This window comes from Pinus tabuliformis, chromosome X (genome assembly GCF_031772625.1).
Source record: "Pinus tabuliformis cultivar Carrire ecotype Pingquan chromosome X, CPIR1, whole genome shotgun sequence".
NCBI lineage: Eukaryota > Viridiplantae > Streptophyta > Pinopsida > Pinales > Pinaceae > Pinus > Pinus tabuliformis.
The window spans coordinates 709,307,746-709,451,924 of NC_142308.1; the positions used below are offsets into that span (position 1 = coordinate 709,307,746).

At 37.9% G+C, this 144,179-nt stretch overlaps 1 protein-coding gene across 1 annotated transcript; it reads right to left on the reverse strand.

The window, feature by feature from the left end:
* Positions 1-6,141: 6,141 nt before the first annotated feature.
* Positions 6,142-75,167, reverse strand: LOC149141939 (bZIP transcription factor 29-like). The gene is made up of 4 exons (XM_089447842.1): positions 73,605-75,167; positions 73,106-73,238; positions 72,911-72,995; positions 6,142-6,862 (listed from the first exon to the last, which is right to left on the reverse strand). Exons 1-4 carry the CDS (start codon positions 74,834-74,836, stop codon positions 6,552-6,554), a joined length of 1,761 nt encoding a protein of 586 aa, XP_089303968.1. The 5' UTR covers positions 74,837-75,167; the 3' UTR covers positions 6,142-6,551.
* Positions 75,168-144,179: the final 69,012 nt, after the last annotated feature.

Genomic DNA, 144,179 nt, shown 5'->3' on the forward strand with positions numbered 1-144,179 from the left:
TCTGTCCGCTTTTCAGGGTGGTAGGGTGGTGCAAGGCAAGCGATTGGAGATACTTTCAGGTTGTGACCTGAGAACTCTTCAGGGTGGTGGGGTGGTGCTAGGCTAGGTCGTGGCCTACACAAGGCGTCGTGGCATCCTTTCAGTTGTGGCTGATAAATTATAAGGCAGTGAGGCATCCTTCCGACAACAACTGGTAAACAGTGTTGTGGCACTCGTCAAGTTGTGGCCTAACTCACAAGGCGTTGGGGCATCCTGGTTGCATCAAATATTAGGGTGTAGTAGCGTCTTACAAGTTGCTCCCTATGAAATAGGGAGTTGACACCTCCCTCAGTTGTAGCTTAAATATTGATGTAATTAATATTTCTTTTGAAGAGAGAAGAAGCCAATTATTAAGAAGCGTTCGGTGGTTTTTTTACCCGAACGAAGTTTCCACCTAAAAATCTTGTGTCTATTGTCTCTATCTTTCTGCATTATTGTATGGTTATTTACTAGTTTTGCTATCTGCTATTGAATAATAATAATATTGTTGAAGATTAATTAATTCTCTGAAAAGAATTAATAAAATGTTAATCGCTAAGAAAAATTGATTCACCCCCTCTATATTTCCAACAATTCCCACTTGGAAATCTCTTGTGCTAAGCAGCGCAAGTTAACTTGGTTGAGCAACTCAAGCAAACTAGAGTTAAAATCTGAAAATGGAAAAAAGTCCCAGAATGAAACCTAGTTCTCTTTATATTTATTGTTCCTCCTCTCTCCTTGTGGGCTCCACAATTCGACCTCCTTTCTTCTCTCTTCCCTCCAAATCGAATTTCCTCTAGGGAATTCAAATTCCTCCTTGAGGTGGTCCCCATATTCCACCATCCATTTATTTTATCTTTCTTCCTAATGTCTTGGGAGCCTTCTCTCAAAAATTCAATCAGTGCTTCTTCATCCATATTTCCTGAGTTTTATGCTCAAAATTAGTCCACCACCAAAATTGCAAAAATTTAAAACTCACTTAGAGAATTTAAGTAGAGAGAATATTACATGGTCAATGACTCAACAATGTTTGGATGTGTTGCCATCAATCCCAAATGGGTAAATTGTTGAGCAAAGTATTGGCATTGACGTCAAAGTTATATATGTTCTCATTAAAGTCAAATTGTGTTGTCATTGATGTTAAAGTTGTCAAAGTTGGTAGTTGTCGGTTGTGTCAAGTTCAAAGGGGGCATGGAGAGTCAAGAATGGAGGTTATAGCTTTGCATATTTGAAGGCGTGTTTGCCTTAATACCTCAGCTCAAATGAGAAAACTAAGTGTTTCATTGTGTAGCCTTCTCAATAACCCTTCGAATGATATATAACACTTAGCAAAACTCTCGAGGGTTGATGAGAAACCAAGTTTTGAAGTTTAGTCAAGTTTAACAATGAAAAATCTGGGACATCTTGACATATCAAAGAATCTGGACCATCTAGGTGCAAGAAGATTAGTGCGCGACTGAAAAAGGAAGATACTGAACTTAGTCGAATCCATTTGGACTCATCTGAGGATGCAGGACATCGGAACTGGGGCACGTAATCCGAGACTTGGAAGAAATCTCAGACATCCAATGCTATATGCATTCAAATTTATAAACGTTTGAATATGAGTTTTGTAATAATTCTATATTTTTCTTGGTTCCACACTAAAATGTGAATCTAGGCATTTGACCCTTGCAAAACTTCACACACAAAAAACTCGAAAAACACTTAGATATGATCTATATGCTTACATGGTTGATGAAGTAGTGTACAAGTGGCAAAACATGAGGGGCTAGATAGATGATGTGGCAACCACTTGGCAAGGCATGTCAACACAATGGTGACATGGCATAATGTGGCAAGGGACATGTGACATGTGGATTCAGCACGTTTGCATGCCCAAGTGGCCCTTTGTCGGGAAACACATGGCACCACTCATAAGGTAACACATGGCATAATGACATCATCGCAAATCTCAATTCCCCGTCAATGGATGGCACAATTGATAGAAGTCGCTAGACGAGATTTGGTTCATTAGTGCACAATTTTCCATCATGTCGCGAAGGGTTTAAGCAGAGTGTTTCATGAAGACATGGCGCCACTGATAGAGGTGTGAGATGGAAATAATTCCATTAACCAACATGCAATTTCACGTCATGCTGCAAAGATTTTAAGTCAAGGGGTTAGCGTTGTTGACAGAGGCTGTGGGACAGGAAATGATTATGTTAGTTGACAAACATTTTCTCGCCATGCCACAAAAGGTTTCGATTGAAGTATTTTACATAGAGTTGGGCGAAGGCACAATTAATAGAGAGCACAACATAAAATATTTACAACACTTTAGGTATGGTGAATGACATGAATTCAGTACCCTGGACTTTTTCGAATAATGAAGAAAAATAATGAAAACCACTAAACTCAGCGTCTCATCGGTACCAAAGATGTGGTAGACAAGTGGTTGAGAGACAGCATGGTACACTGAGGAAGAGACATCAAGTAGACTATTAGCAATGGCTTGGCACACAAACAAAGTGACACATAGCAAGTGGAATTAGACCTATTGAGTGGCCAAGTGGCATATCTCTGGGTGACGTGGCACCACTCAAAAGAGCCATGTGGCAAGATGTTGCAGCATGATATCAACATAAAAAAGGCCTTAAATGGTTAGAACACAGTTTTGAGGACTCGGTCTCATGCACAGTTTGCTAAAGGTCACATCATAGCACTAATAAAATTTGGCATTCTGACCAGCAAATTTGATGAAGAGACAATTAAAGTTAAAATCAATTATGATTATGTGGACTTACTCTACTTGATACAATCAACAAAAGGCATTTTCCAGGGTGTAAAATCAATTGTCTAATGCCCATTGTATTTGAGGTGTAGAGGCTACAAAAGACGTGTTATTGTTGAAAAGGTTGGTGAGACCATTGGAAATTTGAAGATGAGACTGGGCACCAAAGTGAGAAAAGAAAAATAAGGGCAAATATGTAATAAATTAAAGTTGAGGCTATGAAAGAAAATAAGCAGTTACAATGGAGAATTGAGTTGGTGAAAGGGTTGAGACTAATAAGGCCATACTAAAGAAAGATCAAAGCTAAATTTAAGACAACATGAAGATGGGAAACCAGTGTCATCGATTCTCATTGGAGAAACAACGAGACTAGGGAATTTGAAACAGCATGAACCTAAAACGATTTGACTTCTAATGAATGTGAAGGCAAAAACACATAATTGGGAACATAGAAGAAGGAATAGATAGAAGTTGATGATTGATTTGATGAAAAAATGGGAGTAAATTTGAGTGTTGATATCAGATTTGATGTTATAAGGGAATTGTTGAGTAAATCTGAAAAGTTTTGATCAGATTTAAATGTGAGAAGTGTAGTTGAATTGATTTAAAGTTGTGAACAAATATGGTTGTGAGAATTAAGTTTCATAGTAGAAGGAGAGATGAAATCAAAGAGGATGATAATCTGAGGATGATCATTGTACAATGAGATATATGGTTATTAAGAGCTAAACAAGTGAGGAGCAAATACAATTATAAAGATTAAAGTAACCGAGTAACTATAGATCCGAGTCTGAAAAAATTATGAAAAAAATTTGCAAGTACAAAAGGTTGGTGTTTGCGCATCAAGAAGTTTGTATTTCCTTAGGTGAGTACCTAAAAAATAACTTGGGGTCTCGGTGCCCCCTCCAAATGTAAACTTACAAATCAAGAAGTTGGAGCTCCTTGTAGGTCTATGCCAGTGAAACAAATGAGGGTTGGCACCACCTGCAAGCGGGTACTTGGAAATCAAGGAGTGGTTGTTTCCTTCTCATTGGTGCTAATATACATAATGTAACATGTTGGAGTTTATATTTACATAAAAAACTAAAAAAATGATTGGTGGTTTTCTCCCTTTATGGGTTTCCACATACAATTAGTGTTTCTATATGTGTTGCTTATAGTGTTGTTGTGCGAGTTATGAGTTACTTATATGGTAAATTATTGAATGTTTAAATATTGTTATTAATTGCTAAAATTGGTCATAACATCGATATACCCTCACTCAAAGTTATCTTAGTTTCCGACCATATGCACATTTTTATTATTGAAAAATTGTCCATTTCAAATTGGGTATGATAAAATTCAACTGTTGTACACTTAATCAATTGTGCAACAATATTAAACATCTCTCAAATTCCACTATTGTATTCTTCATGGACCATCTACACTTCATCAATCGTACAATAATATTAAACACTATTACATTAGTTCACTTCAAACACTTCATAACCTTCCAAACAATGTCCTTGCATTCTTTAGTTTGACATGAGATTATCTACCATACAACAGGATTAATAATGTTGGCTCAACTTCAACACACGATGAATAGAGTGATAAATAGAGTCATTAAATGCTTGGTGTCGCACGAAATGCTCTACTATATTTGATGAACTTTTACTGTGTCACGGGTTCCGTAATATTTTCGGTTACTTCCCGTGACAAATATAGATGTTTATCACATGTTATCAAACAAATTACTAATTATGCATTAGATAGGGTGTCTTTCGGTACCAAGTTAACATATGATAGAAATTTCGTAGCCGCTGAAAATTAAATGGCAAAAAAGTGTTGTACCTTTATACATCTCTATATGCCATGGGTCTATAAATACTACTATAATATACCCATAATTACACATAATTACTTTATCCATTTTGTTACATCACAAAAGAAACATTCCCCCGCCTCTACTCCAATATTTTGGTTCTAATCTTACATTCACGCAACTCCTCCACGTGTACATAAGCTCACCTTCCTCCCAAAACATGAATTCTAAATTTGAATAGAAAAATATTTTCAAACCATCCTAATCTACTCTCTACATGTAGCGAACCCTAACAAGGGCCAAGCTCGTTATACGCAACATAATTTGAACTGAGTGTAACCATTGAAATCATCAATAATTGTAGATAGCTCACCATCACAAATCCTTCTAGAGATGAAAAGAAGTTAGTTATTCATGTTACAAACTAGTTCTTGAAAAGGAAATAAATGGGTATGAGAATCGTTGTATTCCTGGACACGTTAGGTAGCTAGCGACTAATAGTCACTTCTAAGCTACCACAAATAACAAATCCTGGTGAAGAAAGGAAATAACTGGCTATGAGAATCATTGTATTACTAGACATTCTAAGCAGCAAGTGGCTAATCAGAGGGAAGCCAAAACCAAAAACGAAAAATAATGAAAAGATTTTTCAGGTACAAACAGAAAATTATATATATTGTACACACGTTCGACAACATACTTTTCAAATAGTAAACAGTCATAAACATATCACACACATCAAGTGGTTGGTGAGCATCATAGAGATATCACTAGATGATATGTATCACGAACAAGCAAGGAAGCATCATAGAGATATCACTAGATGATATGTATCACGAACAAGAAAGGAAAATTAAAGTTCGTACAGTTAGAAGACGATATTGCGGGAATGTGAATCCTGGTTTTCTCTAAGCTGTGTACTAGTTTCTGGACCTTGATGTCGGAAACTTCAGTAATTTAAAATCAAAGCGATCAAAATTCTTTGTTCTCCTCGCTTTTGAACACATTATCTTTACAATTTGATCCTTTGGGAGCTTTAAAGAGGCCCTTTCTGGTCTCCGAGTGATGGTTTCGGTTTACACAGATAGAGAGATATATCAGAGAATCTTAACCATCTTCCCAATGGAACATGAATTCTGGGCTACAGGAAATGTCTACTTCATAGTTTGTTTCAAAAGAAATTCAGCAATTTTCACATGCCCTTAAATGCTAATCCGATGGCTGTCAAATACACAACGAATGCTTAGGGTAGGTAGAAGCCAGAGTCTTTAAGTTGCCTTTGGAAAAAAAAAAGACTAGGAATAGGTATAGCGATGTCCTGAAGAAACTCCAATGATAAATGGAAAATTTGTAATCCTGATTTCTAGCTCACTGTATCATTCAGGTGACGCATGATCTGTATACCTGCAGTTTCCACCATGATTATGCCAGTATTTCTTGCGAGAAATTATCCTTTGCTAATAATTGTCAAATCAAAAAATAAATCACTGCCCACGTAGTTACTGAACCAGCCTAGCAAAACACTCCACCATGTACACTAGAGATGTCCAGTCAACAGATATCTAGCATTTTTCTTCATAGTCAATGAAATAAATCAAAACGTAGTCATTATTCCCTACAGAAAAGACTACTATATTACAGGAACCTTTATAAGAACCGACGGTTGCATACGAACTAGAATGATCTAAGAACATCATACAAGATGCACATCTTCAGATTACGCCCAATAACAGAATGAAGTTGGCTCAAATTATGTACGCCTTCAAATAAAATTTAGAGCCAGAAGATGCTAAAAAGACCGCTGTCCAAAGCTGTCAACATCCCTAGTTAGTTCAACACATAAATATGACATCGGATAATGTATGTACAATCCTTCCCTCCCCAAGTGGCTGCACTATACATTACATAAAAAGTAAGGAAAGGAAAGAGGATAAATTTAAAAACAAAGAATCTAGTTTAATAGGAACAATTGCTCCCTTGGCTAGCAGGAATGTTTGAGCCATCCGATTTGAGAAAAGGGCTTAGTGAACCCGGAAAAGCACCATATGTGTTCTGTAGGACTTCATTTTGGTTTGTTTGCTGGCCAGGAGACTGCTGTGAATTTGTGACTTGTTGTTGATGTTGTTGCTGCTGCTGTTGCTGTAATTGATGAACTGCAACATGGGGGCTCTGCTGCTGAAGCTGAAACAAATGTGAATTCATGGAGATTGACTGTCCTGTCGCTAATTTTAGTCGCTGAACCTCCTCGCTGAGAGCCTCATTTAATGCTAATTGTAGCAATAACAATCCAAATAACAGTTAGTACTGAAAGAATTGTGCCGCTAAGACTATGGATAGTATAGAGAAATCAAATAGATCTAGGAAACATAGTAGCTGACCAGATCATCCTGCATTGTCAAAGATTCCATTTTAATCGATGCTTTTGGAATCGAGTTTAGATAAAAATCCATCATTCAAAGAAACTAAATTAGTCAGAGAGATGAGACAAATTACCAAATTAACAAGCACTCACATCAAGATTCGCTTATGAAGTAGTTCACGTTAGTTAATTTGATGCAAAATCACACAAAATGCAAACTAATGGGAAAACCCAGCAACTTGTTAGTTGTGACAGCGTCTACTGTTAATTAAGCATTGATTAGAATATATTGCAAATTACTGTATAATGAATACTCTAAATTTGGCATGGATAGGACACTTCAGGAAAACAATTGGCATAGTGACACGTAGAGAGTGCCAGTTGAAAGTTAAACAAGTGACACTTAATGTTTCCTTAAATCTAACAAATTAGAGTAGCACAATACACTGATACCATTTAATACAAAAAGGAAGCAGTCATCTGTAATTTACCTGTGCATTCGAACATTTTGTTTTGCCTGGTGAAGACTAAGCGAGTACATAGGATTAATCCATTACTGATAGAAAATGAGTAGATAGAACTATTCCTAATAGGTTTTGGAAGCTATAAACTTATTCTAGGTAATGGATGTAAGTCAACTGACCAGCCTATGAACTTAAGGTTGCCCATTTGTATAGAACTTGAAATACCCATAATTAGCCCAAGGCTTGCGGTCTCCGCTGAAGCATATTTGGCATCAGAAGACAGATAGATATGCATGAGTGCTCACTGTAAAGGCAGCTCCAAATAATAAAGTAACAGGCTATGCTTTTATATTTCCAGCTTAAGCCTAAAAATGGAGTAAAATATCAGAACTGAACCAAAGCTTGCAAGGCATAGAATTGAGTTCCCCCCAGCTTTAATTGGGTGCTTTTTATTCGCCGATGTATTTCACTGTAAGAAGCTGATATTATATAGTAACCATGTTGGAGTATATACTGTTCTTTCGACAAACTTGTATTAACCTGAATGATAACTATCATTCTTCACATTTATTCTCCTGCTGGACCATTTTCACTATGTAACATGCATATGAGCATAAAATCAAATGCCTCTGAATGATCAATTTGTTTTTCTTTTGATAATGCTTTGTGAAGAATTATGGCACCTATTGAGATGATGTACAACTCTAGTCCAATTCATAAGTGCAAAACAGCATATGAGCATAAAATCAAATGCCTCTGAATGATCAATTTGTTTTTCTTTTGATAATGCTTTGTGAAGAATTATGGCACCTATTGAGATGATGTACAACTCTAGTCCAATTCATAAGTGCAAAACAACCCTACACAAACATTATCGAATTGAGTGCCAGTAGTTTATCAATATTTCGTGAATAAAAATCGTGTCACTTTCTTCATGATATGTAAAATTTTACAAGGAAAGAACATTGGATTGGGTTTTCTCACATCAAAGTATTAGATCACATATCTGATATGGTTGGATATTTGTGCATCTGAGTAGAAGTATTGGTTGCAATATTGTATAAAACTTAGTGAAGAGCACTAAATTTGCCTTCCCTAAAACTTATAAAAGCATTTGTGTTTAGATACAATCAATGTATCGATCCAAACAAATCAATTCTACCTGTAATTGCATATGCACTGAGCTTGCCTTCTCCAAAACTTTCGAAAACATTTTTGTTAAAAAATAATCAAATTAACAAAAACTAAACAGCTTAGTACCAAAACTCACAAAGCCTTGCATATACAATTCCTTCTCAAAAAGATTGATTGTTCAAAAAGGGAACCCAAGTAGTCCAAATTAGATAGATAAAACTCAAAATACTGTTCAGTGTCCAACCCAAACTATGAATTACTTGTGGTCATGGAAAGCATCATTTTGTATCCCTCCCTTAATTAAATTTTCTGTCTCGCCCTTGTTCTCACCCATTTCCCAGATACCATTTTTCTCATATTCTAAATTGCTGTTCTTCAGCAAATCAACTGGTTAATCTTAGACCACATTCTAATCATTCACAAGCCTTAAACTAATTTCTTTGTTTTTCTTTCCCTCTCCTGTTGCAGTTTAATTCTTTTGGCTCATAATTAAATATACTCCAAAGGTTTTTCCCTAGTGCATAAACTGCCACTGTGTACAACTAGAAGCATGAAGGCACTTAAATTTTCCGTTAGCACTGTTCTTTATAATTTTTAATCTGCCTGCCTCCCCATAGGCAATCCTTCAAGCATACATGCTAAAACATCCTTCACTTCCGGTGACAGGAGATAACAACAAATACCAAAGCAACTTCACTCATGATATCCCTCAATGAAGCTTATTATGTTCTCGTAGAATTCTTATGTCATTTTCCACTTTATATCACATCTGCAATCAACACTATATTCTGTCTTTTGCTATGCTACACTATGTTTTGGGATGGAGGGGAGGACAGAAACAAGTATATAGTATGGGGAAAGGAGCAAAATTTAATTGGATGACACAGTAGAAGCAGCTAATTAAAAAAAACAATATATGTATTTTATATGTACACGTATGCACATATCCATATCAAAATTATTACATTGTCCTGTTCTTTTTCAACTTCAATCTCTAGATGTCATTTGACTAATAAAGCTTCATTAGTAGCAATATTAGCTATTTCCATTTTAATGTAATGTCTGAGGGTTTCCTTATCCACGATTTGAACTTTCGTTAGAAGCATTATTACTATTAGTGTTTTCCACCTTAATTGAGTTTTGAGGGTTTCCTTGTCCATGATTTGAACTTAAACCACAACTTTGATTTAACCAGATCAGCTAATGTTTCTTAAACTTTGGAAATAATGTGTCCTTGCACTGTTTTTCTTTACTTTTCCAAGCAAAATTTGACTATGATTTCTTAAACAAGTGATTTCCTTATCCTTGTCTACTATAACTTTATCAAAACTTTTCTTCACGTCCTACTTCTCATGTGATCTTGTTCACAATGAACTGTGACATCTTCTAGAATTGGCACTTTATTTTTAACTTGTGAGTCACGAATTGTCACTCTAATTCTCCTAATTGATTTTTAAAATCATTTGTCATGTTGATGATCTTTGAATTTAGATTGTAGGTTATGCACTTTATAACAAGTCTTCTAGCATTTTCAAGATCTTTCATTTTCTTCACTTGAACTTTGTTTATTTTATCATTTATGATGATTTTGTATTTAAACAATTGATTTCATGAGCAAGGAACTTGATTTCACTCTAGAAAACGATATTTTTGTTATCTTCCTGAAACAATGGGAATTATGTTGTTGGCTTCAACGATTCTGCACAATGTCTAACAACCTTTATGAGTAGCCATGCATTATTGGTGAACAGTCTCACTTATCCCTTTTCACATTTGTCGATAAACCAGATACTAATTGTCGTGATGGCTTCACTCTCATTGTCATAATTGTTGACATGGACACAAACACATTTTCAAGGTGATTCTCACAAGCAATAGCAATGAAATTTTGAAATATTTCAAGGATGAAATCATCTCTCAAGTTCTAGAATGACTAAGCATATCCCAACTTCTATGATATTTCTAAAATGTTTATCCTCCTTCCAAATTGGGGATTGTCTGTCCAATCCAACCCTTGATGGCTTCCAACTATAGTCGAAATATTTCCCTCATTATATGTTTGCTTTAAGTGGTGTTATTCAAGTGATTTCACCAACGTCATTAATAGCTTTTTCTTGGTGTCTTAATATCTCTAGGTTTATTAGTGCATTCATTGTTGGACACAATGCTTTTACACACAACGTCATCACTCCACCATAGGTAAATAAGTCTCTACTTCCTCCAAGGTATTAACTAGTTCATCTTTACACTAAAGTGGATCTTCGATTGCATTCCAACTTGCAAAAGCCTTCGTGTGAGTTGATTCTCGTCCATATCCACCATTTGATGAAATAATGGAAAATAAATTTTTTAATAGGGCTCTTTATTTGATAATTTGACTTGAAAACTTTATAATTTAAGATCCAAGTGACTTAAACTTCGGAGTTTGATAAATTTAAATTGGCAAGCTTTTTAAAACTTTGGGTCACAGCTTCTATTAATTTCTTGGCTCATCTCTTAACGCTTTAACTTGACTTGAAATTAAGATACCTTTTAAATCTTTCCTCTTAGCTCTTTTCACTTCCTCATTTGGAGGAGTAGATAGCTTCTACCCCACTTTGTATAATATGTAATAATTACCATGCTTTCATGTTTGTAATTCAATATAATCTTTCATCGCTTCATTTAGAGCAAAATCTTTTATTTCGTATGTAAGTGTTAAAATTAATTAATTTAACTCTGATGCATTTTTTCATAAACATTATTGCTTTTACAAGAACATAGCACTTGCTAATGATACCTACTAAAACTTCAAAGGGATATAAAAGGAACAAACAAACAAACAAATTATTAAAAAAAAAAAGGTAAACAAAACAAAAAACAAAAAACAAGAAAAAAAAATGAGGAATGATCTAAAAAGAGGTCAAATATTATTGTTAGTATGTGTAATGTCATCGAGCATTAAAGTCATATATACCTAGCTACCCTCCATTTCTATCATCTTGACTATGAAATAGTGCGAAACTTCTAAAGAGATTTATTTACTAAAAACTTTCTTAATCTTTTTTCTAAATCTATCTTTATTTCCTACATAAGTAGCGTATCCTACACTGAGTAACCTCCATTTATGTTCTATGCCCATATTCATTCTATCAAATTGTCTTTTGCATGATGTATTGCCTTATAACAATGATATCAAAGGAAAATACTCTACATGATGACATTTTTCCATTAGGGCCACCTTTTAATGATCATTCCATTTGGCAGTCACCATTCCTAGCCTAGTAAAGGCATCTTTCTCCTTTCTAAATCTATCTTTATCTCTTGTGCAATCTTTACCTTCTATGCAAATACAACGTCTTGCACCAAGTACTCTCCCTTATATTGTAATATATATCTCTTGTACCATTCTTCATTCTATTCAAGTCAATGTTGTAAGCGTCGACATCAGGATAAAATCGGCAATGGTCCGAAAAACCAAAATATCAAGAAAATATCGATAAAAGTCGGCAAACATCGGCAAAATTAAGATAGCACCAATATATTGGTAAAAATCGGCAAACCTCGACTAGGCCAAAAAATCGTGATTTTGTGATTTTTTCAGAATAAAATCGGGATTTTTGCAACAATAATTCAAATTGTTTATTCCAATATGTATTGCTTCGTAGTAATAATATCAAATGAAAATAATTTAACTAAACTCTCTATAAATGACCACTTAACTTGGTGAGCACCAATCATAGCCCAAGAAGATATAATTGATTCCCTAGTTATCAACACTCAATTTTTTTGAGAAAGACATCAATGCTGCAAAGTATGATTAATAGCCAAAAATGACCCTAAGTGCCACGGCTAAAGTTGAAAACGCTATTTGGGCTACCTAACCCAAACAATAATGTATTAAGTTGGACCTAGAGTGCCCTCAAGGCCAAATGTGTATTCGAAAATGTTACAGAACCCATTGACAAAGTTGAAAACTTGGTTTGGAATGGCTAACCCAAACAATAATGTATTAACCTATGTTGCACGGGTTCCCGAACCCGGGGGTGGGGTTCTCGAACCCGTCCCGGGTTCTCGAACCCAAGTACCGGATTCTTGGATGGGTGCTTCTGAGAAGAACCCATAAGAACCGGGTTCTTCTATAAAGAACCGGGTTCTCCATTAAAAAAAATTGGGTTCTTTTGTCTTGACAGGTACGAAGAACCCTGATGATGGGTACTTGGAACCCCAAAATCGGGTTCTTTGGAGTTCATTTTAATTTTAATTTTTAAAATTTTAATTAATTTAATGGGCTTCCCCTAATATTCCAAGTAGCTAGTTCTGCATCTTTCGAGAGGAATTGGAGTACTTATGTCTTTATCCATTCAGTAAAGAGAAATAGGTTGGGCTCAAAGAAGGCAGAGAACTTAGTGTACATTCATAGCACACTTTGTCTCATATCTCGAAAAGATCTCTGTTACAAGGAGGGTCCTTTCAAGAGATGGGACCAATACACAGATGATGTTATGTGTGTGGGTGAGGAGATACAACCAGATGGCCTTATTGAGCTACCTCCAGTTGCTATGGATGAGAAAGAGCCTCGAGATGAGAGTGATTCCCCTACCTGGAAAGCATGCTAACTGAAGATCTGAGTGATGTTGATGACATGGCTTGAGGAAGCCATTGTTCACTATTAGCTATTTTTATTTTAGTACTTTAAAATTTCCTAATTTTTTTTTGGAGATGCCTTAAGGCAAATTTTGAATGTAGAATGACAATGGACATATATCATGATTCTTATTAATATGTAAACTCCAATTCACACTTGATATAACACTAGAAATTTTGAAATTTCATTGTGAATGTTGAATGTTCAATGATGTGCATGCTTAAATATCTAAAGTTTAAATCACAAGTATTTTAGTTTTCTTGTTTAAAGTTGAAAAATATACAATTTCACATATATTATAATTTATAAAATATAATATTTATATATTATATATATAAATTATAATATACCCCCGACGAACCCACGCACCCTGTTTCAAAAAATGACGTCCCCGTTCCCGTCCCCGTCCCCGTACCCGTCCCCGAACCCACGTTTCCTGGCAACATAGGTATTAACCTACAATCCCTGCAATGCCATATGTGTATCTAGGAGAACTAAGGCTTATAGCAAAACTACAAACCTACAAACAATTACAAGGGTTATGCCAAAGGACAAAATTAGATGGTTGAATAAACAAGATCTAGAGATCAACATCAAAATAGAATATTTTTTTTGTAGGGGATCATTGTCTATGCAAGTTTTTGGTAGAACCAAAAAATAGACTCAGTTTTGGCTAGCTGACCCAAACAATACCTTTAATTTGTAATACAACTGTTCTACATCATACAAAGCAAGCTCTACCCTTTCAATTACGAACAGTAATACAAAGAAAAATCAAGCAAAAGTAAAAGGCACATAGGAGGGGTGGGAAAACAAAGGCCGAGTTGGTAACTCATGCATCCATGATTGCTCCCTCCTCACATGATACATCTATACACTCAGGATATGGATCCCCATCATGTTGATCCCTTTGACCATGGCATTTGAACATGAAGTCTTCTCCCCATCGTACCATCATTATTCACATAACACCTATCGATTGAATGCTGGAGTGAGGAAATGTCACTTCCCCTTGAGTTGGAAACACCTAATAGGGTTGTCTTTTAACCACTCCCACCTAGGAAGGAAACACCATTACGAGTTCAAAGCCCCAATTTTGGAAGGGAAGCCTTATTTGAAGTATTAAATAGCCCTTTACATTCAATATTGGTTCACTTAGATGCAAAAAAGATTATGCTACTTGATGATTGGTTGCCTTCACTAGACTTTGTATTGTAATTGTTAGGTGGTTCCGCAACCCAGATTTTGGGCACCCTACCCACACGTACCCAAGCCATTTCAGAAGTATATTAACCCCCGCAGGTGAAGCATTAAGAGCCATTGGACTCCAAGCAGCAACAGAGCATCACACACACCCTTGGGCACCACCAACACCTAGAGCGTTTTGGTGATTTTACCTACATTTGATGACTTTTGGGATGATGCCCTTGGACCCAGCATGCCCCCATACTGGCCTTAGCACTTTGAGAGGGATGGCAACTGATCCAAGGCCCAGATGAGGATAGTCTCACCCGTTAAGACATGGGAGGGCTAGCACCACCTTGGAAACCTTCAACATTGGAGCATAGATTGACACTATGGCCATTTGGAGGCCCATGAGAACCATCATGTTGTGTCTCCAAACTAGATTTTGGGACCACAGTGAGCCATTCACTGATATTTGAGGGATGACCCATAAAGGATGAATTTTAGATGCTTCTACATCAAGTTTGGCACCTAGAAGCACCAACACATGCCTATTGGAGTTCAACGCATGGATGACATTAGCTTTCTATGCCCTATGATTCGCACGTGTGGGCAAATCACTTGAATTTTGGTCTAAGCTAGTGGGTTGGTTCGTAACCCAATGCACCATTGTAATTTTACTTGAGATTTAAGAGCTTTTAGGCTAATTAGACATTATGCCTCCTCATATAAATAGAGGAGAGGATCATTTTGTAGATCATCATCACTTGGACTTGTGATTTCAACCTCTTTCTCTAGCGATAAGGTGTGATCAATAGAGCGAAATTTTTCTTGAGCATTTGTTCTCGTCTTTGGAGAAGTCACTTCGGATCAAGAATTGGATTGTACGTGCATATAATCTTGTAAGTGCCATGTTTATTGCAAATTTTTTATTTCATATCTAATGTATGGAAAAAATTGGTGATCTAGTGTATCTCTCTCTCTCTCTCTTGGGCCCTTTAACGCTAAATGGCCAAGCTAGGGCTTGGTGTGAATTCCTAGGGAAGAGGAATTTTCGGTGTTGGAGACTCTAAACATCAAGAGGATAGTGGTTGCCATAAAATCCCTCCTTTTGGTGGGCATTCACTTCAATTTCGTCCATAATTTCCTTTGCCATAAGGTAAACCCTAATTTGTCTTTAACTTCAACTTGGGGACTTTTTTAGGGTTTCATGTTCCTTGTCCTTATTGAAATCCATTGCAAGAAACCCTTTCTCCTTACCTTGACCTTTGGTCATCCTATACCTTAGAATAACCATCATAGGTGACCTTATATCGGGACGACTCCCATTGGTGAAAGTCCATAAAAAGCAGGGAGTTTTGGCTGTGGTGACAATAGGCCATTACCCCATTGTTGTCACTTGGTCTAATAATGGCCTTGTAGGGTACCCCTCTCCAAGACTTGCTAGATTATGTGGCAACAGTGCCCAAGGCCTTAAAATAGATGGTCGACCAAACAAGATCTAGGTATTAAGGTCAAAATAGGAAGCTTCATATGTCAAAGTTCATAATCTATGCAAGTCTTTGGTCGAACCCAAAGAAGACTTTTTTGGTTGGTGACTAATTATGGTCAGTTTTCCTATTAACAAGAGACTCAATTGAGGTATTGCACCCTAGATGTCTTCTATGTGTTGGAGTTGAAACACACAACTACTTTTCTAGTATTGCCCGCTTGCCAAGTCTACCTATTATGACTGGGTTAAGTCTTTCTATGCTCAATTCCTACCAACCTTTATATTGTGGAAAGTAACATTATCGAGGGATAAACTCCCACGAGCTAAGAAACTTCAAGCTTCGTAGCAGCTAATAAGAGTGGTGATTATCTTTTTCATTTGTTACAAAAAAAAACAAATGAAATGATGCCTTGTTTAATCACACACCCTACCAAACATTTCCCTTGGTATGACAACTCAAGGTTACTTGGGAGTGGGAGTGAAAACGGGAGCGGGAGCGACATTTTCAGAAGCTCCCGATTTGGGAGCGAATCCCAAAGAGTTTTTTATATAATATATATATTTTGTATATTTTGATGCATATATGTCAACAAAAACATGTAGAATGATGAATTAGATATACAAAAAACATATATTGAACTATATAACAACAATAATCTAGAAGTTATAATCTTCATCAACCACGTCCCCAAGTTAGTAACATACAACATATTGAGTCTCATGAAGAATCATGATTTCATCAATCTTAAAGTTTCAAGCTTTCAAAATTCAATATATAACATTTATTATCATTGATCACCATAGTTATACTTGTAAGCTAAGTGTAACCATTACAACAAATAATATCTAACATGAAATGAAATGAAATGAAACAACTTTCAACTTTCACAAAGCATCATATTCATAATTCATTACCAATGAGCTATAATTACCAACTTCATACTTCAACCTTCAAACTTAAATTGTCATATATTGTTTACAAAAAATATCATAATAAATATGAAAGATTCAACAGTTATTAAAACTACTAGAAATTAGAAAAGACGAGTAAATCTATCATCTATTGCTTCCTCTTGCCACCATGAATAATGTCTAATTTCTGAGCAGGTTGTGGTGATCTTCTAGGAGTCTCCTCCGGCACAATCCCACAACTAGAACTAGAAGGCACATGCCCTCCACGTGAGGATGTACATGGAGGCAGCGACAACAAAGGAACAAGACTTAGAACTCGAGCACTGCTACTGGATGGTGGGGGTGGCATGGTTGTTGCTTCATCTTCCTCTCTCATAAGTTCTGCTTCCAATTCTTCAAGATGTATGGTGCCATCCTCCAAATTATCGTCCTCTGGGTGGTTGTCCCAAATTTTATATGTTGAATCCTCATAAGCCCGATCATAGTAATGACTCAACAACCTCAAGTTGTAGTGCACATAAACCAAGCTTTCTGCCCGGTTTTCATTGAGTCTATTTCTTCTCAAATTATGTATGAAGCCGTAGGTGCTCCAACACCTCTCTGCAGAAGAAGTATTTACAACCTGTGAGAGAACTTTTTTGCCAATTTTGGCAGAAGTCCCATGTTGCCATATGCTTCCCACCATGTGAGAGCATCAAATCTGTCTCTATCTTCCATTGCATGCAAAGTGTAGGAATTTACAGGGTAAGTTCCTCAGAAAGAATACCAAAAGGACACCGCTCACAACCAGATCACAGATCAATACACCAGTATTTTTGACGTGGTTAAAACCCTCAAAGAGGGAAACAATCCACGGCCTGTCCCAACGTGGGTACTACAGGCAATTTATTAATCAAAGAATGAAAATTTACATAAGCTTCTCTCATGCACGGATTACCCGAACAATGACCCTCCATGCGCTTTAAATAGAATTCATGGACCAATCGGGTGTCAAGCCACGGATCAAGTGTCGGTAATACCGAGGAGAGAATTAACCGTCGGATCACTACATATCGTGACCGTCGGATTGTAAGTTACAAAATGTACAACGGTAAAGAAACACACTTTACCTAACTCTATACCTAACTCTACACTAGACCAAGTTGAACTTAACTATATCCTATGTGTCGGAATATGAACCAAACAAACCAGTGCAACTGAAGTATCTGCCTAATTCAAGACGCAAATTAGCACATTCCTCCCTATCAGGTACCAACTTGTATAATGTTGCCATATATCCTGTAGCTACCTCTAGATCTATATGGGGTTTGACCCTAGCCCCACCCAAGTGCAGGTTGGCCCAACCAAGTTGGAGAGTAGTATTTTGGCGTAAGGATATACGCCAAGGCATGTAGTGGAACATTAAGTTTATTCCACCATGTACACACACAGTTTATTCCACCGTGTACACACACAATTGTGAATCAGTGTATACGAGTTGGGATCATCTTTCTGAACAATATCTTTTATTTGCCCCAACATGGTATCCATTTGCTCATACACCTCCCCAATCATTGGTTTATTTGTATCTGCAAAATGAATCATGTGATAAATGGGCTTGTTGAATTCTAATACTTGCCTCACACGTGCCCAAAACAGACCATCAAGAGCGGTCTCCTCCACCTATTCAAAACCTTACTTGTCAATTGTATTTGTAGCTCTTTCCTTTAATACCTGTTAGTGTGGACTTGATACCATGCTAGCCAATGACTCTCTTACCTTCAAAAGGCGCCTGAAGGTGAGATAATAGCTAGCAAATCTAGTCTTCGCAATCTTCAACAGCTCCAATCTTGAGTGATTGCAGAAAAGCCCATGGGTATTACTATGATTTGTAATAAATTTTATCATTTGTTTGCCTCTCTTGTATAGATCACCAATCCATTTGTATCGTTGGTTTTTGTTCTTAATAATATCATGCATCAAAAGGTTCATTGTGTGAACCAAACACCCAAACCAAAATATGTTGGGATATTTATCCTCAATAATTGCTCCCGCTGCCTTACAATTAGCAGCATTATCAGTGATGACTTGGATGACATTGTATGGCCCAATACGTTCAACTGTTTCAAGTAATGGTTCTGCAATGTTGATGTCGGTCTTGAACTTGTCTGAGTAATCATATTCTGGAAGAAAGATGGCACCACTAACAGACACAACAAGAACACTTATCAATGGCTTGTCTTTTACATTTGTCCATCCATCAGATACAATGGACACCCCATGCTCAATCCATGAATTTGTCATTCTATTCAAAGAATGTGATATTTTTGCTTTTTCATGATCAAGCCCAACGGCTCTAGCGTTGTCATACCCGGGGCTCTTGTATCCTTTAGAGGCATCATTTATGGCAGAAACCATTTCATGTCAATAAGGTGAGAGAAGAACATTGAATGGTATCCCACATGCATAAAGAAACCAGTAAACTTTTGAATCCACGTCATTCCTACACCCTTCATCAAGGAAATCTGATATGGTTCTATGCCTTAAAGAGATGTTTGGTGACCCTGTGCCTCCATATCCACTGCCATAGGAAGATGTTGAAGGAGTTTTTTGTGCATGTGATTGTGAGCTTGGTTCAAAGAAACCCCTTGATCTTTTAGATTTGTATTGGGCTTCCTCCTCTTCCCTTGTGTATTGGCCTCTCTTTGTTGCTAACACACGTGTACAAGTTTTGATTCCTATTTGTTTATCTCCATCCCATGGCCTTTTCCTGTAGAGATGCATTCTGGCACAGGTGTATGAACCTATGTAATTATTGTTGCAATGGGGGCAGTGAAATTTAGTGGTTCCACCCCCTTTCCCTGCTTCAAGGCTAGGAACATATTTTCACAATGGGGTTTGGTCTTGTTTAGTTTTTTGAGCTAAATCGTGTTCACTCTCCTCCTCCAGCGCCTCCTCACCAAGGTACTCCTCTGCGGGATTTTCACCAAATCCATTATAACCCACTTCTTCATCCCCTTCTTCATGTTCAACCCTCCTTTTTCTAGTCCCCAAAACCATAATAACCAAAAAAGGAACCAAGAAAAAGAAAATTCCAAGTGATATAACCATGATGTTTGAAATTTGAAGTTTTGAATCTGCAAAAAAAATGGAATGGGAATGGGAAATAGAGAAAAAAGTTTATTTATTTATTTAGCAACGAACATTTAAACCAAAAAAAATGCTAGATTAGACTGTAGATCCTACCTCTTTGGCCTCCAATCCCAAGCTCCAATCACCCCTTGCAAGCTCTTCAAACTCCTCCAAGCTCCTCTCATTGCTCCAAACTCTCTTGCTCTCTCTCAATAGGATGAAGGGAATTATGGGAGGGGAGAGGCTTTATTTAGTCCACCCACCCTCCCCTTCCATCTCTCCCTTTTTCCCTCCCCTTCCCTCTCCACGCCGTCATCGCCTCTCTCTTAGTCGCATGGGCGTCGCTCTCCACCAGTTGAGAGCGATTTTTCCAACCAGGGAGTGATCGCTCCCCAGTTGGAAAAATCGCTCCCAGAGCGACACTTCCTCCTTTGATCCCAAAAAAACCAGGGAGTGGTTTTTTGGGTAAAGAGTGCTCCCGAGTCGCTCCACGGATTGGGAGCAGGAGCGAGAGTGGGGGGGGCGCTCCCTCGCAACCTTGTGACAGTGCCCTAATTCATGTGAACATGTACGTGCAAATTCTCATGCAAGTTCAAAAGGTGAAAACGGGAGAAGCACACCAACAACATCTTCACAATTTACGGTGACATGCCTTGCCTCATGCACTATAAGAAGAGAACCACCTAGAGCCTCTCATGTACATTAATTGTTTTTATTAGCCACAAGCATCAACTTAGCCAAGCAATGATAAAGAAGAAAGTGCACTCACATAGTCGACCGCCCCAACCCACACTAATGGAACGATAAGCTTCATGTGCTCATGCCTTGCAATTCTAGGAGATTGAGAGGCCCCATAAACTCGAGAATGATGGTTGGGAACCTATGTCACCATTCTTGAACCTACCAAAGGGACAATCTTCCTCTAGTATGCATGTTTGGTGACCAACTCAATTTTGAGCATAGTTAGTGCTTATGCTAGCTCACCTTATTTTTATAAAATTCCCATGAACAACTGTTGTTTACATTAATAATCAAAGACAACATTTTCTACAAAATAAAAATAAAAAATTAATATATGAAACTTAATTTCAAGTTAATTGAAAATTATGTCGAATTTGGTTTGACTTTGTTGTCTACATTGGTCTCTAAAATTTTGGGACATAAATCAAAAATGCCAAAATTGGTTGCTAACAACAATTAAAGAACCAAATGTGTTTTTCGAACAAAAATTAAATAACTAAAACCTTAAAGAAAAACCTACGAGTTTCACTCATGGTAGTTTTCAAAATGTTGGTGAAATTCTAGGGATATTTATTGATGTGTTCACAATAGAATTCTTTGCAAAGTTTACCTAAGTTTTTGGCAAAAATCTAGCCAAATTTATGGATTTTTTTCTAATTCAATACAAAGTCCCTACAACATTATTTCATAGATGTAGTTCACAATGTTTTCTAAACATCTCAAAGCAAATGCATTAGTAAAGTCTTAGTTACCATACTCTGAAGCATGTGTCGCAGGTCCTTGTGAGGATGTTGAGTACAACATTTGGCCAAGTACTCGACTGCAATCTCTCCATGATACATACATTGTCAATTATTTTACAATCTATACTCATCATACCCACAAGTATTCGTGAGTACTTTCCAAGTATGCCATGTAACCTAAGTGAATACTCTAAAATACCTGTAAGTTGTGACGATCCTTTCTCACAGTAAAAAGAGGAATTTATTTGTGTTTTTTCATACTACTAAGGATTATCAAGTACAAGAATGCAACATGCTAAGGAATTCAAGTTATATTCCTTGGCATGTATGAATTGGGCATGAGTATGTTGAATGTTTGAAAGATCACCATAGAAGTTTGAAAAATGTTTTCCTAGTTATTATAAAACACCTACAACAAAGGTTCAAAATTTTCATGGCTTTAAAGGTTCCACAGATATAATCCATGTGAATTAACAACCTCAAAGCTACAATGAAATGTAAATTACAGCAGCAAATAGTGTACAATTTTTCATTTTATGTCAACCCAATACACTAGGCAATCCAAGAGAGAATATACCAAATATATGCCAACAAGGTTCAGCCCTTTAGGAAATCTTTTCACGCAAAACCCAAATCTAAAATCACTACAAATAATGTGGGTTTACAACATGAAATCTATCCTAATATATCCATTATAAATGTTAAATTCATTAACAATTTCAGCTTTAACTTATGTCAAATCAACAGGACATGATAATTGAAAATCAAATATGCAATAAGGCAATTTTGGACAGTTGAAAACTTTATATACATAGATAGGCGATGAAGCTTAAGAACACACTCTCAACTTATTATAAGTTAGTACAAACCTCCCAGACCCCTCAAAAACCCTAGCTAGAAGAAAACCAAGAAAAATCCTAGCTCCATAAAAAATACTCCAACAACCTAGAATCACCACTAGCAAGTCACCAATGGACTCATAAAAGGTATCTCCCATTCTCCTCCTCCTCAACTAGCACAACTTAGGGTTTAACACCAAAACCTAACTCCAATCCCTCGGTAGGGATCAAACCCTAGCCCAAAAAAACCCTAGTTCCTTAAGACAAAGAGAAAGTATAGATAAGATTGAACAAGTATGAAAGAGAATAGCACTCATCTTACATCTCTAATCCAATTGCAAGGAAGAATAAGCATAAGTGCATAATTGATGATGATGGTGGCACTCTTCTTCCTCTATTTATATGAGAAGGTAGATCTACAATGACAATTGGACTTAGTCCAATACAAGCAACCTATAGAACACAAGTAGGTCCACACATGTGAAGAACTCTACTCCAAATGACACGTGTCAAACTCCAAAGTGAAGAAGATCAGCAAGCAAGGATTTAAGGCATGAGTGCTACTCTCCAAGGTCCAACACTCCTCCAAGGGTGCAAAACTCCAATGCATCTCCAAGGTCATGTGCCTCCTCAGAGACCATCACATTCACATGTCCACTCCCTCAATCCAAGCATCCTTGAAGTGTTGACACCATGTTTATGGGTGCTTCATGAGATGTTGGGTGCATGTTGTAGTGTTAACCCTTGATGCTTCATGATGAAATTGGACATCATGTTGATTTTCTAGGGCACAAGCTAGAAATAATTTTTCTTCTAAATGATAACTACTTCCAATGATCAATTAACATTAATTTCACATATCATTCATTCAAAATCATTAAGTAGATATACAAAAGAAAAATATCAACCATTAAACCATGAAAGAGCAATAGAAAATAACAATGATACCATGAGACAAGAGACAAGAGACACGGAAAATAGACTCCAGGCCAAGGCAAAACCCACAAGAGGAAAACCCAGAATCTTTCCTTAAGAGAGAGAGAGAGAGAGAGAGAGCAAGATTCATCAAAAACAATATCAAGATAATAGCCAAACCAATAACCAGGAACAAGAGAGATCCCGAGCCAAGTGCTAAGCATCACTTCATATTTCAGCCTCCTGCTCCCAACTTCATTGGATCAGAGCTCAACAAGAGATATATTTAGGAGAGATGTCTCCTTTATATAGACTTTAAAAGTGGGGTCAAATGGGTGCCTCTTGGGGACCCAGCCAACCTAAAATAATAGGACATTGACTTGAATAATTTGGAGGCAAAAATTTTAAATTCAAATTTCCAATTTCTTTTCAAGATGAAAACACTGACCATGGCTACCATATTTCCAACACTCCCTCTTAATCAGGGAGCTACATTTCATTCTCTCTCAAAATCAATCTCCCCAGACAATCCATAGATCTCCCAGCCCACAGCCTAAGGGAGAGATCACAAGTACAAGCCTCTCTCTCCATCAAGATCAATCTCCTTGACCAATCCATAGGTCTCTTGGCCCACAGCGTAAGGAAAAGATCACCAGTCACATCATAAGAAAAGATACATATCATCCAACATATCCCACAAGTCACAACTCAATGGCATCTAGGTCAGTGCCTTACTGACCAATGGGATCAATCAATGAGGCCAAATCAATCATATACACAGGGTACATCTCCCCGACCATAAATAAGGTCTCCCGGCCCACAGCCTAAGGGAGGAACCCCTATCTCAATCCCCGACTATACAATCTCCCAATCCACGACCTAAGGGAGAGAACTCATCCTTCCCGACCAAACAAGAGGTCTCTCAGCCCACAGCCTAAGGAAAGGAACTCAAGATCAATCTCCTAATCATGAATCATCGCCTTCACCACTTCCACAATGGACTTTTCCTCCTTTCCGCAACCTCGTGCCTCCTTGCAAAAATCACTAGTCCTGGAAGTATACTCTCCTCCAATATCTAACCTCAAAACTTTAATCTTCTTCCCTATCAAGTTCTCTACCTAAGAACTAAACTCCTAGAACATGTTGAAGATTTAATCCTTGGTCTTCATGAAGTAGATCCAAGTCTTCCAGGAGAAATCATTAATGAATGTCACATAATACAAGTCGTTGCCCAAAGATGGAACTGTCATCAGTCTGCATACGTCTGAATGCACTAGATCTAAGATCCCCTTGGACCTACTATCATTGTTCATAAAAGATCCCTTGGCATTCTTGCCAAGTGCACAACCCCTGCAAACACCATCTTGCCAAGTCATGTTTGATTTTGGGTTACTTCAAAAGTGTTTACACCATGCTTGTAGGTGCTTACTCGGATGTGAAGTGCATGATATAATGCCCACACTTGGTTGTACCTTACTGGACATACACATGGGGGATTTCTTACTCATGATTGTTATAACTTGACTTGATTCATGTGGTGCACTTTCTTAAGAGGTTGGGTTCTTATGCAGCATGGTGACATTCTTCATGAGGCACAAATGGAACACTTGGTTGCTTTCTTGGGAGGAGAACCTATTTGGAAGACAATTGTTAAGAATGAGGACATTTGGGAGGAGGGTGTTCAGCCCAAGGTAGCATGGGGCCACTTGGTTGCTTACACGGAGACTTGTGCTTACCTTGAGGATGCTTAGGTTAAGGAGCATTCATGGAAGTGTGGTGGATTCAGTGAAGTACATGGCTTGGGAGGTAGCATTCGAGTATTGGATAACTTCTGAGGTAAGTATTGGACCTTCTTGTGGAGTGTTCACTTTGGGACCCTCAATTTATTGCTATGCTTACCTTAAAGCTTGACCTGGGTCACCTTCGAGTTGGAGAACTTCACATGTGCACTTAACTATTGATTAGTTAAGTTGCTTTAGATAGTTGTTTGTGGATCTTATCCACTTTACAGTTGCTAGCCTCTCTCGCCTTTCCTGTATAAAGGGAGGAGAGAGTCTTTAGTTTCATCCATTACATTCGCATTATCTTGTCATAGAGATGTGAGAGTTCATTAGGTCATTTATATTTTAAATTTGAATTTTCCCAAAGTCTTTCTACCTATCTTTATGCAAGAGAAGAAGACACTAGAGTTTGTGAGAAGAACTACTTATAGAAGACTTGGAATTGTAGGGTTTGAATCCTTTTGTATTTACCTAGAGTTTGTGGTAAAGAAACCTTAAAGGAGGTAGAGCGTGTGTCAAACAAGCTTAGAGAGCTTGTGTGAGGCGAGCTCTATGAAAGATCAAAGTTGGACTCCTTGGTGTTGATGCTAGCATGTTGTGGAGCCTTTGGTGTGGTTAGATAGATTGGTGGGATGCCTTGCTAGGCCTTTGTATTACTGGTTAAGGTTTAATATTATTGGTGGATGGCCTAACTAGGATTTGGGAAGGGAGCACTAAAGAGTCCTAAACTTGTAATAATCTTGAAGGCCTTGTTGAAAACTATAACTAGCTTCGGTCTTCATAATGACATGTGTAATTATGATTTTATGTAATTGATGTGAAGAAGAAAATAAAATTAATTTTGTAATGCTTGTCTCATGAGCAAGGAATTTTACTTCTATAGTTAAGACTCCCATTGTGAGCCTTTAGGGTTAGTCATCAAGTCATAAAGTCTAGGAAGTCAATGTCATATGTTGAAGAGATGTTACATATTGTAACAAGTAATTTTAATGCCCTCCAAATACCTTGTCACAAGATATTCTTCATGTCAGCCTAAAGATATTTCTAGAAAGGCATGTCACTAGGAGAAGTCGGCTTATTTGATGGGCAGAGTCGGCAGACCACTATATATAGGCAACTTGGCCCTCATTTGGAGATGAGAATTCGGTAAAGCATATCTGAAGCAAGAAAAGGTGTGAAACATCAAGGAAGATAGCCTCATAACCAGCAAGAAGAAGGGAAGAGTGAATTTTTTGGGCACTGTTTTTAGGGCTAAATCTCCTCGCACATGTGGCAGAAACTAGGGTTTCTGCAACAGTTACATTAGTCCTAAAGAAAGTCATCTAAAGGGTCTCCATTCCAGCTCCTTTGCTAGCTGAGATCACCTAAAGAAGTCTTCAGGATAAGCGAAGAAGGAAAGGGTCTCCACTATATCTCAATCAAGCTCACACGTGGAAATTGCAGTAGTACAGTCAGGCCGAGAATTGCAGGACTGTGGTAGGAGGCCGAAAAGTCAGAGTGGCGAAGTTAGAAGTGTTAGAAGTCAGTTTGATCAAGTGTTGACTTGGGCAAGAAGAAGCAGCAGTGAAAGGAAGGATCTTGTGACTTGGTCTTGGAGAGGCAAATAGGTCAAGGGTCTTGGTCTTGGTATTCGTCAATTGAAGTCTCTATAAGAAGAAGAATTTGTTTGGGTTTTCCTCTCAAGCTGGAGAGGTTTTGGCCCTGGCTGATCGCCTACATTTTGTGTCTCTTGTCTCTTTATTGTTTATGCTTGGTAGCTGTTTGATGAAGAAGAATACTATAATAATCTAACTAAAGAAAAGATCCTAATCTAAAGTAGTAAAAAGCATTCACAAGCAGTTATCATTAGAAGAGAAATCACCTAATTGCTATGCCCTAGATTTCTCAACAAGACCATCTTGTACCAGCTTGAAATAAGTTTTTGGTATGTACATGTAACTCCATTTTTATGGATATATGAGGTATACTTTGTTGTCCAAACTTTGAGTACTTGCAGATTTTATTTTCAGCTTATAATTTCATGGTAAATAAGTATTTTCTAGACTTGTTCAGTATCCTGCTTTATCATTAACAGTTAGCAGATTTTGTTGAGTGATTTGACAAACATATAGGAGCTAACAGATTTTGCTGAGTGATTTGGCAAACCTGTAGAAGCTAAGCGAGCAGATTTATGACAAATAAATCCGCTGTAATTAAGTAATTGCCAGATTTGGTATATGTTGGGATTTATGCCCTAATGACTGGACAAATATTTCCCTCGGGCTTCCTTGTGTATTTGATTGGAAGGTTGCTGTAATTTATATTTCAGGTCCAACCCCAAGGCTTCACCAACCCTTCTAGAAGACGAAACCGAGCTTTTAGTTACCACCCATCTAACAACACAATTTAAGTGGTTTTTCATATCCCACCTTGAAACAACAATTTCTATCATCTCCATAAGAAATTGGGGCAATTTCTCCTTTAACCAGAGCAGAAATGATCACCATCATTTTCATGTTGTATTAAAAATATCTTAACAAGGATCTAAGTCCTTAAGAGTGTTATGCTCATCCAATACTAAAGTTTCATCCTGTTCATCACATATAGTGTTGGCCCTTAGTTGGAAATGTAAATAATGAGAAGTATCCATGCATTAATTAAGAAATTATCTTTAGGAACACACAACGCAAGTATTAGATAATTTTAGGTCAGAGTTTCTCCTAGAAAAGGCCACTCTTCCATCTCAAATCAAAGACGATCAAATCCTAGATCTGCATTTAGGTGGTGTAATCTTTTGTTGGTGAGAATTATCCTATTCTAGTCAAGCAAATAGAAATTGAATCCTTCCTCAATCCATTGCTCATATAAATTCTTATACATTAGCTAGGGTTGCATAAGTTATGCGTAAGTTATGCACAGTATGCCTAAGTTACTAATCTCTTGCAATTAGAAGATTTTCTTCCTATCTTATTCACATATCTAGTATTCTATGGAAAAGTCACAATTTCTCCTCTTTGGAGCTAAAAGAATTATATCTCATTACCTTTTTCATATCAGTGAGTATCAAATCCTAGTTATTTCCTCAAAAGCTAGATGCCTTTTCACCTAAACTTGAACGGCCTTCCTTGGCAATCTTGCTCTGAACCCATCAATTTCTTCTTGCGTAAATTATACTTGTTCTAAGTACTAACACTGCCATCATGGACAGTACTTATTGCAATAGAGCTATTATTATTTGACAAGATGCTTATCAATGCAAAAGCAAAAAAGACATGCACCTAGATGTCAATATAGGTCTCTTAGAGCCCAAATGCATAGAAGAGAAGAAAGATGTTCAGCAAACCCCCTGTTCAGCCCTAAAAAGAATCCCTGTGGTTGTTGTGAGTACAAACTTTCCATGTGATATAACTGAGTCATAGCAAAAAGCATGAATGTTTGTTCTCGTTCAAATCAAAGATTATTACCATCCACAAAAATCTAATATTACAAAAATCATCGTGTCTCCTCCCCTTGCAATAGGAAGACATACCAAGGTAGCAATCTACCTCAAACTCTTGCATCATTCCTTCCACATCCTACTCATGACCTACATGGTCTTGTCTAATTTACTATAATGGTGCTCCATGAATTTCATTTTGCAATTGAGAAGTAGAATAGTCACCAACCAATCTGGCATAAACCAAACCCCACAATAATTTTGTCCTTTGAAAAGCAATCCTTTGTTTGAAATTCATCATGGAATCAATAGATTCATAATCTATGCTCATCAGCCCAAACTATAATGTATGGAAGACGTGCATACAAAATGAGCTTCATATTCACAACATACGTCATTACTAATGGAGAAGAAAAAGAACCCATAGATGATAAGAAAAACGAAAATGGCTTAAACAAACTTGAAGATATGCAAGTGTATGTAAGATGAATTACAAGTTCTTGTTCAAAAAAAAGAACCCCCAAAAATGCATGGGAAACTCTTGCAAAGATTTTCTCCAAACCCAGTGAGGATAAGAACCAACTAATTGTTCCATTCCAAGATACCATTGTCTGTAAATTTCCCTAATCCCAGCACAAGAACTAGTTTTCAACAAAATTTTATACCAGATATAAATTGCAGCAGCCAATAAATTCTGATTTGTAAAGTAACCACTACTGGGCTCTTCACAAATAAAATGCACAACAGAAACAATAAGAACAGAACTGAGAAATCACACATTCGACACAAATTTACCATGGTAACCCACAAAAGGGAAAACCAGCAATGAATTTGTTCTTATTAGCTCAGGAAGATACAGATTTTTTCTTACAAAATTTACAGCGCTTCACAGCAGAAATTCCCACAGCAAATACACAGTCATTACGACCTCACCAAACCATGCAAAAATCAAACCCTACGCAGTGCTTGCGTCACCCTGCACATGGTCTGCATCAGCCTACACGTGTGGCCTGCATCACCCAGCTAATACGGCCCTGTTCACTTGGCTTGGCTGCTGGAAATTCTCCTGGTAAATTACTTCATTTTCCACCAAGAAGTCTCTCTCTCTCTCAGCAAATCGATCTGCCAAATTCACTGTCTCTCAAGAGTTAAAGGTGTTCCTTCACCTCATGGATATCACTTATATCAAACTCCCTTGAGCCTCCTAATCAAACCCTAGCACTCCAAAGAGATGGAGGGCTGAGATCATCCCTCATCTCACCTCTTGAGATCAATGGCTCAGATTAGATCTTGGTCACTTAAATTATTTATCTCCATAACCTTAGACTTTGGCCCAATAAGTCAACAAAAGAATATAACACATCAAATGTACTTTCCCAAGTTAAACTTAGGAAGGACTTCAATAATCACCCCACTCCACTTAAGTAAGCATCCACAAGGTTGATTAATGTTCTCCACAAGCTAAGGCATCAAGCTAGTCAAGAATACCTCACGAGCTACCATACTCCCTCTTCGTGAGCAAGGGATTCTGAACTATCCCCAACCTATCGCTGAAGTAGATGAATTTGCTTTTTATCAATGCTTTAGTGAGAATGTCAGCAACCTATTCATCAGCCGGCACATATTGAAGCCTCACGGCACCTCTCTACACATAATCCCAGATAAAGTGGTACCTGATGTCGATATGCTTGGCCCTGACATGGAACACTGGATTCTCAGAGAAATTTTATACAATTCTGATTATCACAATAGATGATGGTCGCATCCATATCCTGTCCAAACAAACCCAAAACTAACTTCTACAACCAGATTGCCTCACATGCAACCATACTTGCTGCCATGTATTCTACCTTTGTAGAACTCAATGCAACCAACCTTTGTTTCCTGTTGAACCAGAAAACAGCTTCCAAACCCAAGTTGAAGCACCAACCTAAAGTACTCTTCCTGTCCACTCAGCATCCCGCCCAGTCAGTATCTGTTTAACGTGTAAGCCTCACTCCATCCCCTCACTCATACTGCAACCCAAAATCCACACTGCCCACCTCCCAAAAGGGGGACGCCTAGACACACACACACACACCCTAATTTTGGTCCAACAACCCTTTCAGATAGAACAAAGAATGGGGATACCGCTTTGAGGAGTTTGCAACCTTAGTATTAATGGTAGGCAATATTAAATTCTTAATGCAAAAGCTTACTTAAATTTTAACATTAATATTAATTGTTTCAAGATGTTTAAGAGTTGTTCCAACCCCATTGAACTTCGTATCAAGAGTAGAATTTCATATCCCATTCAAAATTCCACAGGCTTGATAGTTTTCAATATTTTTTATTTGGAATATTATAGGGTTTCCATTGGATTGCACAATGATGAATTTGCATGGGATGAATTGTTATTTATGGGATTTTATAATTATTAGTATTCTTAATTTTATAATTTTAGAGACAGGGACCCCCATGGTAAGGACCTTGACATCTCCCCATATCCCCTAAACTTCCCTAAAATTTGGGAGTGCTCCCACACATCACCCACGTGTCTTCCTGCTATACCACGCTTCCCTATCCCAGAAACTTGGTAGAACATTGGTTATAACAACAATAAATCAGCCCTAAATTTCTTCAACTATGAAGTCAAATCACTTGACACAATTATCATTTACTCATCAAATCAGCAATACATATATAGCTGTAAATTACAATTCACAAAATACATACATGGCTGGAAATCATCTACAATTTACAAAAGTTGTAGACAAATGAAAACTTCATTAATATACACACACAAAAAAATGTTGTACAAACCATAGCCTTATAACGAGGCAAGTACAATCCACTAGCTATACAAACCCCTAATGAGGGAAAACAATCGAAACCCTAGCTCAACCAAAGAGTTCCAACTTGCATGAATCACTCAAACAAGTCCTCCAACACAAGATGTTCACTTCTCTTCTTCACCAAATACACCTAGGGTTTCATCACAAAACCTTGATCCCAAACCTCTAAGGGATGAAACCCTAACCCTATACTTCAAGATGCTACATGAAGATCATGAAACCCCAGCAACTTAGAGAGAGGAAGTACCAATGAAAAGCCTATAGGAACAAGATGACCAATGCACACTCCTCAAGATCGCATCTCTACATGAGTAAAATATAACAATCTGTGAATAAATCAACCAAAAGGAATCTCTCCTTCCTCTATATATATGAGAAGGAAGGAATGACAACAATACAATGTATGCCCAAGCCCTTACAAGCAACCTACAAGAAACTCATGTAGTCCAACACAAGTGAAGCGCTCCACTCCAAAGTCCACATGTCATGCTCCAAGGTGATGTCATACACAATAAGGGCTCCAAGATGATGTTGCTACACAAAGAATGTCTACACTCTCCACCACAAGCAACACAAACTCCATTGCTCCTCCTAAGCCATGTACCCCATTGGGTCCACAACCCTTGCATGCACATTGTCTAATCCTAGCCATCCCCAAGCCAAATCTAAGCATCCATCCAAGAATCCAAACTACCCCTTGTTGTTTAGGGCTTGATGACCTCATCCAAGATGCACAATACTATTACGAGGTAGGGCATTCTCCAAGCGAATGAATCTCTCCATGTGGCCACAATTAAGGACGTAAATCAAGTTGTCAACATAACTCCAACCCCCCCAAGGAAGAATGCCAAGCAAACAACCAATTTAAGGTTTAGCAACCATTGAGAAAGTCCTCTCCAATGTGCAAATCCATCACAAATCATCTCCCATGTGCCAATCCATCAACAACCATCACCCATCGAACCATCCCGAGGCTAACCACACACCCTGTACCCCAAATCTCATGAAGCACGCCCAAACATGGTGTAAACACTTTCGGAGTAACTTGAAAGCTAACAACACCTAATAAAAATACTAAACATCTCATAAAAAAATTAGCCGAAGCCTTACTCGTGACTCTACATCATCAACCCTAAATATACTAGATAATGTCATTTCACATGGAAAGGGTATGGAATGGGCTAGGAGTTTAGGCTTAGAAGCTATGTTCATTAAAATGGCCTACAACAAGGTAGAGTGGCCATTTATTCTTGCTAATGCCAAAGACCCTAGGGTTTGGACTTTTCTTCATTAAAGAAGTTGACAACATTTTCACTAAAGACATTTTCTTGCTTATCCATTAACAAACCATATCAAGATTCGAAGGAAATTAGCTCGTTCAAATCAAGCTAGCAACACTACCCCTCGGCCCCTGTCCTTTGCGTGATGGCAATAGAAGCACTAGGTCACCTACATTGAGACAAAATGGACCAAATCCTTTTCAAATGCATCACCTATCACAATTATATGGCAACAAGCTTGTGAATGGATATTTATTGATGACTCATTTTTTACCAACTTGGAAGAGAAATACATTGTAGATAATAAAATGCAATGTTTGTAAATATTCTAATCTTCATCAAGCTCTAAGTTGTAATTGGCCAAAACCCGATGCTTCTAACTTAGTTAGAAGGAGGCCCTAGTAGGTTACTACATCAAGATTGGGTCTCAAGTCAACCTAGACAAGTTTTCAAACTCTTGGGGCTACCTTTTTCGTTCCATGCTTCCCAAGGAGTTATGGGAAGTAATCGTACAAACGGTTACCAAGAACATTGACAATGGTTAAGCCTAGGTCCCTTGCTATTAAATTTCAAATTTTCATCAAGATGCCATGCATGTCTATAAATTTTATTGTTTGGACCCTTCAACCTGAGCTAAACACCAACTAGAAAAGCTTCTCATAAACTTTTTGTGGGATAACTCTAATCGAATGGCTTCCAGGCAATGAATTGAAGTATGTAGTGCACACTTTAAAAGCACAAAATAGGCATTATTTCCACTATAATTCAAGCTTAAAGCCTTTCTGTCAACTGGGTCATATGAGTTGTATAAGGTCATTAAGCCTAGAAATCTCTTAAGAAATTATATTACTCCTAGATCCCCTCTCAACATCTAGCTTCAAATAATATAAACCTACACACATTTTATCACTCTTTCACTCATCATTATCAAAGGAACCCTTGTAGCCAAAAGTATATAGCATGCTCTAGAAGCCATTAAATACAAACTGATATGTAAAAGTCGCTCCCGACAGTCAAGGCTTTCACTTACGACCACAACTTCTAATGGTCACCAATCATTCTTCAAGATAACTTGGTTCTCATCCAAGACAATTTGAAAAGGGAATCAAATGTTTAGGAGAAAGATATGACAATTAGACAAGACACTAGAAGACTCGGAGGTCCTTGAACGCTATTATAATTTCAGCAACTAAAATTAAATTTTTATAGTCAAACTCATAATTTGATTCCAAACAACTTGTCTTTGAAGCTGAGCCTACCAAGCTTGCAAGCCTATTGTAAGGACTAATGATTGAAAATGCACAAAAGTATTTAAGAAATACAAGTCAGCCAATAACTTCCAATGATTTTCCTTTGGTATTTGTTGCATGCAAAATTGAACTAAGTTTAGAGACTTATTCCAAGAAAAATACATGGCTTTGTAAACTGAAATCAATCTTGACGGATTACCTAAAACCCAAGAAAAAATGTGTTTCTCATCATCACTGAACCATTGCAAGTTGCTTGTAGTCCAACACGTGAAGTACTTGGGGGTTCCCCAACCCAAGTGTACATTGTGTAGCAAATATGTAACCCTCAATCACATATTTTGGTGTTGCAAATGTATTAAATCAGCTTACGAATGGGCATTCAAATTCTACACTCAATTGGTCTCATTCAGTATTACTTGGAAGTTGGCCCTTTCAAGAGATTATCTCACATAAACCACGGAATTTCACATACTATGGCAATGAATTAGAGTAGATATTTTATGTCGCCTCTGAAAAACAAAAAATTAGAGTTTATTCACCAATGCACAGCACTGCACAAATTTTAACTAGCATAATGAATCCCTAGTTTGTGCTTTTTTGCATCTACAAATCTAGATGCAGGAACAAAAGTTGGAGCTGGAGATAGCACATTTGCGCAATCTAATGGTAATTAGCTATTAATTCACCTTTTAGGGGAAGAAATAGGAGGCATAACATAATTATATTAAAATCTCCTCATCACCAATAGATAGGCAAATATGACAACATTGATCCAAGACACTAATGCACTTCACCCAAAATCCAAGAAAGGTGGAACTCGTATTGCATTTGTGCACACTAATGGATTGATGGGCCATTATGCCATGTGCCTTAATCAAAATCCCCCCTTGATCATTTGCCAATGCATTCAACTCATTCTAGAGCTTTTAGTAATTATTCACCTCAACATAGGCCATCAAGCTATACATGAACATAGAGAGAGGAAAAGCACCTAGCCTCCACTCCAATCCCCTCAAGTTCCTCGATTTGAAAAGTTTCTAACAATCCTTCTATCTCCCTCCAAATCAAAGTGACTTAAATCTCAATTGGAGAAACAATGGATGAGAGTTCCTCGTGACCAATCCTTAGCACACAATTAATGGATGGGAGCCACCCACAAAGGAAAAAGACACTTAATCAAAGACTGGATCTTGTCCACGCGTCCTGTCGAAAATGGAAATGAAGCTAGTTCATTTGGCCAACCTTCCAATTCAATTCCTCCTTCTCCTTTTGAACCATTACAGATCGAGAAGCCAAATCTTGATATGATGATCCGACCGCCTCCCAAAGGTGTGCTTCAGAAATCAGCGTTCAACTTGCATGCTAGAGTTGCGCAAAATTACAACATTTGTTGAAGCCCTGACTATGTCTCCTTCCGCAATGTCAACTCTGGAAGTATTGCAAACATGTTCGGCACAGCGAAAGCTTTTATTGTTAGCTACAAGAGCTATTGATCCGCAGGATTCTAACTTAATTATCTTTGATTTTGAGATTCATATCCCGAGACTCCCTCATCAATTGGCAATCCACATTCCATTTTTTGTTAAAACTAGACAAGTATTTCGTACAGTTGTTGATGAACGAGCTTCTATGTGCATTATGTCGATGGCTTGTTGGAAAGCTTTAGGTTCTTCAACTATTAATCAATCGCCTACCACTCTGAAAGCCTTTGATGGAAGAGGTTTTCGTCCCTATGGGATCTTGAACGATTTGCCCATAGAGCTAGAGGGCAAGACGGTCGCAACCAAAGTTGAAGTTATGGATACTCAACTAGATTACAACCTTTTGCTTCGTTGAAGTTGGACTTATGCTATGTCAGTAGTGGTCTCGTCATTGTTTCGAATGATACAATTTCCTAATAAGGGAAAAATTGTCAAAGTAGACCAGTTATCTTACTATACTTCAGACCCTAACTCTACGAGTAGCATACCTTTTGTCGAAAAATTGAGTTCTCCTTATGAAGATATTGGAGTTGGTTTACTCAAAGACTCATCATTGATGGGAACGTTTGTGATGCCCCCACCGAATTTTCCTTCTAATTTTGCCGAGGTAAAAATGATTACATCAAGCACTATGTAATCCCCTGATCTATGGATAGTACCTTTAGAGTCTGAGTTATCCTCCTATGGCAGTGAGATACTTTTGAGCCCTTTTGAATTGACTTATCAGGCAGTACAATCGTTTTCCGACCCAACATCTTCAGATATTGATCGAGTGGATACGGTCAATGAAGATTATTCTCATTTGCCTTGGTTAGGACCGGTTTCATTCTCTGATCCTTTCAAACATGTGTTTCCAGCTAACGAAAGTATCATGGAGGTTATGACTTCGGATGAAATGCCATGGAACGATCACCATCATTGTTCATCCTTTCTACCTAGCCCTGACAAAATTGAGAATGATTTTTTAAGTATGTTTTCAACTGAGATAGTAAAATGTCCATAATCACCCATTTCAGTATTTCAATCTGAATCCAAAAGAAATTTGGGGAATATATCTCTGACCATCGCCATTGATATCTCGGTTAAAATAGGGATTGTTGAAAATATTCACATAGGTGCCTCGTGCTCAATCGAAGAAATTTGAACATATAAGGCCCTACTTCAAGAATTTCGTGACATTTTTGCTTGCTCCTATGAGGAAATGCCAGGAATTGATCCAAACATTGTAATACATGAAATTAAGACTTGCACAGATGCCACGCCTGTTAGACAACGATTACGTCTGGTGCATCCAAGAAAAGTTGTTGCGATTAAAGTTGAGGTCGAGAAACTGCTCAAAGCAGGTTTCATCTACCCAGTTCCCTTAATTGATTGGGTATCCAATATCGCGCCTGTCAACAAGAAATAGTAAACCATTAGAGTATGTGTCGACTATAGGGACATCAATAAGGCTCGTCCAAAAGTCAATTATCCTACTACCTATATCGATCAAATCTTCGACAAATGTGTCGGAAATGAAATATTTTCATTTATTGACGGATTTTTTGGCTACAATCAAATCAACATACTCCCAATTGATCAACATAAAACAACATTCATTTGCCCATGGGGGACTTTTGCCTATCGAAAAACTCCCATTCGGTCTAAAGAATGCAGGTGCAACTTTTCAACGGCCTATGTCTTATGCATTTCACGATATCAACCATATTGTGCAACCATATTTGGATGACTTGTCAGCTCATTCACATAGACGAGAAGACCATCCAACGCATTTGAGAGCAATTTCCATCGAATGTCATCATTACAATATTCATTTGAATCCACATAAGTGTGTTTTCTGTGTCTAATCTGGTTGATTGCTAGGATTTCTTGTTTCAGAGGAAGACATTCGTGTCGATCCATTGAATGTTGAGGCTATCTTGAATTTACCTCCTCCTTCCAGTCTGCGCCAACTCCAAAGTTTGCAAGGGAAAGTAAACTTTCTACATCAATTTATCCAGAACTATGCTGAGTTGACTAAGAGTTTTACTTGACTTTTGAAACAGGGCATACCATTTATCTGGGATGAAGTGGCTCAGAAAGCCTTTGATGCACTTAAATATGTGTTGACCCATACATCGATGTTGCATCCTCTCGATTATCACCGAGATTACTTTTTATACTTAACATCATCCAATTCCACCATTGGTGTGGTCCTAGTTCAGGAAGACGAGTTGAACGAAGAGCATATGATATATTACTTAAGTCGTAATTTGACCAAAATTGAAGCAAAATATGCACATGTGGAGAAATTGACCTCGACAGTTGTTCAAGTTGTCCAACGTTTCCTACACTACATTTTATTGCAAAAAACTACTGTAATTTCTAATTGAAACCCCATGGTTTACATTCTTACCAAACAATTGTTGGGGTGCAAGTATTCCAAATGGATAGTCATCCTACAAGAATTCGATCTGGAATTCATTAAATCCAAATCTAAGAAATCATTAGTATTTGCTAAGTTATATTCGATTTGGAATTCATTAAATCCAAATCTACGAAATCATTAGTATTTGCTGAGTTATTGTGTGACTTTCCTCATACTGGAACTGAAGACGTGGCAGAAGATTCTCTTCCAGGTGAATCTCTCTTTCTAATCAATACTTTAGATCCCTGGTACAGAGATATCATCATTTATCTCTAGACCCAGACATTTCGGACAGAACTGAGTCGAACTGATCGTTGTTGAATCCGGTACCAATCCCAACAATACAATATTGTTGGCAACACGCTTTATTGTCGTGGTGTTGATTCTATTTTCCAACGTTGTTTAACTCAAGAAGAAGTCAAAAAGGCATTAAATGACTGCCATTCTGGAGCTTGTGGCGGTCATATGTCAGGGTTTACCACTACTCAAAAGATCTTGCGCACAAGGTATTTTTGGCCTTCTATGTTTAAAGATTGTATAATTGCAGTCCGAAAATGCCATAATTGTCAAATTTATGATCGAAAAATGTGTGCACATCCAGCTCCTCTTCACCCAATCATTGTTGTCGGTCCTTTCGCTAAATGGGGCATTGACTTTCTTACATGTAACCCTCACTCAGCCAAGGGGCATGGGTATATTATCCTTGCGGTAGATTATTTTACAAAATGGGTCGAGGTGATGCCTACATACAAGGATGACGGTGAAACATCCATTTTCGTGTTCAATCATGTAATTGTTCAGTTCGGAGTACCACAAGCTATCGTCACGGACCATGGTAGCCATTTTCGAAACCATATGATGATCGATCTTACCACCAAGCTAGGTCTGTGTCATGACAGTTCTACCCCATATTACCCGTAGGCAAATGGCCAAGTGGAAGTCGTTAACAAGGTTTTAACCACTATGATTAAACAGATTATCGGGACTCATAAACAAGAATGGCATCTAATGCTACATCCAGCCTTGTGGGCATACTGCACTACAGCAAAAACTTCAACTGGTTTTACTCCTTTCTAGCTTATCTACAGCATCGAAGCAGTTTTACCAATTGAATGCGAGATACTGTCTTTGAAAATGGCAATTGAATTATTACCAACTACTTCTACTGAAGAGGAACGCTTTTTGTACTTAGCACATCTCGATGAGACTCGTCATGACGCTGCATTAATTAGCGAGGCCCAAAAGAAACGAGTTAAAGCACAGTATGTTCAGAATGTCAAACCCCATTCGTATGCAAAAGGTGATTTAGTCTTGGTCTATGATCAAGAGCACAATAAGTTAGGCGCTGGTAAATTCGAGCCTATGTGGCATGGCCCTTATATTGTAAAACGTGCACTGGCAAAAGGGGCCTATGAACTAGTGGATTATGACGGAATTCCTTTGGGAAAGCCCAGAAATGGTCTTTACTTAAAGAAATATTATGCTTATAGATTGTTTGGTGAAACATTTGTATATTACTGTACCATAATTTATATATGACAGCTTTTAGCAGTTTTGTGATTTTCCACTACTTCTCATGCTTATCTTGTGTTACACCTAATTTGTAGATGTCGACATTCCCTTAGACTTACATTGGCTTCACTAATGGCGCTAGTCGTAATACAAGGAATTTGTCTTCCGCAGCCTAGGTCATTTATTCACCGACAAACGAGTTAGTTTCTATTCATGGGATATGCCTCAGTCGAACAATGAACAATATTGCAAAATATAGCGCAGTGATTCAGCTATTATCTTATGCCATTGCATTTGGCATTTGTCAATTGATCGTTAGGTTGTATTGGCAACTCGTGGTATTACATTTGAATGGTGTTTATCAGTTAGAAGTGCTTCCATGTTAAGGATGTTTTTGCAAGTTCGTCTCTTGGAACAAGAATTTGATTATATTGAATATCAACATATTCCGAGAAATTTAAACACATTAATAGATGCATTAGCTAATTATGTGTTAAATTGGCTTTTGTAAAACATTTGTAAAGAAATCAATGCAATATTCATTCACATATTGTACAAGATAATCAGAAATAGAAGTAATAGGTTTTTCATTAGATAAAAGTATGTAAATAAGTGTGGCTTTTACAAAAAATGTCATCCAATGACATGAGGCCCCATGGCCTTTATTTTCCGAACATGTCGATACATCATCAAAAATAAAAAAATGTAGCCATCAAACTAGTTACTACGCATGATGGTGATCATGGTAGCATACAATAGCATGTATTACTCGTAGCAAACAGCTAATAGGATCGGGAACTCCTACAGTATGCCTCTAGTAGTGGAGAGGCAGATCATCTATAGCAGCATCTGGAATGTCCAGAGTCAACCTCTCAAGGTTGTGCTCTATCTCTGTCAGTGTCTCTGCTGCATCCGGGTTCTATACTATGGGGGCCATTGGCTACTCACCACGCCAGTCATATCTACGTAATCCAGCTGGTCTCACTAGGGCCACATCTGCATGATCATTTCGGATAATTAGTTGGATGCCAAAAATAACAAAAAAATGAAAATATTAAAATCAACCAAAATGTGAAGTTTTACCTATAGCACCCCACTGCATCCCAGGAGGCAGTGGCATGTCCGAATCTCCTGTGTAGTCCATCCCTGCATACAAAAAGTCCTCGATCATGATGATCTGGCTTTCTAGCCACTCGAAGAAGTCAGGAGTAAATCTGACTGTTGGTCCTTCGCCACCTCCATGGCATGCCATAAGTGTACCCCATTTTAGCATGCGAGGGTCACGAGGTCCTCTCTCTACAAATATCTTTGGAGCCAGAAGAGAAATCTGCTTCAAAGCAAACGAAATAACGAAGGCACTATACCCAAAGTTTTTGAATCTGCTCATTCTAACCCTGGTTAGTTTCCCCTTCAAGTTGGAAACTACAGCCTCACACTAGTTAAATATGGTACCATGAAAACAATCCACAGCAGTTTGCATCTAAGCCTTAGTGAGCAAATGTAAAGCTACACTACCACACAATCGTGCAACAATAAACCCAATGGCTTTCAAAGGAATCTGAGATATGGTCTTGATATCAATTCGGCCATCTTTGAGAGCAGCCCCATCAGTACAATATTGTATCAAATAGGTAGCATTGGTCTCGCCACCGCGCCTATGGCCATACAAGCTGATTTCCTCGCCACAGCGTGGAAGTCCACTCAGGAAGTAAATGTCATTAGCATCGATGACAAGTCTATGGTCTCCGACTATGAAACATTCTTCCTAAACATTCCACTTGCCTACTATCCATTCAAGCAAGTCTAATTGGGCCCTCATGCCCGGAATGGTGAAAAACGTGTATAATCCACAATTTGTCAGGGTTTGTATCGTTGTTGAGTCATTGACAGCAAGTATATCTTGTTCTTCGTGCTCACGCTCTCTCCATTCCATCTTTATAGTTCAAAGCATGCAATTAAACATTAAAGATCATTAGAATCAAATATGGAGAGATTTAGCAAAAGATTTGGGGCGTTTTCATTTATTTTTTCTTGGCCTTGGCGTTGTGTGCAACCAGCTTTAATGGACAGTGTGCATGTGTGTAGTTTATTTCCTTGAAACTGTGCACAAAGCGTTAAAAATTATGTCGGTGTGTGCAGCCCCGGTAAAGGGTACCTGCGCACATCGAGGGCGAACTTTAAAAACCCTCCCCAAAAAACCAAAATCGCAGTGAAAAAGCTAAAAAAATTGACATGAAAATGAAGAGCTCGGATAGACCATTTACCTAGAAAAAGCGACTCACGATTTTGTCCAACGGTTTTCCCGGAATCAACTTTGGAAGTTTCTAGTAAAAAATTACTTCCATCTCTCAAAAGGGTAAAAATGAAAATGCTGAGAACTTTTTACCTTTTTGGACTTTTTATAAGTTTTTAGGGTTAAATATTATTTTTTACTTATTAAAGTTTTTGAATCCGATTTTATAAATGTTTTCATTTTATTTTCAAGCAAAGATAATTATTTTGAGTTTAAGTGTGCAGGTTGTAAGATAATTACAGAAACATATCGTTTTGGTACTAAAGTACATTTTATCACTTTTTCAAACTCATTAAAACTTGTGAAAAAAACAAAACCATGGAGTTCTCTTTACGCCCTTTTTAGACTCCTTAAAAGCGAAAAGATCGTCAAGTACTTGATTGTTCGAACTCATAAAAGTAAAAGGACAACCATCCTTTCAGTATAAGTTAAACCTATTTATGAACCGAACCGGTCTATTTACAAAAAAGGTATACGTTGACCAATCATAGTCAATAGAGTTCTCTCTTGCATTATTTTATCATTTTTCAGGCTTGAGGGACTAAATTTACGAAAAAGAGCAATGTGGAGTTTACTTACGTTTTTCTTCTAACTCCCTAAAACTGAAAAACATTGAGCTTTACTTTCTTCAAGCTCGTTAAAATTTTACGTTAAAAGAACTGAATGAGTTTTCTTTTCGTGTCTTTTCAAACCCTTTAAACATAAAAACAACATCGAGTTACCCCTTTACTGGACTCGTAAAATTAAACAGTATAGGACTCATTAAGCATGACAAGACTAAACTACTCCTTAGGGTTCGTTAAAAGTACTTCAAAGGACTCATCCAAAGGATGAGCTTACAAGACAACCATATGTTATCCTCCTCAAGCTTGTAAAAAATAAAGAGGTACTTGCCAGTAATGGTGGGGGAAAAGTGAGAAAGAATCTTTGTTTTGCATTTGTAAAAAGTAGTATGTCGCTCTTGAACATGACACTTCATCACTTTTATCTCCTAGTTGGGAAATCCATGTGCCTCTCAGTTGACCATACCTCATTGAAAGTCTTCAGTTGGGTTGGGTTTTATTTTTTGAGTCAAACGTTGCCAAGTCATCATGTCAACAGTATAGGACTCATTAAGCATGACAAGACTAAACTACTCCTTAGGGTTCGTTAAAAGTACTTCAAAGGACTCATCCAAAGGATGAGCTTACAAGACAACCATATGTTATCCTCCTCAAGCTTGTAAAAAATAAAGAGGTACTTGCCAGTAATGGTGGGGGAAAAGTGAAAAAGAATCTTTGTTTTGCATTTGTAAAAGGTAGTATGTCGCTCTTGAACATGACACTTCATCACTTTTATCTCCTAGTTGGGAAATCCATGTGCCTCTCAGTTGACCATACCTCATTGAAAGTCTTCAGTTGGGTTGGGTTTTATTTTTTGAGTCAAATGTTGCCAAGTCATCATGTCATGTCTCTGATATGTTCAAGAGAAGTTCAACCTCAGTCAAATTACTTTGTCAGTCTTCGCCTTCAATTGCGTCGACCATCCCTGAGTCAATCCTGAATTACTCCAAATTGTTGTTCTTCAAAACCTGACATGAGTTTCATGTTAGGCCCTCTTGCGATGGATCACTTCTTATCGATTTCAGCTCATTATCTAGGGAGTTGATCTAGAAACCTTCAGTACCTTGAAGCTTGCATGCCTTAATTACACAAGCTAGATAGTATTTTGGCGAGTAATGCATAAACTAGGTCTTTTGAACTTATGACACAACATGGGACAATATGGGTATACCTAACATATGTGTAGATGGGAGCCAAATTACACAAGCTAGATAGTATTTTGGCAAGCAATGCATAAACAATATTTGTCACAGCTTAATGTCAAACGAATGAGTTAATATTTTTCTTGCTGCATTGATGCCACACTAATATCACATTGACATTGATTCGTGATGTCCTCTTCTAATTAAATTGCCCAAGTGAGGACGAAGTAGCCTCTCTAACCCCATAGGCTATAGTAATTTGTAAAGGGGGTAACCCATTATTTAATGTTATTGGGGTAGCATTTGATAATTTGGGATAAATGGAGGAAAACTTGCAATAAAAGCCAAATTTGGGGCAAATGGAGGGAAAATTGTTAGCCTCTAAATTCAAATTACGAGGGAAGACCCCAAAGGAAATCTATAAAAAGGAGAGAGGAGATTCATTTTGATCATTATGGATGATGGATCTTTCTGCTTTTTGAGTTGAGGCTCTTAGAGTGTTTTAAACCCATTTTCTCTTATTGGTATTGATAGTGAAGATTCCACCCTAACCAATCCTTTCTCTCTACTTCGTTTAGAATCATTTTTGAGGCAACATTCATCTATATTGTGACAACAAGGGTTCTAAGGCAGCAAGTATTTGATAGCGAGGATTCTAGGGCATGATCTAGATAACAAAATACCATTATGGTATTATCTAACACTAGATCTAAGGAAATGAGGGTTTTGAGGCTAGGATTGAAGCAACGAAGGTTTCTAAGGCTAGGACTGAAGCAGTGAAGGGTTCCTAAGATCAAATTTGAGGTAGCAAAAGGTTCCTAAAATCAAATCTGAGGCAATGAGGATTTTTGTGACTCTAATTGAGGCAGCGGCCCATCTTAAGGGTGGTTTCTTGTGACAACACATTAACTTATGGGGCTAAATCTTTGGCAGCAAAGTCTACTAGGATAGATCTGAGGCTATGAGGGGCTTTTAAGGCTCAATTGTGACAGTGGATCACCCTTGAAGGATCCCTTTGTGATAGCAAGGATTTGAATAGACCCAACTATGGTTGTGGGCTAATCCTGAAGGATTCCTTATGGCAGTGGCACACCATTAAGGTCAAATATGTGGTAGAAAAATACCCCCCTGAGGCCCTGTTGATGACTGTGGAACCTACATGAGCAATTATTTGGCAGTTGATTAACTAAGTGACAATGGAATCATTCCTAAGGTGGGTCTATGGAAGCAAGACATCCTTGAGGCTCTGAAACTGGATTCATTCAAACAAGCCGACACGTCCCAAATCTGGCGAATCAGACACGATTCGTGCCAATTTGTGTCTGGAAATTGGGACACATCGTGTCCGATTGGGACACGATCGAATCTGGATTGTGTCCCAATCGGACACATCGTGTCCCGATTTCCGGACACGAATCCGGAAAAAGGGACCCACGCAGCCATAAAAAGGTGAAAACCGTTGTTCTTTTCATCATTTTCACTCATCTCTTTTGTAATAGGTGGTTGTGGGTTTGGTGTGAGGAGTTTGGAGCAAGGAGCAAAAGGAGCGTTTTCAAGGAGATTCAAGCAACAGGTATGTGCACTTCCTCTCTTTTTTTGCATTTGTATTACAGCAGTTTGCATATGCATTTCTTTTACAGATTTGTGCATTTTTTGTTTTTTTTTACAGTATTCATGGCTCATTCAAGGGCAGCAGGTAAAGGGCAAAGGAAGGGGAAGAATGTCCCCATTGGAGATGCCCCTCCTCCCCCAATTTCATCAGAGTTTGCTGCAAGTATTCCCTCTATTGCAAGTAAACTTGAGGGAAGACTTCCTCCTAAAGGTAACATTGAGAAATATCCCTTCTGGAAATATGTCACAAGAGAGGAAGGGCCAAGCAACAAGGTGAAAGGGAGGAGGCAATGTGAATTGGAGATGCAACTTTTGCCACAATACTTTCACAAGCACATATTTCTAAGTGAAAGGCCATTTGTTGGCTTTACCAGGTTGTGGGGTTGGAGATTGTACAAAAGTTTCTATACATAAGAGGAAAGAAATGGAAAGAGAGTTCAATGTTGGTATGGCAAATGTGCCTGTGAATAGAGAAAGGGAAACAAAACAAAAAAACAAAAAAAACCAAGAATGATGACCCCCTTCCATTTTCGAGGAAAGGCAGCAACAAAATCCCATTTGAGAGTTCTCGTGTGGGACAAGCAGCAAAAAGAAAGGCAATTTCACTTGGTCCAATGGACTAGATTTTTGAAAAGGAGAAACAGGAAGAGCTTGAACTCACCATTGCTTTTTTTTCTATCAAAACTTCATATCATTTCATGTTGCACGCTCACCTCTATTTATTGAGATGTGCCAAGCTCTAACTCAAGGGGGTCCATCATGGTATGTGCCTCCTGGTTCAGAGAAGCTTAGAACCGCATTGTTGACGAAGGCAAAAAAAGAGGTGCAAAAAATGCTTGAGCCTATTAAAGCATCATGGCCAACATCTGGGGATAGCATTGTTTCTGATGGATGGACAGATCCAGCACGACACCCACTCATCAACTTCATGGTGTCTTCCTTGAATAGTCCAGTTTTCTTGAAAGTAGTGGATACACTTGGAGAATACAAGGATGCACAATATATGGGTGAGTTGTTTATTAAAGTTATTGAAGATGTAGGTGTTGATTCTTGTGTGCAAAATCATTACAGGTAATGCACCTGTTTGCAAGGTTGTTGGCATGATTGTGGAAGCTAAATACCCACAAGTGTTTTGGACACCTTGCATTGTCCATTCATTGAATTTAGCACTGAAATCCATCGCTTCTGATGTGCTTTGGATTGGTAACATTATTGAGGATGCACGACATATCCGTAACTTTGTACAAAATCATACAAATGCCCTCACTATCTACAAGGAGTACAACAATCTATCATTGTTGAAGATTGCGAATACATGGTTTGCCTCTTCATTCATCATGGTGAAGAGGTTGAGGGATGTTAAGACCACTCTTGGGGCCATGGTTATTTGAGAATTTTGGTCTTTTTGGAGAAAGAAAGATCAAGTAGCCTCTAAAAGAGTGAAAGACATAGTGCTGGATGATGCTTGGTGGGAGAGGGTAGATCTACTTATTCAGATCATAGACCCTATCATTTCTTTGCTTCGATTTGCAGATACAGACCAACCCATCCTAGGAGAGGTTTATTAGGGATGGGATTCCATGATTGAGTCTGTGAAGAGCCTTATTTTATAGAGTGAGTGCCCCGAGTATGAGACATCACCAGAGGCCTTCTTCACCACTATACAAGATATTCTTGTCAGCAGATGGGACAAGAATTGCACACCTTTACATTGTCTGGCTCACTCATTGAACCCAAAAGACTACAGCCATGAGTGGCTGAATGGTGGACCTTCCCGCAAATTCCCTCCTCACATGGATGGCGAAATCTCACGGGGGAGGAAAGGTGCATTCAGGTGGGTTTTTCAGGATAGAGCATTGCTTAATGAGGTGGAGGATGCCTTTGCAGAGTTTTCCATTGGCGCTAGTCGATTTGCAAGATATGGTTTGATTAGAGACAGGGGGCTAAGAAGCCCTATTCTTGGTGGGCAAATCATGGGTCAACAAGCCCTCCTCTACAGCAGTTAGCCATGAGGCTCCTCTCTCATGTGACTTCATCCTCTTGTTGCGTGAGGAATTGGAGCACATATGGGAATTTGTAGTGTTAACAAGAGCAGGTTTGAGCAGTCCAGGGCAGAAACAATGGTGTATGTGCACACCAACCTTCGTCTTATTTACACACAGAGGGAGGAGTGGTTGAAGGGAAAAACAAAGATGTGGGATGTCTTTCCTGATGATATGGGTTTGGACAACAGTGTTGAGTTGGCATTGGCCAACATGGATCTCAATGATCCAGTGCTAGATCCTGTTAGATTTGATGATTGTGATACTGTAGAGGGGCCATCCTCCTCACCAGCAGATGCAAAGATGACTTTGGATACAAGGGAGAAGGATGCAGCAGAGGAGAGCAGTGGTGACCATGATGATGAGGATAGTGATGCTGATTTTGATGGTGCCTATGAGGATTGATGACTCATGAGTCATGAGCTACCTACTCCCTTGAGGCTTGTATACTTGTAGTTGTTTTGTATTTTTTATTTCTATTTGCCATTGGCATTGCACTACCTATGTAATACATTTTGATTTTGATGACTTAATGAGAAAATTATTAGATTCGATGATAGTGATACTGTAGAGGGGTCATCCTCCACACCAGCAGATGCAAAGACAACTTTGGATACAGCGGAGGAGGATGCAGCAGAGGAGAGCAGTGGTGACCATGATGATGAGGACAGTGATGCTGATTTTGATGATGCCTGTGAGGATTGATGACTCATGAGCTACCTACTCCCTTGAGGCTTGTATACTTGTAGTTGTTTTGTATTTTCTATTTTCTATTTGCCATTAGCATTGCACTACCTATGTAACACATTTTGATTTTGATGACTTAATGAGAAAACTACAGCTGTCAGTGTCTTTATCTTACTATCTTGTCTTTCTCTTATTGGATCATTGATGAATTGAATATGTATTATCATTTATGAATTTAGAATTTATCATTTAACATTTATGTGACATGTCACAAATTACAATTGTATTTGAATTTTGTATGTACTATGCATGCTATAGTGTTACTAACTTTGTAAACAGTAAAACTTACATCTAGATGAAGATCTATGTTTGAAATCAATGAATTTGTATCATGAATGAGAATTTATGAAAGAAATATCTAATTTTTAATATATATATATATAACGCATTCGAACGTGCCCTGTTCCGGGGGGTCAACGTGTCTGAATCTGATACTCGAATCCCCATATCCAACGAATCCCGAATCCACGTGTCAGGTCACTTAGCCCTGGGGTTTGTTTGTAGCCTCAAACATCTTTATGGCATGATTTGTGGCAAGGCAAAGTCTGGTTGAATTGATTGTGGCAATAAAGAGGCAACAATGTCTAGTTGATTACTGAGCCTGGTTGTAAGGTCAGACCAATAGTAGTAGGGCAGTAGCGTTTGCTAGCAATTGTTGTGAATCTAAACTTTAGTGTGATATTGGAAGGATTGTGGGTTTATAACCCGTTATGTATTGTTGGATTGGCTTCATGTACATGAGTTGTTGGCAAAATTAATATTGGTTACATAGTTTATTGCATTCAAAATTATCTATGTTTGCAAAAAATTGAGAGATTAACGTTATACTAGTTAGAATACAAATCTTGGCATGTGCACTTTTCAAACCTAAGGGACACTACAAATTTTGATAGAAGGTATACATCATCAAAATCGCCACAGGATATCTCTTGACCCTTGTCACTTTTGGTGATCAATGTATAAGGAATGTGGAGGAAAGTACCCCACACCCTCAAGGGCACCCCCTTCCAAGCAAGAACTTCCCTACACAATCCCAAGTCCCTACAAAGATAGGGAAATGCAAGGGGCATGTCACCTAAGGTATGGAGATAGATTATTATGCCACATTGGTTATGATTAAAGATTCAAAACAAATTCATTATGGATTATTATTGTTGTTGTGTTAGAGATAGCTAAAGAACCCACAAAAGAAGAATCAACTTTGGCACCCCATACTCCAAGAATGTGTAAGGGTGCATTATAGAGTGGTACCAAAACTTCAAGTTGAACTCTACAACCTTAAGAGTGTGCTAATTAGTGCAAAAACTCAACCAAAGAAAAATTGTATGGGAAATATAACTTTTAAAAAAGGTTTCGTCGATTGAATCATGTTGTAAAGATTATGTCTATTAACACTAGAAATTTGTTGTCATGTCAAATTTGTCAATTTGAGAAGAGGATAGGTGGCTACAAAAATTTGTCAATCAAAAGGTGGTCAATTAGAATACTACATATAAGCTTTTGTAAATCCTCAAACATGAGGCATACAAACCCAAATTTGACTAAGTTTTAGGAGGCTTGGCAAAACTAAAGTGCAATTGAAAGAAAATTTGGCATTCAATAATAAGTTGAGCAAGTAGACTTTGTCAAAGTAAAAAAAAGACCAATTGTCAAGGTATTTCATGAATTCAATAAAATGAAGTTTGACAAGATGGAAATTGGGCATCTGGCAATAGCCAATAAGTTTCCAAGGTGGAATTCATGAAGGTCAAAAAAAAAAAAATCAACAAAGTGTCGAGTCATCAATACAACAAAACAAATATCAAGGGGTGAAACTTTATCTTTTGACAATTGTCGATATCAGAGATTAGACCAATTGTTTCTAACAATTCATCAAAATAGTGTCCATTTAGTCAATTGCCTAGGAAGAGTCAAGATTATTGAGCTGAAGTTTATCAAATGCACCAAAAATACTAAGCCTTTGAAGACTTCGACAAATAGTTTCTTAAGTGAAAGAACCAATTTGCCAAAGTGGAAAAGTACAACACATGAAATCAACTAAGTGTTGAAGACAACAGTAGAGTGGTCATCAACAAATAGTTACCAAAATGAAAGACCTTGCATTTTGAAGCGAAGATTATCTAACTCATAAAATCAACTAAATATTAAAGACATTAGCAAAGGGTCATGAACAAATGGTTGTAAAAGCGAAAGACCCAAATTGTTGAACTAAAGATTGCCTAACTCACAACACTAGACAGGTACTGAAGATATTGCCAAGTAAAAATTGACAAATAGTTGTTAAAATGAAAAACCCAATTTGCTAAAGTGTTGTTTATTGAAGTCATGAAATTTACTGAATATGAAAAACTTCGACCAGTTCATCATAACAAGAAGTAAGAAATCAATAAGTCATCCCTAAGGAAGAAATCTAAGGTGGTTGATGAGGGGTGTTGTCGCACAAAGTTTCTAGGCACCACGACAACACTCAGAGTAAGGATTGTCACTCTTAAATCTTTACTCATTCCATTTAGACTCTCTCCTAGACAAGTCAAGGGGGGTAGTCCCTAGGTAAATGGATGAGGATGGCATGTGAATCACGGGCTCTAGGAGATTTTAATGATGGACAACCTAATGAATCTAAATGAATCTCGATTAATTCAAATGAATAGATTAAACATCAACGTAAACAAGACACGACCATAAGATAGAAACAATTATAGACCAGTGCCTTTATGATCAATTAACGTAGATTAAGCAAGAAAACAAGTTATCCAGAACAATTTTTCCAACATGTGACGAATAGTGACAATTATGAATAACCGTTATAAACGCCCAAAACTTTAACACGCAAGAGATTCCAGATTTTAAATGATTTTCATTAACTGCGCAAGATCTAAAATTAATTAATTTTCTCCAATAAATCTGATTTAAAATGTTTGTCGCACTTGACCATAGAAAAACATGCATTTAATAACAATAAGGAACTTCAAATTTAAATCTTAATTATCCTTAGTCAATAACTAAAGAAGGAAAACAAATCAACGGGTTAAAAAATCAAAATTTTTAATGGGCCATAGGCCACATTAAAAAATTTAATATTTAAGCCAAAAACCCCTTAATTTATTTCATTTTTAAATCTCAAGTCACAAATTTAAAATTTTTAGAATTTTTTAATGTTTAGGATTTTTAGTTTTTTCAAAAAATGTTATGAATATTTTAGATTTTTTAAAATTTTAGATTTTTTTAACTTTTAGATTTTTTAATGCTTAGAATTTTTTTAATTTTTTTAAGATTTTTAAAATGTTTTAGATTTTTTTATTAAAAGACATCAAATGAAACTAAAAGAAAGAATGCACATAAACTAACCTAACTATATACAATTTAAATGAAATGAAAGTCAAATAAGAAAAATGTATGATGAAATCGGATTAAAGTGGAACCAACCCTAATTCGAAAATCAAATGAGACTAAGAAAAAAAAAGTGAATACGTTAAACCTTAACCAAACCCATAACAAAAAAGAGAAAAGTCGAAATGCTTTGTTGTTGTGCGTATGTGCAGGTGTGGGCTTGACAGCGGAAAGGAGAGTGAGGGTAAGAGTATGCAAGTTTGGATGCGAGGGACAACACACGAATGGAGGGGTTGGCCAGCAGAACGGAGATGGCAGAAGGGAGCTACTACGATGGGTGTGGAGTGAAGAACAGGTTTGGGAGAAGGGACGGATGTGGCAGTGAGGAGGGAAGAGGGTTTACGCAGGATTTTTGCAGGGCGACGGATGGAGGAGGGTTCAAGTTGGAGTGATGGCTTGGAGCTTTCTGCAGGTCGATGGACAGGGTTATGGAAGCGAACATGGTAGCGGAGAATGCATGGAAGGGAAAGGCAGTGTGGAAACAATACACAGGATCAAGGACGAACAGCGGGGTTGAAGGTGCAACGATGGGGAGCCAGATGATGGAGCTGCTTTCGAGTTTGGAGGCAGCAGATTGCAAGCACGCTGAGGCTGGCAGCTTATGGAGGATAGGAGCAGCGGATGAGGGTTTGAGCTGAGCAAAAACCGCAGGTCTTTTTTGCAGGTTGACGGGAGGACAACGAGCAGCAGATGAGGAGCTACACAGGCCAGCGAAATGAGGAAAGATGAAGAACGCAATAGCAAGAGGGAGAATGTTGGTCAGTATGCAGAGATGAGGATTACTGAGACAGCGAGGGTTTAGTGATGGGAGCCGCAGATGCAGATCTGATAAATGGCAGCAAGGGCCCTAAAAAATCGAAAATGCACAGTAAACCCCAAAACCAGGCAGCCAATCAATCTGCAAAATGGTGGCCCAAAACTTCCACCAGAACCTCTAAAAAAATTTCCATAAATCTTAATTAAATTTTTTAAATTGCTCTGTTTCAGATTTCTTTGAAACCCTTGTAAAATTTCCAGATTTACAACAACAACAAAAAAAAATTAAAACTCTTGGACTACAAAATCCCTAGATAGAAACCCTACCAAAATGATGTTGATGGACCCCGGAGATCTAGATCTTACCCTCCAGGGCCTAGATCTGGACTTTGCACAGCTTTTAGCTTCAAATCTGCAGCTACAGGACAACAAGAAACACCCAAACGATATATACAATGACCCAGAAAACTAAAACCCCGAATCCCAAGTTAGAACACTGAAAATAATTACAGATCTATGTACATAAATGGAAGATCTATTAGATCTAGGGAGTGTGAGTCCGACTCCGCTCCCAGATCTGATGATCTGAGGCTCTTAACAGTCAAATCTAACGATTTAGCACAGAACACGAAAAAAAACAAGAAAAACAAACAACAAATCAACAAAAAAAGGTAAAAATAAAAAATAAAATGAAATAAAATTTTGAATTTTAAAGGAGGTACTGAGTTCAAAACCCTTCATGCATCACCCATAAAAATTATCTTATGATAAGCCCGAGATCAAATTTAAGTTGGGCTCTTCAGAAAACACGGATCGGGAGTTGGTTGATTCAACCAAGAACTTCCCCGAATGCCCGATGATCTAAAAATCAAGACTTTCCCGCAAAACTCAATTCAGCCATCAACATAGAGCGAGAAAACAATAATAAAATTCAGATTTAATAGAGATACCTGCTATTATATTCAAAACTTAAATTATCATTCAAACCCCAGCGACTAAGCAAGATACTTGTACTCAAATCACTCTTCAGAAAGCTATCATCAATGGCTAAAAAGAAATCTATGCATGAAAATGACACATCTTACAGTATTTCCACGAAGAGTAACACCAACAGAAATTAACCCCAAAGTCTTTCTTTATTGCTCATAAAAAGATTACAAGAGAGATTTTTGCTTAGTACACGATCAAAAGATATTTGCTCATAAAAAGATTACAAGAGAGCTTTCCGTTTAGTACACGATCAAAAGATCGGGTTCCAAGACTGACAAATAACCTCCTATTTAAAGATAAATCCTCCAACGGCTAGTTTGAGTGATCCTCGTCAAAGTAATCTCGACCGTTGATGAAGATTAAAATTTCTTTTAATCTCGTCCGTCGAAATTTTAAATTGTTGATAAAATTCGAATTTTTCAATTAAATGCATTTTAATTAATTCAAAAATTAAAATTTTGAATTAATTTCCTCAAAATTTTGACTTTGACTTTAACCCCAAGGACCAAAGGCTTAAAATTTAGCAAAATAATTAATTTACCTTAGTGCCTGGACCTCTTAAAATTTAATTTTTTAAGAACCAACGAATTTTGCCTTTGGAGAATTTAAATTTACCTAGGACCTAAAATTACAAATTTTTGGCTTATGATTTAATTAATTTTGGCCAGAAAATTTAATTAATTAACCTCTGAGGGGATAAATTATTTTTTCAACCCTCAGGACACTTTACATCATGATTTTTACATTTTTGACATCTCAAGGGGGGAAAACCCATTTGCAAAAGACCCTCACAGACTACCCAGTTCTGCGACACAAATATAATCTAGCAGATCAAGCAATTTGTAATAAAATAACCTAACCAAATAGTTAGGATTATTCCCAAATCACTTTTACAGACTTGATCTAGAACACTATGACTCCCCTAAGATCCCAGTGACAAAATCCATTTCGACTTTGGGGTAAGGCTGAAGAAAAACTCTGTCGACCATTCGAGAATGGATCGGTGAGACAAAAAACCTCCCGGAATGTAGATCATTACTAGAAAAGTAGGTTTACCTAGGTAATTATATACACGACACGGATCTGCTAAGATTATTTACATTATACACATGCAGACTGTGTTTACATTATAAGATGATGATCAAGTTGATGATGATAGCTGGACGGCATGGACACATCAATCAGGCGCTATCCCTTTTGCGAAAAAAGGGGGCGTACTGCTATGGGTCGTTGACACGTAGTGGTCAACAAGGAGATTGTTGATATTCCAAATGAAAGACATCAGCAATGGCTAAATCAACATTGGCAAGTTTGGTACATTAGCAAAGTCAACATCAAAACGACATCTTCAAGAACGAAAACTAAGTTTGTCAATGTGGAAATTGTCAACAATCATAAAATGACCAAGTATTAAACAACTTCAGCATGACAACAAAGTGGGCATCTAACGCAACACACCTTGAAACCTAGTTGTATTTAGATGGACCATAAGAATCAATTGGTGAGGAGGGAACCCAACTTGTTGATAAGAAGTTTCTCAATCTAGAAGATTGTTAAAAGAGACACATCTTTGACCTACATTAACCAAAAGTATGGCACTTCATGCACCACCATAAAAAAGACTTGCATTAACCAAAAGTGTAGCACTCCATGCACTTTACAAAAGTTAGTAATTGAAAGGATTGGACATGACTTGAAAAGTTCCTTGTGCAAAATGAAGAAGACTAAGGCATTGTTGGGATGATTTCTAAGCAAACAATGACGCAAATGAGGGTAACTGCTACCCTAAGAGGAAAAATGTCATCCAAAAGAATATTCCTAGTGAATTCATGACAGAACAAAGTATAGAAGCCTACAAAATTGCAACTTTGAGCAACTTCGAAATGGGGTTGCCATATCCTCTTTAAGTGAGAGCAATATTGATGGAAAGAGGATAAAATACGATGTCGACAACCCTATCAAGTTATGTTGAATGTACCAAGCATTGTGAGTTAAAGACAATCCAAGTGCGTACCCAAAAATTCCCCCATGAATTCAATAAACCAAAATGAAAAAAGCAATGAAATTTATGAGGCCATAAAAGATTATCTACAAATCCCTTCTAAGAAAACTGTTAGCTTTTAGGGTTTTTCTGAAAGTGTTAACACCAAGCTTGGAGATGTTTCATGTGATCTGTGGTGCATTGTGTATAAATGACATTTGGTTCTACCATGATGGTGATACATTAGAGTTGGCTTGCTCATTGATTGTTATGCCTTGTCTTGATGATTGTGCAACATTCTTCATCATAGCGCCATAGACCTATGGAGTTTCTCAACTTGATCATGTATTTGGCACATAGGGGTGGTTCTTTGCTTTGGAGGACGAGAGTCGGACCTTGCTTAAGCAGCATTCAATCTTGGAGCCCTGCATGTTGATATGCATGCCTCCAAGCTCAACATGTGTCACCTAGAGTTAGGAGCACTCCACGTCTAGGCCTATCTTATGTAGAGTAAGTAGCTTGTAGTGGACTAGATCCAGTTTGTATCATAGAGTCATTTGATCACACTTGTACTTGTTCACACTTGTAGATAATGTGCTCAAGTTAGAGGTGTAATAGTAAGGCAAAACTGTATATTTGTAATTTATTCATGTATATTTTCTCTATGCTTGAGGAATTTCAAGGGAAAGTCGAGGGTTAAAGTTTCATCCTAAGGAGAAAAAACACTAGGGTCTAGGATAAACACTAAAGGAGTAAAGGAAGCATTTTATCTTGTAACTCTTGCAAAAGAAGAAGACTAGTGTTTTGTGGTATTTAAAACCCTAGTTCTATTTATTCTGCTTGTTGTGGAGGAGAAGATAAAGAGACATCTTGTGTACTTGTGCCAAGGAGAACTTGTTGGTGATGATGCTAACTTGTTGAGGAACTTTGGTGAACTAACCAACTTTGGTTTCCCTAGCTAAGGTTTAAGGGACCCAGTTTGTACAAGCTTTGTTTAGTTGTGATATGTACTTTAGTACTTCAGCTCTTGTGTGTATATGAAGTTTCCAACAATCCAAATATTGTGTACTTCAAGATTTTATGTGCAACTTATTTAATGTCTTGATTGGGCAAATTATAGTACTTATTCATGTTGTTTTGACATACAATATAGTTGAATTCATTAAGTGATTTAACACATATATTGACGATAAAAGAACAGATTCACTGGTACTATAATCAGTTGTAATAAAACATTTCAAATCTATTATACACTTGATAAGTGTATAGTAAGAGTGTATAATTAGGTTGAAGAGAAGTAAAACATTATTTTTGTATCTTAATAGTTCATATTAGCCCTAAAGCTGCAAGATGATAGGTAATAGATCTAGGAAACCTCGAGATTCAGGGGAATTTCTAAATTTAACTTAACTACCCAATTTCACATATTTCTACACAATGGACGAACCATTAGAAACTTGAAATCCTTCTTAAAGGATAAGATTGTTGAGTAGTTCTCTTATCCAACGTTATTATACATTGGATTTCCAAATTCAAACAAGTTGGTTTAAAAGTAAATTTTGCACACTCGTATTAATGTTAAATCAACAAAGTCGCAACAATCAATGGGCATATGAGACAGCAAAAACATTTGCCTTCTACAAAAAACGAGTTCATTGGAAATCATATCCAAAAGAAAACACTAGGATCCTCCATCTCAATTTTGGCCAATTTGACTACTTAAATGTTTACTTCCTTAGACACCGAGATTTTGTGAACGAGGATAATGGGGGCATGGAGGCATCCATCACCAAAGATGTGCTTACTCCAGACCTCGCCAATTAAGAGAAAATGTAGTTATAATTGACTCCACATTAGGAATTTGTGGAAATAGTGAGAAATTTGCAAAAACAATTCCACAATTACAAGGCAGAAAATAATTGAGTGCTCCAAGATCAAGTACAGCAACACTAGAGCAATGATTAGATCCTTCAAAGTCCTTGAAATCCAAAGGAAAATGCAAATGAGTCTTCACATGCAAGGGATCAAGTGAGCATTAAGTCAAGTCATGCATAGGTGGAAAGGACCTCTTCTTACTCTAATTCACTCACAAGAGAGTGCTTTTAGATTGGAATGGCTAAACTCCTCCAAGTCTAACAAAGACAACTCCATGAGGAGGAGAAACAAGAGGAAGAGAGAAGCCATGAAGGACTTTTGAAAGGCCAATACACCAATCTTCATGATTTGTCTAGCGATGTGACAACTAAAGTTGCTATTTACAACATTAAAATAAAGGAATCTTGATGGTATGGCAAAAAGTTTGAATGAAAACTATATGTGTTAGGGGTTTCAATGTTTGGAGAAGTTGTTCACTAGTATTCTTGTTCTAAGATTCTAGATACTAACAAAGACTTGAAATATGGATATTATCACCACCATATTAGAGGAGAAGACATTTACTGGGCAATTTGAATTTGTTATGATACCCTTTGGGTTGACCAATGCATTGAATAGTTGCATGTGATCGATGAACAATGAATAGTGCCTTTGAACAATAGCTAGACAAATTTCTCTATGTTTCTCTTGATTACACATCCTTCTTTTTTCAAGATTTGAAGAAGACCATGAAAAGCCCTTGTGTCTTGTTCACCATGTGCTAAAAGAATGCAAGTTCCATGCCAAGTTGAGAAAGCGCGAGTTCTACCAAAAGTAGGTATGATATTTAGGCCATTATTTCTAAAAAAGGAATTGAAATTAACCCTCGAAAATTGAAGATATCATTCAGTGACCTCCTCCAAAGAATGCTTGTGATACTACATCATTCATATGCCTTGCAAGCAATTAAAGGGATTTTGTTGGCTTTTATAAAATAGCATATCCCATCACTTCCCTCCAAAAGAAGAGGAAAATGTTAGAATGTACACCTAAATTGTGAATAGATGCTTCATCTTTTGAAGAAGTTGTTCATAGGACTCCCAATTTGAACATCCTAGATCCAAACAAAGACATTGTTGTGCATACAAGTGCATGCATTGAAGCCATTAGGGGAGCTCTCATGTAGGGAAGCTATATATTATCTTTTAGAAGTCCAGAAAGCTCAAGGATATGAGCGTAACTATCCTACAAGTGGATTGGAGCTAGTTGTTGTTCATGCCTTGAAGATTTTAGATGCACTAATCATTCTACATAGGGGACTGAAGTTTAGGACTAACCATGACAACCTCAAATATTTACTTATGCAATCACATCAAAAATGAACAGAAAAGATGTTGGAAATTCTTAGTGAGTACAACTAAGGCTAATCATATCAATGACAAGAAGAACACAGTGGCAGATGCACTTAGCAATAGAGAATATGTAGCTACCATAGGTTGATGTGAAGCTAATTTGAAGCAATGAAAGAGCTTACTCATGGTAAGTACTTTGAAATCAAGATGGAGTTGTAAAGGTTGAAAATAATATGCAACAAAAGCAAAAGACTATTTAAATTCACTAGGAGGCTTCCTCAAGTGTAAAGACCAAATTCACAGTGCCCGACAATGTTGAGATAAGCCAACTTGTTTAAAAGAAAGTGCATAACATATATCTTATGCAAGTCATTTGGGCAAGAAGACCACAACATGATTGAGGAAGCAATACTTCTAGCTAAACATGAAAAATAATGCATTTGAGTATGTGGCTTGTTGCCGCAAAATCTAGCAGGCTCAATGCACAACCTCATCATCCGAAGGGTCGGACTTGATGGCAACAATAAAGAACGGTTGCCAATATCATATCAACAACCTTCCTCCTACTCTTTAGTCAAAATTAAACCACAAAGGAGGCTTCCCTAAATCACATATAAGGTTATTCTAATACTAGGGCTCAAGGTGATAAGTTTGTGAAGGTCTAAAGATGGATAGAGTACTTGGCAAGGCCAAAAATGACCTGTGTATTCAATGTTATGGTTCAAGCACTCTAAAGTTAGACCACTAAATGAGTTGTTATAAGTTAGGTCTTGGGTGATCTTCAATATAGGGCATACAATGTCATATAGCAACCTACAAAAAGTCCTCAAGTTAAAATTGGCAACTAGGGCCAAACTCCATGTGGGTCACCTTATTTATGGCAGCTGATATTTTTCTTGGATCCCTCTCATCAAGAGGTGTAGGATTGATCTAAAGATCATCTGATTCCGATAAGTATTCATGGAGTTATGAATTTATTTGTGTTACAAGACAATTTGTCAAGGTTGGCCAGCAACCAAATAAACCCCACGTGCTCAACGTTTTAATATAAAAGGAGATGACATGAGAGTCATTTCTCACACACACTTCTATCTTGATTTCTCTCCACTTATATTAGGTTTTAGTGGAAGAGAAATCTAGGAGTGGAAGCCCTAGACATTGGAGGAAAAGAGGCTGCCCTAGACGCAAATGGAAAGTTGCCCTAGATGCAGATAGAAGGTTGCCCTAACGCAGTCCTAAAGGCTGCCCTAACGCAGACCTAACGCAACCCTAACACAGGATGCCCTAACGCAATCCTCAGGTACATCAATCATCACAAGCTCTGAAATATAGTGCGAGTTTGGAGCAAGGAAGACCGAGGCCGGTCCGAGTTTGTGGACAGTTTTGGTTGCAGATTTTAGAGAAGAAGAGTCGCAACTCTTACCATTGCAGGAGGCAAGAAGGATGGCTTGAGGTGACACGTTAGAGCAGTCTTACCGTGCAAATCAGGCCATAGACTAGTGGTGAGTTTCATGATTGTTTTATGCATGATTTTGGGGCATATATCTCTGTTTATAGGGCCGCAGTGAGGGACTATTACAGCAGTTGTTGGGAGATGAAGTTTAGGTGGCCACGAGGCCTAGAAAGGACCTCCTAACTAGGCCACAGACATCTCTAAGCACAGCAAGGCAAACAGGGTATTATCCCTATACGTTAGGCTTGTTGGTGTGCCCTAACCAGACTAGTACATGCACAGAACCTTAGGCAGAAATCAGCAGTAACATGCAGCAGAATTGAGGGTTGTTTATGGATTGACAGATAGATGCATGGGACAGCAAGGCAACTAGTACAGAAGTGCTAATAAATGGGGCAACTGGGCTACATGGTGCTGCTAACTAGTGCAGCAAAGTAAATAGGACAGTTGGGCTACATGGTGCTACCAAGATGCATGGGTTAGCAAGGTACATAGTGTTGTATAGATACATGGGACCGTTGTGACATGGCAGCAAAGACACATGGGACAGCAGCAAGCATGGTGAAGCATGGACAGCATGGCAAGCATGGTGCCACATGGCAAGCATGGATAGCATGGCTGGCATGGTGCAGCATGGCAAGCATGAACAACATGGTTAACAGTGGCAACCTTGGTGCTACAAGCACATGAGACATGTTGCATGACAACATGGTTATGACACATAGGACAACAGTGCAACATAAGGTGCAGCAGTATGATGTGTACAGCATGTTCATAAGGTTCAGCATTGTGATGATGGGTGCAGCATGGTGCAGCACAGTGAGGTGCAGCATGATGACGAAATGTAGCACAATGATAGGTGAAGGAGTCACCTTGGAGAATCAGTTGAAGCAACATGTCTTCAACTGATCTCATGTATCTTCTTCTTAGAGATGATCTATGCTCTTATCTAGATAAGTCAAACTGTTGACTTCTGTTGTAAATGTACTCTCTCTCTCTGTTGAAATATTGAAGAACATATAAGAAGAATTGATCAAGGGTTTCCCCACATTGGGGTTTGTCCCTGGCTAACGCCACATCTTGTGTCCTCTTGTCTTGGCTTGTCTTCTGTGATTTATGTTTATGTTCTATCTGCAGTTTACTTTAATGCTGATGTGATTGCTACTCTGGAAAAGATATTGAGCTAACTGTGAAAATTGAAATAAATTGCTCTAAGCATAGCACATATACCTAAAATTAACATGGTATCAGAGTTGAGGTGAAGACAAAGCCCAAGCAAGAGTGAAAAAGAATCACCAAAGACAGTTGGGAAAGGAAAAAAGGATCAGTGGATTCCTCATCCCTCTTCAAATTCAGCAAGGGTGAAATCGAAGCAAAGAATATTATCAGAATGTCGCAGCGGAAGCTTCTAATGGCCTACCTAAAGACCACTTCATTGGAAAGTCCGGATCTAAGGGTGGAAAGAAAGGCAGATGCCTTGTTTGTAATAAGTTCAACCATTATGCGAAGGAGTGTCCGAATGGTAGGGACACATCACTTGATGATGATAACAATCATTCCAAGGACATCTTCAATGATCAAAGGAATGATAGGTAATGCAAGTCATCAAGGAAATGGCAGACTCTTCAAAGAAAGCAAGGAACCCCAGGTATGAAGAATCAAATGTTGTTTCTGATAAGATAAAGAAGGGTTATCTTGTATTGGCCCTCTCCTTCAGACTCTTTGGGAATCTGGCTTATTGATTGTAGTGCTTCAAAGCACTTCAACGGATAGAAGGGTGCTCTCTCTAATTTGGTAGAGATGGAAACAATCGTGGGATTATACTTGGAGTCGATGCCACTTATCCCGGAAAGGGTGTAGGGAATGTTACCCCTGAAATGAATGAGGATAACTCGATTCATTTACAGAATCTCTTTTATGTACCTGATCGCAAGAAGAACCTTGTGCCCATTTCGGCAATGGAAGTCAAAGGTTTCAAGGTGCCATTCATCGATGGAAAGGTACATGTTTGAAAATGGAATTTTCAAAGATGCTTTTGAGTTCATGGTTGACAGTTTGTATCAAGTTGCAGGATGGTCCATTGAGGACCATGTCAATTGTCACATCTCATCTATAGCACCGGAGGTCTACTTATTATGAGGCCCTACTCGATGTGAGTCAGATGGTGACAGGGATGCCTGAATTCAAAAGGGGCATGAAGATACATGTTTGAGATGTACCGAAGGAAAATCATACAAGGGGACCATTCCCCTCTTGTAGCAAGTCCACAGGGTTTGGAACAACCCAAGAGGTTTGAGATTCATGATCGAGAATCTCATGTATGCAGCTGGAAGAAAGCCCTCTATGGCTTGAAGCAAAACACCCCGGACATAGTATGAGAGGATTGATAGATGTCTGATGAAGCTGAGATTCACTAGGAGTGAAGTCGATCCAAACCTTTGCTTGAAGGTTGTGGATGATAGACCTCTCATACCGGCACCTTCTGAGGACGACCTATTTTTGACAGGTGCAGGCCCTCTCATTTGCAGAAGTAAGAGGGAGTTGGGTTCTAGATGTGGGATGGTAAACTGCAAGCCCGTGACTACCTCGAGGATCTTAACTTTCATAAGTTATATGGTAGTGATGTCAGACCAGATTTGGGAAATGCCTCCGAGTTTCATAAACTCATTCACATTGATATTCTTGAACTTTCGCCCGAATATATGTTTTTCAGTTAGCATGGTGAGCTCATATATGGTTGAGCCTCACTAAATTGGTGCCAAGGATCTTTTGAGATATCTTCGGGGCACAATCACTCGTAGATTGAGATACACTGCCGGAAATATGAAACTGCATGCTTATTCGAATGCTAACTGGGTAGGCAGTGTGGAGGATCGCAAGAGCACTTCAGAGTGCTGGTTCTCTTTGGGTTCTGCTTCGATATCTTGGATGAGCAGGAAGCAGAAGTAGGTTGCTATAAGCACTGCTGAGACCGAATACATAGCTACGAATATGACCTCGTGTGAAGCTGCATGGTTGCAAAAGCTCTTCAGTGAGTTGTTTGTACACATGATGGATACCACCGTGATCTTCTATGTCAACCAGGGGGTTCGATTGTTGAGGAATCCCGTATTCTATGATCGCTCCAACATATAGACATCAGATACTACCTTATCTAGCACATGGTATGTCGATGAGCTAGGAGGCTCCATCGCATTGAGACTGATGTACTGTTGCAAACATTCTGTCAAAGCCCCGGGGAAAGGTCAAATTTGTGACTTTCTCGAACGACTTGGAGTCGTTGAGAGACCCTCTTATGAGGTCCTGCATGTTGCATGCATTGAGCTCTGGGAGCTCCGAGGGGCTTGGGGTACTTACTGGAGCAACAAGTCGCGACCATAAGTGAACTCACCCTCCCCTAATGATGCGTTGTGTATAAGGTGAATGGCTCAACCTTCCCCTGTGATACCCTGTGGCGACTTAGGGACAGGATGAGTGGGTTTCCTATCGAGGCATCCTACCCATGTAGTCAGGGGCTCATGGGAAGTACCTCTCATCTGGCCAATGAGCAGGGAAATGGGGTCAAGGACCATAGTAGTACTATCGATGGACGCATCGTTGTATCTACCGTACTCCCTATGCTAGGATGACCTCATTGATCTGGGATCAATGAAACTGATCTGGGAGTAGTATGAGTGGTTTGAGACACTCTCTTGTGATATTGATCTGGGATCAATAAAACTGACTTCGGGTAAGTAAAGAATGGTATAAGACATTCTCGATCAAGTCTTCTTCTTCATGGTTCAACAAAATAGAGCAAAGCAAAGCAGAGCAATGCAGGGCACTGATGGCAGAGATAGTACAGTCGGACATATGGATCAGCGGATGGAGTTCTCCCTAGTTGAGAGGGAGTGTTAAAATTGGCAACTAGGGCCAAACTCCATGTGGGTCATCTTATTTATGGCAGTTGATATTTTTTTTGGATCACTCTCATCGAGAGGTGTAGGATTGATCTAAAGATCATCCGATTCCGATAAGTATTCATGGAGTTATGAATTTCTTTATGTTATAAGACAATTCGTCAAGGTCGGCCAGCAACCAAATAAACCCCACATTTGCTCAACATTTTAGTATAAAAGGAGATGACTTGAGAGTCATTTCTCACACACACTTCTATCTTGATTTTTCTCCACTTGTCTTGGGTTTTAGTGGAAGAGAAATCTAGGAGTGGAAGCCCTAGACATTGGAGGAAAAGAGGTTGCCCTAGACGCAAATGGAAGGCAGCCCTAGACGCAGATAGAAGGTTGCCCTAACGCAGTCCTAAAGGTTGCCTTAACGCAGACCTAAAGAAGCTCTAACACAGGATGCCCTAACGCAATCCTCAGGTACATCAATCATCACAAGCTCTAAAATATAGTGCGAGTTTGGAGCAAAGAAGGCTGAGACAGGTCCAAGTTTGTGGATTGTTTTGGGTGCAGATTTTAAAGAAGAAGAGCCACAGCTCTTAGCCATTGCAAGAGGCAAGAAGGGTGGCTTGAGGTGACACAATGGAGCAGTCTTACCGTGCAAATCAAGCCACAGACTAGAGGTGAGTTTCATGATTGTTTTATGCATGATTTTGGGGCATACATCTCTATTTATAGGGCCGTAGTGAGGGACTATTATAGCAGTTGTTGGGAGATGAAGTTTAGGTGGCCAAGAGGCCTAAAAAGGACCTCCTAACTAGGCTGCAGTCATCTCTAAGGACAGCAAGACAAACAGGGGCATTCTCCCTATACGTTAGGCTTGTTGGTGTGCCCTAAGCAGACTAGTACATGCACAGAACCCTAGGCAGAAATCAGCAGTAACATGTAGCAAAATTGAGAACTGTTTGTGGACTGACAGATAGATGCATGTGACAGCAAGGCAGCTAGTACAGCAGTGCTAATAAATGGGACAGTTGAGCTACATGGTGTTGCTAACTAGTGCTGCAAAGTAAATAGGACAGTTGGGCTACATGGTGCTTCCAAGATGCATGGGACAGAAAGTACATAGTGTTGTATAGATACATGGGACAGTTGTGGCATGGCAGCAAAGACACATGGGACAGCAACAAACATGGTGCAGCATGGCAAGCATGGACAACGTGAATAGCAGTGACAAGCTTGGTGCCGCAAGCACATGAGACATGTTGTATGACAACATGGTTATGACACATGGGACAACAGTGCAGCATAAGGTGCAGCAGTATGATGTGTACAGCATGGTCATAAGGTTCAGCATTGTGATGATGGGTGCAGCATGGTCCAACGCAGTGAGGTGCAGCATGATGAGGAGATGCAGCACAATGATAGGTGAAGGAGTCAACTTGGAGAATCAGTTGAAGCAACATGTCTTCAACTAATCTCATGTATCACCTTCTTAGAAATGATCTATGCTCTTATCTAGATAAGTCAAAGTGTTGACTTCTGATGTAAATGTACTCTCTCTCTCTCTCTCTCTCTCTCTCTCTCTCTCTCTCTGTTGAACTATTGAAGAACATATAAGAAGAATTGATCAAGGGTTTCCCCACATTGGGGTTTGTCCCTGGCTACTGCCACATCTTGTGTCCTCTTGTCTTGGCTTGTCTTCTACGATTTATGTTTATGTTCTAACTGCAATTTACTTTAATGTTGATGTGATTGCTACCCTGGAAAAGATATTGAGCTAACTTTGAAAATTGAAATAAATTGCTCTAAGCATAGAACATACCTAAAATTAACAAAATGATCTTCAACAAAATAGGAGCAAGGACTTAAAACAGAGACTAGGGCTTAACTAGGGCAAATTCTTTTAATGTCGTTAGCTATGCATAAACAGCAATATAAAAGGATGACACCAACCCTTCTATGGTATGTAAAGCTACTCGTTATGCTAGATTTTTCTTGTATATGAATTATAGACACTAATTCTAGATAATGAGACACCCACATGCAATAAAACAACAATTGTTATGCATAAATCAGACCTAAACCCTAGCATCTACCCTAGACGTCTAAGAGAGAGAAAATTAAAAGGATTTTTATTTAGTCTTAAGGTGATCAGCACACTCTTGGAAAAATGCTTTATCCTATAAGGGAAAATGGAGTATTTATGGCACAAATTTCCAAGGAAGGATCTTGAAGGAGTAAGGGAGGAAGCTCTAGGGCATCCACTTCTAAAAATCTAGCTATAGTTCTTGTGAAAGGAGAAATTAAGTACAAGGCCTGCACATATAGAGTTTCCTTATAGTCCTTGAAGAGGACAATTTCACATGCAATTATAAATCAAAATTACAGTAGTGATAAAACATTTAGACATGGAACAAGTTAAACCCTACTTTACACATTAAAGTATGCAAATTATCAATAATAGACAATAAACTTACAACAATTCTCCACAAAAGCACTTATTTCAATCCTTAAACAATGTCTCCAAGCAAAAATCACTTACATTAGCAAGTCCCATCCATACGCCTCACATATTTCCCAATGTACCAAAAAATAGACAAGTAGCACTCTCTTAGAGAGAAATCAAATTACATGTATGATGATGGTAAGATAAAATGAGGGGAGGCTTCTCCCACACATTTTTACAATAAAACAACTAAAGAAGCCCTATAGACCAGTTTATTTTAAATGTTCCACAAGAAAGAGGTTACAAGCCAACCTCATAGCTCAAATACATAACAAAATCGCCATAAAAGCTCGCACGTGTGGGAGAAAATGCTCCTAAAGCATGATGTCATCCTCCAAATTAGCTCAATAAGCCATCAAAAGGTGTGATAAGGGCTAATGAGTGTTCCATACTCCAAAATGCACCTCAAGGATCATGTACAAGCTTGTAAAGTCACTCCATGCCAACAAGTCATGTCCATGGTGCCCTATGTCATCCTCAAAGGAGCAAGAGGGGTGTGACATGGCACTCTATAACTCAAGAAATAGGGCTCCAAGGTGATGTACAAGCCCTCCCTTGTCATCCCAAGGATGACCATCATCATCTAGGCTCTAGAACAAGTGATGCCCATCAAACAATGTCAAGGAAAACCTGGGGGCATGCCGGGTCCACTAGGCACATCATCAATATCTCCAACACCAAACTCCATGGGCTCAATGTTTCAGCAATTAGGGGTCCCTTGGGGTGTCAAGCATCATGTGGGATCATCAAATAGCCCAACACTCTGCTCTGGATAGGCAATGCTACATCAACAAGGTCAAACTTTCTCTCTGCAGTGGATCGTATAGCCTCTGCTACTCTGCTAAGAAGGTGGGGCAATCACCTGAAGAAGCAAATATGTTGATGTGATGAGAACCACCTGACAAACCTTCGTAAGATCAAGTGAAAATCAACAATCATTAGGTAACAAAAACCATGGATGCATCATAAATTCGTAATGGACCATACTTAATGTTAGGACACAATAACATAAAGATCACCTTCAAATATCTAACTATGCTACGTCCCATAAAAGTGTCCCCTCCTTATGTTAGGGATGGCTAGATAAATAACAACCTATTAGGTGTTTCTAAGCCCCAAAGGGAAGTGACAAGTCCCCAGTTAACCCATCAATTAAGAGGTGCACGTGAAGATGGTGGCAATGGAGTGAGCATGATTTCAGGGCCAGGTACCATAGCCAACTGACTAGCTAATGGTGGTCCAACATCCCAAGCGTGTTGATGTAAGGAGGAAGCAATCGTGGAGGCATCAGTTACTCAATTCAAGTAATTGATAAGAGAAGATGTAACACTCCCTCAAGTTGAAATAATCCAACTAGCCAAATTGTAAGCAAGTCAAATATATTAACAGAAATGGAAGAATGGATTGTTAAGATGGAAAAATAGGTTATCAAGATTCTATAGAAGATTAAGCCACTTGCATATAGGCCTACATTACTACCTAGTATTAAGTTGCATGTTGCCTTTCATGTATCATATCGTTGATTGATTTACCATTCAAGTGCAAATGGGCAAAGAATTTTCAAGAAGAGCCCATGCACATCCTTGACAGGAATGTCACCATGCCCTAGAACCAAGTCGTCACCCAATACAAGTCCAATGGAGACACTAGGGGCCCAAATAGACTACCTCAAAAATGAAGGATGTTATGCAAGAATAATATCTTAAATTATTTGATGAATAAAGTTACACAAATGCAAGTTCTTCTTTTAAGGTGGGCGATATGTAATACTCCATTCTAGCTTCCTAGTAAATAAAATGGCCATGTATAATATCTAGTGCATTAGAAAAAAAGGAGTTCAATGGTAAAGGCCCCATTACGCAGGATTTAATGCTAGCATCTATGACAAGTGGCAAGGGAAACCTTGAAAGGGGTGAAAATTTAATTTCCCAATCATGGTTCACATTTGGGGTTTGAGAGCTCTTATAATTTGTTGTGATTACACTTGGAGATGGATTTTGCAAATAGGGAACCTTGTATTCCCAAGCTCTAGGTTATTCCATTTCAATGGAAGACGAATGGAAAGACTAGAAGCAAGGGAATTCAATACCACAGTTGGCACTAGTACCAAGGTGCAATTGTGGTTAGCAAGGAGGACTCATATTTCTAATCCAATATTGCCACATTCTGTGGACAAGAATGTTTACTTAATAATAACTAAGCCATGGTTCTTTGCATTGAATTGTTTGGACACAATGCAGTACTTTGACATAGATTAGTCTTTTCCTTGATCTAGTTAAGGCTAGCAAAGGTCGAATTTGTTAATGCACAAGAGATTATGTTGTTTGCTTATGCTTCCACCAATAGTGGTTTTCAAAGTGTGTTTTTTTCACACTTTGGCCCTTATCTCAATGCTATGCGTGAGAAAGAGCCTTCGGTTGGGTCGTAAAATCTTCCTAGGGATTTATTGTGTTTTAATTCATGCATATTAGATTCATACTAGCATGTAGATATGACAGGTTCTCTTACAATCTACTATGATGAAAGATGAAAAGCAAATTCAATGTTCAATTGTTCCTTCCATTGTTGTGTTAAAAATAAATGAAGAACCCTCAAAAGAAGAACCAAAGTTGGCTTCCCATACTCGAGGAATGAATCATGAGTGCATTATATGCTTCAAGGACAAAGCATGAATTTTGGGAGGAGATGTTTTTGGAGACTTTTAATATGTTGTTAGTTTTTGTCACTTTGATATATCATCTTGTGACATTAGTATGTATACATGGACAAATAATCAGTGATCGAGGGTAACAACCTATAAATCCTCGAAAATTGAACAAAATATTGTCATAATGGAAACATGGTTTTTCATTGTTTTCCATGCATATAGATACCCACTTTTGTGAGTGTCATTCATTATAAAATGAAATAAATTGTGCAACCAGCAATCCTTCAAAGAAGGGATGAAAATAATTAGACAATTCTAAGAAGCAAGACAAAAGTCAAGTTTATCAATGCATTAACTTCTACTAAGAAATACTTTGACCCTCCATTCTAGCCCTATCACTGATAATAGAGTTCATCTCAAGCATGTATTCAACACCATCTTCAAAAGGCTATTAGATCCCTCCCTTTTCTTCTAGAGTGAAACACACATTAGTTATTGATCAAGCACAAGTTTTCAAATTTATGAGCAAAAAAATACAATTCAAAACAAACTTGCCAAGAAATTCGCATAAAACAATCTTTGATACAATAACAAAATTTAAGAAACAGAGCCAGATCTTTTAATTTTTATGAATGTATCTTCAAATACATTTGATTTTTATGAATGTATCTTCAAATACATTTGATTTTTATGAATGTATCTTCAAATACATTTAATTTTTATGAATGTATCTTCAAAAGGCTATTAGATCCCTTTTCTTCTAGAGTGAAGCACATGTTATTTATTGATCAAGCACAAGTTTTCAAATTATGAGCAAAAAAATACAATTCAAAACAAACTTGCCAACAAATTCGCATAAAACAATCTTGGATACAATGACAAAATTTAGGAAACTAAGCCAAATCTTTTAATTTTTATGAATGTATTGTTAACCTTTTTTTGGTTTCCTATGAAAACAAACTTTTTTTGATTTTTTACAAGGTATCATCCCCTTGTCTTAAAAACTTCTCATAACATGGAAATGGACCAATGTTATCAAAACCAGACCAATCATCAAACTGGTCGACCCAAAAACTGAGAATTAGGTCAAAATTGGAAGAAAACGAGTCGACCAAAAAATATATAAATATACAAATTTTGAAATAAATATGTATATATATATATATAACATATATATTCATGTGCATCCATATGAATCCAAACCATTATACACAAATATGCATAGAACCAAAATAGCACCAAGTGCAATCCATCTCTGAACCAAAAATACATCAATAGGTTGGAGGAGCTTTAGATCCATCCTATAGCATCCCAAAAAAATCATGCTGCAACAAAGACCTACATATCATCAAAATCATTGCCTATATTGGGATCCTCATCATCAATATCACCCTCTCAGCATTAAAATAAGATCACATTTTAACTAGCGTCATGACAAAGGAGTTCAACAATCAATGCCACCAACATTGAGGTACACAGAGGGGTTGGTGCTCTTGATTAAATGCTAGTTCCATACCCTCATATATGACAAAATCAAGTAGAAAAGTTGCAATCCCCCCAATCTGAAATCCTGAAAACTGTTAAGCCTACTAGATTTTGAGTGGGATCTAAAATTCTACTTTCTCCGTATGAAATACAAAGAGGTTAAAATCACTCTCGAACATCCTGAAACAATTAATGATAATGTTAAAAAATTAAGTAAAATGATGAAAGTGAGTCACATTCATCTTTCTACTTTAAGAATAATGTTAAATATTGAAGTAAAACAATGAATGTGAGCCACTTTCGTCCTTTTACTTTAAGAATAATGTTAAAAATTTAAGTTAAATGATCAAAGAGAGTCACTCTCATCCTTTTATTTTAAGAATTTCACTTTACCATTAATTATATAGCATTAGTACAATCGTAAGGTCTCAAATATTAGGTTGTCCCACTCATAGACTATTGTTTGAAAAAAAATTGCATTATATAGGTCCTTAGTTGTGTTGTACAAAATCAATCGATTGGGTGAAATAAGGCCAACTTGGGTACCAAACCAGTGTTTTCCCATTCTATGCCACCAATCAGACCCATTGGGACTTCAAAATAGTCTAACCATTGGTTCAACTAGTTCCAATATGTTTCTAATAACATTGAAATGGACACACCATGTGGCACAAGCCACAAAAAGACTTTTAAATTACTAGAGAAAATAATATAACTAAGAATAACATGCAACAAAAAGTCAATAAACGAAACCACATATACCATACTCAAAGCACAAAAACATGTGAGTGAACTATGACTATAATATGCAACTCTAATATGAGAGCAACACTTAATGTATGGAAAGCCAACTAGATGTATGGAAATCCCAACAAAACCAATGAAAAGGTCAACCGATCCATTAAACAATTATCAACTCAAAAAATCCATTCACAAGGAAAGAGCTCATGCATTAGACAATATTTTACAATATAAATATTAGAATGCATGTCCTCAAAAGGAAAACTAAGGTTGAGTTTCGTTGTCCAAAACATCCCCTATTATAGTTATCATAGTTTAACCACCAGAAGGCTTTCATGGGCACATATTTGTTAACCACCATTTGTTTTAAATGCGTACCTATATATCATCATTATAAGAAAGGTGGAGCCTAGACTTAAAATCACTTGAAATCCTCCTTAATCCACAAATTTGTACTAATATATACTACCTCATTTAGTCAACGAATTTTGAGTTATGTTACTAGCGACTAAAATTAAGCTACAAGAATGGCCATGGTCAAACAAATGAATTCAAATAAAAAACACATAGCTAAGAGAAAATTTTGCAACAATGACCTTGTAGAGAGTGTTAATCTATTGATGGCACTTCAATAGCAGCCAAGAAGGCATTTGTTTTTTGAGATGAATCTGAGTGACCTTATATACATCATGTTTTATCATATGGAAGAAGTTCACTTTCAATGGCATTATAAATGATTTACAAATAATGCCTTAAAGCTCTAGAACGATGAATCCGAGTGACCTTGTATACATCATGTTTTATCATATGGAAGAAGTTCACTTACAATGGCATTATAAATGATATACAAATAATGCCATAAAGCTCTAGTGCCCCAGCTCCAAGTATAATTAAGACAAGAATGTGACTATAGTCCCCAAACCAACCATTTCATTAGATAAAACCTATGTTGCATGGGATTCGACCCCCCAAAAAACCACATACTCGTTGTTCCAACATTTCATGGACTTCAAGAACCCACCCTAGGAAACATCCCAAAACACTAAGGACTTCACTAGGGACCCCAAGACTTGCTAGTTATCCCCCAAGGTATTTTGGGCAGATTTCAAGGACATTCTAGGTAGATTTTAGGAACATTTCGAACAGATTTCGAGGACATTCTGGGCAAATTTCACGAATATTATGAGCATGTATATTCAATTTTGACAATTGACATTGATGATCGGACAACATGACCAATTTTTCCCATCCGCTTTTTTTGTATTACACAAAATCTAAATATGTTGCACAAGTTACAACTTAAAACATGGAATTCGTATTATGGATTTCAATATGGGTCTAGTGATTTAACTATTGTCTTTTTGGCAACAACATTACACCAAACAAGGCCTCCATGTCAAAAAACAAAAACCACAAAATGCAACATTTCAAAGGTCTAATCATTGTGGTTATTGCTCTTGCTCTTCTCAATTTTGGGGTCATCTTAGCTTTTACATATTGTACATGGATTTCTAGGAGTCATTCGAGTACAACTCTTCCACCATTCCAATCCTCAAGCATTATGAAAACAATGAGATAGTAGGGACTCAAATTGGATATTGAATGTTAGAATAAATTCCTACTCAATCACCCTCCTAATCTGAAACATGAATCTAATCTCTTTACAAAGTGATTTTCAACATAGCTGTAAAAACCTGCAGAGCCAATCGAAAATGGAATGCCTTTTGAGTCTTAACATAGTCCTTGCGAGAAGAAAAGTCGTTATAAAAACAATCCTTTGTCGCAAAGACCGTTAATGAACCCTATTGTGAATTGAAATAATTACACTTAAGTTTTCTAAGCTAGATTGCATTTTGCTCATGTCTAAGGAACAATAATGGAATGTCACTCAACCCTTTTTTAAATTGCCCAAATTTTGTCAAAACTGACAAGTGTAAGGGCCATGCATGATACCATATAGTATAGCCTATTATGCTTAAAAGCAACTACAAAAGTTTATGGTGAATTCTCAATTTTTAATTTTTTTTTTAATTATTATCATAATATGATTATTATAATATATATGGCAAGTGTAAAGGCTGCACATGATACAATATAAAATAGGTTGTTATGGTTAAACGCAATTACAAAATTTATGGTGAAATCTAAATTTTTAATATTTAATTATTATTATTATTATTATTACCATCACGTGAGAATTTTGGGGGTGCGCTCTAGCAATCTGGGAGACACATCCAGGAAAAACCAAATCGAGTAGTCAACCACAAAGATAAAAGAAAAAATGAAATTCCAATAACATGTTAACGCTTCTATGAATAGACAGTACTATTTGAACATTATACTAATAAATTTACCATCTCGAAGTTGGGCTTGCTGGTCCATGGCTTGCAGCCGAAGCTTGAGCTCATTATTTTCATTAGTGAGCCCCATCGAATCTCTCTGTTCAAGCAGAGTTGTTAATCATTCAAACAAACCATGCGCATGTCCATGCACTCAAAAACCAAGCCAGAGACGGAAATACTTTCTCAACTTAATCCCAATGCACGCACCTGCAAAAGGGTAAGTTGTGCGGACAATGTGGTAGCCTCAGTTTGCAACGTTTGCACCTTACGTTCCAGCTCGGAGATGTAGCGCATCTTTCTTTCCTTAGAGCGTGCAGCCGACTGCCGATTGGCCAATATTCTGAAAGAAGCATTTAAGCACACAATTGTCTCATTTGAATCGTAATATACTAGTCTCCTCCGATATTCTTTTACAGCACCCCTTTCAACACAGCTTTTAACAATTGGGAGACTGTATCCCATGGAATATCATGCTAATTAAGTTTAACAATAGTGCAACCGACTATGTAAAATCAGTTGCGTGATATATTTTCATTTTAACATAACAGCACACACAGAGTGTCTCTTGCTTTAAAGCTAAACATGCATTACTTGAAAGGCTAGGTAGTTTGAAGAAGAAGCTATCTATGAGTTCACTAGGGGGTAATTCAGTGTAAAAACATAATTTATATAAAGAGGAATCATATGAAATGTGAGGGGATCAAACCTCTTTGCACGTTTTGGATCGGTCATAGCAATCTCTGCTAGTTTTTCGTTGGACATTATTTTATTGAGCTCAGGTCCACTGAATTCGCCATTGCCAAATTCAAGTTTGAAATTCATGCTCCCATCCATGGAATTACTGTGAAAATGTTTGATGTTACGGCCTGTAGGAGAGGGGGACGGTTTCTGATTCGGATTCTCACTGTTTTGGAAGCTACTAAGAACACTGTCCATTGAAACACTCCGGACATGATGAGGATGATGATGAGAAGCAGCAGCATGTGACCTCCCAGTGCTGTCGCCGCCCCCAGGGAAGCTTCGTTTGTGACCATCCTTCTTCTCATTGCTCTCGCTCTCTGCATCGTCGTCGCCACTGTCAATATCCTTTTCTTTCACACTGTTTCCGCCGCTGTCATCCTGCCCTGCCTTGTCATCCTCGTTATCGTCATCGGCATTTAACGTCTTTCTCCCGCTTTCCCCACTACCTTCCCCAATGTCCGCAGGGTTAACAGAGGAGGTGGTATTAAGAGTGTTGAGCTTATCCAGATCAATGTACATGGAGAACAGATCCTCGCCATCCCCCACTTCCATGTTTAGGTCGCCATCTCGATCCCACTCGGCTTCCTTCTTCACGCCTTTTCCGACCCTGTCCCACGATACCTGCCGCGGGATTTCACTATGCGCCCGCCGGTGCCCGCCCTTTCGCGGTGGCAGCACGTCGCCAGTTCGAGACGCGTCAGGGCGAGAATGAGAATCGGCAGAGAAGGGGGACACCGGGGGCCGGGGGGAAGGAATGGGATGCTCGTCCATGGTCACGTCCGGGTCTGACAGCGAAGGCGACGCTGCCGTTTCTCGCTTTAAAGAAAACGCCGTGGGGGTCAAGGGAGGCAAATTGGTGTTGGACTCCCCAAAGGGATTCCCCTGCAAGAATGCGGGCTGCGAGATCGACCTCGTGTGCGTGGGGTTTTGACTAGGGTTCGACACATTATTCATCTGTGCGAAAGAAGGCACTGAAGTTGGGGGAAACGGTGGAGGCTTTGCATAGTTATTATTACTCTGGGAATTCGACCTGTAAAGAGGCCGGGATTGAGCATTATTACCTCCTGTCTGAGAATTACTCATCTGCTGCTGCTGCTGCTGCTGCTGCTGCTGCTGCTGCCGAGGATTCGATGACTGACCTCCGCCCTGCAATAACAGATCCGTAAAGCTGCTACTGTTATCGCCGACTCCTTCCATTCTGTTCCGTGGATCAGCAGAGAAACAAGCGCACCATTCTACATGGCGCTCGAATTATTACAATATGGGAAGGACTTGGACTCTTGAATGACCATAAATCCAGCCCATACTGAGAAATTTGTTCAGAATTAGTATACACGCCCAGAATAAATATACACAATCAGTACCGAGAAACTGAATACGCCTACGAATGTCTTTTCGCCGTGGATAATCCAGCTCCGATCACTGTGGAGAGTAGTGTAACTTTACTCTCTACTCATGCCGTCTGAGTGGATGTGCATTTAAGATTCATTTGAGTCTCCTAATGAGATCTCATACGGTCTCCGTATTCCCTCCCACGCAGAGTGCAACGCTTGTGAGCGTATATTTATGTCATTAAAACGCGTAGAGCAAAGTAACCGTACACGTGTCATGTGATCCATTGATAGGGCTTCAATTTCAATATTATCCGAAATATACCTACCTTATATGCCATGCCATGTGAGTATGGATATCAAATGTGACCAAAGCCTACGCGCTTTCACCATTCAATTTCCTCTTCCCCAACCCCACCCCACCCCACCCCACCGGATCAGCTCGTATCACTTGACACAGACTAGGTGGCATTGCAGCATTTATCACAAAATTACCAATTTACTTTTAATTTACCAAATGTTTACCTGCTATTTCAACTCCAACACTAGGCAGGATAAACTAATCTTTTTTTAACGTTATTGTGGCCATATGTTGTTTTTACCTTTGTTGTGTCGATCGGAAGGAACATTTCTTGTCAGTTCAACTAAGAAGTTTAATAATATTTAGAGAATTAATCCATAACCACTAAATTTGATAATCACAACAACAAAAAAAAACTTTATGATATCCAGAAAATTAACCCATTACTTTTCCATTACAAAAAAGTTTTAATGTTTTTTATCTTTATTGCTTTTCCATTACAAAAAAGTTTTAATGTTTTTTATCTTTAGTATGTTTATCTGAAGGACCACTTCCTACAGACTCAACTAAAAAGTTTAATAATATTTAAAAAATTAACCTACAACCACAAAACGTGATAACCCTAAAAAAAAAAAAACTTAATAATGTTTAGAAAATTAACCAATTACCTTTTAATAACAAAAATATTTTTTAGAAGAATAAAAAAAATACTTTAACTACAAAATCCGACCAATTAAATTATAACAGTAAAAAATCTGGAATTTTTTGCTTCTGTTTGTGTCACAAATTCCCTCAAAAATGCACTTTGACTTTGTGAGTCATGAAGATGCATTGTCTTGTTTGCTTTTGAGATTATAAGTTATAAGGAATATACCCAATTTTAAATTATTTTTGGATATAAATTAAGAGACACCTTAGTCAACATTGTTGTAGCGAGAAAATGATTTAAAACACAAGAAAAGCACATGCAAGTTGCTCACCCACCTCCTTTAAAGGAGCATAAACTTGAAGCCTTTCTCCCTAAGCATCCATGTGGACATATCACATGACGGATCCTTTTTATAAAATATGACAATATATGGCATACCAGAAACATGTGGGGTTGAGTTTTGAAAGAAAGAAATAAATATTTGCTTCCGTGTAGCCACCCATATATATATATATATTTATCTATTTTATTTGGTGTAGTTATGATTTGGAATTTTTATATGTTATAATTTGAATTTTTTAGTTAATAAAAGTAAATGTTTTTTACATTTTTCAAGTTTAAACTTGTGATTATGAAAAATTAAATATATATTTTTAATTTTTAAACTTATTCAAGTTGTATTGTGAAAACAAAAAGGCTTTTTATTTATCGTTCTTTTAAGTTTAAATTTGTGATTTTGAAAAATTAAATATATATTTTTAATTTTTAAGCCTATCTCAGTTGTATTGTGAAAAAGGGCTTAATATTTATTGTTTTAAGGATGAGGGAGATGGATCAAGTTAGGTTGGCAAAAAAAAATTATGATGATATACCCTTTCATTTCTAGTTGATAAAAAAGTACACATTTTTTACATATTTTAAGTGTAAACATAAATTTTCTTGTGATGATATGCCTTTTCATTTCTAGTTGATAAAAGTACACATCTTTTACATCTTCTAAGTTCAAACATGTGATTTCGAAAGAGCAAACATATATTCTTGATTTTTAAACCCACTCAAGTTGTATTTTGCAAATAAGAGGAAGGTTTATCATTTATCATTTCATGGAGGAGGGAGATGGATCAAGCTGCGTTAGCAAGTTTCTCTTGTGACATGCCTCTTCCTTTCTTCTCTAGTGGTGTTTGGTTTATTTCCTAAGAAGGCATCCAACAAAAATAACCATGTGCTCATACCCAAAAAGTTTCTTGTAATATCATGTCTAGCCAGTTCCTCTCGTATCCAATATTAGGCTCCAACAATTGTTGTCTTTGCATCATTTTGTGGGTCGAATCCCTTTGTTAAGGGGGCATCATCGTTTGTTATTTCAGCAATTTATTTGGTCATCATACAACCATGGCTTGGAGGTTGTCTCTATCTAATTAGAGTCCTTGTTGACGGGTGTTGTAGCTTTGAGCTCCCCACTAAATGGTTCATCTCTCATTGTTTTTGAGGCATCCCCTTTAAGGGATTATGTATTAGCTAGGATGCTTCTTAAAAGAATTTAACTCTATAGTTGGTTATGACCCATCCCCTACAAACCATTTAGTATTTAAGTAGAATATAGGGTCACACCCCCATAATGGGATAAAGTCATATATCGCGTCTTCAAGTGATCCTTTGCAATTGTCAATAAGTGCAACAAAACTAACGACCCTACTTGTATTAGATTAGGTAAATCCATCTTTATGGCTTCAGACAATGTACATCCTCCCCATGTTGTAGTTGAGATTGATCCCCCTACAATAGGTCAAGAGACTTTTGACAATGGGGTATAATACTTAGATTCAATCAATTTAGGCCCTCCCTAGATGGTTTCTTAGAGTGCATAAAGCATTCCTAAATGACTTGATCTTAGGGTAACCGCTTATCGCTTCTATGCAAGAATGTTCATTTGTGTTGTTTCTTTGTCCATTTATAGATAAGATAGTAATCCCCTGAGGAAGCCCATGGTTTTGTTGGGACTCAGTTCTATGCATGAACTTGTGGCATCCTAACTCTAACATTGTAGTAAAACTTCAATTATATCCCATTTGGGCATGATTGCTATTTTTTTGTATCTTATTATGGAATGTTGAAGTTTTACATAGTATTTACAACAATTTCGAGCAATCCATAACCATTACTTGTTTCTTATGAGATGAAATACTCAAATGTGGCAAAATTTATGTCAAAATGAAATTTAGTGAAGGCCTCCTAGCATAAGTGATAATAACATATTTTGGTAGAGATGAGATCGAGGGTTTAAGGTTCCCCTTTTTGCATGCAGTACTTTTAGTGTGGCAGCCCTTTCAATGTATTTACTAGCTATCCTACTAATAAGTTAAGTTGTGTTTCCCTTGAATAACCTGCTTTACCACATAAAGGCCTTTTGAGAGCCGATTGTGTATATATTTTATGGCTTGATAGTTCCATTGTGAATGTTAATTATGTCATTGATCCTTTTATATCAATCAGTAATCGTGTGTCTTGATAAATGTCATAAAATGATTCTACTAAAGCAACATCATAAACTCATATCAAGGGTCTTTCATGAGATGATGAAGTTATCCCTAACCATAATGTTATTTTGATTGACATATCAAACTCTAAATATCAAGGTGTTTATAATGAGTATTGTGGGTCATATTCCTTATTGTTGGAATTTGGGTAGCTCAGAAGGTATTCCGAGTGGAGAAAACCCACCAAAAGTAAGTTGGTTGTGCAAGTTACCTAAGTGGTTGGGGTTTTGACCCAAAGTTGTGGGTTTGGGACCTAAGTTAACTAATTTTATATTATAATTATTTGTTAAATGGTTGAGTGGGCAAAACCCTAAAAGACTAATGGTTCCATAAATAACCTAAAGGAAAAGTGTAAATAGAGGGCCAATGAAGAGGTAAAATACACACTTGAGATGGACTTTGTGTGTGGATAACATTGGGCAAGTGATCATTCATGAAAGTTATTCATGAGTGAGAGAGAGATATGTCTAAGACAGTTGTTGCAAGCAATATCATGGATGTCAGGCCATGTATGGTAAACCTAGGGTTGAAGCCCTAAGAAGAAGCCAAGGAATTCATAGTTGCAAGAATTCCTAGTGCGATTGCAGGGATTCATAGTGTGATTGTAGGAATTCATAGTGTGATTACAGGAATCTGCAACACGATTGTAGAAAATCATGACTTCAGATCTAAGAAAGGTTGAGGAGATCTGGCCATAGAGGATCAGATCTTTGAAGAAGAGGACCAGATCTGTGAGTTGATGTAAGACCCTCCTCCCACATTTACCCAACCTAATCGGCCCACCAGGGTAAACATGTGACGAAGAGTTACTATGATATGATTCGACTCCCCATGTACAATTAAGAAAGTGGAACTGACATGCTAACACCAAACTAACCACCCTCAAAAGCTACATGACCTTCAAGAGCCAACCAACCCTTTCATGTGACCAACCTTTGAGAGAACTTGCTTCTTCACTGACCTAACACCCCAGTTGCTCCCATAACAAGGCAACAGTGTGACTGAGGCCCTCTAGTTGCTCCCAAAGCAAGGCCTCCCAGTGACTATGGACTTTTCATGTAGTCTTGTGCTAGCGACCCCAGATTCTGAGCCACTTTTCTAGGGACATGACTCATGCCTCTGCCCAGAACTCCACGAGACTTCCAAAAATGATAAATAACACTAAAACAAAAGGTAACAATGCAAAAATTGAACAAGGAATTGACCAGACCCCCACCAGCCATGACAAACATTTCGTCAAACATATCACAAATATGTAAATTACAGGTCTCAACAACGGATCTGAGCATAGGGGTCTCATACTTATCTAAGAATCGTCAAGAAGGATTCTTTCCTTCTCACATTAGATGCATTATCATCTATTAGGTCTTTCATTCATTATTGTTTCAGATACTAATCAAAACATGATAAGAACCATACATGATAACTGTCATAAAACATGCTTATAACCAACAAATAACTAGAGATACATCAATGACGAAATAACCATTAAAGCCACATAACATAAATTACCTTTACTCATGAAAATACCAACTCCAAGGGAGAATAACTCTTATTAACATATGCAAATCCAACCAAGTCAGGGACTTCCAAGTACCACCTATCCATAGACTAGGCTGAACTAAATCTTTCTTTCATCCAGTCACCCCCATGCCATATTCCAAGCATGAATGTGGGATCTCATGAAACACATCAAGCTAAAACAAACCAAGGCTTCCAAAGGCCAAACCACCTCAACCCTCCACCAATGATTCCACCTAATGGTCGGACATCACTAACTATCACCAGATTGGTCTCTACCCAAGTTGTATAGGGCTCTAAAGCATTTATTCCAACCAGGGCTTCCAGGAATAGTAATTCAACCCACAGTTGTTGTCGGGCTTACAAAGTGTTTGTCCAACCAAGGCTTCCAGGACCAGCAACTCAACCCACAAAGGGCTTCCAGAGCATTTGTCCAACCAAGGCTTCCAAGACTAGTAACTCAACCCAAGTTGTTACAGGGCTTCCAGAGCGTTTGTCCAACCAAGGCTTCTAGGAATTAATAACTCAACCCACGGCCAAAGGAACATGAGAAGCAACCAGAAACAAAAGGAAATAACCCCACAATGTCATGGCTATCCAAGAAATGGCAAGGCTAGGAAAATCCATTGTCAATCTAGGCAATCCTCCATGTCAATGATAGATCATGACCAATAAACTACATGCATATGTCATGCATGCTCAAAATTAGCAAGGAAATCATACATGTAACTTGGTACCTGCAAGAAAAACTCGTTGTAGTTGTTGATCCTGATGTCCTCTTGCGCTTTCCTGCTTTTCTTTTGCCTTCTTGCTCCAAATCCCAAGCATGCCACACTCCTCCAAGGGTGCTCCAAGAAAACTCGTGCCCAAGAGTATGAGAGAGAGAGATTAGAATGAGAGATCCAAAATTGAACTGACAAAAGGTTAAACTAACAAAAGCCACAAATTTATCCTCAAAAGCCTTTTTATCAATGAGGCCTCTATTTTCTTCATTCTCCATTATTTTCCTTCATTTTCCTCCTCACATGAAACCTGTGATCTTTCACCTACCTTTTCTCCTATTTTCATTATTTTCATAAATAAAATGCTAATAAATGCCTCATGCCTTTCCAAAGCCTGTGTCATTCATTTCCTTTGCCAATTTCCATAGCCATTAATTAAACACAAGTGATCCTTGTCACTATGTTTTTGCCCAACATTTAGCTTGGAATACGTGTCCCATGACCTTGGTTAATATTTTGCCTTTATTAACTTTTTACATGTATTTTTGACCAGGGTTGTTACATAACCCTCCCCCTTGGTGGAACACCGTCCTCTGTGTTCAATGACACCTACAACCAGCAAGGTCGTTGATAACAACCTTATCACTTATTGGAGTTTTATAACACAACTCATGGTGGTATTTACATCCATATACACACATTTATACATATACCAAAACATTTGCTTAGCCAACGAATAGAGAAGGATACATAGAATGCATTTGATCATCCATCTCCCATGTAGCTTCATCGATCCCAAAGTGCTTCCACTACACTTTAACCTGCTCTATTGCTCGGTTCCGGAGCATGAGCATCTTTCTCTACAAAATGCACAGAGGTTCCAGCTGGAATTCTCCTTTTGGCTCTACCTACAATACAAACCAGTTAATCACATGATCAACATAGTTAACATACTTCTTAAGCAATGACACATGGAAAGCATCATGAACTTTCACTATCGAAGGCAGTGCAAGTCGATAGGTTATTGGTCCAATCCTTTCAAGAATCTTGAAAGATCCACAATACCGAGGTGCCAGTTTGGCACATGATCCAATCCTCAAGGAGCTCTTCTTGGGCTTGATGCACAAGTACACATGTTCCCCAACCTAAAACACCTTAAACAACTTGTTCCGATATGTATAGATATTTTTCCTGTCTTGTGCTACCTTCAAATTCTTCTTGATTACCTACATTTATTGTTCCATCTTTGCCAACATATCTGGTCCTATCAACACCCTGTTCAATGGATCTCTCCAACTGATAAGAGTATTACAACTCCGCCCATAGAGTGCCTCAAACAAACTCATCCTCAGAGATTCATGATACCCATTTTTGCAAGTGAACTCAAACAATGGAAGGTACTCTTCCCACTTCCGTTGTTAATGCATCACACGCATCCTCAACATATCCTCCAATATCCTATTGACCCTCTTTGTCTACCCTTCTATCTGTGAATGATAAGTTGTACTTAAGGCCAACTTTGTACACAAACCTGCAAATAACTATTTCTAGAACCTAGAAGTGAACTTAGCATCCCTGAATCACACAATCTTCTTTGGCCATGCAGTCTCACCATATCTCTGATGAATACTTGTGCTACATCATTAGCTGAATATGTAGACTTTACTGAAATGAAGTGTGCTACCTTTTCCAACCTGTCAACCACAACCATGATGGAATCATGTTGCCTAGATGTCCTCGACAAACTTGTGATGAAATCCATGGTAATGACTTCCCATTTACACTCTGGAATCATAATCGTCTATAGTAATCCACATGGATGCTCACACTCTACCTTTACCTGCTAACAGTCCAAGCACCTAGCCACAAACTTGGCCACGTCCCTCTTCATATTCGACCAATAATAAAACTTCTTTACCGTTGTCAATTTTTTCTGGTGTTCTGGGTGACCTGAATAAAGTTTCGCATGAAACTCTCTCAAAATAACCTTCTTGATCTCATTGTTGACCGGCACATATATCTTGTCTCTAAATCTGACCAAACCATCTGCTATGAGATGATAGTCCACATCTTGATCACCTGTACCCTATTGTAACCTATGCACAAGCTCCATGTACCTGTCATCATGTTGTCCTACCTGTAAGATTCGATCTTGTAAATATGTCTCGCAGGAGCTCATAACTGTTATGTGATTCACCTATACCCTTCTACTAAGATCTGCAACCCTGCTCTCTTTACCTTTAATGTGCCTGATCTGGAAATCAAACTCGCTAATCATGTCCAACCATCTAGCTTGTTTGGCATTCAAGTTTGGTTGGTCAAATAGATACCTCAATCCATTATGATTACTCATTTGTACAAATCTATTGCCAAGAAGATAGTGCCTCCACATCTTCGATGCATGAATGATGGTTGCTAACTCAAGATCAAGTGTCGGGTAAATTTGCTCGTGCTCATTCAGTTTCCTTGATTCATAACATACCACCCATCCTTCCTGCATCAAGACTCCACCAAGCCCTATTTTGCAAGCATTTGTACATACCACAAATTCTTTGTCTGGATCTATAATATTTAGAACTGGAGCATTTTTCAACTACTTCTTCAATTACTCAATGCTGGTTGTACATTCCTCTATCCATTCAAACTTCTTACCTTTCCTTTGTAATGACGTAATAGGATATGAAATCCAAGAGAAGTTCATGATGAACCTTCTATAATAACCTGCTAGTCCCATAAATGATCTTACCTCATACACATTCCTAGCCCTTACCTTCTCTAGATCCACTGTTATACCTTCCTTGGAGACCACATGCCCCATGTAACAGCCCTGGTGAAAATTCCATGTAATAAAAGTTAATAAAGGCAAAATAAAAACCAAGGTTGATGGGACACTTATTCCAAGAGGAATGTTAGGCAAAAACATAGTGATGGGGATAACTTGTGGTTGATTAATGGCTAAGGCAATTGGCAAAGGCAATGATAAAAGAATTGAAAAGGAAAAATGGAATTTTTGGCACATTTATTTATGAAAATAATGGAAATTAGGAGAAAAGGAAGGTGAAAGGTCATAGGTTGCATGTGAGGAGGAAAATGAAGGAAAATAATGGAAATTGAAGAAAATAAAGGCCTCGTTGATAAAAAGGCTTCTTAGGATCAATGGGTAGGCTTGGTCAATGTAGACTTTTGTCAGTTCTGTTTTGAAGCTCTCTCTCTATCCTCTCCCTCTCTCTCTCATACTCTTGGACACTTAGAGTTTCTTGGAGCAGTCTTGGAGAGTGTGCCATACTTGGAGTTTTGGAGCAAGAAGGCAAAGGAAGAGCAGGAAAGTGCAAGAGGACATTAGGATCGGCAACTACAACGGGTTTTTCTTGTAGGTATCAAGTTGCACGTATGTTTTCCTCACTAGTTTTGGCATGCATGACATATGCATGTGGTATATTAGTCATGATTTGTCATTGGCATGGAGGATTGCCTCGATTGGTAGTGGAATTGCCTAGCCTTTCCATTTCCTAGATAGCCATGGTGTTGTGGGTTTATTTCTTTGTTTTTCTGGTTGGTTCCCATGTTTCCTTTAGCCTGGGTTGAGTTACTAGTTCCTAGAGCCTTGGTTGGACAAACACCTTGGAAGCCCGTAACAACTTGGGCTGAGTTACTAGTCCTGGAAGCCATGGTTGAACAAACGCTCTGGAAGCCCTTGGTGGGTTGAGTTACTAGTCCTGGAAGCTCTGGTTGGACAAACACTCTGGAAGCTCGGAGTGAGTTATGGGTTGAGTTACTAGTCCTAGAAGCCTTGGTTGGAACAAACGCTCTGGATGCCTTGGAAGGCTTGGGTAGAGACAATCTAATGATGGTTTTGTGATGTCCGACCGTGAGGTGGAATCATTGTTTGATGGGTTGAGGTGGTTGGCCTCTAGAAGCCCTGGATGATTTTGGATTGATATGTTTTATGAGATCCCACATCCATGCTTGGAATATGTCATGGGAGTGACTGGATAAAGAGAGTTTTGGCTCAGCCATGTCTACGGTCGAGTGGTTCGTGGAAGTCCCACAACTAGTTAGCCTTTGCATCATTAACATGAAGTTATTTATCCTTGTTATTTCCTGAGTATTACACTAGTTTATATGTGGAAGCTATGGCTGTGATTTCCTTGGTATTTATGCTGCTATTATGCTGGTTATGAGTATGTATTATGACAATAGTTATGTATGGCTCTCGTCATGTTTTTAATTGTAAATGAATGAACAATGTATCTATGGCCTGATGGATGAAACTAGAACTAATGTGTTGCGGCATCAATGCTTCTTAGCGATTCTCAGATGAGTATGAGACCCCTATGCTTATATATGTTGTTTACACCTGTATAGTACATATTTGTGATATGTTTGACGAAATGCTTGTCATGGCTAGTAGGGCTCCAGTTAAGGGCTTGTTTAAGTAATTGCATTTGTATCATCATTCCATTGTTATCTTTTGATTCTCAAGGTATCATTTAATTCTGGGCAGTGACTTGGCCTCTGGGCCTAAAAATGTGGCTCAATCCCAGGGATGTTGGTACAATACTGTGCAAAAAAGTCCCTGCACGCTAGCATACCATGTTGTGGGAGTGTCTAGAAACCTCTAGACGCATGCATGCCCATATCATGGGAGAATCCAGGGGTTAATTGGTCTAAAAATTCAGTGGGACCTAGGGGCTGGTTACCTAAGAGGTTAGGATGGTTCCTGGGAGTCATGTTGCTAATGTGGAAGGTCTTTATGGTGTGTTTTCGTCGGTTCCACCTCCTTAAGGTGACCTAGGAGGTCGAATCATATCATAGTAACTTCTCGTCACATGTTGCAATGTTGTGTACATATGGTGTTATGTACATGTTGTATATGCAGTGTTATGTACATATGGTGTTGTGTGCATGTTGTACATGTGGTGCTATATACATATGGCGTTGTGTGCATGATTGTACAAGTGGTGTTGTGTACATGTCGTACATGTGGTGTTGTGTGCAGGTAGTGTTGTGTACATGTCGTGCCTGTGGCATTGTGTACATGTGGTGTCGTGCACGTGGTGTTGTGTACATGTCGTATTATGTACATGTTGTATAAGTGGTGTGGTGTACATGTGGTATTGTGTACACATTATGCAGGTGGTGTCATGTACATGTGATGTTGTGTAGGTGGTGTTGTGTATAGGTGGTACTATGTACATGTTGTACATGTGGTATTATGTACATGTTGTACATGTTGTGTTGTGTACATGTGGTACTACGTATGTGCATTGTGTAGTCATGGCATCGTGACATGTGTATTCATTGTGTTGTACGTTGTGTACGTATATGTATTGTGTTGTACATCGGGTGTAAGTGTATGTATTGTGTGGTTGTGTACACCAGATGTAGGCGTATGTATTGTGTTGTGTTGTACACTGGGTGTAGGTGTATCTGTTGTATGTCAAGTGTAGGTGCATGTATTGCATGGTGTTGTATGTCGTGTGTGGTTGTATGTGTGGGATGCACATTATGTGTATGTGCACATGGTTGAGGAGAAGGCACTGGGTGTGTGTCGAGTGTGGCAACCGATCCAGAGTACGTATGGAATAAGGACAAAGGTAGAAGTTAAGGATTTATAAGTATTAGTATTTTAATTCAGTTTTATTATGCATGTGATTTATGATTCTGTTTTATGATGATTACACGTGAAATATGATTATGGTTTATGATGGTTACATGTAATTTATGATTTTTATCTCTGATGGTTGTGCTTTGAGCTAACTTGATGTGATATGTTTATACGTGATGATTTGGCCAAGGATGCTAGTTTGACTTATTGTGACAGGAAGTGAACATAATTGCAAGTGTACCTTTTTGATGGGTCACCAATGAGGTATGATTCAAATTTATTTCAATTTATTTTGAATCTAATGGAAATTATGTGCTTGGTATAGGAAAGCATGAAACGCCTGGTTGGGTGGTCGAAACCGACTGCAAGAATTAGCAGCAATAGTGAAAGGAATTGGAATAGGTAGTAGTATGCTGGTAAAATATTCAGGAGCAAGGCCATTGTGGGACACTGGTACCCAATAGTGTCCATTGATTTCCATGAGCATGCTATGACCAGCATGTTGGTTTTAAAGTAGGGACATGCCTTGGTTTTTGTATCTTACGATGTGAGGAAGCCTTGCCAAGGGATGGACTGCCCAAGATGGGGGTGTCAGCGGGACTTGGAAGGTGTGTGAATGCACAAAAGGGGGTGACCAGATTGCTCGAGGGATTGCGTAGCAAAGAAGGAACGGGCAAGGATGGATTTGTTTTGGTCATTAGCATTGCCATATGGAATCTATGCACATTGGGAGTGTGCCCTAGAACAATGAGCCAGTGACTGTTCACTAAGAGGACAAGTGGCGCTGGACATTGGATGAAGATTTGACCTTGCAGTGGAATCTAGACTTCCTGGGAAGGAGGTGAATCTTGGTACTACTTTGATGGTGGAGGTGTGAGCCTCTGGATTCCTTTTTGTTGATGCAGGCTATGTATCCTTCCTTATTCGCTAGTTGAGCGGATGTTTTGGTATATGTTTTTGGTACATGTTTTGGTGATGTTTGGTATATGTACATATGTATATGGATGTAAATACCACCATGAGCTATGTTATAAAGCTCCAATAAGTGGTATGGGTGTCATGTCATTATGATGTTATACTTGTTATGTTGTCATGTTGGTTTGCTTCTCAGTAGGATGATCATTGTAAATACTGCAACGAGCTAAGTTATAAAGCTCCATGGGCAATATGTTTTGCTTACAACAGTCTTGTGGTTATAGGTGTTGTTGAACGCCAAGGATGATGTTCCCCCAAGGGGGATAGTTATGTAACAACCATGGTGAAAATTCCATGTAATAAAACTTAATAAAGGAAAAATAATAACCATGGTTGATGGGACACTTATTCCAAGTTGAATGTTGGGCAAAAACATAGTGATGGGAATCACTTGTGGTTGATTAATGGCTAAGGAAATTGGCAAAGGCATTGAAAAGGGAAAATGGAATTTTTGGCACATTTATTTATGAAAATAATGGAAATTAGGAGAAAAGGAAGGTGAAAGGTAACAAGTTGCATGTGAGGAGGAAAATGAAGGAAGATAATGGAAATTGAAGAAAATAGAGGCCTCATTGATAAAAAGGTTTTTGAGGATTAATGGGTAAGCTTGGTTAGTGTAGACTTTTGTCTATTCAATTTTGGAGCTCTCTCTCTATTCTCTCTCTCTCTCGTACTCTTGGAAACTTAGAGTTTATTGGAGCACTCTTGGAGAGTGTGGAATACTTGGAGTTTTGGAGCAAGAAGGCAGAGGAAGAGCAAGAAAGCGTAAGAGGACATCGTGATCAACAACTACAACGGGTTTTCTTTGAAGATGCCGAGTTGCATGTATGTTTCCTCACTAGTTTTGGCATGCATGTCATATGCATGTGGCATAATAGTCATGATTTGTCACTGGCATGGAGGATTGCCTGGATTGACAGTGGATTTGCCTAGCCTTGCCATTTCCTGGATAACCATGGTGTTGTGAGTTTATTTCTTTATTTTTCTAGTTGGTTCTCATATTTCCATTAGCCTGGGTTGAGTTACTAGTTCCTGGAGCCTTGGTTGGACAAATGCTCTGGAAGTCTTGTACAACTTGGGTTGAATTATTGATGTAGGAGCATTCAGCTCAGAAGAATCATTGTATTTTAGTAGACATAGGGGGGTCTTGTGTTTTAAGGAAGTTGGTTTCGTAAGTGTTGAATTAATGTAATTACTTAGGTTTTGAGTGATTTTAATGAGAATAAGAATTAATTAAGCATTGTGAGGCATATTGAAATGCTCTCGAATGAAGGAGAACATGAGAGAATCATGATAGTTAAGAGTTCATAGGGATTGATATCTTTGGAAATTAATTGTAGATCTTGAATTAGGAATTAGTTCATGATTTATAGGATTGAGAGGATTCTTAGGTTTTAGTTGAAATTGTTAAGGATCTAAACCAGGAATTGGTTGTAGAATCCTTTTGTATAAATGTAATCCTAAAAGGCATAGTCAAGTTAGATAGTTAGATGGTTAGCTAGTTAGAGGTTTGTCTGTAAGCCTACGGGCAGGTAGGAAAACAGAGGCCACTGATTAGAATATCAGGCCAGAGAGATAGAGAGACTCGTATGTAAATATTTATTTATCAATACAGAGAACTTGATTCTGAATTGTGTGGTGTGTATTGATTAGTGGAGTTATGAATTGTGTGTGAATTAGAAATTTCTGCATAGTATATGTATGCAGGTGAAGTTCAAGCAAAACACAGAACACATAACAAAGAGAAGAAGTGAGGATGAAGGATAGTGTCGGATCGTTGAATCCGATTGAAGGATCAATGTGAAGTTCAGGAGTGACAATGTTTAAGAGTACATGGAGTTAAATCAAGAGGGAGTTGTGTTGCAGAACAATCAAATACTAGAAACCCTAGAGGGACCTGAAACCACAGAGAACTTTAAGAAACCACGTAAAGGTGAAGAAAGTAAAGGCACGAAGGAAGGAAGTAAACGTGTATCGTAGCCGTCAGATCATTTAGATCAACCAATATAGATGGCGGAAGAAGAATGGCAGAGGAATAGATTTGGATCGTCAGATCAACAGATCTAATAGATTGACAGTGATCAGCAACTGCGGGGGTAGGAACGTACAGATTTTCTTGATCGTGGCTGAAGTACCGCACTCGCTCCTAGTCGTCGATCTCATATTCAACTCTTAGATCACAGTCAACTGCGGGGGTTAAGCTGTTTTTAATCTATGTTCTAGTTGAAGTCCCTCAAACCGTAGATTTGGTGGCCTCGTATATCCAACGGATATCGGGTCATAAATTGATTGAACTTTAATTTCGAAATCGAACTTGAACATTTGTAGGTCAAGGATTTATATTCCTTATCGGATTCGTCAGGGCGGTTAAACGTCGTGCAAGTGACTCATCCGATATTGCTGTTGACCGTTAGATCAAGCGTGCCTTGATCAAATGGTGGAGGATCATCGATTAGGTTGGTTGATCGGGTGAATCATCAACAGTCAGATTGATGGAATGAAATCAACGGTGGAGGTTGAACCTGATAAAGGTGAGCGTTGAAAAATGTGCAAGGTCGTGGAATGGCAGAAAGAGCAATCGCAGATCACAAATCGGGAGTTCTGAATGCCATATTCTTAAGAGTCCATTGAATCTCCGCGATTACGATAAATGATGAGTTGGCACGTAGAGTTGGGGAATTTCAAACTTAAAACAACCTTTCCACTAGAAAGGTTGACTAAACTTCAGACTATTGAATAGTCAAATAAAGAGTTCCACATGAGATTTAATTAAGGGGTATTTGAGAAGGTTTTCACCATGGATCAGGTGATTAAGGCATGGGACCAGTGATATGCAATTTTATTTGCATAATGTGGGTATTTTTGGCTTTGCTCGACATAAGTTATTAGTCCTGGAAGCCTTGGTTGGACAAACGCTCTAGAAGCCATTGGTGGGTTGAGTTACTAGTCCTGGAAGCTTGGTTGGACAAACACTCTCGAAGCCTGAAGTAAGTTGTGGGTTGAGTTACTAGTCCTAGAAGCCTTGGTTTGAACAAACACTCTGGAGCCTTAGAAGGCTTGGGTAGATACGAATCTAATGATGGTTTTGTGATGTCTTACCGTGAGGTCAAATCGTTGTTTGATGGGTTGAGGAGGTTGGCCTTTGGAAGCCCTGGATGGTTTTGGATTGATATGTTTTATGAGATCCTACATTCATGCTTGGAATATGGCATGGGGGTGACTAAATGAAGAGAGTTTTGGTTCAGCCATGTCTACGGTCAGGTGGTTCGTGGAAGTCCCACAACTGGTTGGAGTTTTCATCATTAATATGAGGTTATTTCTCCTTGTTATTTCATGAGTATTATACTGGTTTATATGTGGATGATATGGTTGCGATTTCCTTGGTATTTTTGTTGTTATTATGTTCGTTATGATTATGTATTATGGCAGTACCTATGTATGGCTCTCATCATGCTTTTAATTGTAAATGAATGAACAATGTATATATGACCTAATGGATGAAAATGTAGCTAATGTGTTGAGGCATCAATGCTTCTTTGTGATTTTCATATGAGTATGAGACCCCTATGCTTAGATATGTTGTTTACACTTGTAGATTACATATTTGTGATATGTTTGATGAAATGCCTGTCATGGCTAGTAGGGGTTTAGACAAGGGGTTGCTTAAGTAATTGAATTTGTATCATCATTCCATTGTTCTTTCTATTTTGAAGGTACCATTGAATTATGGGCAGTGATCTGGGCTCTGGGCCTAAAAAAGTGGCTCAAATCCCAGGGACGTTGGCATAGTACTGGGCAGAAAATTCCTTGGATGCTGGCATACCATGTTTTGGGAGCGTCGAGAGCCCTTTAGATGCATGCATGCCCATATCATGTGAGCATACGAGGGTTAATTGATCTAAAAACTCAGTGGGACCCAGGGGTTAGTTACCTGAGAGGTTGGGATGGTTCCTGGGAGTCATGTTGCTGATGTGGAAGGTATGTATGGTGTGTTTCTGTCGATTCCACTTCCTTAAGGTGTCTTAGGAGGTCAAATCATATCATAGTAACTTTTCGTCACATGTTTAAGAAATTGAATTGAAACCTGAACATAAATCCCAGTGAAACCATGTTTACCCTGGTTGGTTGGTTACTTGGGTAGATGTGGGAGGAGGGTGTTACACCCCAAGTAGTATACCTTTGTCTGAAAAAAACCGAATTTACCAAGCTTAGCATACAATTGATGCTCTCTTAACAATCTCAACACCGTTGCTAAATGTTCGGCATGTTTTTCCTCATTCTTAGAATATACCAATATATCATCAATGAATACAATAACAGAATTTTCCAAATAAGGATGTAATACACTATTCATCAAGCACATAAAAGTATTTAGATCATTAGTAAAACCAAATGGAACTACAATAAACTCATAATGCCCATACTTGGTTCAGAATTTTGTATTGTAAATGTCTTCTTCCTTGATGGTATCCTGATCTCAAGTCAATCTTCGAGAACACTGATGATCCCTTCAACTAATCGAACAAGTCATCAATCCTCAACAATAGATACATGTTCTTAAAGGTTACCTTATTCAACTACCTATAATCAATGCATAACCTGAATGTACCATCCTTATTCTTCACAAAAAACACTGGTGCACCCCAAGGCGACAAACTTGGCCTAATGTACCCCTTGTGAAGCATTTCCTTCAACTACAACTTCAATTCCACTAACTCTAGTGTGCTCATCCTATATGGTTTATTTAATGTTGGTGTTGCCCCTGGTACTAATTTATAGAAAATTCCACATCCCTGTGAGGTGGAAAATCTGAAGTCTCTACGGGAAATACATCCTGAAATTGTTGTAAAACCGGGTACCTGCTCAAGACATCTGAATCCTCAACTTCCTTACCTTTGTCATTGGAAATATGCACTCCAAATAACACACACCCTTTCTACGACTGCGCTTCGCCTACATAGTTGTCATCATTCTAATTGACGTTGCCTTCTTCTTACCCTACAAGAATTTTTGTTCTCCATTGTCATACAAGCATTCAATAGATTTGTCATAACTATCCACCTTAGTCTTGTGAAAATATAACAATTCCATACCCAAAAGCATACTGTACGACCCCAACGACAATACATTCAAATGTGTTGATGTAGGCATATGTGTGTTTTTATTGGGAAGATTGAATATCTAAGGGATCATATCTCAAACCCTAGATCATTCAAAGGACCAATTGTGTATTTTATTGTATTATATGTATACTAGTTTTTATTAGGGTTTATGAAGGGCCATGATCCCTAGTATGGGAGCCTTTTTTTTTTTTTATTAATGGATCAATAAGAGGATTGATTTGGGCCAATAATATGTGTACTAAATTGATTTCAATGTTGTTACATTTCCATTGTGCAAAGTACTTTTGTGTTGGGGTTCCTAGTATGTTTATGCGTTAAGATCTAGTCATAGACCATAACTAAGGCCCATAAAAATTCAACATGGTATCAGAGCTACTTTGAAGGTAGATGGGTGAAAGTGTGCACAAGAAGTAGCTTAAGAGGGAGTTGTGAAACTGCTAGACATAGAGCAAAAGGTTCAACATTGAAGGTGATTTGGCATGGACAAGATAGCTCTGGATGAATGGCAGGATGATTGTGAGATAGTATCTTTATTGGGTTGTGGACTTGCACATCATGTAGTGGAGTCATGTGCACATGAGGTATTTGACCCAAGAGGATGAGAACTCATGTAGAGTTGAGTTGCAAGAATCTAGAGTGGATTAGACCCAATTTTGACCGCAACTTGAGACTGACCTTGAAAGGACAAAAGTTCAATAACAACACTTTCCAGGAAGGAAAGCAGAATGACCTGTAACAACCCCTGGTTGATTTTCCATGTAAATAAAATAAGACCAAGGTCATGGGACTCATATTTCAAGCTGAATGGTGGGCAAACAATGGGCATCACTTGTGGATTAATTAATGGCTATGGAAATTGCCAAATGCATTAACAAAGGCATATAGGCAATAATTGACTTTTAATTATGAAAATAAAGGAAAATAGTAGAAAAGGAAGGTGAAGAGACACAAATTTACATGCAAGGGAAACTAGAGGAAAAATGAAGGAAAATTAAGAAAAAATGAGACATCAATAATAAAAAGGCATGAGAGAAACAATTCATGGCTTTTGCTCAACTTTTGTCTTAACTTTTGGTTCAACTTTTAACAGTTTTGAGTTGAGCTCTTGTTCATTCTCTCTTACACTCTTGCACACTTAGAGCTTTCATGGAGCATTTTAATATTCACTTGGATTTGGAGAAAGCAAGCAAAGGAAAGCAAGGGTGTGTAAGAGGAAGCTTGGACAACGACAAGTAAGGATAGAAATTAGTTGTGGATTGTATGTAGCAGTGTGCATGTGAGATTTAATATGTTAGTTTTTGGATGCATGTTACATGCATGTGGTTCCTTGGTTATATGTTGTCATTGGTATGGAGATTTGCCTACATTGACAATGGTTTCAGCCTTGCCTTGCCATTTCCTGGATAGCCATGATGTAGTGGGTTTTCCCATTTGGTTTTCTTATTGGTTCTCAGGTTCCTTGTGGTTATGGGTTGGAACAAATTCTTTGGAGCCCTAAAGCAGCTTGGGTTCCTTGGAGGCAGTGGGTTGAGTTACTAGTCCCTGGAGCCTATGGATTGGAACAAATTCTTTGGAGCCCTGAAATAGTTCGGGTTCCCTAGAGGCTATGGGTTAAGTTACTTGTTCCTAGAGCCCTAGACAGTTTGGGTAGAGACCGATCTGGTTGATGTTAGTGATTTCTGGACCGTATAGGTGAGATCACTGTGCTTGAGGGTTGAGGTGGTTTGGCCTCTGGAAGCCCTAGTTGGTTTTATTTTGGTTTAACCCTTATGATCCCACATTCATGCTTGGAATATGGTGCGAGGGTGATTGGCTAAAAGAGAGATTTGGTTTAGCCCAATCTATGGTCGGGTGGTATGTGGAAGTCCCTAACTTGGTTGGCATTTTCATATGTTAATATGAGTTATTTTCCTATTGTGATCTATGAGCACTTGTACTGGTTATTATGGTGATTTTATGGTTGATTTGTCATAGTTTCTATTATGGTTATATGCCTGGTTTTATGATGTGCTCTAGCTATGGCTCTTGTTCATGATTTGTTAAGTTACTGGATGGTTGATGAATGCATGGGATAACAAGTGTTGTTGTAACTAGCTTGAGAGGCCATTAAGCTTTCTTGCTGATTTTCATATGAAGTTCAAAATTTTATGATCAGATACACATTCATGACCTGTAGCTTATATGTTTACTATATGTTTGATGAAATGTCTATCTTGCATTAGGCATGTCTAGGTTAAGATCTTGCTCAAGTTTTGATTATTTAGCATTGATATCATCATTTTCACAATTCTAGAAAGTTATAGGCAATTCTTGGCAGTGATCTAGAGGCTAGATTGAAAAAGTGCCATAGATCTTGCAATCGCATAATCTGAATTGAGAAATTTGGGTCAACCGCATGCAGGTAGGCTTATGGGTGCGGTTGGAGCCTCATAACTGCACACATAGTGTGTCAAGGGTGTGGTTAGGGTGTAAACTTAGTTTAGAAGAGCTCCAACTCAGGGATTGATCATCTGGGGTGGTTGGTAGGCTTCTGATTGGCCTATAGTCTCTAGGGGATGTCAGTATGTCTTCCGGTTTATAGGCTCCACTTCCATAACTAAAACTTGGAGGTTAGGTCATATCATAGTGACACTAATCTCATGTTTACCCTGGAGAGTTTATAAAAGTGGGTAAATGTGGGAGGAGGCGTTACATGACCAATGGAGGTTGTGTAGACTCAAAGGGAGTCTAGCTTCAGAGGGAGACTACAAAGGAGAGTTAGCCACCCAGTGAAGTTTGAATCCAATTTCAAGAGAGAGGGTGAAGTTTTCAACCCACGCAAGGAAAATCATGAACCATGTGAGACCACTCATGGTTTTGCAAGGAAAAATCATGTTGCATGCAAGGATAGTCATGCACCATGCAAGATAAAGCTTGGCCATGTACAAAAAAAGACGTGGCATATGCGAGGAATGATATGGCTACACAAGGGAAAGTCATGACTCATGTGAGGACAATCATGGGTATGAAAGGAAATTCATGGAGATGGAAATTTCAAGGTGTGAAAGAAATACCTTCCTCATTGAGAGGGAGTGTTGGAATTTGGGTAGCTCAGAAGGTATTTCCAAGTGGACAAAACCCACTAAAAGTATGTTGGTTGAGAAAGTTATCTGAGTGGTTGGGGTTTTGAACCAAAGTTGTGGGTTTGGGACCTAATTTAACAAATTTGATATTCTAATTATTTGTTAAATGGTTGAGTGGGTAAATTCCTAAAGGACCAAGGGTTCCCTAAATAACCTAAGGGAAAAGTATATATAGAGAGCCTATGGAGAGTTAAAATTCACACTTGATATGGACTTCATGTCTGGAGAACATTGGGAAAGTGATCATTCATGAAAGTTATTCATGAATGAGTGAGAGATATATCTGAGATAGTTGTTGCAAGTACTATCGTGGAAGGTCAGGCCATGTATGGTAGACCTAGGGTCGAAGCCCTAAGAAGAAGCTAAGGAATTTGTAGTTGCAGGAATTCACAGTGCGATTCTAGGAATTCGTAGTGCAATTACAAGAATTTGTGGTTGTAGGGATTCATAATGCAATTGTAGGAATTCACAGTGCATTTGCAGGAATTCATAGTGTGATTGCAGAAATTCGCAACATGATTGCAGAAAAGTGTGACTACAAACCTGAAGAGGGTTGAGGAGATCAGGCCACATATGATCAAATCTGTGAAGAAGAGGATCATATCTGTGACCCGAGTAGCATATCTAGCAAATCTATGAAGTTTGTTTGGAAAAGGAGTTCTAAACAACAAGGATATTTCATTGTTGAAGTGATTGCGAAATTATTGGTTGCAAATTAATGCAAACAATCCAAGGACAATGAGTTGGAGGAAAAGCTTAGGCATGCACCCTTGTTTTTATTGGGCAGATTTAATATCTAAAGGATCAAATCTCAAGCCCTAAATCAATCAAAGGACAAATTGTGTATTTTAATGTATATTATGTATACTAGTTTGTATCAGGGTTTATGAAGGGCCATGATCCTTGGTATAGGAGACCTAGTGAATTCTTGTTAATGGATCAATAAGAGGATTGATTTGGGCCAATAATATTTGTGTACTAAATTGATTTCATTATTGTTACATTTCTGTTGTGCAAGTACTTTTGTGTTGGGATTCCTAATGTGTTTATGTGTTGAGATCTAGTCATAGACCATATGTAGGGCCCATGAAAATTCAACACTTATGAGGCCATTCTTAGATCGTGGATGAAATAACTTTGGGAGCCACATGATTGGTATTATTAAAACTAACCATGGCCTTACCAAGGTGCCTTGTATTAATTTTCCTTAATAAGTTTACTTTGGGATTGTGTCACGCAATGTATGTTTGTAAACAAACTTATATTTTTTTCTTAATGGCACAATGACCTTTCCACCAAGTAAATCACTTATCCTTGTTATCCAATTCAAGAAGAATTCCAAAACTTTCCCATGTTATTATGTCCCTTCCTTACATTATTTTTCAAGTATCTCAATAAATTCATATCTCGTTCTCCTATCATCCATTCAACCCTTTGCCTTGGAAGAACACGGGCATTAAATTTAACTTGATCAAGCATCTCAAAGTTTATATATACATCTAAGTGCTAATTAAAAATTTAATGTATGCATTTAGGTATAGAAATTTGTAAAATGTTCACATCAAATGCTATAATTTTGACAACAAAATATAAGACTATCCACTCATGCCCAAAGTTGACTCACCTAAAATCTAAGTACTTGTTGACAGTGCTGGACCCGCCAACATTCAAGGGATCTCCCTAGTATGAAGTCCCAACGAGACCTCACACCGTTTGGTGTAGGAGTTCCATCTGGTATGGTGGCCTGGTTTCCATTATCTTAAAGATATGCCTTAGATTTTGCTTGTCAACACATGAGAGTGGTATACTTAGTCTTCAAACAACGAGGTTCGTGTGCCTGGTGAGTGCTTAGTGTAACTTGTATCTAATTTATTTCATTGTAGAGGGAGAGGGTGAGAGTGAGTCTCAAGTCGAAAGGGAATAGTCCCAACTCAGTTAGAGACACACAACACAACAGGATATGCACAACTTCCGATAGAATAGTCCACACAGATGCGGCAGTCACAAACACAAAATGAATAGATAACACGTACAACACCTCACGGAGTAGTCCACACGAGTGCGATGGTCGTTATAACAAGTTTACAAGAATGAATCCGTCTAGTGTCCGACGAAGTAGTCCACACGGGTGAGACAACGATAACAACTCATACAACACATTTCCAACAACATATGCACTAAAACAACTGAAATAGTTCAACTATCTTAGTACAGGTTAAAGCAACATGCATTACAAGCATCCAAAGAATAGTATTACAAATGAATACAATACATGTGTGAAAACGTGTTGGCCTATTAACAGGCTTCTGAATTAAGCGAAAGTTCCAAGACACATCCATACACCATACATCACTAACCCTAGTAGTGGGGCGTTGGAGCCACTGCTCGCTCCTCAAAGAAAAGACTACAAACTCTCAAGGCTATGTGGGAGGAGCCAAGGTGAAAAGTATTTTGCATGTACAAATGAGGGGTATATATAGCCAAGGGTGAACTTGACCCTTGTGACTCTTCGACTTCCCTCATGATTGTTTGACTTACATGACTCTTCGACTGACATGATTCTTCAACTTCATATGTGGGTCTCTTGGACTTCCACATTACATTACATTGATTACAACAGTATGGCCCATAGTAGTGATGTGTCCGAGACGACTCATGACATGACTCGACATGACACTACTGGTATGTTCATGCTGATGGTGGTGTCCATGTTGGGTTGTCGTGCTGCTGAGTGATGAGTGTGCTCTTGGTGTATCAGAGCTTCACCTCTGCATGACAATATGTGTGAAGTCTTTGATGGTCTTAGTGTTCGCTTCATGTTGCATGTGCATGTGTCCCCTTTGCTGGTACTTGGAGTGCTTCATGTGTTCATCCTTTCGCAAACGAGTCTCCTAGCATGCACTCCTTTTTCATCCCATTCATCGTCGTTCCATGTCTCATCCATGCACCTGTATTTGTAATCATTGATGATGAGATGAAATCAAATCCAAAAATCCCATAGTCTACCATGATGCATCATATTTCGTTTCTAGGTGCAGGTGAGTGGGAGAGAGGACAAGGCTTCAAAACTGCGTGGAGCACATTTCATGCTAGGATGCGAGGCTCCAAGGCACTGTCAGGAAAAAGTGCGCAAAGGTCACTAAGATGCCGGGTTGAGTAGTCCAGGACATTAGTGACATCTGTGGGGTATAGCATAGCTGGGAGGCAGAATTGGGCAGTTTTTCCAGGGAAGGTAGTGCGGGCAGCAGGAAGCACTAGCAGTGAAAACTACACAGATTTCCAGAGGAGGTCGGGATCGGGATGTAGGAGCTTTCCATTCAAAACTACGTAGATCTGGGAGGCAGTTAAGTAAGACATGTCTGCACAATTTCTAGGCGAAGTGGGGTGTCAGGAAGTAAGTGGACTGTCCATGAAAATTGCGCAATTTTTAGGGGGAGTGGAGAGCAAGTCAGCAGGGGGACTGCCTGACAAAACTGCGTAATGTACAGAGACAGTGCAGTGACAGGCAGCGAGTGTCTGTCCCTCATGTCTGTGCAATTTCTTCAAGAAGTGTAGGTAGGAAGGTTGACAACTTCTGTACAGTTTTGGAGATGAGTGCATCCCTAGGTCACTGCTCAATTCAAATTCTCCGGTTGACCAGTGGGAGGCTTGATGGATAGGCTTGCGGGAAGTGCAGGATGAGATGGCTTCTTGGGCAACTTTTGCATTGTTCTGGGTGACAGTCAGCCATGTTTATTCCAGTATTGCGTAGTGCACACTTCCTGGAGGGCATCATCAAGCTCTGCGCAGTTATGGGCAACAATACATAGTCACTGAAGGCTGAACCTACGTAGTGCAACTCAGTGGAGGTTCGACTAATGGAGGGTGGTCTGGTCAACATATCTTTAGCAAAATGGTTAAGTGTGTGAGCGAGTGAACTCATGTATACATGACCTTGCGAACACACACTCAACATGACTCGACAACAAGACACCTCAAACCAACATGGCAACATATGCTCAGTGTGACTGACTGAAGGGTGAGAGCAACAAGTGCAACACTTGAGATAAATCATTCAACAACCACGACAACACTTGCGTGACATTGCATACAACTTCGTGTGTGAGTGCGACAGATACTTACATAGTGAACATAACTCGTACACACAAAGACAAACCTTCAACATAGCTAGAACAAGACTGCAAGCATGACATTGCAACCAACATGCTAAAATACGGTCGGTGATCAGTCAAGCAAAGAAGGTGTAAATACTCGACACGAGCTCATGGGATGAGCCCGAGTGTTTGCAATCATCAAGGAAAAACCAAGGAAGGCTCCGAAATTGGATGCAAGCCAAAATTTTGGAGGGTGTTGTAGTCGCTACAACACTTGGCGACACACTGGTTGAATACCAACTTCTTTGTTTCAGTTCATTGAGAGCACAGGGCCTTGGTCTATCATGGAGTATTGAATCATTGTGCAGGTTACTTCTGTTTCCCCACTCACCCCATAGACAAACATGGTTCACCTTTTTCCAACTTAGTCAAACACAACAACAAGTTTCAACTTGATCGTAGTGTTTCAATATCGGGAAGGGTAGTTTGGCTCGCGAGTTTAAAATTTTCAAAGTATAAGCTTTCATCTCTGGTGTTGCTCCGCTGCTAGTAGGCCTGGCAAGTACCCTGGTGGAGTCACACATGAACACACACATTTCTCCACTGTCAGCGAGCTTGATCAGTACCCTGGTGGAGTTGCATGCTTCACCTCTCTACACAAGATACCTTTCTCTTCTTTCGCCTTTATATTTTTGAAAAGAGGATAGTGCATAGGCACTTATTTATTTTTGGGGCAGAAGAGGGATCCTGACTTATTGATAGCAAAAGAGGTTGTTCCTTTAGAGAAGCATGTAAGACCTATAATTTAGTTTTGCTCATTTAGTTTTTCCCCTTCTCCGTTTCTACTAGTTGGATGAGCTGGAACACACAGAGAATAACACTGAGTATAGGCATGGGTTTTTCTAGTGTGGACACAGGTTCATGGTTGGACTAGATATTCCCTTACAGGCGACTCGTATTTTCCATCAAGACTTCATCGACCGAAGGTTATAACCAAGCACAAAGAAGAGGAACCGAGGACTGGCCAAGTGTTGTAGTGTCACAAGACTCTTTGGATCTCAGCCACATACTCATTTAAAAGACATAACTTAGTTGAGGGCAACATTTATTAGCAAAACCAAAAATAGCATGATATTAAGCAAACAAAACAAAGCAAAGCAAAAATAGCAAAGCAAAGAAAAAAGACAAGCAATAAAAATACTATGTACATGGCATGACGCGCGACCATGGGTTACTGAAAAATAATGCTTTAAGCCTTGGCCATTGACAGGAAGGTTGTCAATCCTCTTGTCAAGTAATTGTGATGGTAGGCATGTGGGCCAAGCTTTTCCTGGACAGAGTATGGACCAATCCACAGGGACTGGAACTTCGTATGTTTGCCTTTGTCTTCATGTGGTTTGTCCCATTTCAAGACTAAGTCACCCACATCGAAGTTAGCATTCCCTGCAGACTTCTTGTCAAACCATCTCTTGATACGGTTTTGGTGGAGTGTGAATTTTTCTTTTGCTTTCATCCGTTCTTCCTGTAGCTTTTGAAGTGTATCCATTCTACGCTGAACTAACAGACATGGCTTGCCTTGAGATTCTTGGGACATTTGGAGAGCATGCAAGTAGATGTTTGGCAGGAGGATGGATTCTTTCCCATAAACCAAGAAGTATGGTGAAGTGTTCAGAGAAGGTTTGTGTTTTACACAGTCGTCGCATAAAGCATTCGTTAAAACAGAATGTTAGTTTCGCTGTTAAGAGTAAATGGTCTTCTTGAAAATGCGGATAAGGTTTTTATTTGTAGATTTAGTGAGACCATTTCCCTACTAGTAGTAATTAGCTGAGTGTTTAGGCACGATACTATATTTCAATGCAAAATCATAAAGCTTTAAAGACGAAAAGTAAGTTGCATTCTCAAAAACATGTGATACCAGAACGCCAAATCGTGAGATGATGTTCTATTGGAGGAAGTTGATGACTTCCTAGTTGTTCACTTGCTTAAGTGGACTGCTTTTGTCCACTGTGTGAAGTAATTTGTAGTTGTCAAGATGTGGTGGTGTTGTCTTCACAAATGTGGGAAGATTTCCCCAACGATGTCTAAGCCCCACTGTTGAAATGGTTCATTCACAACAACAGGGTGCAGTGGGGCTACTGACCTTCGTGTTCTGTCACCACATCGTTGATAGACTGGGCACTTATGCACATAAGCATGTGCATCCTTGAATAATGTGGGCCTGTAGAAACCATCTCGCATGACTTTGTGTGCAATGGTGTTTCCTACGAAGTGGTCCTCGGCTGGTCTGTCATGCAAATCATGTAAGACCTTCTCTGAATAATGTGCCTCCAGGCACTTGAGCAAAATTTCATTGATGTGCTTTCTGTAAAGCACTCTGTGCACCAACTGATAAGTTAATGCTTTGAGGCAAAGTGACCTCTTCTATCTCATGGAGAAGTGAGAGGGTATGGTGCCATGCTCAAGGTACTGGCGCACATCTTCGTACCAAGAGTTTCCGTATGAAGTGGGTGGTGCTTGCTCTACATTGTACATCTCAATTTGTTGCTCCCAACCAACAAGCTCTTATTCTTCCTCCTATGCATGGACTGCTTCGGCTGTGAGTCTGCAGAGACCATGACCCTTGACAGTGTGAATTGGCTTGATGTCAAGATCATACTCTTGCAAGCCTGTCATCTAGTTCGCACGTCTTTCACCTAGCTCTTGTTGTACAAGTAGTGATCTGACTGTTGGGTGTGGCACAAAGACTATGCAATGGTTCTTCAACAAGTAGGGTCTAAAGTGTTTCACCGCCTTATATATTGTGTATGCTTGTTTATCAATGACGGGGTCATTGAGTTCGGGTCCTTGAATTCTTGCACTCATGAAGGAGATGGGACGTTCATCGTTTAGCTCATCCTTCTGAGTGAGTACTGCAGCAAGCGAAGTGTCAGAGGCGAAGGTGTGTAACAAGAAATCCTTGTTAAAGTATGGGCTGTAAATTACAGGTGCATCTACTATCACCTGCTTGATACGGGTGAAAGCATTATTTTCCTTCTTACCCCAGCTATAGACTGCATCCTTCTCGATCATGTCTTGCATAGGTTTCACCGTCTGTGCATAACCCGAGATGAACTTTTAGAGGAAGTTGATCTTTCCCAAGAAGAACTATATGGATTTCTTGTTGGCTGGGTGAGGAATATGTGTGATCGTTCGAACTCGGTCCGAATCAACCTTGATCCCACTTCTGGCAATGATGTGCCCAACGAGGTTCCCCTCAGACACTGTAAATATGCTCTTCTTAGGATTCAAGGATATCTTGTATTTTTGACATTGCTTGAATATCTTCTTCAGATGGCGTATGGGTCTGACCATTTGTTGGAAAAGGCAGTCACATCGTCAAGGTAAACCACTATGCTTTGTCCGATAAGTCCACGAAAGGTGATGTACATGACGCGCTGAAAGGTTGCGTCTGTGTTCACAAGACCAAATGGAATTCTTTTATAGGCGAACGTACCCCACTTGGTACAAAAGGTAGGTTTCAATCTATTAGATTTCGCTACCAGAACATGGCTGTATCCTGAAAACCATCGAGAAGAGAAAACATTTATGCTCCAGATACTGTCTGTAAAATATGTTCCATCAACTAAACGGGGTAGTTATCTTTGTCCGAGGCGCGGTTCAGGTTTCAGAAGTCAACGCATAAGTAGATATTCCCGGACTTATTACGTACATGAACTAAGTTAGAAACCCACGTAGAATGATGAACTCTGTAAATGATCCGAGCATCCAACAACTTAGTCAGTTATTTTTGTATGAGGGGTTCAAGTGACAGATGTACTTTTCTCACCGTCTGCTGAAATGGCTTGACCCCTCCTTTGATCAGAATCGCATGTTGGATTATTCACGTGTCGTATGTTTTCAGATCATCGTATGCCGACATGAACACATCCCGGTAATGCTTGAACAAGTGGACAAAGGCTTGCCTCTCTTGCAGTGTGTAACACGTACCAAGAATGACGAACTTCGGATCTTGTTTTGTTCCCAAGTTGATCTGTTCATGCATCATGGTGGAACTATGGGTTTTGTTGTTCATTAGCCCTTAAAAGTTGTTCTGCAAGTCATAGAGATTTTCAAGAGATACCACACCTTTGGGGATCAGGTTTCCTTTCTTGTCACTAGCTGCGGCTTGCAGAGACTACTCGTGCTCATCTTCGCCAATCGCCGCGTCCTTGAAGACATCAATGTTGGCCATGAAGTGCAGTATCTGTTGATCATCGTCAAAAATGCGTAAATTAGTTATGTTATCAGAGATAGAAGGCTTATACAAATTTTCAACAGTAGACCTATCCCTAAGCGGTGTCATCCTTGTAGTTGTGTTAGCTAAGGCATCGACAGCTGCACTACACATTCTTGGCACGACAATGATATTGAAAGCTTGGAAGTTAGATGTTAGTCATCATACCTCTTGTTGATAACTTTTGAGATGAGGTCACAAACATTGTATGGTGTTACGTACCTATTGTACCATTATTTATGAATCACCTACCACTTTGAGCGCAACAACATTGAGGCTAATGGCTTTGTGCAAGCCCAATATGAGTGCTTCATATTCAATAGTGTTGTTCATGCACTTGAACTCCAAGCGACTTGAGATCAAGTGTTTCATGTGCTTTAGGTCTATGAAGACACACTCGGCTCTGGAGCCATCCCGTGTCTTTGATTCGTCAAAATACATGGTCCACAACTCGTCTGTACATGGACTGCTTGATGCGCTAGTACTACTACTATTACTGCTACTGCTACTAGTGTTACAATGTGTTGTACATGTTTCATTTCCATCAGTTGGGCAAGGAAGGAGACCCAACTGCGTGTCTGATGGGGTGGAGCTGGCTGTGTGAGATAACACCCTAGCTGTGTTTCGAAGAGGCAATTGCTGAACATGAGTTCCGCGAAAGCCAACGATTCATTTTCACCATTGATGGGAGTGACATTACGTTTCATGTATCTCTCAGATAACACCCAGAGCTGATTTCTTTTTCCCTGGTATGAAAGCCATAATTGTGACCAGTTTGTGGAAAATTATCCATTCAAATTGCTGGACCTGTCTCTGCTAAGCAGTAAGCCATATGCTTCTGGTATGTCCACAATGACAATGTTGATGCATTGATGAACTCGATAGTCATGAGATAACCGGATGATCACATCCCACAGTTCACCAATAACTGGTACACATGTTCGATCTAGTTGGATGATTTGCACAGATGTCTTACTCCATTATGCATTGATCCTCTTGAAAATGGAGAGTGGCATGACATTAGTTGATGCGCCAGAGTCAACCAAACAGTTGTGAACATTACAGTTAAGGATTTCAAATGAGAGAAAGAATGGAGGGCAAACAAATTTTGCTTCTTCCATTCGGAGTGTGTTGAGTACAATTGTGAGTGAGGGAGGAGATGTGATTTCCCACTTGCTAGTAGAGGTTGTGCTGTCTGTGGATGTTTTCCCCAATGCATGCAGTAGAATATCCTGCTGACCCTTGATCTTATCTAACTCGAACAAAGAGATGTTTGCACAAGTTTTCTTCATATCTTCAACAATATTGTAGTCAAGAGCGGGTAAACTCACTGAGGTGTCTGGGGTTAGACTCGTGTTTGTACTGTCCGGTGGAGTGTTTTGAAGTTTACTGCTTGTGGACGTACTCTTATATGTTGTTGTCTTCTTGGGCTTGCTTTGTGCTTTGTGCTTTGGGATGGCTAGTGGATCAAGCTTCCTCATCATTTTCAACTTTGATTGCACCTCCCCAATAGTAAGGGGAGCCCCTTGACTTCTGATATTATATCGACAATCTTGCTTTGGGGGTTGCTTCTCGGTGTTCATTTTCTGTTTTGCGTGTGCGCATTGATACATGTTGATCACCTACCTGGCACTTGGTGCTTCATCAAATGCAACATCTTCATCTTCTGGTTGACACTGCACATGTTTCCCATGTTTCTCATAACTTTGAACATCGAGTTCGCAACTCGGTTCCATTTCGGACAAGTCTCTTCTATGTGACAGTCTTTATGTAATGAGCAAAAATTGGGGTTTGCACACATTTCCATCTGGAACACTGAGTTGGAGCTCTGCGCACTTTTAGCAGGATGCTGCTGCTGCCTAATGACATGCTCCTCTTTTATTGTCTGGGAGGTTAGTTGCTGGAAGATGTCTCGATTATTCGTTGCTTTAGTTCAGACACTTTTGTTGTCAAGGTCTTGAGAAGATGAGTAAGGGTTTCAATGTCACTTGCTTCCTTGTCTTTCCCCTTACTCGCAGTAGCCTGGGGCTTCTTGTTCGCATCTTTGGAGTCTTTCGCTAGTTCATTAGCTCACTTGACGAACTGCACGATACTGGTTGGCAGTGCAGACATGTAGTAGTCGACAGTGATGGAGTCATGAGGTTTCGTGTCTATTGCAAACTTGTTCAAGATGCGTAAAAACCTTTGGGTAAAGTATTTCACTCTCTTTTGACTCCATATTGAGACTGCCCAACTCTTTGAGCAACATTGCAGGGGTCTTGTCATCAACAAATTTTTCCAACAACATTCTCTTGAACATACCCTAGTTTTGGATGGAGTTGACAAGAAGGTTGTGATACCATATTGTCGCTTGGCCATCCAAGGTACATGGAAACAATCTGCATGCAACATCGTCATACCGTACCTCGAGCATCTGCAACTATAGGTAGAAGTTGTCGAAGTGGTATTTTGTTAGGGTTAAACTTTGTCAACATCCTCTTTGAATGCTTTGGCATCTTGTGCAAAGCTCCCAGGAGAGCTAATGGTCCCCGAGTCATCCATTCCAAATTTTGGTCAGCCATGTATTCTTCTTCTCCGTCCTCCTCCTCTTCTTCAGAATCTGATTGTTCTAACTCTGAGTCAGTTGGTTCGTCTCCGCCTCCACCTTCTCCTCTACCTTCCCCTCCACCTCCTATACCAGAGTCTAAGCCCAAGATCACTAGGGTGTCCTGTTCTCCATGTCAGAAGACTAGAGGTTCCTCTCCATTCTTAACAACTTCTTCCAGACCTTCGAGAGTGGCAAGAACTGCTTCTTCCACTAATGAGACAACAACCCCTGTGGGGGTGGTCTTTGGCTTCTTTGATGCGTATGGAAGACCTTGTATTCCTCGGATCAGTCCGATTGCTTTGGAAAACTGATGGGTGATGGGACAGATAGAGCGGAGGTGTTGATATGAAATTTTGTGTTCCAGTCTTGGAGGTGAGGAGTAACCAACTTTAGAGTTGCGTGTAGGTGAAAGGGAGTGTGAGTTACTACCTTGACTAGATGATTGATGAGAGGACATTCAACCATAAACAATGGGTGACCCTCCTTCTAGCGCCAGAAATGTTGACGGTGCTAGACCCACCAACATTCAGGGGATCTCCCTGGTATGAAGTCCCAACTAGACCTCACATCATTTGGTGTAGGAGTCCCATCCGATATGATGGCCCGATTGCCATTATCTTAAAGATATGCCTTAGCTCTTGCTTGTCAACACATGAGAGTGGTATACTTAGTCTTCAAACAATGAGGTTCATGTGCCTGGTGAGTGCTTAATGTAACTTGTGTCTAAGTTCTTTCACTATAGAGGGAGAGGGTGAGAGTGAGTCTCAAGTCAAAAGGGAATAGTCCCAACTTAGTTAGAGACAGATAACACAGCAGGATCTGCGCAACTTCTGGTGGAGTAGTCCACACAGATGCAGCAGTCACAATCACAAAGTGAACAAATAACACGTACAACACCCCATGGAGTAGTCCACACGAGTGCAACTTTCCTTATAACAAGTTTACAAGAATGAATCTGTCTAGTGTCCGGTGGAGTAGTCCACATGGGCGAGACAATGATAACAACTGATACAATAGATTTCCAACAATATATGCAATAAAACAACCGAAATAGTTCGACTATCTTAGTACAGGTTAAAGCCATGCATTACAAGTGTCCAAACAATAGTCTTACAAACGAATACAATACATGTGCGAAAATGTGTTGGCCTGTTTAACAGGCTTCTAAATTAAGCGAAAGTTCCAAGACACATCCGTACACCATACATCACTAACCCCAGTAGTGGGGCGTTGGAGTCATTGCTCGCTCCTTAAAGAAAAGCTACAGACTTTTGAGGCTATGTGGGAGGAGCCAAGGTGAAAAGTCTTTTGCATGTACAAATAAGGGTTATATATAGCCAAGGGTGAACTTGACCCTTGTGACTCTTCGACTTCCCTCATGATTGTTTGACTTACATGACTCTTCGACTGACATGACTCTTCCACTTCCTATGTGGGTCTCTTGGACTTCCATGTTACATTACATTGATTATAATAGTATAACCCATAGTAGTGATGTGACCAAGATGAGTCATGACATGACTCGACATGACACTACTAGTATGTTCATGCTGATGGTGGTGTCCATGTCGGGCTGTTGTGCTGTTAAGTGATGAGTGTTCTCTTGGTGTATCATAGCTTCACCTCCGCATAACAAAGTGTGTGAAGTCTTTGATGGTCTTGGTGTTCGCTTGATGTTGCATGTGCATGTGTCCCCTTTGCTAGTACTTGGCTTGCTTCATGTGTTCATCCGTTCACGAACAAGTCTCCTAGCATGCGCTCCTTGTTCATCCCGTTCATTGTCGCACCATGTCTCATCCATGTACCTGTATTTGTAATCACTCATGATGAGACGACATCAAATCCATAAATCCCCTAGTCTACCATGATGCATCATCTTTCGTTTCCGGGTGCAGGTGACCGGGAGAGAGGACAAGGCTCCAAAACTACGCAAAGCACATTTTAGGTCGGGATGCGAGGCTCCAGGGCATTGTCGGGAAAAATTGTGTAGAGGTCACTAAGAGGTTGGGTTGAGCAATTTGGGACAACAAAGCAATCTGCAGGGTCTGGCTCAGCTGGGAGGCAGACTTGTGCAAATTTTCTAGGGAAGGCAGTGCAGGCAGTAGGAAGCACTGGTAGTGAAAACTGTGCAGATTTCCAAAGGAGGTTGAGATCGGGATGCGAGAGCTTGCTGGCTAGAACTACGCAAATCTAGGAGGCAGTTAAGCAGGACATGTCTGTGCAGTTTCTGGGCTGAGCAAGGTCCTGGGCATTAGGTGGACTATCCATGAAAACTGTGAAATTTTAAGGGGGAGTTGAGAGTAGGTGTGCAGGGGGACTGTCTGACAAAACTGTGCAATTTCCAGAGATAGTGTAGTGACAGGTAGTGGGTGCCTATCCATCATGTTTGCACAATTTATTCAGGTAGTGCAGGCAGGTAGGTTGATAGCTTCTACGTAGTTTTGGAGAAGAGTGCAACCCTGGGTCACTCCTCAAGTCAAATTCCCCGATTGACCAGTGGGAGGCTTGATGGATAGGCTTGCGGGAAGCGCAGACTGAGATGGATTCTTGGGAAACTTCTGTGCTATTCTAGGTGACAGTCAGCCAGGTTGATTCCAGGATTGCACAATGCAAACTGCCTGGAGGGCAACCTCAATCTCTGCGCAGTTCTGGGCAATAACGCTTAGTCACTGAGGGCTGAGACTATGCAATGCAGCTTAGTGGAGGTCTGGAGGGTGGTCTGGTCGACAGATCTTTGGCAAAATGGTTAAGTTTGTGAGTGAGTGAACTCGTGTATACATGACCTTGCGAACACACACTCAACATGACTCGACAACAAGACACCTCAAACCAACAAGGCAACATATGCTCAGTGTGACTAACTGAAGGGTGAGAGCGACTAGTACGACACTTGAGATAGATCATTGAATGACCGCAATGACATTGCATAAAACTTTGTGTGTGAGTGCGACAGATGCTTACATAATGAACACAACTCGTACACACAAAGATAGACCTTCAACATAGCCAGAACAAGACCGCAAGCATGAAATTGCAACCAAAATGCTAAAAGACGGTCGGTGATTGGTCAAGTAAAGAAGGTGTAAAGGCTCGACACAAGCTCATGGGATGAGCTTGACTGTTTGCAATCATCAAGGAAAAACCAAGGAAGGCTCTAAAATTGGGTGTAGACCAAAATTTTCGAGGGTGTTGTAGCCGCTACAATAGTACCTATGGATAATTACACCCCATAGTTCATGCTAACCCTCAAGTCAATGTACACACTAAGCAACATTGGGTAAAAGTGGTTGGAAAGGGTTCACAATCTAATGAGGCCGTCGATACATGCAAAGAAGCGATTTATTTTTGTGTTAAATTCCTTGTCACTTATGAAACTTCCCATGCTCAACCTCTTAGAACACTCATCGCACCAATGCTAACTGCTCGTGTGACTAATACCAACCTTAGCATCATACCAAAGCCAGTTCAACACTAGATTTGTATCATGTTATACCCTTGATAAGATTGCAACATTTTCTCAAGAATGTCTCATCCACCAAACCCCTGCAAATCTCATGTCGATGATATCTTGGTGTGTTAAATCACAACCTATAGGACCTATGTAGATGTCATCGTGGGTGGTGAAAATGGACTAAGTTAACCCAAGCCATGCACATGTGAACCAATTTGACCAATTCAATTCAAGTCGTGATTGACCTAATTTCAAGGAGTAAGTTCATGATCAACCTTGTTTGTTATGCATGAGTCTCACTATTAAGGATTGATTTAAGTTATCATTTGGTCATCTATTTCTCATATAAATATGCAATCATGTGTACTTGAAAGGTCGTAGCTATAAGATAAGGAACTATTAGAGTTATTCGTTTGTACTTTATGAAAATAACATGTTTAGTCATCTCCGTACATAACTAAAGACGATAGTTATTCTCATAATACAATCTATACTTCAACTTTATATATATCATATATATATATATATCTATATATATATATATATATATATATATATATATATATATATATATATATATATATATATATATATATAGTGTGTGTGTGTGTGTGTGTGTGTGTGTTTGTGCATTTTTTGGTGTTATGTGATTACATGATCTCTAGTTTATTCCTTAACAGATAAATAAATAGTAACATTAATTATTATGTTTGATGTGTTTTACTATTACTACAAACTACAGGAAAGAATTGTTTATTGTTCTATTATTATATTGCGTGCTATTAGATTACCATGTTGAGTCATGACTACACACATTAGTCCTCACACATGACATCTTGATTCCTTGCACACCCTATCACTATGAATTTCTTTCACAACCGATGTTGCTAAATCTCCCGCAAAATAGTGCCTTGTAATGTGACTGTGCAACTGAGTGTTTTTTGTTGCAACATGAATCAAGTTGTACATTCTAACTCATATATTATTGATTAAAGTGTTTTGCGTCCACAAAATCCCTCAATATCTCTTGCCTATTGTAGATTAGTTTATTTTGAAGACCCAATTTATATGATATGGATATACATATTTTAATGTATTTTTAAACAAGGTTTGAATATTAGAAGAAATGGTTTGATCTATATCCCCCTTTAGAGGATATGGCACACTCGATGCAACATGAAATTATGGAAAACACCATATAAATCAACTCTATCACTCACCATGATTGATCAAGAATCTCAATAACTCTCAACACTTATTTGTTAGATAGACCTATCTATTTTGAAGATGTATTTCAAATTACAAGGATATACAAGGTTGAATATATTTCTAAACAAGGTTTGAGTACCAAAATAAAGGGGTTGATCCATCTTCCCCTTTAAAGGTCATGACACATTTGATGCAACTTGAAAATATGGGCAATGCCAATTCCATGAACCATGTGAGCCACAATGTTTCATGAAGAACCTCAAAATCAACACAAGGAAATATTTACACAAATTGTAGATTTGTTTAGTATACAATGTTGTGAATTGTGCCTACATAGTGCAAAACTAAGTTTGTTTAGTGTCAACAATCCATTCAAAGTGAGGTTAAACCATCAATTTTCCTATTTTCTAGTGCATGATCAATTATAATGTGCTTGATGAGATATTTAGTTGATGCCAAACCCACTTCAAAGAGAAAAACTTCAGTGATGCAAATAAATTTAAGATTGTGATTGTGAAAAAGCCCTTGATCATAAAGGTTTGGTGGGAATCCCACATCTAACCATGCAAAGAGCATGGTGACTCAATCAGTACATGTGGTAACTTTATGAATGTGATACCCAACACGTTTTTCTTCCTAAAGTATCATGAAGGATGCACATGACAATAGCAATTGTTTCAGCATTGTGATTAATCAATATAGAACAATGGGAAATAGGATCCATAATCTAATGCCTTGTTTGGATATCATATACGAATTATTGAACTATATTTTCAAGTAGTAGACTAGCCTACATGAGTGATGAAATACAAAGTTAAGTTCCTAGTAGAAAATACCTTATGGATGCACACATGTGTGAATATTAATTTTAGTACAAATGCAAGCCTAAGAATGGTACTGATCCTCTTGATAGTTGGACTTACCACAATTGTAAGATCAATGAAATGAAGCTGAAGAAAAGGTAGTAATATAGTCAAAATAACACTATATAGTCTTAGTAACAATTTTCCTAAATAAAAGAAGGTCACACAAGTTTTTTCCAACAATAAAATGATGGAAGCATGTTGGTATATTGTGTGACATATAAAACAACCTCACACTCAAATTACTAGTCATGTTTGTAAATATCTTTAGGCGTAAATTCTCGATGTCTAAACATTGGATTGATAGAATCAAGTAGCAACATTTTAACTACAATCCTTGAATACATTAGCCTTGCGACACATATAGGCTTACTCACATCAACCACAGCTAAATTGGAGGAAAAGAACGACTGAATGTTCCATGGAAACATGTGAGAGAATGGGGAGCCTGTTCGTTTCATCATCGACAATGAGAGTTGAAAGAATATGTGTAACATACCCAACTTTGGTCTAGGCCTTGTTGCAGTATCATTTCATATTTGATACCAATTGAATGTACCCAATTGTAGGGTACATCAACAACTCGTGTTCTTGAAGTAATTTACATATTATGATATGATTTACATGAATCAAGAGACATGCAACAGAAAGTAAACTCATGTAAACCATCAAGCATATATGAATTAACCACGAAATACATTATTCATCACACAATTAATCAATGATAAACAATAAGAGAGAATAGGGTAAATAGAGCATGGGTATAACTAACAAAGAACACATATATTTATGAATAAATGTCATTGATTGACTATAGAGATTGGATGTTCCAGTTAACCATACTCTATTACTTCAATTCTCTTAGAAACAGGTCGCCTCCGAGCTTAGGCTATGAATTCATAAAAAACAAGTGTCTAAGCTAACTTTACTCTCACACAAGTAATTGGGAATCTCATGCTATCATAATCTACATGGTCACATAACAAACCCATGCTATCATATTTCACTCAACTGATCAGACAACCATCTCAATGTGTACCTCTCTTTCCCCTTCAGCTTACAACACCCAAGGAAAGGAATTCCCTTCTCTATAATGTAGTCCCTCAATTTATTTAATTTTCCTCTAGTGTTCTAATCAAAAATATCAATGCTAGAAGCTCTAAAGACTCTTGTCCATGGGTAGTTTCATGAACAATGCCAATGCATTCATGCACTGGAGCATCTCCACTTGTTATACAATAACTAATATTAACACACAACAACTAGTAATGGTTCAATCCTATAGAATTATCCTCTCAAAGAAGCAAGAGAAAAAACAAATGAGAAGAATGAACGAGGAAAATCCCCCCAATCATCCAAAAATAAGGTTAATATATCAATACTCATAATGTGACATATGGTATCCCAATTAAGAAGCCATGTAACTCCTTTTCTTAGCTAATTCAAATAAGGATTTAATAAACTTTTGTCTAGCCTCTCTAATTACTCCTCTCTCATGGAATCATAGCCCCCTAAACTCCTGCCCCTGTCCATCTGCAACTAGTGATGTATTTTTATTAATAACATCCACAAACCATTACATTGATAGGCTCTTTGAACTTTCATCATGTATAAACATACATTACCCAATTGGGGATCAAAACTTGGGAATTAAATTCCCTTCCCCCTTATTTCAACACTATGCTTAGTGCTCAACATCATGTAGGTGTACATACACAAATTTGTATCAAGAGCTAAAAAATAATTGTGGGTATGCCTCCCACATTTCATCTTTCACCTCCTATGTTGCTTCTTTGGGGTTGTAGGACTTTTACCTATGTGATGCCTTTATTTTGGAGCACCATGACCTTCTTGTCCAATAACACGCTAACTATAATTATAAGTCTCCTTCTAGCTCCACTTAGTCCAATTAGTGACATGACTAGGATCACACAATTTTTTTATAGAAAAAACACATGAAACACATGGAAGTAGATTTATGTATTTATTTTGAGAAAATATTCACACATATCCACCTTAAGGGATCACTTCCCATCGACTTATTAGCATAGGCAAACCCTGAACCTTTCGAGGATAATTGACCTTGTGACCTCCCATTAGCGAGGTGCTTTTAGCAACAAGAACTCGACCAATTGAGCTAACCCTCATGGCTACACTGAAGTGGAATTGCAAGCATGAATTGTGCACATTCATGGAAGCGAGAATTGCATGCATACATGAAATTGGTCCTATCTTGTCCAATATTGCGAATGGACCACAAAATCTAGCTGCTAGCTTAGTACAATTGACCATCTTCAAGGTACTTTTCTTTGGCTTCACTTTCAAAAATGCATGCTCTCCTATTTTAAATTCCCCATTTGTCATGCTCTTATACACATAACTTTTCTTCTATCCTGAGAAACCTTTAAATTCTACTTAATTTTAACCATCTGCTCTTCCATGTCCTTGAGAAATTTTGGCCCAAGTACTACTATGTCTATTGAGTTGTCCTAAATGATGAGAGTATTGCATTTTATACCACACAAAGCTTTAAATGAGCTTATCTTCAATGCTTGATACCCATTATTGTAGCAAACTCAACCAAATGCAAATAATATTCCCCCTTGGATGCCATATCCTTCACATGCATTCTTAACATGTCCCTAATTACTTATTTGACTCTCTTTGTCCACTCATTTCATTCTAGATGATATGTTATACTGAAATATAATTTTGTACTAAATATTTTAAACAATCCTCTCTAAAAGTTTAAAGTAAACTTTGGATCTATTTTCGAAGCAATTTATTTCATGTGTATTTCTACAATATGATTTGCCTTATGACTTAGTTTCAAAATAAATTGAGTAGTCTTTGTCAATTTATCCACCACCACCATTATTGGATTGTGTTACTTTGTTGTCCTAGGCAACTCAATAATAAAATCATTCGTTACCACTTCCCATTTCCACACTGGAACTAAAAACAACTATAGTAAACCCATTGGGTGTCTAGGTCAAAATTCACTCTTTGACATTCCATACATTTGGCAATATATTCAACTACATCCTTTTTCATCCTTGACCAATAATATTGGCTTCTAATTGGTGCAATAATTATTTGTTAACTAGGATGTCCTGCATATGGAACATTATGCATTTCTTTTAACACTAACTTCCTCAATTCTTCAGAATTAGGAACATACACTTTATTTTTTATGCATAAGTATTCCATCTTCCTTTAGTTTATACTCATTAACTTATGTTATACATGCTCCCATTGTAATCCCTCTTTTCCTTACAGATAATGTTGACATGTAACAACAACCTCTAAATTTATACCCTTAATATATTGTATGCATACTAATAACTATAGCATGCATGGCATATGCCCTTCTATTGATTGCATCAACCACTTTACCCTCCCCCACCCTTGATATGCTTGATGTCAAAGTCATACTCACTTAAAATTTTTAGCTATCTTATTTGTCTAACATTTAAAGTTGGTTATTTTAACAAATATCCAATGGTTTGTCCTCAATTCAAATTTCTTCCCCATTAAGTAATGCCTCCACAATATTAGTGCATGCATTATAGCAACAAGCTCCAAGTCATGTGTGGCATAATTGATCTCACATTATTTAAGCTTTCTAAACTCATAATTAATGACATTCCTATTATGAGTAAGAACTTCACCAATCCCTTGTTTGCATGCATTTTTACATACCACAAAGTCTTCACTTAGATCAACAATCTTCATAATAGATGAATTAGTAAGTAACTCTTTGAATAGCTAAAAAAAATTTCCACACTTTGTTGTTCATTCAAACTTAGTCCTCTTATTTTGCAAATAAGTGACAGAGTTAACAATCTTTAAAAACCCTTTAATGGATCTCCTGCAATAACTTATAGGTCCTGTGAAATATCTAACTTTCTAAAACATTATTTGGTGCTAGTCATCCTCTAATGGCTTCAATAGTTTTTTAATTATTGTCGGGCCTTCCAATGAAATTTGTCCCAAATAATCAATCTATTGGGTATATGTTATATTCTTTGCATGATTAGCCATGTTTGGACCCTAGTCCCTAATGGGCTTTCAGGGGCAGCGCCCCAAAGAAAATCTTTTGCAAAATTTGCCTTGTAAAATATTGTAATTTCATAGTCAACTTTTATTGTTCATAATTTGGTCATAGATATGACAATAGAAATTATGTTAGGGTTTGAATGTATAATGTCTATGTAATCATTGAGAGATATAGAAAATTATATGTGGTTTTCATAATTTTGGGTTTCTAGGGTAAAATATCTGTGCAAATTGTGTGTGTGTGTGTGTTATTGAATATTTTCTATTTTAATTTGAGAATCTATTTGCAATATTATCTATGCAAGGTTAAAACCTACATTTGGTATCATAGAAGTTTTGGCTTAAAGAGGATGCATTTGTGGCTAAGGGGTTCTGCTCGGGAATGTGGTAGACCCTGTTATAGTGGCAGATTTGCAAAATTGACTCTTGTGGTGAAAGGAAAAAGAGTAGTGGATCATAGTGGATATGGGTATTAAACCAACAATAATTTCGATAGAAGGTTTGACCAAGATGGATCAAAAGGCAAAGAGCGCAATAATTATGTCTCTTAAATTCAGTATTGTTGAATGTTTCAAGAGAAGCTAAAACAAAGGCAATGTGGAATAAGGTAGGGCCTTTGTATTAGTATATGTCCTTGGTGAATAAATTATTTCCACAAAATAAGTTGTATAACCTGATGATGAAGGAGGGAGATTCAATGACAAATAATTTGAACACCTTCAATACAATTGTAAGTAAATTATTATCTATTGATATTAAGATCTCAGATGAAGAGAAGTGCATCAGTTTATTATGTTCGCTACTAGATTCGTGGGATAGTTTGGTTGTTGCCATAGGTAGTAATGCAACTACCTTAAGTTTTGATGATATAGTCTCATCCTTATTGTTGAAGAAGATAAGACGAAAAAACATGGAAAGTAAAACTGGAGTTGCCTTCTCCATAAGAGGACTCTCCCATTATAGAAATAGAAATAAGTCCTCAAGTGGTAGATCTAAATCTCTAGACAATTTGTAAAGGTATATTAGAAATGTGGAAAAAAAATGGCATTACAAGAAAGTTTGTAGATCCAAAACCACTAAGAAAGGGAAGGGATCTTTTGATGCCTCTTTTAGGGAAGAAAAAACCTCCTTAGATGAAGGAGGGGATGTGTAATTTGCTTCTTCAAGTACACATGTAGATCATGTGGCATCAGTGATCAACTCAAGTGCATCCTTTCATATGGTTCCCCACATGGAGTGGTTTTGCAAGTATGAAAGATATGATGGTGGTAATATTTTCTTAGGAGATGACTCGACAACCAGAATCATAACACAAGGAAAAGTTAAGTTGAATTTCATGGGTGGAAGGATTAGAACATTCCATGGTGTTCTACACATCCCAATATTGGTCATAAATTTAATTCATGTAAGCAAGATGAGTGATGCAGGTTTAAAAACAATGTTTGAAAAGGACATTTGCAGGATGGTTTGAGGGGCAATGATATTGCAGAGGAGAGTTTGGATTAGATCTTTGTATAAGCTATTAGAAAGTACTGTTGGTGATGGGTGCAATAGTTCCATTGTTTTTTAGAGAGGAGTAGAAGAATGAAAAACTCCTATAGTTTTTGGGGAAAAGACTATGTTGTGGCATTAAAGACTAGGACATATTAGAGAGAAGTGCCTTTCAGTCTTACATGGTAATGGTTTGGTGAAAGGTATGTCAAATTTCTCTCCGGATTTTGATTTATGTGAACATTGTTCATATGGGAAGTAGAATTGGGTTATATTCTCCTTTGATGCTAAAAGAGAATAGGGAATATTATAACTAGTGGATAGTGATGTATTTGGACTTATGTCGGTTCCATCACTAGGTAAATATATGTACTATGTCTCATTTATAGATGAATCCTCGAGGAACACATGGATATATTTCGTTAGGGAAATATGAAGTCTTTAACAAATTTAAAAATTCAAGGCTCTGGTGGAAAATCATACAGAGAAGAAAATAAAGGTGTTGAGCACATATAATGATGGATAATTTTGTGGGAAGGAATTTGCTGAGTTATGTAAGAAGTGTGGTATATCATGGCAGAATAATACTCCATACACACCTTAACATAATGGAGTTACAGAAAGGATGAACATGGCATTGATGGAAAAAGCAAGGAGCATGCTTAATTGTGTCGGGTCAGGAAATGAATTCTGGGTAGAGGTAGTGGAAACTACATGTTACCTAGTAAATAGATCACCCTCATCAGCGTTGGATGATAAGATGTCACTTGAAGTTTGGACTAGTAGGAAACCCCCCTAAAAAATATCAACTAAGAAAACAAAACTAAGTTGGATAGTAAATATTAAAGGTGCATCTTTATTGGTTATAAGTATGGTTTTAGGGGTTATAGTCTTTGGAACCCATAAACTAAGAAGGTTGCGTATAGTCGAAATGTGGTATTTAGAGAAGTGAAAGATGTTATCAAACAAGAAGTACTAACAAGGGAGAAATAATCAACCAAGATAGAGTTAGAACTAAAGGATAACGAATCAAACTCTACAGAAGAATAGGATTCGGAAGAAGAAGAACTACATACTCTAGTATTGAGGAGATCGATTTGGGAAGGAAGGCAACCAAAAAGGTATACTCCACCTGATTTCCATTCAAAATTATTTTTGTTTATTACCAATAATGATCCTAGAATTGTTAGGGAGGCAGTGGAGTCAAAGGATGGAAAACTCTAGAAAAAGGATATGGTTGAAGAAATGGCAGCCTTTAACAAGAATGAGGCTTGGGATCTATGGAGTTTCCAACTAGAAGAAAACTCACTGGAAGAAAATGGGTGTTTAAGAGGAAGTTCAATGAAAAAGGGAAAGTGGAGAAATAAAAAGCTTGGTTAGTAGCCAAAGGTTATGCCCATGTTCAAGGAATTGACTTTGGTGATATTTTTCTCCTATTACCAAATTAATTTCTATTATATTTATTTTATATGTTGTTATTGCTTTTGATTTTGAGGTAGAATAGATGGATGTGCAGACAACATTCCTACATGGGGATCTGGAAGAATAGATCTACATGAAGAAACCATAAGTCTTTGGAGTGAAGGGAAATAAAAGGCTGGCATGCAGGCTAAAAAGGTCCCTGTATGGGTTAAAGAAATCACCGGGGATGTGGGATCAAAAATTTGCTACATGTATATGGAGACATGGCTTCACAAGGAGAAAATTGGATCAATGTGTATACTTAAATTAGTTGGTGATCATATTATTTATTTGGTCTTGCATGTGGATGATATGTTGCTAATTGGAAATGACGGGGAAATTATCCAAGATGTGAAAATTCAATTGTCCTCTAAGTTTGACATGAAGGATCTTGGTGATGAAAATTTCATTTTGGGCATGGAAATTAAAAGAGATCGGGCAAAGAGGAAAATTAGGTTAAATCAAAGGAAGTATGTTAAGACAATATTGTAGAGGTTTAATATGCAATAAAGTAAATCGATAAAGATCCATATTCTTGTACATGTAAAGTTATTTGCGAATTAGTGTCCCAAGACAAAATAAGAGGAAGAGGACATGTCCCATGTTCTAGATTCCAATGTGATTGGAAGTTGAATGTATGCAGTGATCTGTAGCAAACCAAACATTACACATGCAGTGGGAGTATTGAGCAAGTATATGTCAAAACCAAGGAAGGAGCACTGGATATAAATAAAGAGGGTTTTCAGGTATCTATGTGGCACTATTCATTATGGATTGTGCTACAAAGGAAGACCAATATTGGATAGAGTGTTGGACATACATGACTTTGTTGATGCAAATTGGGTTGGAGATTTGGATTGCAAAATATCTACAAGTGGGTATGTGTTTTACCTATTTGGAGGAGTAATCAATTGAATGAGCAAGAGATAGTCTATAGTGGTACTCTCAACTATAGAAGTTGAATTCATGGCATCTACTAATGTAATCAAGGAAGCAATTTGGTTACAGAGGTTGTGTTCAGTTATTAGGTTGGTTCAACAAGTTGTAAGGATAGATTGTGACAATCAAAATGCAATTTTCCTAGAAAACAATATTGCTTATCATTTGGAGATAAAGCATATTGATGTTCAATATCACTTTGTGATAGATATGGTTAAAGAGAATAAGGTGAGACTGTTAAAGGTGGAAAATTTGAAGAATGTTGCAGATTCATTAACAAAATTTTTGAGCACTGAGAATTTCTCTTGGTGTAGAGAAACAATAGGCATTACTGCCTTGGATTGTTGATCATGTATTCTTACGACGCCCTGTATGCAAAGGAAACAACAAGTCGAAGAATCTTGGGTATGTGTTATATTATTTACATGATTAGTTGTGTTTGGATCCCAATTCCTAACAAAGGGGCTTACCCCCACCATATAACTTTCACTATGGGGGGGTCCGATAGTGGTGGGGGGGGGTTGATGACACTTTTATAGAGCGCGCCCCCCCCCCCCCCCCCCCCCCCCCCAACCTAATAGGGGCTTTCGTGGGAAAACCTCCAAGAGCTCAATATGCTCTTGGTGAAAAAAACACTTGCTTATCTTGGGATATAGCTGATCGCTTAACACTTGCAATACTAATATCAAGTGGTGTTCATGTTCTTCCATTGACTTAGAATACAAAAGTATGTTATCTAAGAACACAATGACAACTTATCCAAATATTTTATGAATATACCATTTGTTATGCTCATAAATACAATCGATGCACTGTTTAATCCAAAAGGTGCCATTACAAATTGATAATGCCCATACTTTGTTCGAAAAAGCTATCTTACTGATGTCTTCCTTGATTCCCACCTGATGATATCACGATCTCAGGTCTATCTTTAAAAATATATTTGCTCATTCAATCGATTAAATAGATCATCAATTCATGATAAAGGATATTTATTATTCATTGTTTCCTTATTCAACTATCTAAAGTTAATGAACAGTCTCAATGCTCCATCCTTCTTTTTCACAAAACGAGTCGGTGCTCCCCATGGTGAGACACTTGGTCATGTGTCATATCTTTAAAAACTCTTCTAGTTTCATTTGTAATTATTTTAAATTTTGGGTGCTCATTCTATAAGGATTCTTTAAGATTAGGAAAATACTAGACACTTAGTTAATAGAAAAGTCTATATCCCTCTTTGGTGGCAATCCTAGTATATCTTCAAATACATCCTCAAACTCCCATGACAATATAAAGTATTCAAGTCTCGACCCTTTCTTTTTATCGGGTTCTTCCACATGAGCTGCATATAATTGACATCCTTTCCTAAAACCTCCCTTTAGTTGTAAGATTGAAATCCCCCTTATAAAAATGGATCTTGAAATTCCTTGCACATTGCTCCGGTTTCCTTCTTCATCAAGACAAGTAAAAGTCTTATTATGGCAATGTAGAACACTTGTCTAACGAGTCCATTCCAATTAGGATACCATAGGATCCCACTGGGATGAATGAAAATTGACATTTGTATTCACTTCATTAAGATATATTGGAAAACCTTAGATAATATTGTCAACCCTTATTTTGGTTCTATGGATAACTAAACTAAACATGACCTTTCAAGCTTCCTTTTAGTGAAATGAAATCTATCGGTTATTCTAAGATCAATCTAACAACAACTTTCTCTTGAATTAATCAAAATGGAAATAGGTTGATTTGTAATCTTACCTTACATCTCGATCATATGGGATTGATGTTCTACCTGTCATTCCTCCAGGGATACATATATCCTTGGAATATTCATGCCCAAGTCTTCTACTATGGCGGCCTATTGAATTTTATGCAGAGTACTCGTTTTTTCATCTATGTGAGGACAATATTTGTACAATTGATCTCCCTTACATCTCCCTTAATTCAAAATATGGTAAAGTAGCTCCTCGATGGGGAACTAATCCTCTTATGGGTTTTGCAATGGCTTTATTTGTAGTAAAAAGATGGCAATCCACTTAAGAACATTTGAATTTTCACTTTCTCCTCCTTGATGAAGCCCACATATCTCGACAATTCCAAGAACTTTCTTTTATACTCTTATGTGTCCATATTTCTCAGCTTGAGTTCAAAGAATTTCTACATCTTCTAGTCATAGTAGTGCTCCGAAAGATATTGCTACTAGAAATATTTCTTGACTCATTTGTAGAAAATACTTTTCTCATTAATGATGATGATGATGATGGTTAACGTCCACTGAGACCAAATTGGTCTATCGGACCTATAATTTTCTTAGTTCTTAATTGTCTGGCTCCTCGTCTTTCTTGGCGAGATTGGTGTTTTAGCTTTCTTCTTTTCCTCTACGGTCTTCCAACTTTCTTTATCTTGCATCTCCTTCATCTCTTCTGGTTCTTGGGACATTGGTGTCTTAGGTTCACGATCTATTGTGTTCGTCCTTTTGAAGATAGTCAGAGAAGAAGTTTGGTCTAGGAGATCTGCTTTGCTATTAAATGAAGATTTATTTTGTGCAGTATTCGAATCCTCATAATTGTCGAGTTCACTCTTTTGTTGTTGGGCAGGGCTTTCCCCCTGCTTGTCTTGAGAGTTGTTTCTTTCTTGCCCGATTTCTTGTGATTCAGAGTTTTCTCGAGAGTGTTCTTCTTTGATGACAATGTAGTGTTCTTTTTGTGCTCCTTCCCACCATGTAGATCTGTGGTGATTTTTTCTAGTAGAATTTTTCTCGGAGGCTTTTGGACAATTTTTGGCTAGGTGACTTGTCTCAAAGCAGGATCGACATCTGAAGAGGACACTTTCATAATCGAGTTTCTGGTTCCACACATAGTCTTTGCTTGTTAGGTGTATTTCAGCTGGGAAGCCGGTGCTGAAGTCCATTTCCACACAGATGCGTGCATAGGTGGTTCTGACATATTCCTCTGTTTCTGGGCACCTACAGTAAAATTTCCCAATTGCAATTCCAATGGCTTTTAGCGAATGGAAATTCCAAAGATGCAAGGGTAAGTTTGGCAATCTCACCCAAACTGGCGCTGAGGTTATGGTTGTTGTTGAGGGATCGAATGATGGGTTCCATGGCTTCATGAATAGCCCTGAGTTTTCCCAAAACCAAGGGCCAGAATCTAGAATACATTGTCTGCTTTCAATGTTTTCAAAATCTACTATAAAGAAACCCCTAGCACAGGGGTAGATATTTATTGCATCAGGAATTATAGGTTTCCATACCTCCGAGATCCAATTGTGGAGAGCTGTCAGCCGCAGCCAGAAACCATTGAATCGGCAGATTAGAGCACTTTCAGAGAATTTCAGAGCCTCATCGAGTGAATCCTGGACCATCTGGATAGTGGGAGCTGGGGCTTAACTGACGATATGGGCAGGAGTTTTCCCCCCAGAGGCAGAGGGAACTAAGCGAGCAGCTATTTTCACGAAGCTAGGAGCCATCTAGAGAATGGTCTCTTGCTGAGTATAAAAAGTTTCTGAAAAAAAAGAAGCCCCACAGACCTTTCGGATCTGTTTCTCAAATCTGTAATATCCAGCCACAACACAGACACATTTAGGCACAAGCTGCCTAGATAGCCCTAACAATAAGTCTAGATCTGGGCTTTATAAAAAGAATCGTTAAAATCCCCACGAATACCATGGTATACCTCAGGCGGATGACTGCAACAACAACTATCAAGGACTCAAACCGAGCAGACACACTAGCAAGGTCGCAGATTTGGAAGCTACAGAAGATTGCCGTAGAGGGCCTCCTCGAAGCGCATATGACAGCGGAGGGCCGCAAATCGAGAAGCTGCAGAGGGTCACAGATGGGTATTACTTATTCTCGCAGAGGGCGCAGATCAAAAAACCCCAATCTATCCACAACGCTTGAACTTTCTGCATAAACTGTTAATGCAGATGCTACGAGAGTCACCTTCCTCGGTAGTTTGCAACAAGGTATCTCTCGCGCATTTACTATATATCTCCAGCGCTCGGAAGAGTCCCGTTCAATTGGGAAACCGAGCCAGGCCGTAGATTGAAAAAGGCCTTAGATATCGCAGATCGCAAAAGATTGCTGCAGATCCAAGATCCCGATCGCAGAAGATTGCCGCAGATCGCAGAAGATCGGGCGATACCAAACGAAGATTGCCGCAAAGCTATGATTCCAAACGAAGCTTGCTGCAGATCCGAGATCCCGATCGAAGAAGATTACCGCAGGCCGCAGATCTCAGAAGATCGCAGAAGATTGCCGCAGGCCGCAGATTTAATTAGCTAATAAAATAATTAATAAACTTGGTTAAAATGAATGGGTAATATGCTTGACTTATTTCACTTGATCCCACCACATATAATCCTTCCCTTGTAAATGATATATGGCGATTCAAGTTTCCAAATTAGATGAGTAGTTATGCAATTGAAAATATTTTTTAATTCGAAGTAACCAAGTTCCAACAACATCTCCTCTCTTGTTTTCACTATCAAATATTGGTTTCCTAATCTTCCTAATCTAACATTGCAAACTTTCCATTCATGTCTTATTCTTTAATACCTAATAGGGGATACTTATAGGCTACTCCTTGACTTATTAGATGCATAAAACTTCCTTGTTGAATTAGTAGTAACGTCTTTGAGCTCGACTAACACTTCTTAAGTTCCTATATCATCTATAACATCCTTTCTTGAACAAAGTATACCATCTTATTCATGTCTTGAATTTGACGCATTCTCCATTTTCCTTTGTAGCAAATGAGTGTTTATCTGATGTTGTTCCTTCCCTGCTCTTATTATTCCTTCACTGTTAGCCTTGTAACTTTGCACTTATGCTCTCAAAGTCCTCACAGCCTCTACCAATTCAGTTGGTTTCACTATACTTCTATGTGCATTAAATTTAGTCTCTTCACTACCTATATTGATGTTTAGGCCTTTAACTTCTCTTTCATGGTTGTAGCCTCTTTGCACATTTTCCATGCCTTTGATTTGCAATCCTGAAGTTGATCCTATTTTGTTGATATATATAAATTCTAAAAAATGTGCATACAATTATAAATTATGTTACTTAAAAACAACATTTAGAAAATTATGGAAATTACACACACGCACACACACACACGTCAATCGAGTTTATCTTGGGTGGTTGGGAGAAATGATTAGTTGTTACCCTCTCCACCTGGGTCCAATTCCCACAAGTGACATGTTGAGCTTTTGACTTTGAGCCTTTTTGTTGCACAACCTTGAGCCCTATGGTTAATCTTTTTGAAGAGTTGTGCTACTCAATTCCATTTTTTGAGTTGATGATTAGATTATTCTCTTCTTAATATTTCCATTGACTACTTATTTTCTCAAATGTAAGTTTCAAGTTGAAAGTTATGGCTCGATGAAGTTTGGCTTGATTCTCCAATCCACCCCTATAATTTTATTGCCATTTTTCTTCTAGTTTCCTAAAGATTTGGTTGCTTAGTTTATAATTCCAATTCCATAAACGGATTTTACTATCCAAAAACTTTCCATTGACTACTCCCATGCTCCATTACACGCTATGAGCAAGGAATTAGGCCTATTTAACTAGTTTTTTATTCACCTTTTACACTATTATAGGTATAACCTTCATATACTAACTATGATTTACACTTACATTATCTCCTTAAAAAACTCTAGTTGAGCTCTTTCATTTAAGCAACAAGGATAGTGTGTCCCATGAGTACATAATAGGATTTAAACATAAAAAATGTTGTTTAGGGTGTCAAAACAACTCTTGAAGTTCAAGACTCGAAAACATAGGAAAATTATATATTATTTTCTCATGACATTAGAGCTTATAAATTTAGAGGATTTCCCTTGGATAACTCTAAGATTAATTTACTTGCCTTTTGAGGGAAATCTCATGAAATGTAATTGAAAATTAAAGGCCATTGTTCCCAACGATTGTAGCCATTGGACCCCTAATATGACATCAACACCACCCATTTGGATTATGATCATGGGACTATCCAATAAATACCCCCCCATATTCAGCTTAATGTTGTGGCACTTCCATGGACAATTTATAGTACCTTCATCTAAAACCATTACTTGAAACTATTGTGTTGGAAAAATAAAGGGATTGAGATTTTTTGCCAATATGTAATGGATGAAGTTATGGGTACCATTAATTCATTCAACACTCTGAACTCTTTTTGATAACTCCTTCTATCTTGAGGGTTTGTGGAGTACTATCGCTGGCAAAAACATAACAAGATATTAGTGGAATAGTCTTTTCTATCTCTAGATCTTGTGATGGTTCCAATTCTTGATCTTCTTCCTCTTCACAATTTAGGCAAAATGATTTCTTCTCAATACATTTATGGCCCTTATTGTACTCACTATCACAACTAAAAGATAGTCCATTTTGTCTTCTTTTAATCCAATTTTTGAAGTGTTAACCTTGTCAATAGAGTGAGGTTAGGAGAGGAAGTATGATGCTTTCTATAGTTGTTAGAAATTACTCTTATAGTAGACATATTTTTACGTTCAATTTTCCTTGCCACGCTAAAGTTATGCTCTAGACATTTAGGTTCGAACAAATGTACTTCATTTTGGATGCTTTCCTTTAAAATTACCATAAAGATATCTAATAGTCTATCCCATTAATTATCATTTATCTTGAGACTTAGTTTGTAGAATTTTTTACTGTGCTTTGTTATATGATCTCTTTGCCAAATATCTGTAAATCGAATAAAAAATGTGCTTCTCATAATATCCCGATAATATGATATAAGTCATCCATAAAAATGGATTAAGAGAAAATATAATCCCTTTTTTTTCATAAAGCCATTGATACTATACAAATTGATCATTTTCTAAATAAATGATGCAACATTTACCTTTTGAGAGGTATATACTTGGTGTAAATCAAAGAATCACTCCATTTGAAATATTCATGCTATAGGAACTTTACCATAAAAGTTTCTCATAATAATCATTATAATGAAGTAGTTTTTTAGTGCCAACTTGAAGCCTTCGTGACATGGATTTCAGAGTGATAGATGATCATGATTCCAAGGTTCAATATTTTGGTATGCAAATGTGATAAAATACTTCCATGTATGCATTCAAACCTTAACATTATTGTTCTCCTTATTTTCATGATTTCCTTGGATCTTCATACTCCTTTTAGGGAGCCTCTATAAGAGAATAGTTTCCGTGGAAGTCACTGATTTTTGTATTTCTTCCATATTTGTATCCATCTTCTTTTTCAATTTATCTTCCATTTCCATTTTAACTTATTCTCGAGAATGTGATAAATCGAGTTGTTTCAACATACTACCGCTTCTTTTATCATCTTGGTTCTTTAATTGGGTTATCTTGTTTTCTAAGTCTTCACTTTCTTTAGACATCATGTTTGAGTCTTTATGACAAGTACTAGTAGTATTCCTTGTAAAACCCTTTGTCATATGAGGAAATAATAACACTTCTCTTTATCGCAAGTTTTCAATCACCAAAAATAGATATTCCAATGATAACTCCTACCAATTGTAAGTTGCATACTTTAAGAAACCTTTATTTGGAGAATATCATCCTGGCCAACATTCCTCTTGATGTATGTTTGCATTTTTTCCCTTCCAAGTATATATTTCATTCTACAATACTCTGACATGTCTTCTTTGCAATGCAGTAGGTTTAAATAAAATTTGATGTGCGAAGCAAAAGTTGTAGTAAATCTTACAAAACTTGTTGAATTTTGGCCTTTCCTAGAGAGTGAGATGGCATGGGATGCAATGTATCCAATATTTTATATATGCCTCTAAATTTTTTACCTAAAACACTACATGTCTTTTTTATTTCCAATTTAACTAGTGACACTCAATCTAGATCTTTAAAGAAGTAGATATGACTATTTTACCTAGATTACCTATCTGATTTTTTTTTTAAGACTAGTCCAAAACCCTAACTTTCATAGCCTATATCTTAATGATTAGAGCGTAAAAAACCTTTGAATTTATGCCAAATATGATTAGACATGTAACCTAATTCTTCTAAAAAAATCATATTTGGAAGCTTCATTAGAGATACCTTATAGTGAAAATAAAATAAAATATTGTTTTCAAACTAATTTCAGGATTAGTCACAAACCTTAACTTCCATGGCATATATCTAAGAGAGTATAATGAACTAGAGCTTAATTTTTTTACCAGATGCACTCAATATGTTTTCTCGGTCATCACAAAATTTTGTTATACGAAATGTCACAGAGAAAAATTTATAGCAAAAATGCCAAGATATCTTCATTGAAGGAGAGAAACCCTAGGATTGTATACTTTGATACGATATGTCATGAGACAAACACCTTGAAAATGATAAAAGTTCAATCAATGAATAATCCACTTCAAGGGGGAAGCCTCTTTTTATATTGTATCAATGCACAAGACATGATTATATGATTCTAAAACTAGGTCTCCTTAGTATATATATAGTAGACAAATACAATTAAATTGTCTTGTCGAGCACACTAAGATAACAATAAAAATATAACACACTATTTAGGGATTTTCATGGGGAGTTTGCTTAACATGGGACGTTGTTTAGGGATTAACACCCTAGAAGGGTAGTGGCACAATCTTAGGGACTATAGAGATAGAAAAGGAGGTGAAGTACCTTTATTTGTGTAGGTTGATGGGGGGATGAGCGACTATAGGTTGCAATGATCTTGGAATTTGGTAACTTGGCTTGGACTAGTTTTGTGTTGACTACATGCCCATAGTTGTGTTATAGGGGATCCTTTTCCCTAGTGGAGTCATAGACCCAACTTGGCAGTGTCCACTATTGAGAGTATCAAAGTAGTGACGTTTATAGTTGGGTGGAACAACCGAGATCATGTTTTATATGTTTATGCTATGTATATTCTTATGTTTACAAGTTGTTTATAAATTAGTATGTGTTTTTGCATGTTCAGTATGTTGTCATGGTCATGTATATGTTGCATTTCATGATAGTATGCATTGGGAATGCATGAAATGTAACATACATAACCCCATATATAACTTATTGAGGGTTCATCATACCAAAATTTTTCTTCACCAATATAATGATTAGATCTAATACACTACTATAGCAACCACACCCTACACGCAACCTCTTAAGTCACCTTAAGAGGGAGAGGGAAGTGGGGATAGGAGGGTTATAAAATTTTCACTTTCATAACTCACTACAAATCTCATTTTTATGTCCACCAGTGTCTTTTACTAATCAAAATATTTCCAATGGTATAAATTTTATCAAAATCTAAGACTAGATCGTCAAATTATGGCTATTTGAAGATTTAATACTCAATGTCGTGTTAGTATGGCCCTGCAAAATGACACATGGAAGATGATGTTGCACCCTAGGCCAACATGTCACCCTAGTGGTGGTGCCTAGTTAGCACCAATATCACCTAGCCTTCCATGTTATCACTTATGCTAACTTGAGTATTTGATGTTTAATTAAACAAGGCAGTTCTTAGATTTAAATATATTACTATTATTATATTATAATTAAATCCCATGCGTAAATAAAAGTCACGTGTAAACAAAACCACATGCTAATTACCAAACTACTAATGGTTTCATTGGTCACTAGTGAAATTGAAAACTTGTCCATTGTAAAACTTAAAGCAGTTCCCCAATTGTTAATGTGGTAAAAGCTCCAAATTTTTCACTGACCATTGATGTGGTAAGAAATCCAACTTTTTTTTCGACCGTAAATGTGGTAAAAACTTCAATCTTTTCATTGATTACCAAAATTAGAATTTTCAAATTTGGAAACTTCAACTATTTCATAGGTTGCCTAAAATTAGATATTTTACATTTGAAAACTTCAAACTTATCCCTAATTTTTGAAAATTCAAATTTTTGCATTTTAAACTTCGTGAAGTCTCTCAAACATTGATTGATTCATCAAGCTTTGACAAAATATAAAAGTTACACGATAAAATCTTCATAAATCTCTCAATCCCCGATGAGAATGGTTTACTAATGATCTTCCATTAGTTTAGGGATATGTTTTAACAACTTTAGAGGAGTTAAATTTCATGAAAGAGACTATCGAAATATTATGAAAATTCATCTTAAATTAACAAATAGAAGGACAAGATTTGGTGAATGAAACTTGCAGCTCTCAAGTGAGAGCCCCTAAGGCCGTCAAACAACATTGTTTCATTCATTAAACAATTAAAGTTACATACATTTAAATGAATACATTCAGTTAGGGAGATGAAACAAACCCCTATAAAATAGGATCTAAGTCTTAAATACAAATACAATCTAAACAACCAACAAACTTTTTCTCCATTATTTCCTAGTCTGTCCCTTAATGGAGAAAGGATTTATTTCAACACATAATATCTCCCTAAACAAATCAAATTTCATATTCCCCACACGCTTAGTGAAAATATCAGCAACATTTTCACAAGTATTACAATATTCAAGAAAAAATCCTTTGGAGTGTATATTCTATAACAAAATGAAACTGAGCATCAACATGCTTTGTTCTTGCATGATAAACTGGATTATTTTCCAACTTGATTGAGCACTTGTTGTCACATTTTGATCATTGTATCCTTCTTTTGTTCTTCTCCAACATCTTGAAGAACTCTCCTTAACCAAACAATTGCACAAGTTGTTTCACATAAAGCTTTATACTCTGCCTTAATGGATTACAAAGATATAATAGGCTTCTTCTTGCTACTCCATGAAACAATCCCGGATCGAATACTAAAAGCATAACCTATAGTATATCTCCTATCGTCTAGATTACCAACCCAATCTTAATTTGAGTAACTTGTTACCTCAACACCAAATGAATCAATATACTTAAGACCAAAATCAAATGTTCCTTTAAGATACCTGAATACATATTTTGTTGTTCTCCAATGACTTTCTAAAGGTCTCGCCATAAACTGACTTAACACACTAACAAATTATGTTATATCAGGTTTGGTTGTAGTAAGATAATTCAAGCTTCCCACTAGCTATCTATACATTGTACCATCAACCTCCTTTGAGCCATCATCACTGTGAAGTTTCACATTCTGTTGCATTGGAACAAAAACAACTTTACACTGATCCATTTAAAACTTCTTAAGCAATTCTTTGACATACTTACCCTGAGAAACAAAAGTCTGACCAACATCTCTCCAAACTTCAAGACCTAGAAAATAATGTAACTCACCAAGATCTTTCATCTCAAATACTTGTGACATCTGCACCTTAATTCCATCAATTAATTTAACAAAATTTCTTGTAATAAGTGAATCAACAACATACAAATAAATCAATACAATTTTACCCTTTGAATCAAATTTGGTATACATGTTTGGCTCAATTTGACTCCTTATAAAACCCTGTTGAAGAAAGAAAGAATCCATCTTTTCATACCAGGACCTAGGTGCTTGCTTCAACCCATACAAAGCTTTATTTAATATACAAACTAAATGTTCCTGCCATTTTCACAAACCCTTTAGGTTGTGTCAAATACACCTCCTCCTTTAAATCACCATTCAAAAAAGAAGACTTTACATCTAATTGGTGAAGATTCTAATGGTACATTGTAGCTTATGCAATTAATAATCTAATAGTGTTTAACTTTGCTACAGGTGCAAATGTTTCTGCATAATCAATGCCTTCTTTTTGTGAGTACCCTTTTGCCACCAATCTAACTTTGGATTTATCTATACGGCCATTTGCTTTAAACTTGGGTTTGTACAACCATTTACATCCTATGGGATATTTACCTTTAGGTAGTTTAGTCAGTTCCCAGGTTTTATATTTCATCATTGAGTCATATTCTTCGTTCATTGCTTTCCTCCACACTTTATGTTCACTAGCTTCATTAAAATTCACGGGTTCTATGAAATTTAAAACACTACTCATCAAGGCATAGTCCTTATACCTTTAAGGTAGGCAAATCTAGCGCGAAGTTCTCGTTGGCAATCCATTATCTACATCTATGTTCGCCGAAGGTCCTTCTTCATCTTTGGGTGAGCTCTGACTGCTGGTAGTATCCATTTCACTGGATTCTTCCTCAAGCTTCCGATGCTCTCTATCTTCAACTTTTTTTGTAGTGTCTTTGACTTCAAGAAGTATGTGCCACCTTTCATGGTCGCTATCCTTGTTGCCTTCGTCTGCTCGCTCATGGAAAATTGCATCTTTACTTGCAAATACTTTGTTAGTAGAGGGATCAAACATTTTGTAAGCTTTAACTTCTGAAGAATATCTTACAAAAATACATTTGATGGATTTAACATCAAGCTTACTTATATTTTCCTTTGGAATATGTGCAAAGGATTTGCACCCAAATACCCTCAAATGATAAAATGTTGGTTTAAAACCATACAAGGCTTCGAATGGAGTCTTGAGATCAAGATACCTTGTTGGACTTCTATTCTTTAAATAAACTGCAGTACTAATGGTATTTGCCCAAAAAGCATTTGAGAGATTCTTATCTTTGATCATACTCTGGGCACACTCCACCAACATTTTGTTTTTCCCTTTTGCAACACCGTTCTGCCGTGGAATGTAGGGTACTGTAAATTGCTGCACTATTCCATGATCCTTGCAATACTTGATGAAGTTTCCCAACCTATACTCTCCCCCTTGATCTGAACGGAGGGTTTCATGAAATTCCTTGCCTGCTTCTCTACCATGTTATTGAATTATTTAAAGTACTAAAAAACATCACTCTTTCTCCTAAACAAGTACACCCAAGCGTACCTTGTGCAATCATCAATAAACAACATAAAATAATAAGCACCTCCTAGCGATCTCGTTTGCATGGGTCCACAAACATCAATATGCACAAGTTCTAATATGTCTCTTCTTCTCTTATCAGAATTAGAGGGGAATTCATCAATGTGCGTTTTTCCTAAAGCACAACCCTCACAAGCAATATATTTATTCTTTAACATAGGGAGTCCTTCAACCATTCTTTGCTTCAACAATAACAAATCATGAAAATGGATATGATCATACTTCTGGTGCCTAAGACTTTCTGTTGACACAATTGTAGAAGTAAGTGCTTGATGACTCTTGTTGGTGACATCAAGTTTGTACAGGTCTTCAACTCTAACTCCTGAAGCAAACGATTTGCAGTGATCCAACAAATCCTAAACTATGCAGTGTGTTTTGAAGAATTCAACTTTAAGATTATGATCTATGATTGTGGACACAAAGGTCGTATTTTTATTGATCCCAGACACATACATAACATTATGAATGTGCCAAACATTGCCATTTGGTAAGGTCACTGGAAAATATCCATATCCCTTGATTTGATGTGCACGATCATATCCAAGATACATGTTTCCACCATTGCTTATTTCCTTGAAATTCTCATACCAATCCTTATTGCATATCATGTGGATTAAAGCTCTGGAATTCACAAAACATGCATCAACATCATCGATTTCAGCAAACAATGCAACATTAGAAACAAACAAGTTGAGATTCTTAAGATAAGATTTTAGGGTTTCTCCTGTAAAATGTCTTGAATGTATTCTGTTTTTATGCCTCGTTTCATCATTTCTCTTCTTATAACAGTCTCTAGAAAGATTCCCACTTCTACCACAATAAAAACTTTTAATTTTAGAATCATTTCGAGCAAGTGACATACCTTGATTTAGCTTTGGAGACGACCTCCTCTGAAATGGACTTCGACCTTTACTTCCTTCTCCTTTTTTTCCTCCAAATAATTTCTTGTTCACCATAAGTGCTAAATTTGGATTTTGAGGCTTCAAATTCTTGCGCCTCTCTTCTTCCTACATCAGTATACCTATCAATTCCTCAAAAGTGGGAGATTTCTCCCTTGTTGCAAGACTTGTAATAAACATCTGATAGTCCTCTGACATTCCATTTAAAGTGATTGTCACAAGATCAATACTAGGTACTGATTCTCCTATGTCTCCCAACTTATCTTTCAAGTCTTTGATTCTTGAAACAAAAGCACTAACTAATTCATTTTCTTCCATTTTAATATATAGGAGCTTACTTTTTAGGAAGAGGACCTGATTTGTATTTTTAGTCTCATACAACTCCTTCAATGTATTCCAGGTTTCATTAGAGGTCTTACAATCATGAATATGAGGAATTATATTATCTTTCATGAACATTCTTAATAGTACCTTTGTTTTATTCTCCCACTTCTCCCAGTCTTGGATCGATGCAGTTGTCATGCCTACAACCACACTCGGCTTTGATTCTTCTCCATTTGTGATCGTCCATATGCCATAGCCTTCCATCAACATTTGCAGCTTGAATTTCCAATTAACATAATTCGAGCCATCCAATTTGTTAGCTTCATTTAAATAAGTTTCAACAGGAGGATTGGTCATATTAAAAACAAAATCTCCCTCCTATTTAATGCTCCAATTGGCCCAAAAAATAAACAGATTCCCCCCACCTTTTTTTTTTTCTTTTACTGGAACAATTAAAAAAAAATCCCAAAAATTATTTCATGTTAGGGCTTTTGGCACTTTCTCACACTAAAATATTCAACTTTAAATTATCCAGGCACAATGAAATTATACACTTGAGCAGTTTAAAAGCATTCTATCTGGAACCAAAAAACAATTTCCTTGTTCAACGCACCCTCTAACTTTGGATTTCTGCTTTGCAATTCAAAATTGTGAAATTTTATAAGTGTGCCCACGTCAGCGCACTTTCCGATTAGTGAGTTGTGCGCCGATCTCATAATTAAAAGAAAAAATACTCAGCTCTAGGTCTTTACATGTTGGCTGATTGACTCTTGGATTTACCGCACAGGTGTTTGCGCTGACCACACTACACATGTCTTCTCAGTGAGTGTTTTCTTACACTTCCTTTACACACAATGGGGATTTCTCCACTCGGTATGTGAATAACAAGGGCTCTCAAAAATGAGCCGCAACAGCCATGCTACACCCACTAGCCGCTCCTTAGTCACATATCAAGCTTGAATAAAAAAGAATGACCAATGTGTGCATTTATGATTCCAGTTGCCTTGATGCCCAACGTTGATTACACTGTGGTGTTTTCACTGGTGGTGCAGGTAGGGATCTAACATAGAGAACCTCTGCCAATATAGTCTATTCAATAACAATGCACTGGCAGATATCTCACACCGCATCTCCAATACAACTCCACCCCTAGTCAACACTATGGATTTACAATTTGCTCAATCGTGGTTCCACTGTGCCATCTCCACAATAAAACACCAATACATTGATTCTACAACTAATGCCACAACACCAAGGTCAACCTCCACGCACCATACATCATCTCGATCTCCAAAGGTCAACCTCCACCATATGCTCCAAACGCTCCACACTATGCCCGGCTATGAAAGATAGGGCACCCAAATTTGACTCCACCAAGAAGCCAAAACTTTCTACCAACTCTCCACGCAGGTGGTTTGTATCAATTCTCAAACACACAAACATATTCTCCAAGGTTAACACACAGCCTCACTGGTCACTATCACAAACCCAAGATGAGCCTTGCTCTGATACCAAATTAAAAATAGAAAGACAAAATTTGGTGAATGAAACTCACAACTCTCAGGTGAGAGCCCCAGAGGCTGCCAAACAACAGTACTTCATTCATTAAACAAAAAAATACATACATTTAAATGAATACATTCAGTTTGGGAGATGAAACAAGCCCCTAGAAAATATGATCTAAGTCCTAAATACAAACACAATGTAAACAACCAACAATCACTTTCTCCATTATTTGCAAGTTCTTATGTATATATATATAGTCTTTCAATATGCTAGTGTAGTTAGAAGTTTTATATATACATGCTCAATATTCCCACTACGTGTGCAATGTCTTTCCTTGTATAGACCATTTCATACATCAAACTTCCAATTTCATTGGCATATATAACACAAGACATGCCCTCTTCCTCTTCCTCTTCTTATGTCTTTAGACACCGGTCTGTAGATAACTTTACACCTACAGGAATAGGCACTTTAAATGATTTACATTCCTACATATTAAAACTATTGTCTCTACGTACTTCCTCTAACTTAACCAAAGTTTCATATTTTCCCAACTCTTATAATTTCATGCCCAAGATGAAATTTGTAGCTCTGATATCCTTCGTATCAAATTTAGAGGACAATTGAGTTTTCGTTTCCTGGATGATTTCCCTGTGACTTTCAATTAACAACATATCATGCACATACGAGACCAAATAAATTACATGATCACCAACTGATTTGAATACGCATAATGATCCATCGTGCTCCTTGTGAAGGTAAGTCCCAATATATATGTATCAAATTTTTAATACCACTTATTTGGTGATTGTTTTAACCCATAAGTGGACCTTTCTAGTCTGAATACCCACTCTTCCTTTCCTTTCACAACAAATTACTTTGGCTACTTGATGTAGATTTTTTATTCCATATAACCATGTAGGAATGTTATTTTTACACCCATCTGTTCTACTTCAAGATCAAAAGTAATAGCAATAGATAAAAGAAATCTAATAGAAGTTAACTTTGAACAGGATAAAAAATATCACCAAAGTTAATTACCTCTACCTGGGAATAACCCTTTGCTACCAATCGAGCTTTGTAGTTATTCACTTTGCCTTATGCATTCGACTTCTTCTTAAAAACCATTTGTTGCCAACGAGATTTCTTCCAATTGGAAATTCCCCTAGAACCTAAGCCTCATTCTTTTCCAAGGTTGCTAGTTCTTCAAACATGAAATTTTTCCAGAGTTCTCCATCCTTTGAATCCAATTCCTCCCTAATAGTTATAGGATCATCGTTAGTAATCAACAAAGAAAAATTTGAATAGAAATAGGGTGGAGTATACCTTTTTGGATGCTTTCTTTCCTAGTTGATCTCCTTAGTGCTAGAGTCTATGGTACTTCGTCAACTAATTTTTGTTATTTTGTAGAGTCAGATTCCTCATCCTTTAATTCAAACTCTCTTTTTTGGTTTCTCCTCCCTCTATTTGACAACATCTTTGACTTCTCTAAAAACTACATCTTGACCCTACACTACTTTCTTAGTTTATCGGTTCCAAATATTATAACCTTCCAAACCATCTTTATATCTAATAAAGATAAACATTTTAGATTTCCTATTGAGCATACTCATATCCTTTGGCGCATGTATATAATCATCACAACCATATACCCTGATATGTTCAAGAGAAGGTTTCTTACCAATCCATACCTCATGTGGAGTCTTTTCATCCAACACTTGTGAGGGTGATCTATTTACCAGATAACACACAGTGTCCAGTGTCGTTACCCATAATTTGTGTCCTAAGTTGACACCACTAACCATTCTTCTTGATTTCTCAATCAATATCCTATTCATCCTTTCTATAACTCCATTTTGTTTATGTGTGTGACAACCCTCACTATTATAACAAGAATGTTGTAACTCCCAAGGGGTCTCGACTTTAATTGTCAACCCAGGGTTCGTACAAACTTAACAAAGGTTGACACTATGTGTGTGGAATGTAATGTGTTCTTCTTTTGTTGATATTTTGCAAGTGAAAGCAACTGAAGAGAAACTAAATTACACAGATACCATTATGCCACAAGGAATACTCAAAATTGCAGGAAAGAGAGAACAACAAGAAAATATATTCTATTTGCAGAAAAATGGAGGTAAGCAAATTAAATCACATTGAAACAAAAGTAAATATACTTTACTATGCATTGGAAACAAACTTGCAACTGGAAGAAAGCATTGAAACATCAAACCTTAATTTACAAAAAAATGGCAGTTCTGCTACAGTAAGTAGCTCAAAGATTCCATGAGGTCTCTAATATTCCAAATTTCATCCTCAACCTCTTGGAGATGTTGTTTACACTAATGAAGGTTAAGTATTCTTTAGATGAAAATTTGAGTGAGTTTTTGGTGCAAAACATAATTGTTACATGAGTCCCTCTTTTGCTACAAGAGACAATCCAATGAAGAAAAAAACATGTTTTATATGTGGTTTGAAGGAAGAATAAGTTTAGGGAAGGCCAAAGGATGGCCAATAGGTCTTGTCTTAGTCTTTATATCTAATATGGATAAGTTTGTTCACCAAAAGAGTGATTATGGGGTTTCATGTAGCTTTGCAAAATGAGAATTTATGAAATAATAGAATACAAAAATTTATGACTACAAGTAAGGAAACAACAATCTAAAAAACCTAAATGTATGGAAAGGAATGTTAACAAAATAAAATAAATATTGCTGAACTCACTAAAACATGATGCATAAAAAGTCTTGTAAATAAACTAACTTATTAACGTGCAGAAAACAATATTGAGAAGTGATATTACATAAATGACTAGTTGAACTAATGCATGGAGAATAAAAGTACAAATAGGGGTCTTGAGCACCTAGGGCAGGCCCTAACCCAAGGAGACGTAAATCCCTGAAGAGATAACAACTTAGGAAAAAAAAATGCTCTTCATTGATTAGAAAATGTGGTCATACATAGGATATTACAAGACTAGAATGCTAGGCAAATGGCTTCACTGGACTACTGCTAATTTTTAGCTTAAAAAATTCAACTCCTATGGGCTTACTCTAGCCCTTATTTATACACAAAGATGAGGAGCATCCTCCTTGAATAGAGGGTTGCTGCCCTCCAAAATCCCTAGAAAATAAAATCTTGTTCCCAGTGACCTCGCATCTATATGGGGGAGTACTAATTTCCTTGAGCTAACCGAGTTTGGTCGTCCTACAACAAGGGCAGGTCCCATATTTTTCTCTTGGCTATATTCCTTGTGATCTGTGCCAAATATCCTGAATATAACATTTGGCACAAAAAATATTATCATCATCTCTAACCTTCCCAAGAACTTATTAAAGCTGAGAAATACATTATTAAGTGTAGAAGGAGAGGTTAAATGTGCCTAGGAAAGGTTAGATGGGCCTTAAGTTGTACCTAATTGAGAGGCCCATTAGTGTGCATGGAGTAATATTTTTACTTGCTATACTTTATTTCTTACAAAATTCTTTGAATTCATTCCCACAAAATTCTCCACCATTATTTGTCTTTACACCTTAATTTTCTTCTTTGTCTGATTTTCCACAAGAGCCCTAAACTCTTTGAACTTGTCAAAGAATTTAGATTTATTACCGGGGAAACAAATTAATCTATTCCTCAGGAATTCATCTATAAATGATACATATTACACATATTTACCTAGTGATGGAACCGATACAAGTCCAAATACATCGCTATGCACCCACTGCAATATTTCCTTTGGCCTCATAGAACTAGAGGTCAATCTTACCTAATTGTGCTTACCATATGAACAATGTTCACAAAAATGAAAATCCATATAGAAATTAGACATACCTTCTGCCATACCATTACTATGTATTACTAGAATTCTCTTCTCTCCAATATGTCCTAGTCTTTGACGCCACAACATAGTGTTTTCTCCAAAAGTTGGAGTTTTTCCTTTTTATGCTCCACTCTTAGGAGCAATGAAACTATTGCACCCATGATTCACCAATAGTTATTTCCAACAACTTATACAAAATTCCAATTTGAACTCCCTTAGAAATATCGTTTTTTCTTGAACCATCCTATATGTATCCTTTTCAAACGTTATTTTTACACCTATATCACTCATCTTGCTTACAAACAAATTTATAGCTAGTCCTATGATGTGTAGAATGCCAGGGAGTGTTTTAATCCTGCCACCCATGAGATTCAACTTAATTTTTCCTCATCCTATGATTCTGGATATGAAGTTATCTCTTAAAAAAATATCACAACCATCGAATCTTTCGTACTTGCAAAACCACTCCATGTGAGGAGTTAGATGGAAGGATGTGGCTGAGTCAACCAACCGTGCCTTGTGATCTACATGTGTACTTGAAGAAGCCAAGTACACATCCTCTCCTTCATCTGAGGAGGTTTTTGCTTCTGAATAAGGAGCATCATCAGATCCCTTCCATTTCTCAACAATTTTGGGTCTACAATCTTTCTTATAGTTGTTACACATCATTTTGTTGCATTAAGCAAATGATCATCAGTCTCGATCTTTCACTATCCATCAAAGTGTTCTGAAGCATCCCCCTACAAGGATAGAACCCAAGAAATCCCAAAGAGAATCAAATTCCTGGATCTCAAGGCTCAAAAACCTATTTTTGACTTATTGCACAGTTCTCTAGTCAGTTTCAACGCATATCCAGAAGAGACCATTAGAGCCTGCACAAAAGTGTGCTCTATCTTACACTGTGGTCTGTGCACATGACTCAACGTATGTAAAAAATAAAAAGTAAAGTATAGAAGCTTTGTTAGTCGAATCTTTCCCAACTAACAACTTTGAATGGATACATACTCAAGCCCGATCCCTCCCATCATGGAGCTACTTCCCTCTCTTTGTGGATCCCCTATCCCAACATTTGTGGATCTCATCCCTTAGGAAGAGGATCCCAAAACTCATCCTCTTGGCCTATAAATAAAACATAGGATAGAGGATTGGGGAGGACCATTGAAGGTAGGATTATGCTGCAGAAATAGGGCTAGGAGGATTTTCATCCATGGAGAAGGTTGGAGATTGTGGTAAGAGGCTTGTAACGTCAAGGCTTTGAGGTTATAAGTTTGTTCTCCCTTTTTATTCAATAAAAAGCAACTGTTCTTTCCTAGTCATGTCTATTATGATATCATTTGTGGGATTCCTTGATCACTCACATTGTTTATGATTGGTTATCGATTCGATTTATGATATATATTGAGTGAAGTGTTTCATTTATATTTCATTCTATATACTAGATTCTTTGATCCTTTGTGTGTTTTTGTGTATGTATATCTCCTTCAAAAAATCATGGAGAAGTTGTGGAAAGTGCTGGAACGACCTCTAAAGCATTGAGGAGAAGCCACCGGTGGAAGGCACTAAAAGGACTTCGACATGCATTTCGTTAAATCAGTAAGTGATCCCTCACCTATTACTAGATTTCATTTGTGATTTAGGAAGATCCATCTTGTTCGCAAGAGGGATTAGTTTTCCTAACAATATTGCCCTTCTTTTCCACATCTTCAACATACTTTTACACACTTTCTTAGATATTTAAATATTCCTTTGGAATTATATCTCTTACTCAAGAGATTATTTTCATTTATATTCTAGGAGCATCTTCTTATAGATTTTGCATCTTCGTTCTAGATTTCCATGTTTTTTTCTCCTCCTATGATAACAAGGATGAGATTATTTCATCTAATATTAAAGTAGTTGCATTACCACATATGGCAACAACTATATTATCCCATGAGTTTGGTAGAGAAAATATAACTCGAATGTAGTTATCGTCAGTTGAAATATGAATATCAAAATATAATAACTGACTCACCATAGTATTGAAGGCGTTCAAAAGCACTGTCAATGAGTCTCCATCCTCCATCCTCAAGTTATACAACTTCTTCTCTAGGAAGAATTTGTTCACTAGGGACTTAGACTGATATGAAGCCCCTATGTAACAACCCTGGTGAAAATTCCATGTAAAAATATATAAATACCACGGATGATGGGACATGTATTCCAAGATGAATGGTTGGCAAGACATCCTAGTGGGTGTTCATTTGGTTGTTTTTAGCTAAGGAAATTGGCAAAGGCAATGGCTAAGGCATTAAAGAGGCAAAAAGGTATTTTGGCACATTGATTTACGAAAATAATGGAAATTAGGAGAAAAGGAAGGTGAAAGGCCACAGGTTGCATGTGAGGAGGAAAATGAAGGAAAATAATGGAAAATGAAGAAAATAGAGGCCTCATTGATAAAAGGCTTCTGAGGATCAGTGAGAAAGTTTGGTCAGTTCAGTGTTGGAGGTCTTTCATTATTCTCTCTCTCTCTCATACTCTTGGACACTTAGAGTTTTCTTGGTGCACTTTGGCATTGGAGCAAGAAAGGTAAAGAAGGAAAGAGGAAGCAAAGATCAAGCAGGGAAAGGCAGTATCAAGTAGCTACAACAGGCTTCATTGCAGGTATCAACATGCATGTGTATTTTCCTTGCTAGATTTGGCATGCAAGGGATTGCATATGTTTATTTTATACCATGACATGGGTTTTTCCTGGTGTGACAGTATTTTCAGCCTAGCGTTGTCATTTCCTCATAGCTCTGATGAGATGGTTTCTCTCATGCATTTTGTGTGGTATGACCAGATTGGATTCGAAGCTGAGTGGGGTGGATATCTGAATTGACAAACGTAATGGATGTAGTGGTCCCTGAACCAGACTAAGGATGCATGAAGCCACTAGCCTAGTAACCCTTGAACCAAACTTTGGGTTGCGGTAAAGCAAAATTGTGTGCCTCGGTGGACCTAGGAATCCTTGACGATGAGTGGTGGGATATACGGTAAAGCCAAGAGGTAGATTTTATCTTCGTTGGGCCTAGTGATTCTGGGATGGAATGCATGGTAAATCTTGGAGAGTATGTCTCAGTGTAGGGCCTAGTGATCCCTGGATCAGATTACGGATGCACGGTAAAGTCTGAGAGACTAGGAGGCACTAAAATTCCTTATGGTGTAGGTGGAGAACTCCGGTGGCATCCACATTGATTGGTGTTTTTTATGTGTTCTATGAGTCCCACATTCATGCTTGGAATATGGCACAAGGGTGATTGGCTGAAGAGAGACTTGGCTCAACCAATCTATGGTCGGGTGGAACGTGGTAGTCCCATCATCGGTTGGTTCATTGCATTGATATATATATATATATATATATATATGTATATATTTATATATATATATGTATATATTTATATGTATATATATATATGTATGTATATATATATGTATATATATGTATATGTATATATGTATATATATGTATATGTATATATGTATATATATGTATATGTATATATGTATATATATGTATATGTATATATGTATATATATATATATGTATATGTATATATATATATATATATATATATATATATATATGTATGTATATATATATGTATGTATATATATATGTATATAGATATATGTATATGTATGTATATATATATGTATATAGATATATGTATATGTATGTATATATATATGTATGTATATATATGTATATATGTATATATATATATATATATATATATATATATATATATATTATATATATGTATATATTTATATGTATATATGCATATGTATATATGTATATGTATATATATATATATATATATATATATTGGATTTTGATGGTTGATATGTTTATTGTATTTTTGTTCCTATTATGTTGGTTATATGCACATTTTATGACAACAACTATGTATGCCTCTTAGCATGTTTTTACTTATATATGAATGGATAATGTGTTTATGTCCTAATAGATGAATATGCAGCAAATGACATGAGGGAACAATGATTTATAGCGAATCTCAGATAAGTATGAGATCCCTACACCTAATTCTATTGTTTACACCTATAGGTTACATGTTGACAATATGTTTGATGAAATGCCTATCATGGCTAGTAAGGGTTTGGTTTAGGTCTTGATCAACTATTTACTTTTGCATTAAGATTTCCCTGTACTTTACTTGATTATGAGCTTTCATTCCATTCTAGGCAGTGGCCTGGGCTCTTGGCTTGAAAAAGTGGCTTAATTCCTTGGGTTGTTGGCATAGAACTAGCAAGTTTGGTCCACAGTTGTTGGCAAGCAGGCCTATGAGAGCGACTTTAGGTCTATGGTCGCCCTCTTTCCCATAACATGAGAGTGACTATTGCCTCAGAGGTCCAGAACAACAGTGGGACCCAAGGATAGGATGTTTGAGTGGTTGACTTGTATCCTGAGGGTTCTGTTGATGATGTTGGATGACTATGTCTGATGTTTCATCGATTCCACTTCCTTAAGGTCACCTAGGAGGTCGAATATGATCATAGTAGCCTCTCGTCTTGTTTTTACCTCGGTTGGCATGGTTACTTGGGTGGATGTGGGAGGAGGGTGTTACAGAGTGGTATAAGAGCATGGTTCAAATCTTGGACTAGATGGGAAGTGTGTGTTGGACATGCATGCATGTCAGTTGCATGTGTCTCTCTTACACTTGCTTTACATGTGTTTGTTGCATTTGCATGATGTTGATCATTGTCGTAGTGATGCCATCATGTAGAATTTGATGTTGATAGTGTGGAATGCATCATCATGAGTATATGATTGGTTACATGTTGTTATATGTTTCCTGATTACATCCTTGTATGTTAGGTTGCATTCTTGTATGTTTGATTACATGTATCAATCTT

Coding starts and splice junctions, on each gene's coding strand:
- LOC149141939 (XM_089447842.1), bottom strand. CDS start 74,836: ATGGAAGGAGTCGGCGATAACAGTAGCAGCTTTACGGATCTGTTATTG. Junction 73,239..73,604: donor GATCCAAAACGTGCAAAGAG/GTTTGATCCCCT, acceptor TGCTTCTTTCAG/AATATTGGCCAATCGGCAGT. Junction 72,996..73,105: donor CACAACTTACCCTTTTGCAG/GTGCGTGCATTG, acceptor CTGCTTGAACAG/AGAGATTCGATGGGGCTCAC.